The sequence below is a fragment of the Rana temporaria genome, chromosome 2, assembly GCF_905171775.1.
Source record: "Rana temporaria chromosome 2, aRanTem1.1, whole genome shotgun sequence".
NCBI lineage: Eukaryota > Metazoa > Chordata > Amphibia > Anura > Ranidae > Rana > Rana temporaria.
The window spans coordinates 429,162,061-429,272,959 of record NC_053490.1 but is presented as its reverse complement, the minus strand read 5'-3'; the positions used below and the strand labels follow the sequence as shown (position 1 = coordinate 429,272,959).

The 110,899-nt window shown below is 45.4% G+C and overlaps 1 protein-coding gene across 1 annotated transcript; it reads left to right on the top strand.

Moving 5' to 3' along the window:
- The first annotated feature begins 23,777 nt into the window (after window positions 1-23,777).
- Window positions 23,778-87,076, top strand: HSF5 (heat shock transcription factor 5). Its single transcript, XM_040339432.1, has 6 exons — window positions 23,778-24,553; window positions 37,888-38,265; window positions 53,306-53,400; window positions 66,744-67,112; window positions 83,137-83,504; window positions 87,038-87,076. The coding sequence occupies exons 1-5, from the start codon at window positions 24,052-24,054 to the stop codon at window positions 83,488-83,490; spliced, it is 1,698 nt and encodes a 565-aa protein (XP_040195366.1). The 5' UTR covers window positions 23,778-24,051; the 3' UTR covers window positions 83,491-83,504; window positions 87,038-87,076.
- The last annotated feature ends 23,823 nt before the right edge of the window (window positions 87,077-110,899 follow it).

Here is a 110,899-nt window from a genome sequence, read left to right as displayed (position 1 = left end):
TGCAGTTTTTGACACCTTAGGAGGCCTTATTGTTGTAAAGGATCTTGGTATGGACATGGGCACCCCCTATAATTGCCTTTAGATTCTGCATAGTAAAACCACTAGGGTTAAACCGATACCACTTTTTTAAGACCGAGTACAAATACCGATGCTTTCTTTCAAGTACTCACCGATACCAATATATATTATTAATTATTTTACCAATAGTTTTTTAATGTCTGGTGACAGTTTTCAAGGCACAATTTTGTAAATAAGTAATTTTCCTCCTTCAGTGATGTGTGCAGATGAGGCTGCACTGATGGGCATTGATGAGGGGGCACTTATGGGGTGGCACTGATGAGGAGGCACTAATATGCAACACTGATAGGCGGCACTGACTGGGCACTGATAGGTGGCACTGACAAGCAACACTTATGGGCACTGATAGGTGGCAAAGACTGGGCACTGGTGACTGGCACTGATAGGTGGCACTGACTGGGCACTGATAGGCATCACTAATAGGCTCTGATAGGTGGCACTAATGGGAACGCACTTATGGGCAATTGCTGGCATAATAAATGATAAGATGAGAGTGAGACAATAACAATTCAAACAACTTGGAAAAAAAGGATTTTGAAATGCTAGTAGTAGTAGCCTAGTACAAATGCTACCACGTCCACCTTGGTACACCCTGCACTCAGCCACAGTAAGCCTACAGTCAGAAGGCAGCAGCGGACATCTTGTTACACCCAGCCCATATAGTTAGCTGCAGGCTTACTGTGACCGAGTGCAGGGTGTACCAAGATGGGCGTCACAGTATTTAGCCTCTGACGAAGAAACGGAACGTCACTTCTGTTACCGAATGCGACGGCCCAGGTCGCCTATTCTGACAGAACATGAGGCTACGCCCCTGCAATGGTCAGCTGCTGTCAGCCTGATGAGGACTTGCTCTCCGCTCCGCCCTCTCTGCCCACTGACTTCCGGGAGCGCCTCTTCACTCCCAGGTATCGGATCAAGCATCGGAAGCATTTTAATGAGTACTCATGCAAATGCTCGGTATCGGCGCAGATACCGATACTTGTATTGGTATCAGTGCAACCCTAATAACCACATTAGTAACTGTAACAATTATCAATCAAGGCATGCCTTGAATGTAACTATTTTGGGAAATAGTTAAAGTGGAACTAAACCTGTTGATTTAACCGTTTCATTCAGGAGGTGCCTGTGCTCTAAACTGAACTATCAAACAATTAAAGTGGAACTTTAGTCAGAAAATTAAAGCGCAGCTCCAGGCTCCTTCAGAAAAAATTAAAAGTCAGCAGCTACAAATACTGTAGCTGCTGACTTTTAATATTAAGACACTTACCTGTCCAGGAATCTAGTGTTGTCTTCCCCGCAACATTTTTTTGCGGCTTCACAATCAACTCCCTACTGCGCATGCGAAGATCGTGCTGCACTCTGTGAATGGGCTGGCTGCGAGGGAAGGAGGAGAGGGGTCGAACTTCTGGCTGAGTTTGCCGCGGCAAATTCAGCCAGACATAGCAGCAAGTACCTGTTAAAACCGGGTTCCCATTCCGCTCCAAAATGTGCCAAATGTAGCTGCAGAGGGGGGAGGAGGCAGATAAGACGAGCTTCACCTTTTGGGTGGAGCTCCACTTTAAGTCCTGGTAGATCACTTCAAGCTGTTTTTTTTTGCAGGTATAGCTATGTAAAACATCAAAAATAAGTGTCTATACGGATTAAAATCCAGTAATACACTGCTGAATTTTTAGGCATTGCTGAATTTTTAGAGGCTGATCTACTGACAGCTTAACCACTTCAGCCCCGCAAGATTTTACCCCCTTCCTGACCAGAGCACTGTTTACAATTTTGTACCTCTGCGGTCCTTTAACTGACAATTGCGCGGTTGTGCTATCCTGTACCCAAATGAAATTTGCATCCTTTTTTTCCCACAAATAGAGCTTTCTTTTGGTGGTATTTGATCACATCTGCGGTTTTTATTTTTTGCGCTTTAAACAAAAAAAGACTGACAATTTTGAAAAAAAAAAACAATATTTTTTCCTTTTTGCTATAATAAATATCCCCCCCCCCCAAAAAAAAGTCTTCATCAGTTCAGGCCAAAATACATTCTTCTACATATTTTTGGTAAAAAAAAATCACAATAAGCGTATATTGATTGTTTTGCGCAAAAGTTAGAGGGCCAGATTCACATAGGTCGCGGATCTTTAGATCTGATTTAAGATCCGCCGCCGCAAGTTTTTGAGGCAAGTGGTTAATTCACAAAGCACTTACCTCAAAACTTGCGGCAGCGTATCGTAAATCCCCCGGCGGAATTCAAATTCCGCGGCTAGGGGACGTGTAGTATTTAAATCAGGCGCGTTCCCGCGCCGATCAAACAGCGCATGCACCGTCCGGAAATTTTCCCAGCGTGCATTGCTCCAAATGACGTCGCAAGGACGTCATTGGTTTAGATGTTTAAATGTTAAAAATTTCAAATTTCGTATCAGGAACGACGGCCATACTTAACATTGGCTGCGCCTCATAGACCCAGGGGTAACTATACGCCGGAAAAAGCCGAACGCAAACGATGTAAAAAAAAACGCCGGACGGTCGTTCGTTTCTGAATCGGCATAACTCCTCATTTGCATATTCGTCGCGTAAAAAAAACGAAACGCCACCTAGCGGCCGGCCTGGAATTGCAGCCTAAGATCCGACGGTGTAACACAGTTACACCTGTCGGATCTTAGGAATATCTATGCGTAACTGATTCTCTAAATCAGTTGCATAGATACGACCGGCAGAACTGGCCCATAGTGTCTACAAACTCTGGGAAAGATTTATGGCATTTTTATGGCATTTTTTTTTTTTTTACTAGTATGCACTGATTACTGCATAAATGTCACTGGCAGGGAAGGGGTTAACACTAGGGGGCGATCCAGGGGTTAACTGTGTGTTCCCTCACTGTGTTCCAACTGTATTGGGATAGGACTGAGTAGGAGAGGAGACATTTCGCTGTTCCTACTTACTAGGAACAAACAACATGTCTCCTCTCCTCTGACAGCACTGGGATGTGTGTGTTTACACACACAAATCCCAGTGCTGGCGCTCGTGCACGAGATCGTGACTGCCGGCCACACGCAATGGGTCCCCCGCCGTGCAACTGCCGGCCACGTGCATATGCCCCCTGCTGTGCAGCAGGCGCGCGCGACCTCTGGCGGCTCTAAAAGGAAAACCCATTTTAATGAATGAATGAGTAACTTGTATAGCGTTACAAATTGCAGCCGGTGTCCACTGTGTCTTCAGAAGAGATGGGTCTTAAGCTTCTTCCCGAAGGCCAGATGGTTTTCTTCCAAGCGGATGTCCGTGGGTAGAGTGTTCCATAGCTGGGGTCCTTGGACTGCGAAACTTTGTTCGCCTTTTGATTTGTCCGGGGATTTCGCCCAGGAGAGCCATTGTGCCGTGTGAGCCGGTCGGGAACCGGTTAAAACAGAATTAAACCCTCCTGTCCTTTACAGCCAAAGAAGCTGCTTCTGTTTTGATCTGCAACTGCCATAGTGCTACATATGTTATCATTTATGATACCAGCCATTTGATGGTTTGACAGTTTGGTTGCGGACACAAGCAAATGTGACAGTTAGCAATCCCGGCATTCCATGAATGTATCTGTTTTTTAAAACCATTAAATCGATGGGTTTAGTTCCGCTTTATGATTTAGTGCTGTTCAGGGGCTTGGGGTCCAGCAAAATGGCAGCATCCAGCAAGAAGCAAGAGGGGCAATGCTGGAGGCAATTTACAGCACACATTACATTTGGTAGCAGAATTATTCATGTAGAATGTATGTTCCTTGTTAAACAACATTATTTTTTATCAAGTTGTTATGGGTAAAGTTCCACTTTAAATGGTTGGTGTCTTAACTGGTCACATGTGCAGCACCATGGCAACCAAAGATAAAACAGAGACTAAGGCCCAGATTCTCAAAGGGCTTACGACGGCGCAACGCAATGTACGCCGTCGTAAGTCCTAATCTGGGCCGTCGTATCATTGTGACTGATTCTTAGAATCAGTTAAGCATAGATATCCATTAGATCCGACAGGCGTAAGGCTCTTATGCTGTCGGATCTTAAATGTAATATTTTTTTTCGCCGCTAGGTGTCGCCTCCGTCGTTTTCCCCGTCGAGTATGCAAATTAGCTAGATACGCGAATTCCCGAACGTACGCGCGGTCGGCGCAGTGAAGTTACGACGTTTACTTTAGGTTTGCGCGGCGTAAAGTTGCCCCTGCTATATGAGGGGCAACCAATGTTAAGTATGGCCGTAACGTAAATGAGATACGTTACGCCCGCGGAGTTTTACGCCCATCTACGAGAATCTGGGCCTAAGATGACAGTTTCACTGGCTGTAAGACCCCTTTCACACTGGGGCGGTGTGTCGTCGGCGCTAATTTTGCGCTTAAAGCCTGACATTACCCAAATTGTGTAAGAATGAAAAATGTTGTCATGTTTATATTTCTGTCTGTCACCCTGTTGGGAGGGAGGTTCCCTTTACCTTCTGTCCCTGGGGCATCCACAACAAAGAAGCTGCAGTTGTCACCACAACAGCGAGCCATAAAATCATTGTCAGATGTAATTTGAGATTTTCCTAGCTTGTGACGGAAAATATTGATTATATGAAGACAGGAGGCGAGTATCTTATGCATTAATCTTCCTTTATTAATGCTCACAGCAGAATGTATTTCTAAAAATTCAATGTAAAAAATTCTTAAAACACACCACCACCCCCAGCAGTCCCCACAGTCAATAGCCCCACCCCTACGGAGGTCTCCATAAAAGGGGGCTGCTAGTGGTGGTTCCTCCTCTTTCTTGATGCAAATCCATCTAGGTAAACGGTACCACAACGGAGGATCCAAGCATAAACATCGGAGTCCAAACCGGCCGGTCGACGTCCGAGAACTTCCGAAAGGAAGTGAAGCACTAACCGTGACCCAACAGGGGTCTCAGGAACAACTGATCCCAACGGGGTTCTTCAGGTGAGTTGCGTCCTAACGTGAAGGCAAGATTCACTCATTCTCCAAATTGGAGTATCCGTCTGCAAGATCCGGATCGTCGATCAGTAACCTGAGAATATGAAAAAACAATCGTAATAGGGGGGGAAACGGGAGGGAAGATACTCGCCTCCTGTCTTCATATAATCAATATTTTCCGTCACAAGATAGGAAAATCTCAAATTATATATCAGACAGGAGGCTCATATCTTATGCAAGTTCAAAGCTAGTGTTCACAACATGTAGATATGAAAAGTACATACAATATAATACTGATAACCTTAAGAAAGGACCGACATAAAAACGTGGTCCTGTGGTCTGAAATAGAAATGACGGAACGTGGTCTCTGAAGACCAGTCCGCCGCTCTCAAAAGATCTTAAAGAGAGCCTCCTGATACGATCACCTTGGTAGCCATGGCACCTCTGGTGGAATGAGCACCGAATAGGGTAATGTCGATCCCTGCCATTTCCATGGCGGTTCTCACCCAGCGCGCCAGAGAGGCAGCTGAGACGGGAAGGTGAGGTTTGACATAGGAGATAAGTAATTGAGAAGAATCCGTGGGACGCAGAGCAGAGGTCTGGGACTCGTATGCCTGTAGGCAACGCACTACACAGAGTGAGGGATGTGTAGGAAAAGCAGGGTAGAATACTGACTGGATTCCGGTCTTGGTCCTGCGGACTATGGAGAATTCAACACCTCGCGGCGAAAATTGTCGCCTGGAGATGTCCAGAGCCCTCACATCTGATACCCTCTTGATGGAAATCAGACAGAGAAGGACCGTAAGTTTTATGGATAAAAGTCTAAGAGATAGGTCCGTGTTCTCCCCCCAATTGGCGAACATATCAAGCACCTTGGAAACATCCCAGGTCGCTTGGTATCTAGGCCTAGGGGGACGTTGAAATTTGGCGCCTCGCAAGAGTCGGCATACTAACGGGTGTCTGCCGACTGGTAAGGAATCTACGGGGCAATGGTATGCTGAGATAGCTGATCTATAGATATTGATAGAGCTGTATGACTTACCGGATTCAAAGGAATCCGCCAAATAATTCACTATCAGTGCTACAGGGGCGTGAATGGGATCAACCTGTCGTTGATCACACCAACGCACCCAGAGCCTCCAGGCCGATCGATATGCCGATCTAGTCCCGGGGGCCCAGGCCAGGGCGAGTAGGTTCTGAGCTGATTCTGAAAGGACTCTACCTGGGGTTGGGATCCCGATACCAACCATGCCAGAAGTGGAAGGTTGTTGTCGCGAATCAGTGGGTGGGGGTCCCCGTTCGGACTGGTGAGGAGATGTGGCAAATGGGGGATAAGCCTGGGAAGGTCTATCGCCATTCCCAGTAGCATCGGGAACCATGGTTGGGAAGGCCACCAAGGTGTAATCAGTACTACCACCGCCCCCAGATGATTTATCCGTAGGAGGAGTCTGGGAATCAGTTGGAAAGGTGGGAACGCGTAATGTGTTCCCTCTGGCCAGGACTGGCGGAGAGCGTCCACCGCATATGCCTCCGGATCCGGCCTCCAACTGAAGAAGTGTGGGAGTTGATGATTGAGGCGAGAGGCGAAGAGATCTAAGGATAGCGGTCCCCAGAGACGCTGCAAGCGAAGAAATATAGATCGATCTAGTCTCCAGTCGCTGGAATCGCGAAGATATCGCGAATTCCAGTCGGCAACTGAGTTGGAGACTCCCGGAATGTATTCCGCTATAGGGGTAATGTTGTGGGTTAAGCAAAAGTGCCAGAAGTCTTTCGCTATGTAAGCCAGGGTTTTGGATTTGGTGCCCCCTAGACGGTTGATGTATTGCACTGCCGCCACATTGTCCATGCGGAACAGGATACAGCCTGTGGGGGTATGAGGCATGAAACTCTTGACAGCGAACAGGGCTGCCAATAGTTCTAATGCGTTGATGTGCAAAGAGGTCTCCGCTGCGGACCACGTTCCTCCCGTGGAGGCTGTCCCGCACCGGGCGCCTCAGCCCCGTCGACTGGAGTCCGATTCTATGACGACGTCCGGGTTGGGGTTGAAGATGGTCCGGCCGTTCCATTCGACGGCGTGGTGGAATCACCATTTCAACTCCTCGGTAGCCTCCTGACAGAGGGGAATCTCGTCTGAGTATCTGAGGCCCTGTCTTAGATGCATGATTTTGAGCCTCTGAAGGGCTCTGTAATGTAATGGGGCCGGAAAGATGGCCTGAATGGAGGCCGCAAGAAGGCCCACCAACCGTGCCAGTGTGCGGAGGGAAAGGCAGTCTCGGCATAGTGCTGAACGAATCTCCTTGCGGATGAGGGCGAGTTTGGGTTTGGGAAGACTGAGGGTGGATAAAACGGTGTCTACCGTGAAGCCCAGGAATTCCATTTGTTGGGATGGTATTAAGATGGACTTGTCGTGATTGATAATGAAGCCCAGTGACTGTATCAGTTCTAAAGTCCAAGACATGTGGAGGAGAGATTGACTCCTGGAATAGGCCATGATGAGAATGTCATCCAGATAAATAATCAGGCGTACACCTCTGCTTCTTAGAGCTGCCACCACCGGTTTCATGATCTTGGTGAAACACCATGGGGCGGATGATAGGCCGAATGGGAGGCAAGTGAATTGCCACATTCTGTCTCTCCACGGGAACCGGAGCAGATGTTGCGAGTCTGGGTGTATAGGGACCGTTAGGTATGCGTCTTTTAGATCTATCTTTACGAGCCAGTCCCCAGTGTGGAGAAGGTCTCGGAGGAAATGGATTCCTTCCATCTTGAAATGTCGATATTTGACGTATTGATTTAGACCCCTGAGGTTTATTACAGGGCGGAAGCCTCCCCCTTTCTTGTGTACTAGAAACAGGTTGCTCACGAAACCTGGGGAAGAAGGATCCACTTCTATGATTGCCTGTTTGGTCCGGAGGTCTCGAATCTCCTTGTCTATGAGAAGACAGCTCTGTGTCGCAAACCGAATGGGGGGAGGGATCTGGTTGAGGATCGGAGGGGACAGTATGTCTATAACAAATCCCTCTACTGAGTGTAATATCCACGCGTCTGCCGTAATCGCAGACCAGGCGTGGGTAAAATACTTCAGACGACCCCCCACAGGAACTTGACTGAGTGTGGTGTAAGGTATACTCACCGGTAGGAGGTCTGGATCGTGGGTATCCCCGTCCCCCGCGTCCGCGCCAGGGTCTGCCTCGGGGAGGAAAGAATGGTGCTGGTTGAGCCATTGGGGCGGTATAGGATGGAGCCTGGTATGGATATTGAGCAGGAGGTCTGCCCTGTGGCCTATAGAAAGTGGCACGGCCGGCAGAACGGCCTCTATTTCTGCCGGCCCTGTTAAAAATCTTATTGGTCCCAGTTCTCCGTAAGGAGTTTTGGGCCTTGTCCAGGCTGGTGAACAAGCCCACAAATTTATTTATGTCCTTTATAACCGTTTCGCCAAAGAGCATACCCTCGGCCGAGGGACCAGGCTCAGATTCCGCCAGGTGGGATAGCTGGGGATCTAGGCGCATGAGGATGGACCTGCGTCTTTCTACAGAGCATGCCGTGTTTGCCGTAACGGCTAGACATAGGGCTCTTTGGGCCCAGCCTCTTAGTTGAGGTAGATCCACCGGTTGTCCAGAAGCCGCAGCTTGCTCGAAGAGGTTAAGGATCTTAGTGAGTGGGCCCATAAGGTCCAGTACGCGGTCTTGTATTGACCGAAAGGACCTTTCGATACCTTTCTTTTGGAACTTTCCCGTTTTGAGAAGGTATTTGGTTAAGACCGGGTCCACCTCTGGGGTGGCCACAACCTTTTTAGGTAATGAGGGTCTAGGGCATTCGGCTCTCAGTTTATTACGGCCAGATCTATCCAGGGACTTCCTTGCCCACAGTTCAACATATTGTGAAACGTGTGGTAAGGGAGTCCACTCTCCGGAGCGCGGGTGAGTAATTGCGTCCGGGGAGAAAAAGGGTTCTCCAAGGGCGTCCAGAAGGACTTCATCCTGCGTGGCAGGAGTGGCAGCTGTGTCAAGTGCCATGGCCCCAGCATCTTCTGTACCTGATTCGGACTCAGAGATCTCCGACCCTTCAGATGGGTCGGCAGAGTCATCATCAGAGGATTCGTCATAGGAATTAGGTTTAGCCCTTCTAACGGCTTTGTACCCCGTTTGTTGTTTCTCCCTGGGGTCCAGAGATAGTAGATTGATGCTGGGGTTGGTAGACCATGTTAGGGGCTACCTGTGGCAAATTATTTACTTCCCCTGCCGGGGAGTCATGTACCACCAGGGTGTGTTTCCTCTTGTGAGAGGATTTGCCCTTTTTTGTAGGTGGTTCACTGTCCTGTGGTGGCAGTGGTGGAGTAATTGTGGGCTGTTGAGTCCAAGGGACTGGAACAGTGGAAGCCAGGGCAGCCTGGATGGACATCTGGATAATGTCCTGTAACTGGGAAGCGCTAAGTGTGTGTGAGTTGCCTGAGGGGGGGATTTCCCATTGGGACTCAGTTGAGTGGGGTCAGCCATGTGCTTATGCTCAGATTCACAGTAGTGAGATAAATCTGATTGCAGATCAGGTGGCTAAGCAGGCAGTATTGGGCAAATAGCGCTGGGTGTTTGGGGTAAGAGCAGCCAAAAAAGATGTTACCAGGGTGCAGAGCAGCGTCTGCAGGCTCCAGTCCTACCCTCCCTTCCGTTGGCGCCGGACTGGCAACGGAGGGGAGGTGAATTAGAGAGAGAGGAGCGGCCCGTGGTGAGATATCGGGATATCTCGGCCGCTGTGTTCTGATTGGCTGAGCGGGGCGGGAGCCGAAAGCCCCGCCCCCCCCGCAGCGCGCGTGTTTGTGGAGAAGAAGGGGAGAAGGTAAGATGGCGCCGAGGGAGCGGTCGCATAGGAAGAAGGACAAGCAGAGGAGTGGAAGAAACGCAACTCTGTCACAGTGAGGGGGCGGACCCCCGAATTCTGCGATTGTCAGGTAAAAGAGAATGAAGTAGAGAAATGAGGAAAAGATGGCTGCAGAGACAGTCTAATGACAGAAAAATACTAATACTAATAGTAAAATTAAAATAACAATAAAACAATAATAAAATAATAATAATGAAATACAATAGATATAAAATAATAATAAAATAGAAATATTCCAGTAATAATAATCAAATACTGGTATTGACGTTCTATGACAGACACAGTATTGACAAGTATACTTATCTTATCTAGCTGTGAGCAGAAAGAAAGAGGAGGAACCACCACTAGCAGCCCCCTTTTATGGAGACCTCTGTAGGGGTGGGGCTATTGACTGTGGGGACTGCTGGGGGTGGTGGTGTGTTTTAAGAATTTTTTACATTGAATTTTTAGAAATACATTCTGCTGTGAGCATTAATAAAGGAAGATTAATGCATAAGATATGAGCCTCCTGTCTGATATATAATCCTCCCCGATTGTTTGCATTATCATTGGAGAGATCCTCCATCACTTTCTGTCCTAAGACAAAATATCACTTTTATAGGGACAGATGACAATAAAATACAGACAAAGGTTCTAACCCAAGACCCAAACTGCAGCCTACCTTTACTTGCCATTAACCAGTCCTTGGCACCACCTTCCACTGACACCAGCAATAGAATATGATTCTTCCCAATGGGGCACAATCCCTCCCACTGACACCATCAACATAGCCCTATTTCCTCCACTGACAATGATAAGGCACCTTGCCTTCCCATGTCACCAACAATGGACCCCTATTCCTCCTCTTACTGACACCAACGATGGGACACTATTCCACCTCTTACTGACACCAATGATGGGACACTATTCCACCTCTTACTGACACCAATGATGGGACACTATTCCACCTCTTACTGACACCAATGATGGGGCACTATTCCTTCTCTTACTGACACCAATGATGGGGCACAATTCCACCTCTTATTGACACCAATTATGGGACACCTTTCCTCCTCTTACTGAAACCAATGATGGGGCACTATTCCTCCTCTTACTGACACCAATGATAGGGGACTATTCCTCCTCTTACTGACACCAATGATAGGGGACTATTCCTCCTCTTACTGACACCAATGATGGGGCACTATTTCTCCTCTTACTGACACCAATGATAGGGGACTATTCCTCCTCTTACTGACACCAATGATAGGGGACTATTCCTCCTCTTACTGACACCAATGATGGGGCACTATTTCTCCTCTTACTGACACCAATGATGGGACACTATTACTCCTCTTACTGACACCAATGATGGGACACTATTACTCCTCTTACTGACACCAATGATGGGGCACTATTTCTCCTCTTACTGACACCAATGATAGGGGACTATTCCTCCTCTTACTGACACCAATGATAGGGGACTATTCCTCCTCTTACTGACACCAATGATGGGGCACTATTTCTCCTCTTACTGACACCAATGATAGGGGACTATTCCTCCTCTTACTGACACCAATGATAGGGGACTATTCCTCCTCTTACTGACACCAATGATGGGGCACTATTTCTCCTCTTACTGACACCAATGATGAGACACTATTACTCCTCTTACTGACACCAATGATGGGACACTATTACTCCTCTTACTGACACCAATGATGGGGCACTATTTCTCCTCTTACTGACACCAATGATGGGACCCTATTCCTCCTCTTACTGACACTGATGATGGTGCACTATTCCTTCTCTTACTGACACCAGCATATTGCCCTAAATTGATGAATACATTTTTATTGAATATGTTTTATAGCAGAAAGTAAAAAATATATATTTTTTTTTAATTGACTGTCTTTTTTTTTGTTTATAGCGCAAAAAATAAAAACTGCAGAAGTGATCAAATAACCACAAAAGAAAGCTCTATTTGTAGGGCGACAAAAGACATACATTTTATTTGGAGACAGCGTTGCATGACCCCACGCAATCGTCAGTTAAAATAATGCAGTGCCGTATCGCAAAAAATGGCCTGATCATGAAGGGGGGTAAATCTTCCGGAGGTCAAGTGGTTAAGGCTCAGATAAGCGCATAGCATGTGAAATGGAACCGGTTCAAACATGTCAATTTTTAAAAAGATTCCCACTCCCACCTCCTCTCTCCCTCCCTCCCTGAAATCTCCTGAGTAGCGTCACAGGTCCCAGAAGATTGCCTTGCCACTGAGAAGGCGTAGAGCGACTCACACACGGGCAGTGCGCACCCGACTGTGAAGCCGCAAGCTGTCACAGACGGGTGCCCACACTTGCAATGACGGCACCACGGAGAGGTGTTTCCCCTCTGTCTGTTATAAGACCTGAAAAACTGCAGATTCTGTGGGTGGGTCTGGAGCTCTGTGTCAGTAGACTCCCCGCCCACCTCTACACTCCCCTTGTCAACATGCATTTTTTACTATGTATTTCTTACACTGAATTCTGCTGATCACTAACATCCAGCCAAAATCCAGAAAAGTAACCACATGACTTCAGAAAAGGAGTGGGGGTGGGAAATAAAAAATAATGTTAGTGCATGAGATATGTAAATAACCTGTCATTCACAGCAAGGGGGCGGAACGGACTAAGGTTTTTCTCTACAAGTCCGTTTTATTTCACTGAACAATAAAAGAGGATTGCTCAGAGCTGGATTAACTAAATGGGCACAGATGATAGGAAATCTTATACTCTACATTGTGACATCAAAAAAAAAATTGGGGTTTACATCCACTTTAAAGCGGACCTCCCACGGCTTAATCGTTTTTTTTTTATGGGCTATTCAAATATGTATTAGCACTGCTGTGCTAAACTCACGTTTCCGGTGTCTGGCCGCCCCTCCGCTGTTATTCCGTCCATAATAAATACTTTTATTCTTGTTTGCGTCCCGTGGCCATCTTGGCTTTGGGCGCTCGATTCCCACAAGGAGCTACTTCCTATTTGCGGTGGATGCTGTCCCAGCATCCACCGCTCGATCTCGTGGATGCGCACTGTTGTATCGAAGTTGGTTCCCCAAGGAAACCTGTTTCCCCTGGCTTTCGGCTGCGATCGGAACTCCGCCCCTCCAGCCTGATGCAGACCAGCTCCTCCCGGCTCTGCCTCTGTAGCCGATCGCAACTCCGCCCCTCCAGCCTCCCAGTTTACTCCGCTCCAGCTCCGCCCACTGTCTCTCCTTGTTTCATTGCCCCCTTATACAGCTAATGGCACAACATTGAAAGAGCGATATGTGCCTGGCTTGCGACTGATTTAACCCTTTAAATTGCGCACTACCATGCTGCAATAGTGTGCATTGCAGGTCCATGGGGCTCTAATGCAAAGTGAATGGTGGCTGCACTGTGATCAGCTCACAACTGCATGTAATGCACACCACTGCGATGTGGTCATGCGGCATTTATTGGGTTATATTAAGAGGAAGAGGCAATACATTGATATAAAATGCCTCTAAAAAGCAAAAAAAAAAAAATGTGGATCGCTCTTCACCGCCTGATTTAACCCTTTAAATGGCGCACTACCATGATGCAATAGTGTGCATTGCAGGTCCATGGGGCATGCACACCACTGCGATGTGGTCATGCGGCATTTATTGGGTTATATTAAGAGGAAGAGGCAATACATTGATATAAAATGCCTCTGAAAAGCAAAAAAAAAAATGTGGATCGCTCTTCACCGCCTGATTTAACCCTTTAAATGGCGCACTACCATGCTGCAATAGTGTGCATTGCAGGTCCATGGGGCATGCACACCACTGCGATGTGGTCATACGGCATTTATTGGGTTATATTAAGAGGAAAAGGCTTACATTGATATAAAATGCCTCTGAAAAGCAAAAAAATATGTGGATCGCTCTTCACCGCCTGATTTAACCCATCAAGTGCCATGGAAACCTTATTGGATGAGGAAACCAGGTCTGATAGCAATAGGTAGCTTGTTATCAGAATTGGTTTCCCCTGGACAGAAAGTGTCCAGGGAAAGAAGGAAGAGTGAGGATGGTCTATAGGGGGTATGGAGCAGTCAGGGAAACCATATACAAGTGCTTTTTACCCATCAAGTGCCATGGAAGCTCTATTGGGTGGGGAAACCAGGTCTGATAGCAATAGGCAGCTTGTTATCAGAATAGGTTTCCCCTGGATAGAAAGGGACAAATGAAAGAAGGAAGAGTGAGGATGGTCTATAGGGGGTACGGAGCAGTCAGGGAAACCATATACAAGTGCTTTTAACCCATCAAGTGCCATGGAAGCTCTATTGGGTGGGGAAACCAGATCTGATAGCAATAGGCAGCTTGTTATCAGAATAGGTTTCCCCTGGATAGAAAGGGACAAATGAAAGAAGGAAGAGTGAGGATGGTCTATAGGGGGTACGGAGCAGTCAGGGAAACCATATACAAGTGCTTTTTACCCATCAAGTGCCATGGAAGCTCTATTGGGTGGGGAAACCAGATCTGATAGCAATAGGCAGATTGTTATCAGAATAGGTTTCCCCTGGATAGAAAGGGACAAATGAAAGAAGGAAGAGTGAGGATGGTCTATAGGGGGTACGGAGCAGTCAGGGAAACCATATACAAGTGCTTTTAACCCATCAAGTGCCATGGAAGCTCTATTGGGTGGGGAAACCAGATCTGATAGCAATAGGCAGCTTGTTATCAGAATTGGTTTCCCCTGGACAGAAATTGTCCAGGGAAAGAAAGAAGAGTGAGGATGGTCTATACGGGGTACGGAACAGTCAGGGAAACCATATACAAGTGCTTTTTACCCATCAAGTGCCATGGAAGCTCTACTGGGTAGGGAAACAAGGTATGATAGCAATAGGCAGCTTGTTATCAGAATCGGTTTCCCCTGGATAGAAAGGGACAAATGAAAGAAGGAAGAGTGAGGATGGTCTATAGGGGGTACAGAGCAGTCAGGGAAACCATATACAAGTGCTTTTTTTACCCATCAAGTGCCATGGAAGCTCTATTGGATGAGGAAACCAGATCTGATAGCAATAGGCAGCTTGCTATCAGAATAGGTTTCCCCTGGATAGAAAGGGACAAATGAAAGAAGGAAGAGTGAGGATGGTCTTTACGGGGTACAGAGCAGTCAGGGAAACCATATACAAGTGCTTTTTTACCCATCAAGTGCCATGGAAGCTCTATTGGGTGGGGAAACCAGGTCTGATAGCAATAGGCAGCTTGTTATCAGAATTGGTTTCCCCTGGATAGACAGGGACAAATGAAAGAAGGAAGAGTGAGGATGGTCTATACGGGGTACGGAGCAGTCAGGGAAACCATATACAAGTGCTTTTAACCCATCAAGTGCATGGAAGCCCTATTGGATGAGGAAACCAGATCTGACAGCAATAGGCAGATTGTTATCAGAATTGGTGTCCCCTGGATAGAAAGGGATACATGAAAGAAGGAAGAGTGAGGATGGTCTATACAGAGTATGGAGCAGTCAGGGAAACCATATACAAGTGCTTTTAACCCATCAAGTGCCATGGAAGCTCTATTGGGTGGGGAAACCAGATCTGATAGCAATAGGCAGCATGTTATCAGAATAGGTTTCCCCTGGATAGAAAGGGACAAATGAAAGAAGGAAGAGTGAGGATGGTCTTTACGGGGTACAGAGCAGTCAGGGAAACCATATACAAGTGCTTTTTTACCCATCAAGTGCCATGGAAGCTCTATTGGGTGGGGAAACCAGGTCTGATAGCAATAGGCAGCTTGTTATCAGAATTGGTTTCCCCTGGACAGAAATTGTCCAGGGAAAGAAAGAAGAGTTAGGATGGTCTATAGGGGGTATGGAGCAGTCAGGGAAACCATATACAAGTGCTTTTTACCTATCAAGTGCATGGAAGCCCTATTGGATGAGGAAACCAGATCTGACAGCAATAGGCAGATTGTTATCAGAATTGGTGTCCCCTGGATAGAAAGGGATACATGAAAGAAGGAAGAGTGAGGATGGTCTTTACGGGGTACGGAACAGTCAGGGAAACCATATACAAGTGCTTTTTTACCCATCAAGTGCCATGGAAGCTCTATTAGGTGGGGAAACCAGATCTGATAGCAAAAGGGAGCTTGTTATCAGAATCGGTTTCCCCTGCACAGAAAGGGACAAATGAAAGAAGGAAGAGTGAGGATGGTCTATACGGGGTACGGAGCAGTCAGGGAAACCATATACAAGTGCTTTTAACCCATCAAGTGCATGGAAGCCCTATTGGATGAGGAAACCAGATCTGACAGCAATAGGCAGATTGTTATCAGAATTGGTGTCCCCTGGATAGAAAGGGATACATGAAAGAAGGAAGAGTGAGGATGGTCTTTACGGGGTACGGAACAGTCAGGGAAACCATATACAAGTGCTTTTTTACCCATCAAGTGCCATGGAAGCTCTATTAGGTGGGGAAACCAGATCTGATAGCAAAAGGGAGCTTGTTATCAGAATCGGTTTCCCCTGCACAGAAAGGGACAAATGAAAGAAGGAAGAGTGAGGATGGTCTATACGGGGTACGGAGCAGTCAGGGAAACCATATACAAGTGCTTTTAACCCATCAAGTGCATGGAAGCCCTATTGGATGAGGAAACCAGATCTGACAGCAATAGGCAGATTGTTATCAGAATTGGTGTCCCCTGGATAGAAAGGGATACATGAAAGAAGGAAGAGTGAGGATGGTCTATACAGAGTATGGAGCAGTCAGGGAAACCATATACAAGTGCTTTTAACCCATCAAGTGCCATGGAAGCTCTATTGGGTGGGGAAACCAGATCTGATAGCAATAGGCAGCATGTTATCAGAATAGGTTTCCCCTGGATAGAAAGGGACAAATGAAAGAAGGAAGAGTGAGGATGGTCTATACGGGGTACGGAGCAGTCAGGGAAACCTTATTGAAGAAGTGGTATCTCGCGCCAATAAAGTGAAGTATATAAAATGAAATATATTAATATGACATATATATTAGTGAATAGGCTGCTCCCCTGAAATTGAGACCAAGGTCAAAAGGTCAAAATTGGATAATAGTGGTGTGTAAAGGGGGCGCTCTAAATTAATTGTGTAATTTGAATAAACAAATGATCAAATAATCCGTCTGTGTCAATAAACAAAAATGGTGAACAAAATAATATATACAATAATTGAATAATACAATAAATTGGAATAAGAATATATATAATATAAAAAAGGGAGAAAAGTTGTAGTGACTAGATAAATAAAAAATATATAGATAAAGTCCATTCAAAAATTATTTGGGTGAAATCCATTCAAATATGTCCTAGGCAGATTAAACTGAGAGGACAATGTTGAAAGTTCATGTGAAAGGTGTCGTCCTCCACCAAGAAAATATCCCCCAAAAGTGCACTAATGGATGGCTTCTTACCACAAGACGTTGACCTGATTGTTTAGAAAAGGTCACATAAAGCGATTGGTCACTAAACCAGTTGAAGGATTCAGCTGTGTAGCTATATGTCTCCTAGACTCGGGTACTCTCATAAAAGAGGGAAAAGGAGAACCGCCATAGTAAAGTATTGTTTATTAAAATATACCAAAAAGATAACAGCGTAGCCAAATGGTCTCTTACTTTAGTAGTGCCTGAGACCCGGCACTGAGGCTAGTCGGCAAGGCAGATACACTGCAATGAAGGTTCCTCGCTGGGGAACTGGCGTGTGAGATGAAATTTCCTCGCTGGAAAGACAGCGTGCGTCCCAAGCACGGGAGCCAGCGGGACCGGAAGTGCATTGTTCGTACGTAACTAGGCGCCTCGACGTACGTTTCGTGGTAAACACGTCGTCAGGAATGGTGCTGACGACGTGTTTACCACCTAGTTACGTACGAACGACGTACTTCCGGTCCCGCTGGCTCCCGTGCTTGGAACGCACGCCGTCTTTTCAGCGAGGAAATTTCATCTCACACGCCAGTTCCCCAGCAAAGAACCTTCATTGCAGTGTATCTGCCTTGCCGACTAGCCTCAGTGCCGGGTCCCAGGCACTACTAAAGTAAGAGACCATTTGGCTACGCTGTTATCTTTTTGGTATATTTTAATAAACAATACTTTACTATGGCGGTTCTCCTTTTCCCTCTTTTATGAGAGTACCCGAGTCTAGGAGACATATAGCTACACAGCTGAATCCTTCAACTGGTTTAGTGACCAATTGCTTTATGTGACCTTTTCTAAACAATCAGGTCAACGTCTTGTGGTAAGAAGCCATCCATTAGTGCACTTTTGGGGGATATTTTCTTGGTGGAGGACGACACCTTTCACATGAACTTTCAACATTGTTCTCTCAGTTTAATCTGCCTAGGACATATTTGAATGTATTTCACCCAAATAATTTTTTAATGGACTTTATCTATATATTTTTTATTTATCTAGTCACTACAACTTTTCTCCCTTTTTTATATTATATATATTCTTATTCCAATTTATTGTATTATTCAATTATTGTATATATTATTTTGTTCACCATTTTTGTTTATTGACACAGACGGATTATTTGATCATTTGTTTATTCAAATTACACAATTAATTTAGAGCGCCCCCTTTACACACCACTATTATCCAATTTTGACCTTTTGACCTTGGTCTCAATTTCAGGGGAGCAGCCTATTCACTAATATATATGTCATATTAATATATTTCATTTTATATACTTCACTTTATTGGCGCGAGATACCACTTCTTCAATAAGGTTTCCCTGACTGCTCCGTACCCCGTATAGACCAGCCTCACGCTTCCTTCTTTCATTTGTCCCTGTCTATCCAGGGGAAACCTATTCTGATAACATGCTGCCTATTGCTATCAGATCTGGTTTCCCCACCCAATAGAGCTTCCATGGCACTTGATGGGTTAAAAGCACTTGTATATGGTTTCCCTGACTGCTCCGTACCCCCTATAGACCATCCTCACTCTTCCTTCTTTCATTTGTCCCTTTCTATCCAGGGGAAACCTATTCTGATAACAAGCTGCCTATTGCTATCAGATCTGGTTTCCCCACCCAATAGAGCTTCCATGGCACTTGATGGGTTAAAAGCACTTGTATATGGTTTCCCTGACTGCTCTGTACCCCGTATAGACCATCCTCACTCTTCCTTCTTTCCCTGGACACTTTCTGTCCAGGGGAAACCAATTCTGATAACAAGCTACCTATTGCTATCAGACCTGGTTTCCTCATCCAATAAGGTTTCCATGGCACTTGATGGGTTAAATCAGGCGGTGAAGAGCGATCCACATTTTTTTTTGCTTTTCAGAGGCATTTTATATCAATGTATTGCCTCTTCCTCTTAATATAACCCAATAAATGCCGCATGACCACATCGCAGTGGTGTGCATGCCCCATGGACCTGCAATGCACACTATTGCATCATGGTAGTGCGACATTTAAAGGGTTAAATCAGGCGGTGAAGAGCGATACACATTTTTATTTTTTTGCTTTTCAGAGGCATTTTATATCAATGTATTGCCTCTTCCTCTTAATATAACCCAATAAATGCCGCATGACCACATCGCAGTGGTGTGCATTACATGCAGTTGTGAGCTGATCACAGTGCAGCCACCATTCACTTTGCATTAGAGCCCCATGGACCTGCAATGCACACTATTGCAGCATGGTAGTGCGCAATTTAAAGGGTTAAATCAGTCGCAAGCCAGGCACATATCGCTCTTTCAATGTTGTGCCATTAGCTGTATAAGGGGGCAATGAAACAAGGAGAGACAGTGGGCGGAGCTGGAGCGGAGTAAACTGGGAGGCTGGAGGGGCGGAGTTGCGATCGGCTACAGAGGCAGAGCCGGGAGGAGCTGGTCTGCATCAGGCTGGAGGGGCGGAGTTCCGATCGCAGCCGAAAGCCAGGGGAAACCAACTTCGATACAACACCGGCGGCGTGAGCGTCTCTGTTGTCATCGCAACAGAACTGAAGTCCCGCGATGTTGGATAACAGAGCAGAATATTACAATTAGAGAGCTCTGACACTGGCTCCCAGCAGGCACAGCGCAGCGCAGGAAACGGCAGAAAACCCGTCGGAAACCCGAGGGGGGGCAGACCGGAAGCATGGCTCATAAATAAGGTACACATTTGCTAATTAAAATCAAAATAGCCGATTCATGATTACTTTGCAGCGGTAGAAATATGGAGCTATAGTTTAAATGAGGGTGGAGATCCGCTTTAAGGTGAAAAGCCTCCTGTGATGCAGTTGCAGAGGCCACCTTTTACTTACCTGAACTCGGTCTTTCCAGCGACAGGAACGAGTTGATCCTGATTGGATAGATTGATACCAGTGCAGCCATTGGCTCCTGCTGCTGTCAATCAAATCCAATGACGCAGGAGCTGGGGGCAGGGCCGAGTCCTGCTGTCTGTGTCAATGGACACACCAGCAGGACATGGGAGCGCGCCCGCATAAGTGCCCCGAGGGAGAGTTGCACGCCAACGTAGCACTCGAGAACAGGAGGAGCCATGAGCGCCACCGAGGGACCCCAGAAGAGGAGGATCAGGGCCACTCTGTGCAAAACCAACTGTACAGAGGAGGTAAGTACGACATGTTTGTTTAAAAAAAAAAAACCTTTAGATATCCTTTAATAAACTTAAAGCGTGGAAAAAAACGAAATTAAAAGTCAGCAGCTACAAACACTGTAGCTCCTGACTTTTAATAAGGACACTTACCTGTCCAGGGTGCCCGCGATGTCGGCAGCCAAAGCCGAGCAATCGCCATCCTCGGTGAGGGAATCAGGAAGTGACGCGTTGCGGCTTCACTTCCCGGTTCCCTACTGCGCAGGCGTGAGTCGTGCGGCGCTATGTGAATGGGTGGATGTCTCCTGAGACACACACAAGGTCCCAGAAGACACCGCTCCCCATTTGCCAGCAGGCAGCGCGAGGAGGAGAGGAAAGAAGACCACTGTGGACGAGAAAGTGGCAGATTAGGAGATCTGCCTAGTAACAGCCACTTCTGGTAAGTATAACAACAACAAAAAAAAATTTGTAGCCTTTTTGGCCACATTTTTATTTTTTAGGGTGGACCCTCGCTTTATAAATGAGTGGAACTCTGCTTTAAAGCGTCACCTATGGAGATTTTAGGTATTGTAGTTTGCTGCTGTTTTCTGGGTGTGCACAATTTTCAAAGTATGACAAGTTTATTCAGGGTAACATCATCTTTTATATTTTTCAATTGGGTATCATATTGTGTTTTTTGCATTTAAATTGATTAAAGTGTATTCCTTAAAAAAAAAAAAAAAAACATTTGCATTTGAAAAACTGCTGCGCAAATATCGCAAACATAAAAAAATGCAACACCCACCGTTTTATTCTCTGGGGCCCGTAATATTTGTGGGTTCTAAGTAGTTTTCTAGCAATTACCGTATTTACCGGTGTATATCACGCACTATTTTCCCCTTAAAATAAGGGGAAAATCGTGGGTGCGCGATATACGCCGATAGCCGCTTCCCGCGCTCAGTTTGAAATCCTGCGCCGACATATACCGTGTGCAGTACACTCGGGTACATTCGGCTAGGCTCGGCTAGGTGCGGTGTACTGCACTCGATATATGTCGGCGGAGGCGTTCGAACTGAGCGCGGGAAGCGGGGACTCGACTTGAGGCGCACGCTGGAGAAGCCGGGAGGACACCACCGAGGCCGCAGACGGACGCCGGACCGGACGATGGACGCTGCGAAGACACCAAAACTGTAAGTAATAAAATCATATAACATTTTTTTTTACAGGAATTTCGGGGGCAACTTTAGGGGTGCGCGGTATACGCGGGAGCGCGTTAAACCGCGATAAATACGGTAACCACTTGAGAGCCGCGCTATAGACGAAAGACGTCCACAGCGCGGCTCTCAACTACCGGGTGGACGTCCTTTTATGTGCATTCCACACGCACGCCACTGGGGGCGCGCAGCGGGGAAACACTGTGCCCGGCGCATCGCTGAGATGCCGATGCGCGTGCCTGGCGGCCGCGATGTCCGCCTGGTATCCGCGATCAGCGGTGACAGCAGGGACGTGGAGCTCTGTGTGTAAACACAGAGCTCCACATCCTGTCAGGGAGAGAGGAGACCGATCTGTGTCCCTTGTACATAGGGACACAGCATCGGTCACCTCCCCCAGTCAGTCCCCCTCCACACACAGTTAGAACACACCCAGGGAATACATTTAACCCCTTCCTCACCCCCTAGTGTTAACCCTTTCCCTGCCAGTCACATTTATACAGTAATTAGTGCATTTTTATAGCACTGACCGCTGTATAATGGTGAATGGTCCCAAAATTGTGTCAAAAGTGTCCGATATGTCCGCCGCAATATCGCAGGCCTGACAAAAAAATAAAACGCAGATCGCCGCCATTACTAGTAAAAAATAAATCATAAATCTATCCCCTATTTTGTAGGCGCTATAACTTTTGCGCAAACCAATCAATATACGCTTATTGAGATTTTTTTTAACAAAAATATGTAGAAGAATACGTATCGGCCTAAACCGAGGAAAAAAATATAAAAAAGAATTATGTTTTTATTATAGCAAAAAGTAAAAAATATTGGCCCGGATTCACGTAGAATCGCGTATCTTTGTGCGGGCGTAACGTATCCTATTTACGTTACGCCTCCGCAACTTTTACAGGCAAGTGCCGTATTCTCAAACGAAAGTTGCGGCGGCGTAGCGTAAATAGGCCGGCGTAAGCCCGCCTAATTCAAATGTGGTAGATGTGGGCGTGTGTTAATGTAAATTTTATGTGACCCCACGTAAATGACGCTTTTTACGAACGGCGCATGCGCCGTTCGTGAAAGTATCCCAGTGTGCATGCTCCAAATTAACCCGCAAGAAGCCAATGCTTTCGACGTGAACGTAAATGACGCCCAGCCCTATTCGCGAACGACTTACGCAGACAACGTAAAATGTTCTAAATTCGACGCGGGAACGACGTCCATACTTAACATTGGTACGCCTCATATAGCAGGGGTAACTTTACGCTGGGAAAAGCCTAAAGTAAACGGCGTATCTGTACTGCGTTGGCTGGGCGTACGTTCGTGAATTGGCGTATCTAGCTGATTTACATATTTCTAGGCGTAAATCAGCGTACACGCCCCTAGCGGCCAGTGTAAATATGCAGTTTAGATACGACGGCGTAAGAGACTTACGCCGCTCGTATCTAGGCAACTGTGAGGCGTATCTGATTCTATGAATCAGGCGCGGAGGTGCGACGCCTCACACTCAGAGTTACGACGGCGTATCTGGAGATACGCCATCGTAACTCCTTTGTGAATCCGGACCATTGTGTTTCTTTTTTTTTCAAAATTGTCGCTCTTTTTTTTGTTTATAGCGCAAAAAATAAAAAGCGCGTGATCAAATACCACTAAAAGAAAGCTCTATTTGTGGGGAAAAAAGGACGTCAATTTTGTTTGGGAGCCACGTCGCACGACCGCGCAAATGTCAGTTAAAGCGACGCAGTGCCGGAAGCTGAAATTTCGCCTGGGAACGAAGGGGGTTTATGTGCCCAGTAAGCAAGTGGTTAAATAAACAAAACAATGCTCCCTGTATTATGATACACACACACACGCGCTGTATACATACATATACACAGCAGGGACGTCTTTCTGAATTATCACACACTGTTCTCCTCTCAATAAAGTACAAGAAAATGTCTGTCCTCGTGTAGAGATAAGGAAGCTGCGCTCACCCTCTGCACTGCATGTCAGCTTCACGTCTCCCATACAGCCCCAGCGCGTTCTATGCCCGCCTATGGGGAACTGCGTAACCTTCTCCACGTTCCTCCTCCACGTTCCTCCTCCACGTTCCCTCCAGCTGCGTGACGTAGACGTAGCGGACACGCCCACCACGGCCGGAACTAGCTCGACACCTATAGGTTGGAGCTCGGAGAGGGGCGGGGCGGCTATGACAGTTCGGAATGTGACGCAGTAAGGAGAGATCGTCATAGATCGTCATAGATGACATGAGAAGAATGTCCGCTGCTTCGACCTTCCACAAGACCCGATCATCTACCAACATCTAACCGTGTGTTGGGGTGTGCTAGGAAAATAGATGTCATAGAAAAAGTGAAGAAATTATAGATTGTCTGATAGGAGAGATCTATAATAGCTGGGGGTACCTACCTAGAAGGGGTGCCAGCTGGTGTTATATTAAATATTCTCTGTATTGTATGTAGAAGCCCTTCCAATGGCTGTAGAGCAGTGTAACCTCCCTTCTGGGATGATCCCCCATACTTTTCCAGCCAAGCTATGGCGAATTGTGAATGAGCCCCGCTACCGTTCAATGCGATGGGACCAGTGCGGAGAAGGGATCGTCGTCGATCAGGAGTTTTTCGAGGCCGAGATATTAGCCCCCAGAGGGATTGTGCCCAAGCACATCTTTAAGGTAACCAGCCTTGGCAGCTTTTTCCGTCAGCTCAACCTGTACGGCTTCAGGAAAGTGGGGTTCGCACCCGGCGATTCCGGTCACCATGTCGGCAACCTAGGAGGCGAAGCTCGCAGTCTTCATCACTTCTGTAACGCCTTCTTCCGCAGAGATAATCCAGAGCTTCTGTTCAAGTTAAAGAGACTGACGAACATTAACAAGGCAAAGTTGGCGGCAGGATTTAAAGGGAACGCCAGGCCTCAAAACCGATACCCGAGAATTCTACCAAATCCACAGGAAGAGCAAAGAAGGGCAAAGAGTCAAGGTGAGATCCAGGTTGGCTTAAAACCTTTACCAAAAAAACTGCCTATGCAAATAATGGGCATCTGAGGATCAAAACAAACGGTGCAGATCTGACTGAAGTTGAATAATGCCCTTGCAATAAGTGTAGCCCGCTTTGGTACCTCATGAAGCCTGACTGGTAAACGCCTAGGGTGTTGCTAAGGCCCCTTTCACACTGGGGCAGGAGGTGCGGTGGTGGTATAGCGCTGCTATTTTTATTTATACCGTCGGAATTGCAGCGGTATTCTGCCACTAGCAGTGCGGTTTTAACCCCCGCTAGCAGCTGAAAAAAGGTTAATACCGCCAGCAATGTACCTCTGCAGAGGTATTAACCTTTTTGTGGCTGCTAGCGGAGGCGCATTGCCGGCGGTATAGAGTCACTGCAGAGGCGCATTGCCGGCGGTATAGAGTCACTGCAGAGACGCATTGCCGGCGTTATAGAGTCACTGCAGAGACGCATTGCCGGCGGTATAGAGTCACTGCAGAGACGCATTGCCGGCGTTATAGAGTCACTGCAGAGACGCATTGCCGGCGGTATAGAGTCACTGCAGAGACGCATTGCCAGCGGTATAGAGTCACTGCAGAGGCGCATTGCCAGCGGTATAGAGTCACTGCAGAGGCGCATTGCCGACGGTATAGAGTTACTGCAGAGGCGCATTGCCGGCGGTATAGAGTCACTGCAGAGACGCATTGCCGGCGGTATAGAGTCACTGCAGAGACGCATTGCCGGCGGTATAGAGTCACTGCAGAGGCGCATTGCCGGCGGTATAGAGTCACTGCAGAGGCGCATTGCCAGCGGTATAGCCGCGGTTTCCCATTGCTTTCAATGGGGAGGAGCGGTAAACACACCGCTCTAAAGATGCTGCTAGCAGTAGGGCCGAAACAACTAATCGATTATGAAAATAGTTGACAACTATCGATTAATCGGCCAGTTGATTAGTTGGCCTGCATATAGAATGCATTATTTGTTTACATATCAGCAAATAAAGTGCAGCACACATACAGCTCAGTACACCATCCATACATGTCACTAAGTGCCTGAGAATTTGTGAATGTGAAAGTGTGAGGAGCAATGCCTCATGGGACATGTAGTCCTGGGCAGGAAGTGAGTGGTTCTAAAGGCAGAAGTTTTTTTTACCTTGCTATAGCGGGCGCTCTATACTATACTTTGCAGCTTGCTATTGAGGCACTCTGAAGGCAGGAGGAGCCAGAAGCATCGGTGAGGGACCCCAGAAGTTGAGGATCGGGGCTGCTCTGTGCAAAACCATTACACAGAGCAGGTAAGTATAACAAGTTTGTTTAAAAAAAAAAAAAATCACTTTAAAGACTCTGTGCAGGAAAGATCAGCATCTGAACCCAGAGAAAGTGGAGGTAATAGAAGGCATTACAATTACTGTAGTTGGTTATTTATATTTACCACTGCATATGGATATTTAAGAATAAATTGCCTTTTTTTTTTTTATTATTATTTACATAACTAAATTGTACACCACACTTTTTTTTTTAAGATTATCCAATTAGTCGATTAATCGAAACAATAATCGGCCAACTAATCGATTTTGAACATAATCGTTAGTTGCAGCCCTAGGATCCTGCTAGCGCACCGCTCCGGGCTTTTACACTGGAGAAACAGCAGCCACTGTTTAGGGTCGGTTTGCAGGCGCTATTTTTAGCGCAATAGCGCCTGCAAACCACCTCAGTGTGAAAAGGGCTTAAGAGACACCTAGCTGTTACTGTTCACCTTCATCAACGCAGGAGCGAGCTCTCAAATGCTGAGCTCAGAACTGCTGCATCAGAGGAGAGAATAAACAAGTGAGGCAATGGCAGGTCACACTTGCGACCAGCGCTGGAGTTCCGCCACTGCGAGGGGCCCCAAGATGGCCACGTGTCTGGGGCAATGTTAAAGTGGTTGTAAAGATTTTTATTTTCTAAATAGGTTCCTTTAAGCTAGTGCATTGTTGGTTCACTTACCTTTTCCTTCGATTTCCCTTCTAAATGTTTTCTTTCTTTGTATGAATTTTTCACTTCCTGTTATTTCTCAGTAAGCTATTTTGGCTGACTAACCCCCAGCCAGATGATGGGGGCAGGCTTACTGAGGAGAAACAGGAAGTGAGAAATTCAGACAAAGAAAGAAAACATTTAGAAGGGAAATGGAAGGAAAAGGTAAGTGAACCAACAATGCACTAGCTTAAAGGAACCAATTTAGAAAACAAAAAAGGAACCTTTACAACCCCTTTAACAGGCTCTTTTCTCCTATCCGTAAAAATGAGAAAATCACCTGTAAAAAATGTCCTGTCCGCATCTTTGAACCACACATGTATAGTTCCAGGAGTAGCCAATTAGAGAACTGCTAGTATCAGGCAGCGGGGTGTGGCTTATATTCACACACCCCGCCACAGGAATAGGGACGGAAACTCGGCACTACGCTAATCGGCTAAATTCAGAATTGCACATGCACGGTTCCGAGTCACCAGTAAGGACATTTTTAAAGGTGTTTTACTGCCAGCCTGGCCGCTTAACCTCCCTGGCGGTATGATTCTTTCTGAAAAAACATGCTGAAAGCGGTACAATTATTTGCAAGGAAATTTGGTGTTTTATACAGTAGGCCTGTGATTTTTAGGAATAACTCACTTAAATCTGACCAAACAAGAATCTAATAGGCATCCCGGGTATGACATTTTTTTTTTTTTTTAAAAACAAAATTTTAAATTATAATATAATAAATAATTATAGTGGAGCTGCGGTGGCTCAACGCGATTGGCACGGCGCTGACAAGCCATTCACCTCTGCAGCTAGGGGTTCGGATCCCGGTCTCGGCTACATGTGAATTGAGTTTGGTGGTCTCAGCCTGGCTCCCGGTGGGTGTGCTATGCGAGGTAAGCCTGCGCTTAGTATGCCCACCCCCCTCCCACAAAAACCACCACACTTACACGCACTCGAAATTGGGTTAACATCACGCACTTTGACCACGCGGTCTCTAAAAAGAGAGGCGAAGGACTAACGGGGCTGGTTGAGTGGGCTAATCCTCTCACTCCCTTATAGGGAGTCCCTCTGCCCCGTTGGGCTTCAAAGCGGAGCAGGTAGGGCGGGCTGTGTGAGAGGACCCCCCCACACACCCGCCATTGCCACCCGGGGCATGGAGAAAGGTGGCAGATTGCCTCTGGGGGAGGCCTGCCTACTCCCAACTCCTGCAGTCCGGCTCCTTTCTCGAGTACACGCACAAAATACACTTTAAAAAAAAAAAAAAATAATTATAAATAATTATAGCAAGTAATAATATAATAAAAATAAAAATTATTCAATAATGTAATCAACTCAAAATCACTGAAATTTGCCCAGTTGCAGAATTGTCGCTGTCATTATTTTTTTTTTTATGACGTATTTCCCCACAAATCGCTATCGCACAATTCTGCAAGTGATTATAATTTATTATCGCTGTTTTCTAGCTGCTCTAAAACCATTTTTTACATAAAAAGACACTTTTGGTTGCTATGGACAATCTACAGTTTGCAGGGAGAAAGAAACGTTTTTATTATATAAAATGACATGCATGACACAGGACAGACCACTAGGGACAAGGGGGGTGTGTATTTTTTACATACAGTACTGTAATCTATAAGATTACAGTATACTGTATGTATAGTGTTTGTTTACTTTTTTGAATTTGGCGCCGATCTCCGCTCTCGTGCGTCGTAACGTCGCAGGGAACGGAGATCGGCGGCACAGGAGAACGCTGTGTGAATCGAGCGAGGTCCCGCTCGCTCACACAGCGTGGTGACATCGCTGGATCCAGGAGAAGGTAAGCCAGCGCACGCTGCAGGCTCTGCATATCTACCCCGAGCGTGACTCGGGGTTACCGATTTTGGTAGAAAAAATCAACCCGAGTCACGCTCGGGGATACCGCCAGGGGGGTTAAGAGTTGCGGGCGACCCGCTGTGCACAATATCTGCACTTGCTTGCCGAAGCCCACAATGACACTGGGAAAAGGAGGTGATTGGGGAGTGCCTGGACTTTTACATTGCTCATACTGACAGCATAAATTGCAGATTCAGATTAAAGGGGTTGTAAACCTTCGTGTTTTTTCACTTTTCACTTACCTGAGCCCTGGAATTTCCCTCCGCGGAGACGCACTCTTCCTCTGCCCGGGAAGAGTGATAGATTGATAGCAGCGCAGCCAGCTCCCGCTGCTGTCAATCAAATCCAATGACGCGGGGGGCGGGACGCAAATTCTGGCCTCGAGAGCGCGCCCACAAGGCAACCCCCCAGGAGAGCGCTTCTTCTAGTGATGGCGAACCTTGGCACCCCAGATGTTTTGGAACTACATTTCCCATGATGCTCAACTACACTGCAGAATGCATGAGCATCATGGGAAATGTAGTTCCAAAACATCTTGGGTGCCAAGGTTCGCCATCACTGTCCTAGGGGGTTATCTGATGCAGGGAGGAGCCACTGGGGGACCTCAGAAGAGGATGTTTGGGGCCACTCTGTGCAAAAGAAGCTGCACAGTGGAGGTAAGTATTATGTTTGTTATTTGACCACTTAACACCCGCCCGCCGTCAAATGACGGCGGGCGGAATGCTCTATTGTTCTGACAGGACGTCATATGACGTCCTGTCATTTAAAGCCGCTAGGGGGCGCGCGCACCTGTCGCGTCACTGGGAACACAATGCGCGTGCGGCCGCCGTGCACCCGCGATTGCCCAGTAACTGAGCAGGGACGTGGAGCTCTGTGTGTAAACACAGAGCTCCACGTCCTGTCAGGGAGAGGAGACCGATGCTGTGTCCCTTGTACATAGGGACACAGATCGGTCACCCTCCTCCCCCTAGAGTTAGAACACTTACTAGGCTACACATTTAACCCCTTCCCTGCCAGTCACTTTTATACAGTAATCAGTGCATATTTATAGCAATGTTCACTGTATAAATGTGAATGGTCCCAAAAATGTGTCAAAAGTGTCCGATGTGTCCGCTATAATGTCGCAGTCCCGAAAAAAATCGCAGATCACCGCCATTCCTAGTAAAAAAAAATCATTATGTCCCCTATTTTGTAGGCAATATAACTTTTGCGCAAACCAGTCACTATACAGTTATTGCGATTTTTATTTTTTTTACCAAAAATATGTAGAAGAATACGTATCGGCCTAAACTGAGAAAATTTTTTTTTTTTTTTTTTTTAAATGGGATATTTATTATAGCAAAAAGTAAAAAACATTGTGTTTTTTTTAAAATTGACGCTCTTTTTTTGTTTATAGCCCAAAAAAGAAAAACCGCACAGGTGATCAAATACCACCAAAAGAAAGCTCTATCTGTGGGAAAAAAAGGACGTCAATTTTGTTTGGGAGCCACGTCGCACGACCGCGCAATTGTCAGTTAAAGCGACGCAGTGCTGGAAGCTAAAATCTCGTCTGGGCAGGAAGGGGGTGTATGTGCACAGTAGGCAAGTGGTTAAAAAAACAAATTAAAAACAAGCCTTTACAATCACTTTAAGATCTGGGGAAGGATATGGGGGCACTTTGGATGATGTAAGGGGGCACTCTGAAGGCACTAAGGGGGCATTCTGGTTGATGTAAGGGGGCACTCTGGATGATGTAAGGGGGCATGCTGGAGGCTTTAAGGGGGCACTCGGAAGGCTTTAGGGGGGCACTCTGGATGATGTAAGGGGGCATGCTGGAGGCTTTAAGGGGGCACTCTGGAGGCTTTAGGGGGGCACTCTGGATGATGTAAGGGGGTATGCTGGAGGCACTAAGGGGGCACTCTGGAGGCTTTAGAGGGGCATCCTGGGGGCACTCTGGATGATGTAAGGGGGCACTCCAGAGGCATTAAGGGGGCACTCTGGACGTGCCCCCTTATATCCTCCAGAGTGCCCCGTTACATCCTCCAAAATGCCCCCTAGTAATAATAAGGTCAGTGGTGGAGCTATCAGGGTCGCACTTGGGGCACCCAAGATGGCAGGAAGGGGGTCTGTTGCAGAACATGAGAAAGGGCCCCAGGACAGGGTCCGAGGTGGGCCCTTCGCGGTCTCTTGCACCGGGGGCCCGAAGGTTCTAGCTACGCCTCTGATGTAAAATCAGAGAAAGAGCTCACTACTGTGATGGTGGAGGTGAAGTGTAAAAGATGAGTGTCTCTTAGCAACCTCCTTAGCAACAGTTTGGTAGTTTTCTAGTCAGGCTTCCTGAGGTGCGTAAATGGCCTACACTTATAGCAAGGGCAGACTTAAATTTTGCACCAGAGCTGCAGTTTGTTTTTATCTACAGATACCCATTATCTGCATAGGCAGTTTTTTGGTAAAGCTGATCTAGGCCTTTAAGGTGTATTTGAATCCTAAATGTTTTTTTAAATATTTGGATGCCATGGAAAAAGGTTGGGACTTGTTCACACTACGCTGAGCAGCATTGATCTACATCAGGGGTCTCCATACTTTTCAAGCAAAGGGCCAGTTTATGGTCTTTCAGACTTCAGGAGGGCCGGATCGGGTATAAAAATGCCCCAGGGCCAAGCATCAGTGTTGGTGGGCAGTAGGAGGAGGAATAGTGCTCCATCATTGCTATTAGTCTAAGAAATAGTGCCCCATTGTTGGTGCCATTGGGAGGAATAGTGCCTCATATCATTGGAAGCAATTCTGCCCTAAGGGCCGGATGAAGGCTAGCAAAGGGCCACATCTGGCCCTCGGGCCGCAGTTTGCAGACCCCTGATCTACATAGATCAGTGCAGCAGTACTTCAAAAACAATTGTTTTCTATGTACCTTGTTCCATAACGTTGTATTAAATTAGGTTGCAGAAAAGCTGCAATTTTATGTAGTGCAGCTCTTAGCACCACGTGTGTCACAATGTGCTGTGATTCATAGATTTGAACAAATAGCTAGATTCAGAAAGACCGCCTTAACTTTGCGGCGGCGTAGTGTATCGTGTTTACACTACGCCGCCGTAAGTTAGCGAGGCAAGTACATGATTCACAAAGTACTTGCCTGCTAAGTTACGGCGGCGTAGCGGAAATGCGGCGGGCGTAAGCGCGCCTAATTCATTTTCGGCTGAGGGGGCGTGTTTTATGTCAATATGGGTTGACCTGACATGATTGAAGTTTTTTAGGAACGACGCATGCGCCGTCCGTGTACATATCCCAGTGTGCATTGCAGCAAAGTACGCCGCAAGGACCTATTGGTTTCAACGTGGACGTAAATTACGTCCAGCCCTATTCACGGATGACTTACGCAAACTACGTAAAATTTTCAAATTTCAACGCGGGAACGACGGCCATACTTAACATTGGCTACGCCACCTAGGGGGCATGTTTATCTTTAGGCGGCCTATCTCTTACGGAAACGGCGTATCTTTACTGCGTCGGCCGGGCGTACGTTCGTGAATAGGCGTATCTAGTGATTTACATATTCTACGCCGACCGCAATGGAAGCGTCACCTAGCGGCCAGCCTAAAAATGACACTTTAAGATACGACGGTGTAAGACACTTACGCCGCTCGTATCTTAGCCTAATTTAAGTGTATCTGGTTACCAGAATACGCTTAAATTTGCGTCGGCGCAGATTCAGACTTAGGCTGGCGTATCTACTGATACGCCAGCCTAAGTCTATCTGAATCTGCCTAATAGTGTCCTTTTTGTGACACTTCAATAAAGTAAAAAGAAAAGGTAAACAGTGCCTTGCATTGTAACAAAGCAGACATATTGGGGGAGATTTACTGAAACTGGTGCACACAGAATCCGGTGTAGCTGTGTATGGTAGCCAATTAGCTTCTAACTTCAGCTTGTTTAGAATAAACCCTGAAAGCTGATTGGTTAGTATGCACAGCAGCACCAGATTCTGTGTGGTTTAGAAAAACTCCCCTTCGAGTGGTGCTGGCTGGTGTAAATGAGCCCTTGGAATACCTGTTTGTTTTGTATTGCTGCCTGTGTCCATGTTAAAGTGGAGGTCAACCCTAAAAAAAAAATTACTGTACACCGAAATCCTGCAAAAAAATAGAAAAAAACATTTTTTTACTTACCAGAAATTGCGGTTGCTATGCGGATCTTCCTAATCTGCCTCTCCCTAGTCCGCGGCAGGTCTTCTTCCTCGCCCCCCTCGCGTTGTCTTCTGGGGAATGTGGTGCACTGCCTTCTGGGAACTGTGTGTATCCCAGAAAGCAGCTGCCCATTCACAAAGCGCTGCAAGCATTGCACAGTAGGAAACGGGCAGTGAAGCAGCAAGGCTCCACTGCCTGTTTCCCTTAGTGAGGATGGCGGCGCCGGGACCTGCCAGGATCGAGGGATCGGCCTCGGGGGGGCGACATCGCGGGTGCCTAGGACAGGTAAGTGTTCTTATTAAAAGTCAGCAGCTGCAGTATTTGTAGCTGCTGACTTAAAAAAAAAAAAATCGCGGGTGGAACCCCACTTTAAGGCCCCCACACACGATCAGAAAATCATACAAAATATACCGCTTTCACAGCGATCTTACTCTGTCTTCACTCATTGGTGCCGGTGATCTGACGATATGGTTCCGGCTATCGACATGGTTCCTGTAAGAACTGCGCAGATGCAATCCTTGCCGACAGAAATCACTGAACCTCCAGGGCAACGTGGAATTTGAGGTAAGTGGCCAGTTGGCCTCCTGGCTCTTTTTTTAACATCCTCCAATCCTAGGGTGACCACATTTCTAAACTGCCATTCAGGGACACACCCCCTCCCTCACCTTCCCCCCCCAAAAATGAGGGGGGGAATGTAGTCTCTGGGTTGATGGGGAATTTGGCGGCGGGTTATTTGTCAGGTAAATGTGCCACTTGCCACCAGATGCAGTGCTGCTGTCACTCCCTCTGCATGAGCCACGTGCGTAGAAGGAAAGGAGTGGCGTCACTATCTAGAGAGTGAAGATCACACCTGTCCCTGCTGCTTGCTGCTGGGTGCCGAAGGAGGTGCCGAGGTGGGTGGGGACAGCAGTGCTGCACTAGGCGCACGCCTCGCTCCCAGTCTCACTGTCTGAGAGTAAATTGTCACTGGTTGCATGACGCCAGGCAGCGCCGGCCCTAGCAACCAGTTACGGAAATGTAGTTAGTAGGGGGTGGCTGTGTCCTCCATTTCATTCCGGGACATTGTATTGTCCCAGAATGAAGCTGCCCGGCACAGACTTGTCAATTGCGGGACAGTCCCGTGCAATCCGGGACACGCGGGCACCCTATCCAATCCACGGGGATGCTAAGGAATGAGCCTGGATGCCGGCCGAGGTTCGGAGATTTCCGTTGGCAAGGATTGCGCCTGCGCAGTCCTTTCAGGAACCATCTCGATAGGGGAACCATACCGACAAGTTTCCGGTATCTTCACTATGGGCACTGGACTGTGTCAGCTTGTGCGCACTGCGCATATGCGAGCAGGGCTGTGTATCGTGAATGGTGGATGCAGTCTTCTGGCACCTGTCACGTGTGTGGGACAGGGGGATGGAGTAGAACTTCCGGCCTGATTGCACAGGGGGTCATAGCGGAAACAGGAGCGGGTACCTATCAAAATCGAATACCCGCTCCCCCCCTCGTTGCTCAAAAGTGCCAATTGTTCAAGAGGAGCGGTGGACAAGTCCTTAAAGCAGAATTTCCCTTTTTGGGTGGAGCTCCGCTTTAAAAAACGTGCCACAACTGCATGGCAAGTGTTTGCCACAAGGTTGCGGTGCAGGCTCATTGACCTCGATGGGTGCATTTAGCAAGCGGCACTTCCTACCAAATGTAACATTGCAAGTTTTTTTACCACCCTTTAGTAAAAGCAGCCTAATGCCTTGTACACACGATCGAAATTTCCGTTGGAAAAAGTGAGACGGACTTTTTCCTTTGGAAATTTTGATTGAGTTAGAAAGAGAACATGTTGTCTTTTTTACCGACGGAATTTTTTTTGGAAATTCCGTTTGTCTGTGTGGAACTCCGACAGAGAAAAAAAACATGCATGCTCGGAAACAATTCAACGCATGCTCGGAAGCATTGAACTTAATTTTTCTAGGCTTGTCGTCATGTTGTACATCACCGCGTTTTTGACAGTCGGAATTTGGTGTGTCCGTGTGTATGCAAGACAGCTTGAACGGAATCCTGTCGGAAAAACCTGTCGGAGTTTATTCCAACGGAAACTCCGATCGTGTGTACGGGGCATAAGAGTTGATTTCTCTCATTTTGGAGAGATCTCCTCTCACTTCTTGTTTTATCTAAAGGACAGGAAGCAAAGAGAAATATGCGTAAGGCCTCGTACACATGACCGGTTTTCTCAGCAAAAACCATCAAGAAAACTGCTAGCAGAGCTTTCTTGCCGAGAAAACCGTTCGTGTGTACGAGGCTTTCAGGTTTCTCGTCAGGAAATTTGACCAGAAAAATAGAGAACCTACACTCTATTTTCTCGTCGAGATTCTTATCGGCCTGTTTCCCGACGAGAAACCCGAGAGTGTGTATACTTACCTGTCGCAGTGGAAACCCGTGCATGCTCAATGACTTTGACGCATGCACGGTAGCTTCCACGGCATAGGTAGGGTGAAGCAAGATGGCGGCGACGGCATTGAATGTGACAAGCGCATGCTTGTCGTACGTGATGACGTCAACGCGCTCTTGCCTTTCAAACATACGTTTTAACTATTGTGTTTTGTTTACTCATACTGTTATGTTCTCTCAGAAGCTATGAGACCCAATTTATTCTTCATCCTACACTGGAAAAGGTAGGTGGCCATTGATTTACCACTACTACAGGTTTGCATTATTGCTTTTTGCTTTAGGCATGACCATCGGCAGTCATTCATCTCTTCAATCAGATTGCCCTTATTGGCCAATGAGGCACTCTCATTGGCCAGGGGGACAGCAGTCGACTGGGCTTTGCCCTTACTGGCCGCTGAAGAGCAATTATTGCATAAGGATGACAGTTAGCAGGGCTTGCCCCCCTCCCTCACCTCCTTAAAGTGGTTGTAAACCCAATTTTTTTACTTTTACCTACAGGTAAGCCTATAATAAGGCTTACCTGTAGGTATAAAGAATATCTCCTAAACCTGTACGGTTTAGGAGATATTCCCCTCGCAATGCGCCGCTGATTGCAGAGATCCTATGTACATGCTTGTGGCTGGATAGCAGAGGTCAGCTAACCCTGTCTGTGTGGTTGAGCCCTGGTTCACACTGGGTACGATTTGGAACGATTTGAGATGCGATTTGACATGTCAAATCGCATCTCAAATCGGCGGCAATTGTCGGCAATGGCACTGTCCTAATCAGTGCGACGCCGCATCTGCGATTTCAAAAAGTAGTTCCTGTACTACTTTTTGCGATTTCGGGCCGCGATTTACCGCGATTTTGAATTCGCAGCAGTGTGAACCTAGGCTTAAAGTGATTTTTGCCAAGCACAAGAGTGTAAGGCATAAATATCTGGTAAGTGTGTTATCCAAAGGGAGCGGAATCACTTAGTAGTGTGGTGGAAGATCAGAAAAGTTTACACTGGATCAACTCTTTTTCAGATGAATTTTATTATGCTTATGAACTTTTTATTGAATGTAGTATTACTGTATATACTCAAGTATAAGCAGACCCGAATATAAGCCGAGGCACCTAATTTTACCACAGAAAACTGGGAAAACGTATTGACTCGAGTATAAGCCTAGGGTGAGAAATGCAGCAGCTACTGTAAGCGGAAAAGAGGGTCAACAATGCCCATTTGCACACCTCACTGTGCCCATTTTCACGCCTCACTGTGCCCAACCTCACTGTGCCCATTTGCACGCCTCACTGTGCCCAACCTCACTGTGCCCATTACAACCTCACTGTGCCCATTGCAACCTCACTGTGCCCATTACCTCACTGTGCCCATTACAACCCTACTGTGCCCATTACAACCTCACTGTGCCCATTGCAGCGTACCTGAAATTTATGACAGGCTGTGCTGCGGGCGTCCATTTTTTAAAACTCGCACCTTCCCCCTGGACCGGTCCCGTTCCGTGATAGGCGTTTGACACTGTGTTCAGTGTTCTGCCTATCACGGACGTTCTTTCATCCTCGGACTCAGTTTCCCAGCAGACACTGTGTTTAGTGTTCCGCCAATCACAGACATTCTTTCATCCTCGGACAAGAGAAGGTCCGTGATAGGCGGGACACTGAACACAGTGTCTGCTGGGAAACTGAGTCCGAGGATGAAAGAACATCCGTGATAGGCGGAACACTGAACACAGTGGCCCGAATTCAGAGAGATCTGCCTATCTTTAGGCGGGCGTAGCGTATCTCAGATACACTACGCCGCCGTAACTTAGAGCGGCAGGTCCCGTATTCAGAAACAACTTGCGCTGTAAGTTACGGCGGCGTAGTGTATCTGACACGGCGTAAGCCCGCCTTATTCAAAATAGGCTGGTAGGGGGCGTGTTGTATGCTAAATAGTCGTGACCCCACGTAATTGATGTTACTAACGAACGGCGCATGCGCCGTCCGTGAAAGTATCCCAGTGCACATGCTCCAAATTACACCGCAAATAGTCATTGCTTTAGACGTGAACGTAACTTACGCACAGCCCTATTTGCGTACGACTTACGTAAACGACGCAAAATTTGACGCTGGCCCGACGTCCATACTTAAACATTGGCTATGCCTCATATAGCAGGGGTAACTTTACGCCGGAAAAAGCCTTACGTAAACGACGTAAATTAATGCGCCGGGTGGACGTACGTTTCTGAATCGGCGTATCTCGCTAATTTGCATATTTGACGCGGAAATCAACGGAAGCGCTACCTAGCTGCCAGCGTTAATATGCATAAGATACGACAGCGTAGGAGACTTACGCCGCTCGTATCTAGGCAACTGTGAGGCGTATCTGATTCTATGAATCAGGCGCCGAGTTGCGACGGCCTGCATTCGGAGTTACGACGGCGTATCTGGTTACGCCGTTGTAACTTCCGAGTCCGAGAATGAAAGAACATCCATGATAGTTGGAACACTGAACACAGTGTCAAACGCCTATCACGGAACGGGACGGGACCAAGAGGAAACCGCAAGTTTTAAAAAATGGACACCCGCAGCCCCTTAGGTACACTGACTCGAGAATAAGCCGAGAGGGGTATTTTCAGCCCTAAAAAAAGGCTTATACTCGAGTATATACTGTATTTCACTTGTCACAGGGTGATATTGTTACACTGATAATTTGAATTATTATCATCTTTATAGCAATACTTGAAATTGTACCGCGTATGAAGTTGTCTTTATTTTATTTTTAGGTTTATCTTTGCACTTTATTGGAGTAATTTAGCGCCACTTATTCTTTCACTATTGAGTTTGGATAGAGGTAAATACAATCACATATTTTCATTACCTGTCTTATCTCATTTCTGCTATTTCTGATCTATAGGTCTAATGCCACCGCAACAGAATAAGCATTTTACTAGGCACGAAAATATTTCTCTGTACCCCCGCGCTGGTCCGGTGTCCCAAAGCCATTCTGTGTCTTCTATAAAAGAGTTTGTTGACATGCCAGTGTCTACTAAGATGTTGCCAAGTTCATTGGGACCTCATCAAGGGTACTTCAGTGTTCCATCACCATTCCCAGAAAGGCCAGTCCATTTTCCTCTCGTCCAGCAAGTTCCAACCCAAGTTGCATATACACTGCAATCCACTGCCACTTCTCTTCATGTCCAACAAGGTCACTCTGTCATGATGGAGTCTGTGCAGAATTATGGAAGTTCACTCCCCATGCAGTATCAGTATCCTAGTGCCTATTATCCAGCAGGTGAGTCTTCAGTCTTTGTTCTGCTGGAAGCGTCAAATAGATTTTATATATAGATAAGCAAGAACGTGTTTCTTTCAGAACTGGTGAAATTAAAGTGGATGTAAACCCCAATTTTTTTTTTTTTTTTTGCTGTCACAATGTAGAGTATTAGATTTCCTATCATCTGTGCCCAGTCTTGCCACAACAAGTTAATCCAGCTCTGAGCAATCCTCTTTTCTTTTTCAGTGAGTGACAGGTTATTTACATATCTCATGCATTAGCCTGAGACAGGCATTCTTTTTTAATTCCCACCCCCACTCCTTTTCTGAAGATATGTGGTTACTTTTCTGGATTTTGATTGGATGTTCCGGGTTCTGATTCCCACGGGACTGGGCGTTCCTATTCAGAGTTTAGATGATTGAAGTCTGGTGAAAAACTTCCCCTGGCGCATAAGGCGCGTCACCAGTTTTCCGTAAATAGCCGACCTGCGAGTCGGCTCTATATGGCTCCTGCGCGGTTAGCTCTACACGGCGGGCGCAGGCGCCGTATAGAGCCGACTCGCAGGTCGGCTATTTACGGAAAACTGGTGACGCGCCTTATGCGCCTTGGGAAGTTTTTCACCAGACGTCAATCATCTAACCTCTGAATAGGAATGCCCAGTCCCGCGGGAATCAGAACCCGGGAGCCGGGGGGAAAATTACAATAAAACGGTATATACGGCGAAAAAATTTAAATACCAGCATACTGTACATGTCGGAAGTATGCTGGATGTAATGTTATATAATTGTTTTAGGGTGAACCTCCACTTTAATGATCATAGCAGAATTGTGTGTAAGAAATACCCAGGAGAAAATGCATGTTGACAAGAAGAGTGTAGAGGTGGGCGGGGAGTCTACTGACATCACGACTCCACCCACCAAGCTCCAGAAAACAGATCCACCCACAGAATCTGCAGTTTTTCAGTTCTTATAACAGACATAGGGGAGACATTTGACAGGTAAGGATACATGCAGGAGGCATCTATATCCTCATAGATCAGCACTATGGTAGTAGTTTAGAAAGGATGGGAGTGGCTTTACATCCACTTTAACCACTTCCCGACCCGTGTATTGTAAATGTACGTCCTCTTTTTAAACATGCTGCCACAACTGAGATATCCATGTTTTCAGCGGGCGGCCGTTTAAACGATAACGGCGGTCTCCGCGGCGCATTTGCCGCGAGATCGCCGTTATCGGTGGCGGGAGAGGGCCCCCCCCCCCCTCCCGCCGCTTTTCCGCACCCTCCGCCGCTTACCGGAGCCGTCGGTACAATTTTTTTTGTCATTTTTTAAATGACAAATTTTCCTTTTTTTTTTTTTTTTCTTGCATTTAAGCCTAAATATGAGATCTGAGGTCTTTTTGACCCCAGATCTCATATTTAAGAGGACCTGTCATGCTTTTTTCTATTACAAGGGATGTTTACATTCCTTGTAATAGGAATAAAAGTGATCTTTTTTTTTTTTTATATTTTAGTGTAAAAAATAATAAAATCAATAAAATTAAATAAGAAAACAAAAAAAAAATTTTTTTTAAAGCGCCCCGTCCCCACGAGCTCGCGCGCAGAAGCGAACGCATATGCGAGTAGCGCCCGCATATGAAAACGGTGTTCAAATCACACAAGTGAGGTATCGCCGCGATCGTTAGAGCGAGAGCAATAATTATAGCCCTAGAGCTACTCTGTAGCTCAAAAAATGCAACTTATAGAATTTTTTAAACGTCGCCTATCTAGATTTTTAAGGGTAAATGTTTGACGCCATGCCACGAGCGGGCGCAATTTTAAAGCGTGACATATTGGGTATCATTTTACTCGGCGTAACATTATCTTTCACAATATATAAAAAAATTGGGCCAAATTTATTGTTGTCTTATTTTTTAATTCAAAAAAGTGAATTTTTTCCAAAGAAAGTGCGCTTGTAAGACCGCTGCGCAAATACGGTGTGACAAAAAGTACTGCGATGACCGCCATTTTATTCTCTAGGGTGTTAGAAAAAAATATATATAATGTTTGGGGGTTTTAAGTAATTTTCTAGCAGAAAAAAATGTTTTAGTCTTGCAAACACCAAATCTGAAAAACACCTAAGGTCTTTAAGTGGTTAAGGATATTGCAAAGAGTTTTATATACAGAAGTGTCAATAGGAATAAGAAATAATGTCTAAAATATTGTAATGAAGGAGGAATTATAAGATTTCTATCTGCAGGAGAGGAACAATGGAAGGCATGACAGTGGTAGTATGTGCAGGAGAAAAGTGCAGAGCGTATGAGAATGTTCAATATATAGGAAAGGAGTGGCAGAAGTTAGTATGTGCCTTATGGAAGGCAATATGTGCTAAAGAGGAGTACTGGAAGCCTTGTGCAGGAGAGGTGCGAAGGGCATGATATTAGCCAGTATATGCAGAAAGGAGTGTTGAGGGTAAAGCTCCATACACACTATTCGATTTTCTGCAGATTTTTGTCTTCAGATTTACCAAAACAGTACGGGGTCAAAGCTTAAAGGCTCATACACACAATCGGACATTTTTCGACAAAAACAGTGTTTTATCGGACAATCCAACCGTCTGTATGTTCCGTCGGACAATTGTTGGTTTTTCAATGGAGTGGACAAGCGATCTCCTGGGACCTGTCACGTGTCCCAGAAGATCGCCTAGAGGGAACGCTTTACCAACTAATATCCGAATGGAAATTGATCACCTGGCCTTCAGAAAAAAACTAAAGACCCATCTATTCTGAGGGTTAAACTGAAGGAAAATGGATGCCAAGCACCTTGAGGCGATTCAGTTCGCATTTGTAGCGCTATATAAGTAATTCATTCACTCAGGGAGGGGCCACCTAGGTGGAGAGGAGGAGTCGCCTAGGTGGCCGGAAGGAGGAAGTGGGACAGGAAGTCCCACTCCAAACAAAGCCCCCCCCCCAAAAAACCGTAAGGGGGCGAGGAGTGCTTAAAGGGGTTGTAAAGGTTTGTTTTTCTAAATAGGTTCCTTTAAGCTAGTGCATTGTTGGTTCACTAACCTTTTCCTTTGATTTCCCTTCTAAATGTTTTTTTTCTTTGTCTGAATTTCTCACTTCCTGTTTCTCCTCAGTAAGCTTGCCCCATCATCCATGGGGGTTAGTCAGCCAGAACAGCTTACTGAGGAGAAACAGGAAGTGGGAAATTCAGACAAAGAAAAAAAACATTTAAGGCTGGATTCAGAAAGATCAGCGGATCTTTCTGCTGGCGTAACGTATCTCAGATACGTTACGCCGCCGTAAATTTGGGCGCAAGTTCCGTATTCAGAAAGAACTTGCGCCCTAAGTTACGGCGGCGTAACGTGTGTGGGCCGGCATAAGCCCGCCTAATTCAAATGGGGATGTTGTGGGCGTGTTTTATTCAAATATAACATGACCCCACGTATTTTACGTTTTTTGTGAAGGCGCATGCGCCGTTCGTGAAAAAGTCCCAGTGCGCATGCACGAAATTACGCCGCAAGTCGTCATTGCTTTAGACGCGAACATAACTTACGTACAGCCCTATTCGCGAACGACGTAAACATTTCAAAACTCGGCGCGGGAACGACGTCCATACTTAACATTAGCTACGCCTCATATAGCAGGGGTAACTTTACGCCGGAAAAAGCCTAACGTAAACGACGTAAAAAAATGCGCCGGCCGGACGTACGTTTCTGAATCGGCGTAAATACCTAATTAGCATATTCCTCGCGTAACAATACGGAAGCGCCGCCTAGCGGCCAGCTTAAATATGCAGCCTAAGATACGACGGTGTAAGACACTTACGCCAGTCGGATCTTAGGGAAATCTATGCGTAACTGATTTTATGAATCAGGCGCATAGATACGACGCCGCAACTCAGAAATACGACGGCGTATCCGGAGATACGCCGTCGTATCTCGTTTCTGAATCCAGCCCATAGAAGGGAAATTGAAGGAAAAGTTAAGTGAACCAACAATGCACTAGCTTAAAGGAACCTATTTAGAAAATAAAAACCTTTACCCCTTTAAAGTGGAAGTTTTACTTTTGGGTGGAACTCCGCTTTAAGTCACATGGCTAAGTTTACAGTTTGACATTTAAAAGTATGAAACAAGTGGGCACAGATTGCTTTTACAATATCGCGCTAAAGTACAGATTATGATTTATTTGATATTTCATTTGAGTGTCACACATTTGTATCCAAAAAAACTCCTTTACTGACAAGTATATTGATATCCCTTTGTACTCTGGAGGAAGTGAGGTTTCAGCACAGTAGCTTGAAGTGACAATTGAAGGGTAATTTGATTACTTTCTTGTTTGGCCTTGAAGCTCTACTGCTGAATTATGTGGAATGTTTGCAACTAAGCTACAATGTAATTGAACTTTTCTCATGTTCTATCACTTAAAGGGTTTGTAAAGGAATTTTTTTTTTTTTAATCTTAATAGCTTCCTTTACCTTAATGCAGTGCTATTTTCATGTCCTCATTGTTCGTTTTTGCTCTCAAGTTGCTGTAATTCTTCTCTGATCTCCACACTTCCTGGTTGTCTGTTTCCTGATAACCACAGTGCTGGGAGCTTTCTCTCTGTGGTCACTAATCAAGGAGGTGTGATTACTGTGGGCCAGATCCACGTAGGGCGGCGTATTTTTAGGCAGGCGTAGCGTATCGTAGTTACGCTACGCCGCCACTACTTTTGAGAGGCAAGTGCTGTATTCACAAAACACTTGCCTCTAAAGTTACGGCGGCGTATCGTAAATCTCCCAGCGTAAGGGCGCGGAATTCAAATGATGAACAGGGGGGCGTGTTTTATGTAAAACAAGCTTGACCCCACGTATATGACGCTTTTTTTTCGTACAGCGCATGCGCGTGCATGCTCAGTATCACGTCCGATTTTAAAATTAAATTACGCCCGCTCAATGCCTAGACGACGTGAACATAATTTACTCAAAGCCCTATTCGCAACGGAAAATTCTACACTGGCCCGACGTCCATACTTAACAGTGTGTACGCCTCATACAGCAGGGGTAACGTTACGCCGAAAAAAGCCTTATGTAAACGACGTAAAAAAAAGCGCCGGGCGGACGTACGTTTGTGGATTGGCGTATCTAACTAATTTGCATACTCGACGCGGAAATCGACGGAAGCGCCACCTAGCGGCCAGCGTAAATATGCACCTTAGATCCGACGGCGTACTAAAACGTACGTCAGTCGGATCTAGCCCAGCTTTAGGCGTATCTTGTTTTGTGGATACAAAACAAAGATACGCCAGAGCAACCTAGAAGTTACGCGGCATATCAATAGATACGCCAGCGTAAACGCTTCGTAGATCCGGGCCTGTGTGTCTAAAACCCCTCAGCACCAATCAGTTTCGTTTTCCAAACCATCACTGCCCTGTATTGGCTCTGTGGCTCTGTACAGCAGAGAGGCAGGAGACAACATGCAAAAACGAAACTAGAAACTACATTATATGATTGATTTTTTATCTATTTTTAATCGTTTTTAAAAGGAATCAGTTAACTATTATGTCTCTATACCCTGTAAACAGTCATTTCAGCTAAAACATTGTTATCATTTACAACTCCTTTAACCACTTGGGATCCGCCTGCCGTCAATTGACGGCTACAGTGCGGATCCCAAAAGCCAAACCGCCGTCAATTGACGTCCGCCCCTTAGGGCGGTCCCCGCGCGCGCTCCAGAGCGCGCTGCGGGGAAAATCTGTGTTGGCCGTGTCCCTCGGACACAGCCAATTACAGATCGCCGCGAACGGCCAATCAGAGTGGCCGTTCGCGAGGCGATCTGTGCGGCCAATGAGAGAGGATCTCATATGTAAACATATGAGATCATCTCTCATTGCCGTTTTACACAGAGACAGCGGTGCTGTCTCTGGAGAGGAGACCGATCTGTGTCTCTTGTACATAGAGACATAGATCGGTCACCCCCCCAGTCACCCCCCCTCCACCTACAGTTAGAACACTAAGCAGGGATACATTTAACCCCTTCCTCACCCCCTAGTGTTAACCCCTTCAATGCCAGTCACATTTATACTGTAATTAGTGCATATTTATAGCACTGATCGCAGTATAAATGTGAATGGCGCCAAAAATGTGTCCGATGTGTCCGCCATAACGTCGCAGTCCATTAAAAATCGCAGATCGCCGCCATTTCTAGTAAAAAAAATAATTAAAAAAAAATAATTCTGTCCCCTATTTTGTAAGCGCTATAACTTTTGCGCAAACCAGTCGCTTATTGCGATTTTTTTTTTTTTGTTTACCAAAAATATGTAGAAGAATACGTATCGGCCTAAACTGAGAAAAAAAAATGTTATTTTTTTTTTAAATTGGGATATTTATTATAGCAAGAAGTAAAAAATATTGTATTTTTTTCAAAATTGTCTCACTTTTTTGTTTATAGCGCAAAAAATAAAAACCGCACAGGCGATTAAATACCACCAAAAGAAAGCTCTACTTGTGGGGAAAAAAGGACGTCAATTTTGTTTGGGAGCCACGTCGCACGACCGCGCAATTGTTAGTTAAAGCGATGCAGTGCCGAAAGCTGAAATTTCACCTGGGCAGGAGGGGGGTATATGTGCCCAGTAAGCAAGTGGTTAATGCTGAATTCCAAAGCACCCATAAAAGACAGAAATTACTGCAGATCTGCATTCATTAATATAACAGTAATGTATATTTTCAATTCATTTTATTTTTAAACAATGTATATTTATATATATATTTAATCTTTCCATCTATTAAATATTCTGCCCGTGTTTTAAGTTTGGATAGTAAAACATATTTTTTTCTGCCAGTAAATACCTTATACAGCCCACTTTCTATTCCCTGTATGAAAAAAAGCCTAGGCTTATGACATCATGCACAGCTCTCTCTCTCACTCTTGTGAGAGTTTGCAAGGAAGGGAGGGAAGATGAGTCATACGAGGACCAATGAGAGCGGCAGAGCTTGAGGTGTGCCTCTGTGTGTCTGTGAAAATCCAGGAAGAGAACAGACAGCAGCTTCAGCTGCCCACAGTTAAAATGGATGCAGCCAGACTTAGTGGAGGGAGATTTCTGCAGCATATTTGGCAAGTACAGTATCATAGTATATATAAAATAATATGCAAAGTGGTTGGAGGGAAGCTTCAGAATGGCAAAGATATTTTTATTACAAATTATGTGAGCAGACCAAAGTTCTTCTTTAACTTTTCTCATTATCTGTCACTTAAAGGGGTTGTAAAGGGAAAAAAATGTTCTCCGTAAATAGCTTCCTTTACCTTAGTGCAGTCCTCCTTCACTTACTTCATCCTTCCATTTTGCTTTTAAATGTCCTTATTTCTTCTGAGAAATCCTCACTTCCTGTTCTTCTGTCTGTAACTCCACACAGTAATGCAAGGCTTTCTCCCTGGTGTGGAGAAAGCCTCTTGAGGGGGCGAGGAGGAGTGTCAGGACGCCCACTAACACACAGCTCCTTTCTCTATCTGCAAAGTAGAGAGTGTCCTGACTTGCCCACACCAGGGAGAAAGCCTCGCATTACTGTGTGGAGTTACAGACAGAAGAACAGGAAGTGAGGGTTTCTCAGAAGAAATAAGGACATAAAATGGAAGGATGAAGTAAGTGAAGGAGGACTACACTGAGGTGAAGGAAGCTATTTAGGGAAAAAAAAATTCTGCAGTCAAAAACAGCAAAGGGAGGGCAACAGGTTAATATGAGTAAAAAACAATTGCAATTTATTCCAAATACACTTACTGTATTTATCGGCCTATTGCGCGCACCGGCGTATAGCGCGCACCCCTAATCTGGACGTGAAATTCCTGTTTTGTTTTATTATTACTTACAGTTTTGGTGTCTTGCCCGGCGTCCATCGGTGGTCTTGTCCGGCGTCCGTCTGCGGCCTTCGTGGTGTCCTCCGCACTTCTCCCGCGCTGGTCTCTGAGCCAATCTCCGCCTCCCGCGCTGTGTTTGAACGCCGCCGACATATACAGAGCGCAGTACACTCGGGCACGCTCGGCTCCTCTCGGCTTCTCTCGCATAACCGCGAGGGGAGATGAGCATGGCCGAGTGTACCCAAGTGTACTGCGCTTGGTATATGTCGGCGGCTGCGTTCAAACACAGCGCGGGAAGAGAGTATCAGTGTATATCGTGCACCCATGATTTTGCCCTGATTTTAAGGGCAAAAAAATGTGCGGTATACACCGATAAATACGGTACATCAAGGTGTTTTACAAACAGCATACAGCAGGGTTTGACAAATTTGCTTGGAATCTAGGAGCCAGCTAAAAAAGTTAGGAGCCAGAAAAGGCACCCCGTCCCGACGAGCTTGCGCGCACAAGCGAACACATACGTGAGCAGCGCCCGCATATGTAAACGGTGTTCAAACTGCACATGTGAGGTATCGCCGCGATTGGTAGAGCAAGAGCAATAATTTTAGCCCTAGACCTCCTCTGTACCTCAAAACATGCAACCTGTAGATTTTTTTAAACGACGCCTATGGAGATTTTAAAGGGTAAAAGTTTGTCGGCATTCCACGAGCGGACGCGATTTTGAAGCGTGACATGTTGGGTATCAATTTACTCGGCGTAACATTATCTTTCATAATATTAAAAAAAATGGGGATAACTTTACTGTTGTCTTATTTTTAAAAAAGTGTAATTTTTTCACAACAAAGTGCGCTTTAAAGATCGCTACGCAAATACGGCGTGACAGAAAGTATTGCAACAATCGCCATTTTATTCTCTAGGGTGTTAGGATAGAAAATATATATAATGTTTGGGGGTTCTAATTAGAGGGAAGAAGATGGCAGTGAAAAATTACATTAGAATTGCTGTTTAACTTGTAATGCTTAACTTGTAATACCAACGGCCACCACCAGATGGCGCCAACTCACATCTGGTGGTAATAACTTGTAATACCAACGGCTCACCACCAGATGGCGCCAGCTCACAAAAAAACCCCCTTTTTTTTTTTTGCCCACCTTCCAAGCCAAGTCGCCAGGACATTATTTCTAGTCGCCATGGCGACCTGGATTGGTCGAGCCCTGGCATACAGGACTATTGTGGAATACCATGAGGACAAGCAGTTGTCAAGATGGAATCAAGAACCGTTGTATATACAAGCTCGGACCCGCCGCACATAGCCTGATGATGGAGGCGGGGCCTTGGAAACGCATTGCAGCTCACCCCGCCCCCAAGCTTGTATGTCGGATTTTGCTTCTCTTTCAGTAAAAAGAGCAGAGAGATGAGCTTTTCAGTCTGCTGCTTTTCCTGTCACTGTCCAGTCACAGACTGGGAGGAGGGAGGAAGTGTAACTTAACCACTTCAGCTCCGGAAGGTTTTGCCCACTTCCTGACCAGTTAATTTTTTGTGATACGGCACTGCGTTGCCTTAACTTAATTGCGCGGTCATGCGACGCTGTACCCAAGTACAATTTATGTCCGTTTTTTCCCCACAAATAGAGCTTTATTTTGGTAGTATTTGATCACCGCTGCGGTTTTTATTTTTGTTGTGCTATAAATAAATATATACTGACAATTGTGAATTTAAAAAAATATATATATATTTTTTACTTTCTGCTATAAAGTATTCCCTAAAAATTTAAGAAAAAAAATAGAATTTCTTCATCAATAAAAAAAAAAAATCCCAATAAGTGTATATTGATTGGTTGGTGCAAAAGTTATAGTGTTCTAAACCGATGGGATATATTTAGGGACTTTTTTTATTGTTTTTACTAGTAATTTTGGTGATCAGCAATTTTTTGCGAGACTACAACATTGCGGCAGACAAATTGAACACCAAGTGACACTTTTTGGGGACTTGTGACACCAACACAGTGATTAGTGCTAAAGAAATTCACTGATCACTGTATAAATGACACTGGCAGGGAAGGGGTTAAAACCAGGGGCAATCAAGGGGTTACGTGTGTGCCTGGGAGGTGCTTTCCAACTGTGTGGGGGAGGGACAGACTGGAGGAAAAGAGAGATCGTGTTTCAGCTGAAACACAAAGATCTCTCCTTTGCTCCCTGACAAATCAGCGGTTTGCTTTGTTTACATAGGCACACCGCTAATCCGTCTCTCCACACAATGATCGGCGGGGCGCAGCGACCATTACGATCGCTGGACCCACTGATTGCCTCCCGCTGTGTCCAATCACAGAGGGAGCCGCGCTTTGGCCCTCTACAACACGTGCATGAAATCACGTATAGGTACATGATTTCGCGCAGCCGCGCCTCCCTGCCACAGTACGGTGGGCAGTCCAGAAGTGGTTAAAATGACATTAACTACTTGCCGACACAGTCGGCTCCCCTGCGCGAGAGCCCGTAGCTCTACGTCGGCTCGCGACCCCCGTCGTCCCTGACTCCCGTGCGCATCCTGTGCGCGATCGCCGCCGGGCACCCGTGATTGCTCGTTACAATGTATGAACAGCGATCAGTCATTTCCCCTACTCAGTCCCACCCCCCTTCAGTTAGAACACACCCAGGGAACATAATTAACCCCTTCCTCGCCCCCTAGTGTTAACCCCTACCCTGCCAGTGGCATTTTTATAGTAATCCAATGCATTTTTATAGCACTGATCGCTATAAAAATGCCAATGTTCCCAAAAATGTGTCCGAAGTGTCCGCCATAATGTCGCAGTACCAAAAAAAAAAATCGCTGATCGCCACGCTTAATTACTAGTAAAAAAAATTTATAAAAATGCCATAAAATTACCCCCTATTTTGTAAACGCTATAACTTTTGCGCAAACCAATCAATAAACGTTTATTGCGATTTTTTTTTACAAAAAATATGTAGAATACGTATCGGCTTAAACTGAGGAAAAAAATATTTGTTTTATATATTTTTGGGGGATATTTATTACAGCAAAAAGTAAAACATATTAATTTTTTTCAAAATTGTCGCTTATTTTTGTTTATAGCGCAAAAACTAAAAACCGCAGAGGTGATCAAATACCACCAAAAGAAAGCTCTATTTGTGGGGAAAAAAGGACACCAATTTTGTTTGGGAGACACGTCGCACGACCGCGCAATTGTCAGTTAAAGCAACGCAGTGCCGAATCGCTAAAAGAGCTCTGGTCTTTGATCAGCGATATGGTCCGGGGGTTAAGTGGTTAAACAATATTCTTATTCTCCAAAAATAATCTATACACATCCACTACGTAACGGCCCTGTAATTTTTTCCATTAAATCATTTCCTACTGTGGCTTTCTGCCTGCTTGTAACATTCTCCATGAGCTCCCAAGGATCTCCTTTTTCCTCTCACTTTTATATACACTATATTACCAAAAGTATTGGGACGCCTGCCTTTACATGCACATGAAATAATTATACTCGGCGCTGCTCCAAGAATGTGCAAATACATTTTATATATATAAATATATATATATATAAATATATAAATATATATATATATATATATATATATATATATATATATATATATAAATATATATATATATATATATATATATAAATATATATATATATATATATATATATATAAATATATATATATATGATAAAAATTGAAAATAAAGTGCTGAGCAAACACTTTAGTGTAATTAAACGTGTACACTTCTGCTTGTGAGGCTGTAGGTGCCACTCCGTGCTCCCCTCCTGGGTCCCCACTCACCAACAGTAAGCTTTATAATGCAAGGTCTTTGTCCTACATCAATGGCTAGGATATCTCTTTTCAACAACAGACTTTGAATGATTCCAAGGTCTTTGATCCACAGCTATGGCTAGATCTTCATTGCAGTAGTATGGGTATGTAATGTGCCAATGAAGAGAGAAATGCACATAGCATAATACTGCTAAAAATGTATTGTTAAACGCACAAAAGTAATGCACTTACATCAAACAGGTAAAAATCTACGCCTTGGCGTGCTTCCAGCCGTCACAATCCCTTGTGTGTGAGGTCCCTGCTTTACATGCACATGAACATCTTCTGGGGTCCCTCAGCGGCGCTCCTGGCTCCTCCCCGCATCGAGTGTCCATGTTGGAGACGCGATCTCCTTGGCGGACACCCGTGCGGGTGCGCTCCCAAGTCCCGCATCTGTGTCCATTCACACAGAATGCAGGACTCAGCCCCGCCCCCCGGTGCCGCGTCATTGGATTTGATTGACAGCAGCGGGAGCCAATGGCTGTGCTGCTATAAATCTATCCAATCAGAACACGAGACACCAGCTACAGCTGGTACATTATGCTCGTTCCCAGCCAAAGAATGTCAATGTTCAGGTAAGTAAAACGGGGGGAGCTGCAGCACTACAGAAGGTTTTTCACCTTAATGCAAAGAATACATTAAAGTGAAAGTAAACCCTCCTATCGTTTCCAGCCAAGGAAGCTGCCATCTTGGCCTCGGTTTAATCTGGAACTTCCACGATGTTTCACATGTGATCAGTTATGACACCAGCCATTGGATGGTTTGATAGTTTGGTTGAGAGCACAACCAATGGGAGTGTTATATTTCCGGCACATGCCGGAAAGGTAACTGTTTTATGGATGGGTTTACTTCCGCTTTAAGGTGAAAAACCATGAGGGTTTACATCCCCTTTAAGAGTTCCCTTCACTGGAACTAAGGGGCCAAACCCAAGCCCTGAAAAACAACCCCACACCATAATCTCCCCTCCACCAAATGATTTACTGTAGACCAATGCACAAAACAAGATCCATAAAGACATGGATGAGTGAGTTTGGAAGTTGACTGGCCTGCACAGAGTCCCAACCTCAATCTGATAGAACATCTTTGGGATGTATAAAGCCCCATACACACGATTGGACTTCCATCTGACTTTTCCATGGATTTTTGTCCGAATGGGCGTTGGCCGTGAACTTGTTCTGCATGCACACGGCAGACCTTTTTCAGCCAACTTTCACCAAATGACGTCGTTCTTCAGCTCTTTACCGCCACTCTTTGGGCAACTTCTGCTATTGTTGGCTGATGTTTAGCATTGATTCTGAGCATGCGTGTTTGTACTTTGGACTTTAGTCCGATGGACGATCAGATTATCCTCCATCTGACATTTGTTGTCAAAAAGTTTGAGAGCATTCACAGCGAACATTTGTCCGATGAAAAAGCAACAACAATTGTCCGATGGAGCATACAGACGTTCGGATTATGCGATATAACAGGTCCGTCGGACCGTTGTTGCCGAAAAGTCCGATCGTGTGTACGGGCCTACAGGCTGCATTCACATCTAGGCGGACGAAATCGCGGCGTTTTGTCGCCGCAAATCGCGGTAAAAATAGCGGCGTTTTGTACCGCGATTTGCGGCGACAAAACGCCGGTATTGTCCGCCTAGATGTGCCCCAAGATGACCCCCTCTATGGAGATGATTGCCATCTCCTAGCCGAACGCTCGAAGACGCCTGAAAAAAAGGTCCGGGACCTTTTTTCACGCGACAGGCGTTCGGCGTGGAGATGTGAACCATCTCCATAGAGGGACATCTGTTTTCAGCCCTCTGGCGGCAGCGGCGTAGCGCTACAGGCGTAAAAACGCCTAGGTGTGAATCGGGTCATAGACCGGAGACTGCGAGACAGGCCTTCTCATCCACATTAGTGCCTGGACTGACAAATGTGCTTCTGGATCTGTGTGTTTAGCTGTTTGCCTGGATTTCATGTTGAAGGTGAACTTGCAGGAGCACCAAGTGTTTACGTTAATTGCAGCTTAGGAAAGCAGACACAACAATGCAGGGCCTTTACACTCATTTAAAGACTAAATGCCATCATTATGCTCACAATCTTAAAATTCCTTATGCTTTATCTACACACAAAGTTTAAGTATAATAACAATAAACCAAAATAAATAAAAACAGAGGGCCAGATTCATATCGACTTCCGACGGGCGTATCAGTAGATACGCTGTCGTAAGTTCGAATCCGCGCCGTCGCAACTTTAAGCGTATGCTCAAACTGAGATAAGCTTAAATGTTGCTAAAATACGGCCGGCGTAAGTCTCTTACGCCGTCGTATCTTAACTGCCTATTTACGCTGGCCGCTAGGGGCGTGTAGGCGTTTTCAGGCGTAAAGATAAACCACCAAAAACATGGCGCAGCCAATGTTAAGTATGGATGTCGGAACCATGCCGAATTTTTCACGTTTTACGTCGTTTGCGTAAGACGTCCGTGAATGGGGCTGGGCGTAGGCTACGTTCATGTCGAAAGCATTGACTAATTACGACGTGATTTGGAGCATGCGCACTGGGATACGTTCACGGACGTTCGTTAGAAACGTCATTTACGTGGGGTCACACTTAATATACATAAAACACGCCCACAGCTTCAACATTTGAATTAGGTGGGCTTACGCCGGCCCTTATACGCTACGCCGCCATAACTTCGGCCGCAAAATCTTTCTGAATACCATACTCGCCTCTCAAAGTTACGACGGCGTAGCGTATAGGAGATACGCTACGCCCGCATAAAGGTATCTGAATCTAGCCTAGAATAGCCATATCTTTCTTGACCTGTTGTCTTTAGTAGAATACGTTAAAAAGGAACTGCAGTCTGCTCACATAATTTGTAATAAAAATATCTTTGCCATTCTGAAGCTTCCCTTTGCATATTATTTTATATATACTGTGATTCTGTACTTGCCAAATACGCTGCAGAAATCTCTCTCCACTGAGTCTGGCTGAAAACATTTTAACTGTGGGCAGCTGAAGCTGCTGCCTGTTCACTTCCTGGATTTACACAGAGGCACACCTCCAGCTCTGCAGCCCTCATTGGCCCTCTTATGACCCCCCTCCCTTCCTGGCAAACTGTTACGAGGATTTGGATGTACACAGAGGCACACCTCCAGCTCTCATTGGCCCTCTTATGACTCATCCCCCCCTTCCTTCCTGGGAAACTCTCACGAGAGTGAGAGAGAGAAATGTGCATGGTGTCATAAGCCTAGGTTTTTTTTTTTACCAGACAAAAAACAGGAAGTGGGCTGTATAAGGCATTTACTGGCAGAATAAAAATGTTTTACTATCCAAAGATAAAACAACAAGGGCAGGAGATTTCATAGATGGAAAGATGAAAAAATGACTGACGTTCCTCTAAGTTCTAAAACCTGATACAGCTTTCTTTGTTTTCTGCCTAGCTATGTTCCCGGGGGGCTATCCACCCTCATACACGGAATGTCCCCCAAGCTTTTCTAACCCTGTTTTGTTATACAACCCTCATAATTATTATCAGGTAAGTAGAAGTACATTTTATGTAAAATACAAAAGCAAGATATTGTATGTTAAAGAGAAACAATATTGGTTTTGGGCAGGGTTTTCTTTTTATAATTATATGTGTTATAAACTTTTTTATATTTACTATTCTATTCATAGTTTTCTAAACAATCTATAAAGGGTGTACATATGATAAAGTGCTTTATGCTTTCAGACGTCCTCTCTCTAATTGAAATTTCAGAGTAGACACAATTAAAAGAGGTTTGGGGGATGAGTCACTCTTTGGACTCATTCAGTGTGTACATTTCCACCTGAGCTATTGAACTCTGTTAATGGGCTTTTTTTCTTCCAAAAAATCAAATATGGATAGAAAAGTAAACATGTCTGAAAGTTCTTAAAGGTCCTTGCTAGGATACAGAATATACATATGCCATATTTAACCCCTTCACGCCGACTGCCGCCTCGCAGCCCTTTAGGAGTTCTAAAAGCCGGGAGGCGGTTTACGCACAGCTGTTATGCTAAATGATAACATCCCTTCCTATCAAAATTATCCCCAGGTTTTCTTTTTTCGGTGTTAGTCTATGTCCCAAATATTGCTCTATATATTTTATGATCATTGGGGTAGATTCAGCTACCTTTTGCGCCCTCTTACGGAGGCGCAGCGTACCGTTTTAACGCTGCGCCTCCGTAAATTACGTGCGCTACGCTTCATTCATGAAGCAGTAGCTACGTAATTTGCGCGGGCGCTCCTTAAAAATGCCCGGCGTAAGGGCGCGTAATTTAAATAATCCCGTAGGGGGCGTGGATCATTTAAATTAGGCGCGTTCCCGCGCCGAACGTAGTGCGCATGCTCCGTCGGGAAACTTTTCCGACGTGCATTGCGGCAAATGATGTCGCAAGGACGTCATTTGCTTCAAAGTGAACGTAAATGGCGTCCAGCGCCATTCACGATTCACTTACGCAAACTACGTAAAATTTAAAATTCGCGACGCGGGAACGACGGGTATACTTAGCATTGGCTGCCCCTGCTAATAGCAAGAGCAGCCTTACGCAGAACCCGACAAACGCAAACGAAGTAAAATGTGTACGCAGGGCTCGCGTAGGGTTGTGAATCGGCGTTCGTATGCAATTTGCATACTATACGCTGACCACTACGGGAACGCCACCTATCGGCCATCGTAAGAATGCAGCCTACGATACGACGGCATAAGAGCCTTATGCCAGTCATATCTTAGGCTGCAGTCGGCGCATCGAGCTCTCTGAATCAGGAGCAGTCGATACGCCGGCGCAACTAAGCAATTGCGCTGCGTAACTATGGTTACGCAGACGCAATTGCTTTCTGAATCTACCCCATTGAAAGTTATTTGGAGTTCGTAATGTCTGCTTCCCTATGACACAGTATGTTCCCAATCGGGGTGTCTGGGCGAGGGGAACAAGACCCATATTGTAAGTTCTCTACGAATTCTGCACTTTTGATTCAACACTCTGAATTATCGTTTTGATTGTATAACGATTGTACGAAAAGCATCTTTTTTTGTATCACCTTGTTACCAATGTTCTCCTTTATGAGAAATCTCAATAAAAATATTGAAATATAAAAGCCGGGAGGCGGAGGTGGGCATTCAGGTTATGTGACCTCTGTGTTTTGGCTCTCACAGTGGTCACATGATCGAAAAGCTCCTGATTGTAACTGCATTGGGAACTTACCGATCCCCGCCAGCTACCATGCACAGGGAGGTTTACACAGGGCCGCATATAACCGGCTTATCAGTGCTGCCTCACCAGTGTAGCCCATTAGTGCAGCCTCATTAGTGTAGCCCATTAGTGCAGCCTCATCAGCGCACATCAGTGAAGAAGAAAAATGACTTATTTGCAAAATTTTATAACAAAGAAAAAAATTAATTCAGCAACATTTTCATCGGTCCAAGCCGATCGTGTGTGGGCCCCATCGGTTATTTATCCATAGGTTAAAAAAAGCAATCTTGTTTTAAATTTAAACGATGGATACCTAACCGATAGAAAAAAAATGATCGTTTGTAGGCACATCCATCGGTTAAAAATCCACGCATGCTCAGAATCAAGTCGACGCATGCTTGGAAGCATTGAACTTCTTTTTTTTAGCACGTCGTTGTGTTTTACGTCACCACGTTCTGACACGATCGTGTGTAGCAGTGCCGATCCTGACCTCCCTGGGGCCCTAAGCAAAATGACATGGCACATTAAAAATGAGAAGCGGGGGTGCTGACGACAGTGACATGTCACATTAAAGAAAGTTGAGAAGCGGGGTGAGGGGGTGTTCTGCTGTCGGAAATGACTCAACCAGCGAGTTTAGAAGCGTGGTGAGGGGGCGAAAATGACTTCTCACCAGGCGGGGCCTCTAGTAATTTGGGGGGCCCTTTGCAGCTTTGCGGGGCCCTAAGCGGCTTGCATAGTGAGCCTATAGGGAGGATCGGCCCTGGTGTGTAGGCACGACTGACCTTCAATCAGCTTCATCGGTTAACCGATGAAAACGGTCCATCAGACCGTTTTCATCGGATGGGCCGATCGTGTGTACAGGGCATTATTGTGTGGAAATAATGATAAAAATACGCTTGGGTACAGTGTTGGATAACCAGGCCATTATCAAAGTGCGACAGCGCTCAAAGATGAAAATTGGCCTGGGCAGGAAAGGGGTAAAGTGGCTAGTAGGCAAGTGGTTAATCATTTGTTGGCAGTCTATTTATTTTCAGCCAACTGCATTTAATTTCATGGTAATGAGACGAATGTTAGCAAATAGTTGAATCAGTTGCAAAGATATTCATTCACCTGTGTAGATTTAGCCCTGGGTCCAAATCCATATTTAACACTAGACACCATGCCCAGGATCAGGGAGAGACAGAAAAAATTGCACACGATGGCATGCACATTCAGCTGGTCAATCAAGCATTTTCTTATTTCTAATGAGTGGCAGAAAAAGACCCCAGCATTTATAGCCACATGCGGAACTTATGCCGCGTACACACGACCGTTTTTCATGACGAGAAAAATGCCATTTTTTTAATTGGTTATTAAAAACGGTCGTGTGTGGGCTCCAGAGCATTTTTCTCGACATGAAAAATGGGCTTTAAAAATTTAGAACATGCTCTATTTTTTCTTGTAGTTTTTCACGTCATCGTTTTTCTCGTTGTGAAAAATGGTCGTGTGTAGGCTTTAGCGACGGGGGAAAAAAACGTGCATGCTCAGAAGCAAGTTATGAGAAGGAAATTTGCATAATCAGCCTAAAGGGTGGTGCCATTCGAATGGAACTTCCCCTTTATAGTGCCGTCGTACGTGTTGTATGTCACCGCGCTTTGCTTGAGAATATTTTTTTTCATGATCGTGTGTATGCAAGGCAGGCTTGAGAGGAATCATGTCGAGAAAAACATTGTTTTTTTCCATGACATGAAAAACGGTCGTGTGTACACAGCATTAGTCACCTCAGTCCTATTATCAAGAAATGCTGAACTGGACAGGGCTTAGAACAATGCTTGAGATTTCAGTGTAGCAGAGGATCAACAGGTATTTTTTTGTATTATTAAACATATGTAACAAATTACTTTTAATGGTAGATTAAAAAGACCAAAAAGAGCTAATGATAAAATAAATGTTTAAAGGTTTGCATACACTTTAAGCTACAATACTATACATGAGTCTGTAGGTTCTGTTCACAGAACCAGATCGCATGCGGTATTTAGGTGTTTTCCCAAATACCGAATGCGATCCTGAAAATGTCACTTCACTATTACTTTATGCGTTTTTTACCGTAAAAAGCAAAAACGCACAGTAAATGCTGCATAAGACAGGAGTAAAACTCAATTCACAAAAAGGAAAAAAAAATGCATACAGTAAATAAGTTGTGGTTATACGATATAAAGAACATGGTTGTTAAGGAGCGGGCAGCCGCCGGCATCCTTAACAACAAGTAAAGAACATGGGGCCAAATCCTCAAAAGGGATACGCGTAAGCCGCCGTATCCCTGGTTCTAACTTTGGAACTGATCCACAGAATCAGTTTTCCAAAGTTAGGCAGAAGATCCGACATCTGTAAGGGACTTACACTGCCGGATCTTAGGATGCAGTACCGCATCCGCCGCTGGGGACATTTCGAGTCGAAATGCCGCTTCTGGTATGCAAATTAGCACTTAGGGCTATCCACAAAGCTTTTCAGCTTCGTTTTTTCGCCGTAAGTTTTAGTTTGCAAGTGTAAAATTAGGGCTGCTTTTACATGGTGTAAAGTTAGTAACACCATGTAAAAGCACATTCAAGCGACGGCATTTGGTATGCATTCCTGAGGGAGAACTCCACGGCAATTTGTAAAATCAAAACCGGCATGGGTTCCCCCCCAGGAGCATACCAGGCCCTTAGGTCTGGTATGGGTTGTAAGGAGACCCCCCTACGCCGAAAATTCGACGTAGGGGGACCCCCTACAATCCATACCAGACCCGTATCCAAAGCACGCTACCCGGCCGGTCAGGAAAGGGAGTGGGGACGAGCGAGCGCCCTCCCCCCCTCCTGAGCCGTGCCAGGCCGCATGCCCTCAACATGGGGGGGTTGGGTCCTCTGGGGCAGGGGGGCGCACTGCGGGCTCCCCCACCCCAGAGCACCCTGTCCCCATATTGATGAGGACAGGACCTCTTCCCGACAACCCTTGCCGTTGGTTGTCGGGGTCTGCGGGCGGGGGCTTATCGGAATCTGGGAGTCCCCTTTAATAAGGGGGCCCCCAGATACCGGCCCCCCACCCTAAGTGAATGGATATGGGGTACATCGTACCCCTACCCATTCACCTGGAGGCAAAAAGTTAAAGTTATTAAACACACAACACAAGGGTTTTTAAAATAATTTATTAGTCTGCTCCGGAGGCCCCCCCTGTCTTCTTCATTAGCTCTAATACCAGGGGGGGCTTCTTCTTCCACTCTCCGGGGGTCTTCTCCGCTCTCGGGGGGGGGGGTTTCTTCTTCCGCTCTCCGGGGGGGGGTCTTCTCTCAGGATCGCATGCGGTATTTGGGAAAACACCTAAATACCGCATGCGATCTGGTTCTGTGAACAGAACCTACAGACTCATATATAGTATTGTAGCTTAAAGTGTATGCAAACCTTTAAACATTTATTTTATCATTAGCTCTTTTTGGTCTTTTTAATCTACCATTAAAAGTAGGGTTGTCCCGATACCACTTTTTTAGGACTGAGTACAAGTACCGATACTTTTTTTCAAGTAGTCGCCGATACCGAATACCGATACTTTTTTTAAATGTCCCCCCCATATGCAGCCATGTCCCCCACATATGCAGCCATGTCCCTCTAGCCATGTCCCTCACATATGCAGCCATGTCCCTCTAGCCATGTCCCTCACATATGCAGCCATGTCCCTCACATATGCAGCCATGTCCCTCTAGCCATGTCCCTCACATATGCAGCCATGTCCCTCACATATGCAGCCATGTCCCTCACATATGCAGCCATGTCCCTCTAGCCATGTCCCTCACATATGCAGCCATGTCCCTCACATATGCAGCCATGTCCCTCTAGCCATGTCCCTCACATATGCAGCCATGTCCCTCTAGCCATGTCCCTCACATATGCAGCCATGTCCCTCTAGCCATGTCCCTCACATATGCAGCTATGTCCCTCTAGCCATGTCCCTCACATATGCAGCCATGTCCCTCTAGCCATGTCCCTCACATATGCAGCCATGTCCCTCTAGCCATGTCCCTCACATATGCAGCCATGTCCCTCTAGCCATGTCCCTCACATATGCAGCCATGTCCCTCTAGCCATGTCCCTCACATATGCAGCTATGTCCCTCTAGCCATGTCCCTCACATATGCAGCCATGTCCCTCTAGCCATGTCCCTCACATATGCAGCCATGTCCCTCTAGCCATGTCCCTCACATATGCAGCCATGTCCCTCTAGCCATGTCCCTCACATATGCAGCCATGTCCCTCTAGCCATGTCCCTCACATATGCAGCAATGTCCCTCTAGCCATGTCCCTCGATGCGGCGGCGCGATGCGGCGGCAGCGGTGGGGGGGGAAAGGGGGGGGAAGTATTCTATTTAGGTATCGGGGGTATTTGCACGAGTACGAGTACTCCCGCAAATACTCAGTATCGGTCCCGATACCGATACTGGTATCGGTATCTGGACAACCCTAATTAAAAGTAATTTGTTACATATGTTTAATAATACAAAAAAAAAATTTGGCATTAAAAAAAACAACGTTTTTAAAAAATGTCATTTAAAATGATGGTGCGTGGGCTTTACATCATTTTTCGGGTTCTGAAAAACGACAACTCTTTTTTTTCGAACATGCTACATTTTTTAACGAGGTTTTAAATTATGTCGTTTTTCGGGTTGTAAAAAATTATCGTGTGTGGGCTAAAACAACGTTAAAAATCCACGCATGCGCAGAAGCAAGTTATAAGACGGGAACGCTCGTTCTGGTAAAACTATCGTTCGTAATGGAGTAAGCACATTCATCACACTGTAACAGACAGAAAAGCTAAAGCAGCCCCAAGGGTAGCGTCATCCGCATGGAACTTCCCCTTTATAGTGCCGTCGTACGTGTTGTACGTCACTGCGCTTTGCTAGAGCACTTTTTAAAAACGATGGTGTGTGGGCAATGTCGTTTTAATGATGAAGTTGGAAAAAACTAAGTTTTTTCTACATGCCCGAAAAACGTTGTTTTTTTCATGCCGAAAAATGATCGTGTGTACGCGGCATGAGACTTCACAGAGCATAGCTGCTCCCCCTCACTTCTCTCTCCTCCCCTTCCCTATCTATCAGCACAGCCACGTCTCTTATGCCATGTACACACGATCGGTTCGTCTGATGAAAACGGACCGATGGACCGTTTTCATCTGACGAACCGATCGTGTGTGGGCCCCATCGTGTTTTTTCCCCATCGGTGAAAAAAAATAGAACCTGCTTTAAATTTTTTTTATGGTTAAAAAACCGACAGAAAAAAACGATCGTCTGTGGGGAAATCCATCCGTCAAAAATCCACGCATGCTCAGAATCAAGTCGACGCATGCTCGGAAGCATTGGACTTTATTTTTCTTAGCACGTTGTAGTGTTTTACGTCACTGCGTTCTGACACGATTGGATTTTTGACTGATGGTGTGGTAGGCAAGACTGATGAAAGTCAGCTACATCGGATATCTGATAAAAAAATCCATCGGATTAGATTCCATCAGATATCCGATCGTGTGTACAGGGCATAAGGGGAGGGGGAACAGAGGCAGGGGGTGTGTTGGTGGATTTGTTCACACCCCCTAAACTATTTCAAACTGAAAATGACAGTTTTTGCCAGCAGAAGGGAAAGCTCACGTGCACATGCTGTAAAAACTAAAAGAGGTAGGGAAAAAAAATAGCTGATATGTCACTAATGTGATATGTACTAGTTATTTAACCCATCCCATACTTCTCATTTAAATAACTAAGGGGTGGTGCCACCCAGTGACATCACTGGGTGGCACTGCCCCCTTGTGACGTCATTGACTGGGGGCATGCTGGGTTGTGATGTCACAAGGGGGCACACTTAGTGCTCTTCATTGAGAAAAGTACACACTATAGAGGGATATGCTTTGTTCATATTTCATGTCTTTGGTTTATAACCACTTTTGAAAAATAATGTAACAACTGGATATCTGTAATGTTGGTATGTAAAATTATGTTCATTATTTTTTTTCAAATGTGATTTTAGAGTGGATGTAAACTGGAAATTTTTTATAAATTTTTTTGATGTCACGGTGTACAGTATAAGATTGCCTATCATCTGTGCCCAGTCTTGTCACACAGTGTTAATCCAGCCTCTGAGCAATCCTCTTTCATTGTTCAGTGAAATAAAACGGACTTAAAGAGAAAACCTTGGTCCCGCTCCGCCCCCTTGCTGTGAGTGACAGGTTATTTACATATCTCATGCACTAGCTTCAGACAGGTGATCTGCCGATATGGTTCCGTGAAAGTTCCTGCGCAGGTGCAATCTGATCTGCCGATATGGTTCAGACTAACGAGAAAGTTCCTTTAAGGATTGCGCAGGCGCAAACTTGCCGACGGAAATCTCCGAACCTCGGCCGGCATCCAGGGCGACGTGGATTTTGAGGAAAGTGGCCAGTCAGCCTCACGTCATCAGCTCGCTCGGCCTCCTGGCTCTTTTTTTAACATCCTCCAATCCACGGGGATGTTAAAGAATGAGCCTGGATGCCGGGCGAGGTTCGGAGATTTCCGTCGGCAAGTTTGCGCCTGCGCAGTCCTTGAAGGATCTTTAACGTTAGGGGAACCTTAAGAACAAGTCACGGCATTATTTTTTAATTTCCACCCCCACTCCTTTTCTGAAGTCATGTGGTTACTTTTCTGTATTTTCACTGGATGTTAGTGATCATAGCAGAATTTAGTGTAAGGAATACACAGGAAAAAATGCATGTTGACAAGGGAAGTGTAGAGGAGGGCGGGGAGTCTACTGACATTACGACTCCACCCACAGAGCTCCAGACAACAGATCCACCCACAGAATCTGCAGTTTTTCAGGTCTCATAACAGACAGAGGGGAGACATTAGACAGGTAAGGATACATGCAGGAGGCATCTATATCCGTATAGATCAGCACTATGGCAGTAGTTTAGAAAGGATGTGCGTGGGGTTACATCCACTTTAAGCACTTCGCTTGAGCTGTCATCTCCCGATGTTATGCTTCCTTTATAATGCATTGCAGTTTACCCAAACATGTTGCCTATAATGCTGCATGCTTTAAAAAAATAAATGAAAATGAAATAGCAATAATTAAGGCAAATTGCAGTAATCCAAACCAACCAGCCAGAAATCACTTCCTAACCGAAAGCATTTCTAAATCTTTATGCAAGGTCCCAGCTCCCATGTTTCATACTTCAGGCTTCGGTGTCCTTGGTCATTCATAAATCTTACCAAAAATCTTGGACGTTTTTAGACCAGGCTACCCTATTCTGGATTGCTCACAGCCGTGACCTGACTTGCCTTTTCTGTACAATTCAGACAACATTTTGTTGCAGCATATGTTCAGGGACAAACATCAGTACCTATTCTACAGCCCATAGGGGATTAATGCAACCGCCTGAAGATAGATGTGTACGTTATACTACTGCATGACAAAGCTATACTAAAATCTGCTACTGATCAAATGTAACATTTTTCTCCCGACCATTCCTATATTTTACTGTGAATATATTATTCCAGAATGTCATATATTACTTTCAATTTGTATTGATTTTTGTGTGTTTTCAGTTCAAATTCAACTGTTGCGTCCACCAATAGAATAGTATTTCCGCTGCTTTATTTATTTTCATGTGGGAATAGGCTTTTTTTCCCATGCAGTTTTTCTCTCTGGTCTGTAAATGATTTAACCTCACTTCCCTTTTTTAAATGTTATTATGGTGTCACTTGTCTTTCAACTGTCAACTAATGTGTGCACTTGACAGTTACTTAAAGAACCAATTTTGTTACGTAAACGTTTTATTGGGATTTTGTGTGATAGACCAACACAAAGTTGCACATAAATATGAAGTGGAAGGAAAATTATAAATGTTTTTAATTAAATTTTTTTTTTTTTTAAATAAATATCTGAAAAGTGTGGTGTGCATTTGTCGTCAGCCCCCTTTAGACCCCTTTCAGACTGAGGAGTTTTTCAGGCGGTACAGCGCTAAAAATAGCGCTGCTATACCGCCTGAAAAACTCCTTCACTGCCTTCTGCCCAAGGGCTTTCACACTGAGGCGATGCGCTGGCGGGAGAGAAAAAAATCTCCTGTCAGCAGCATCTTTGATGCGGTGAGAGGAGCGGCATGTATACCGCTCCTTCACCGCTCCTTCCAATTGAAAACAATGGGAAACTGCGGCAATACCGCCCGCAATGTGCCTCTATAGAGGCTCATTGCGGGCGGTATTAACCCTTTATCGGCCGCTAGCGGGGTTAATACCGCACCGCTAGCGGCCGATTCCCGCGGCGAAACCGGCGGTATAACGCCGCTATTTTTAGCGGCGTTATACCGCCGCCGCGGCTCCTGCCCCAGTCTGAAAGGGGCCTTACTCTGATAGCCCTAACTAAAATCTAGTGGAGCCAATTTCCTTCAGAAGTCACCTAATTAGTAAATAAATACATCTGTTCTGTGAAGCCCTTAGAGGTTTGTTAGAGAACCTTAGTGAACAAACAGCATCATGAAGGCCAAGGAACACACCAGACAGGTCAAGGATAAAGTTGTGGAGAAGTTTAAAGCAGGAAAAATATAACAAGCTTTGAACATCTCACGGAGCACTGTTCAATCCATCATGCAAAAATGGAAAGAGTGTGGCACAACTGCAGACCTACCAAGACATGGCCGTCCACCTAAACTGACATGCCAGGCAAGGAGAGCATTAATCAAAGAAGCAGCCAAGAGGTTACCCATGGTAAATCTGGAGGAGCTGCAGAGATCCACAGCTCAGATGGGAGAATCTGTCCACAGGACAACTATTAGTCGTACACTCCACAAATCTGGCCTTTATGGAAGAGTATCAAGAAGAAAGCCATTGTTGAAAGAAAGCCATAAGAAGTCCTGTTTGCATTTTGCGAGAAGCCATGTGGGGGACACAGCAAACATGTGGAAGAATGTGTTCTGGTCAGATTAGACCAAAATAACAATTAACTTTTTGGCCTAAAAGCTAAATGCTATGTGTGGTGGAAAACTAACACTGCACATCACCCTAAACACACCATCCCCACCGTGAAACATGGTGGTGGCAGCATCATGTTGTGGGGATGCTTTTCTTCAGCAGGGACAGGGAAGCTGATCAGAGTTGATGACAAGGTGGATGAAGCCAAATACAGGTCGATCTTAATAGAAAACCTGTTAGAGTCTGAAAAAGACTTGAGACTGGGGTGGAGCTTCACCTTCCAGCAGGACAACGACCCAAAACATACAGCCAGAGCTACAAAAGAATAGTTTAGATCAAAGCATATTCATGTGTTAGAATGGCCCAGTCAAAGTCCAGATCTAAATCCAATTGAGAATCTGTGGCAAGACTTACTTAAAAATTGCTGTTCACAGATGCTCTCCGTCCAGTCTGACAGAGCTTGAGCTATTTTGCAAAGAATGGGGAAAAATGTCACTCTCTAGATGTGCAAAGCTGGTAGAGACGTCCCCCAAAAAGACTTGCAGCTGTAATTGCAGTGAAAGGTGTTTCTACAAAGTATTGACTCAGGGGGCTGAATACAAATGCATGACACACTTTTCACATATTTATTTGAAAGAAAATTTTGAAACCCATTTTTTATTTTCCTTCCACTTCACAATTATGTGCCACTTTGTGTTGGTCTATCACATAAAATCGCAATAAAATACATTTAAGTTTTTGGTTGTACCATGACAAAATGTGCAAAATTTTAAGGGGTATGAAAACTTTTTCAAGACACTGTATGTTGTACGTATAATGATAATATTCAGAATATTAGATTGTGTGTATGAGGCTTTAGACTTAGCTGAGGAGAGCTTCTCTTACTTCCTTTCTTGGAAACAAGGGGCTAGATTCAAGTAGCCCGCCATAAGTTTGTGCGGGCGTAGCGTATGTTATTTACGCTACGCCGCCGCAACTTAGACGGGCAAGTGCAGTATTCACAAAGCACTTGCTCCGTAAGTTGCGGCGGCGTAGCGTAAATCAGGTGGCGTTAGCGTGCCGAATTCAAATTTGCAAGAGGTGGGCGTGTTTTATGTAAATAAAACATGACCCCACGTAAATGACGTCTTTAACGAACGGCGCATGCGCCGTTCGTGAAAGAATCCCAGTGTGCATGCTCGAAATTCCGCCGCAATACGTCAATGCTTTCGACGTGGACGTAATTTCCGCAAAGCCCTATTCGCGAACGGCTAACGCAAACAACGTAAAATTTTCAAAATTCGACGCGGGAACGACGTCCATACTTAACATTGCGTACGCCTCATAGAAGCAGGAGCAACGTTACGCCGGAAAAAGCCTTACGCAAATGACGGCATATTCTACGCCGAAAAAGACGGAAGCGCCACCTAGCGGCAAGCGTAAATATGCACCCTAAGATACGACCGCGTAAGAGACTTACGCCAGTCGGATCTTAGCCTAATTTCGGCGTATCTTGCTTTCTGAATACAGAAAGAAGATACGCCGGCGCAGCTTTGAATTTACGCGGCGTATCTACAGTATAGATACGCCGGCGTAAATCATTGCTGAATCTAGCCTCATGTTGTCAACAAGAAGTGATAAAAATGCACCAACTTAGGCCCCTTTCACGTGTGCGGATCCGTTTTCAGACATCCGCTTGCTCAGCAGGGATCGCTCTGTTGATCCCCGCTGAGCCGGCGGATGACTAGTCCGTCTCTGCACACTGTGCAGAAATGGACCAGTCAGATCTCCGCTCTCCTCTATGGGGGGGATCGGATGAGAACGAACCATCTGTCCATTTTCATCTGATCCGCCAGACGGATGCAAAATAGGGTTGAGGAGAGAGGATCGGATCGGGGTTGATCGGATGTCAGCGGACATGTCACCGCTGACTTCCGACGCTCCATAGAGGTACATGGAGTGCCCCTTCAGGTCCACCTGAAAAAACTGACAGGTGGATCTGAACGGTCCGCACGTGTGAAAGGGGTCCAAGACATAGACAACAATATAAAGCTACGAGGGAAGGGGGGTCTAGCCTGTTCCTATTTTTTACGAAAAAGTGGAGCTTTATTGCTGTCTTTATTGAATCTATCCCTCGTTTTCTTTCCATCAATGGGACAGGATGTGAGGGGAAATGTCCACAATGGAACAGAGAGCAGTAAGAATTGACATATGGTTCTAAGAGTTCCCCACTGTCCAAAACAAAATAAAAAACTCTATAATAAATTAAGCCCTATATTGGAAAAAATAGGAATATCTGTGGAAAACTAACCCCACCCCACAGTAGAAGTTCTCCTTTAAAGGGGTTGTAAAGGTTCACTTTTTATTTTCTAAATAGATTCCTTTAAGCTAGTGCACTGTTGGTTCACTTACCTTTTCTTTCGATTTCCCTTCTAAATGTTTGTTTTCTTTGTCTGAATTTCTCACTTCCTGTTTCTCCTCAGTAAGCTGTTCTGGCTGACTAACCCCCATGGATAATGGGGGCAAGCTTACTAAGGAGAAACAGGAAGTGAGAAATTCAGACAAAGAAAAAAAAACATTTAGAAGGGAAATCGAAAGGAAAAGGTAAGTGAACCAACAATGCACTAGCTTAAAGGAACCTATTTAGAAAATAAAAAACAAACCTTTACATCCCCTAAAGGTTTTATTTTATCATCCTACACAGTACGTATGGTATTGATTAATGATCACATTATTATCCCCATTACACAGGGACCACCAGTGCAGGCACCCCACCTTGTGGAATTCTACAATCCAAATTTGCCACACACTAACTACAATGATTTCAGGAGGGACCAGGCGAATTTGAATACAGCTGTCTGGGTTTCAGATGACATGCAGGCTTCACACCAACCTGAAATGGCTCAACTAGGTGTTCAAGTAAATCACAGACAGCCATTGTCAATTTCAAATTATGGTCATGTTATAGAAACCTTTGAACACGGTCAAACACCGCAGCTGCAATACATAATGCCTGTAAATATGGACATCACCAACTGTGCTGCGAGATCATACCAGGCTGCTCCCTTCTTGCATACACAGGCATCAGGTGGTGCATATCCTTCAAGCAGTAACACTGAGGTAAGTGGCAGACTCTCTCTCCCGTTATTTGACATCAAATTGTGTGTACTGTAACATGGGGGTGCTTAGTTGGGCAAATGTTTTCTACTGAGAACCTTAAAGGGGTTGTAAACCCTTGTGTCTTTTGCACCTTAACCACTTAAGACCCAGACCAAAATGCAGCTAAAGGACCAGGCCCCTTTTTGCGATTCGGCACTGTGTCGCTTTAACTGACAATTGCGCGGTCGGCAGGTACATGATTGTGCCCAGCCGTGCCATTCTGCCGACGTATATCGGCGTTAGGCGGTCCTTAAGTGGTTAATGCATCTTATGCATTAAGGGGAAATGTGAAGCTGCAAATGGGTATTTTTGACCCTCTTTTCCCCTTACAGTAGCTGCTGCATTCTCACCCTGGGCTTATACTCGAGTCAATACATTTTCCCATTTTTTTTGTGGTAAAATTATGTCCTCGGCTTATATTCGGGTCGGCTTAGACTCAGGGTTCCCACATCCATGTGCTGAGTTCCAGGGTCTACACACTTGCTGTGTCAAAAATAGGAGGTTTCCGTCATCTCTGCATTGAGTTTCCAGATCTGTAAACCTGTTGTGTCCATTATAAGGGGTTCCCACCATCCCTATGCGAAGTTCCTGGGTCTACACACTTGCTGTGCCCATTATGAGAGGTTCTCATCATCTCTGCATTGAGTTCTCAGGTCTTTACACCTGATGTACCCATTTAAGGATTTCCCACCATCCATGTGCTGAGTTCCAGGGTCTGTGCACCTGCTGTGCCAATTATGAGCGGTTCCCACCATCCCTGCCTGAGTTTCCCGGGTCTACACACTTGCTGTGTCCATTATGAAAGGTTCTCATCATCTTTGCATTGAGTTCCCAGGTCTGTACACCTGATGTACCCATTATAAGGGGTTCCCGACCATCCATGTGCTGAGTTCCAAGGTCTGTACACCTGTTGTGCCCATTATGAGGGTTCCCACCATCCCTGTGCTGAGTTACTGGGACTGCAAACCTGACATACCCATTATAACGGGTTTTCACCATCCCTGCACTAAGTTCCCAGGTCTACACACTAGCTGTGCCCATTATGAGAGGTTCTCATCATCTCTGCATTGAGACCAAGTTCCCGGGTGTACACCTGATGTACCCATTAACGTATTTCAGCTTCCTTGATTTTGCTTGTAAACCCGCCACTATGTTATGATTGGATGGGGTTGTAGCATGGTACCTGGTATAGTACATGCTCAGGGGGACTATAAGTAAAGGCAGATCCTTCCACTAAGCAGTCAGTGAGATAAAAGTATTGCTATGACCCACATGAATGTGTGGTGGGAAGAATGTACAGTTGTGTGTTCTGAACTCCTAACAAGGTCTGTATAACCTGGAAAGGGTTTTGTCTGTAAAGAGAAGGTAAAGCTGTGTATACTCACCATAGTTATGAGATCCTCGAGGTGAACATCCCTGTAGATTGGACGATTCCAGTTCTCGGGAAAGCCTGGCGTGGTCTTCTGGATTTTCCTGATCTGTCTGATCTGATGGATGTTAATGGACATCTCGTTCACTATCACTCCCAAGGGGTAATAGTCCACTGTGGTGTGGTATGGTTGCCCATTTATGACCTGTAGAAACATAAGGAGAGAAAAAAGGATGAGAACATCCCTAGACCAGGCAAAGGATAGACAGGACACCATGCTGACATATATGATGTATGAAGCCTCCCAGGAGTCTTAAAATTGTGCTTAAAATACATCAAACTAAGGCGGAGCTTGTGAATGTTGGCGGTGGGGCTTACCATTTATATATAGTCAAAACTTTTGTTCTATAAGTTTTGGATAGAGTACGGAAGGGTTGAGACCTGTGCCAGTTTATTTTTGCCGTTTGTGTGCCATTGGGGGAAATTTCCCTTCACTTACTGTCTACCGGGATTCAAGAGGAAGTCAAAGGAATTCTCTCAAAGTGAGAGAAACTCTACTCTTATGCCTCGTACACACGATCGGTTTTCCCGCTAGGATTCTTCCTAATGGGAAAAAAGAGATCCTGCTCTCTTTTTTATTCAGGCAGTTTTCCCGTCGGAAAAACTGCGATGGAGCAAACACACAGCGGGGGTTCCTGGCCAAAAGCTCTCATCATAGTTTTCCCGTGTGTCACCATTGGAAGATTTTCCTCTATTCCTGTTCTGGGGACAGCTTCAACATTTTGCATCCTCTGCTGTATTTTCTTTCTCGCTAACAATGGTCACCAGTACACATTAAGAGTGGGACTTTCCTAATAAGGACACCAATAAAAACCTGAGAGAGGGTCTAACCCTATCCATTTAGTCTGCATTCATACATTGGCATTTTGAGCTGCACATCACGTGAAGGTTGTCGCCCCAAAGAAAGTCAGGAACTTCTTTTAGGCAGCATGCTTCATGCAATGAGGTTTACCACAATTACAATGCGGTTGATCACGTGACAATGGCGGCAGAACCGCACCACATTTTTTTTTTGGTGGGATTCAAATAAATGGCATCTGAAATGTACATTGTGCGATTTGTCACTCACACCTGGGTATTTGGAAGACAAGATTCAGAACGCCCATGTGTGAATGTGGCCTTAATGAAAGGGGAGCCCCTTTATCTCTTCTCTATATTCCGTAGTAAATATTACAATTCAGTCTAATATCAGGAATCTTACCTCTGGGGCCATGTATGTGGGTGTACCCGCATATCCTCCGATCCTAACGTTCGCAGTGACTCCGGCCACTGACATACCAAAATCACAAATCTTGATGTGACCGTCACTGTCCAGTAGAATGTTTGCTGGTTTGAGATCTCTGTGAAGAAAAGAAGTGAACCGTTAGCTCTGCATATCCCACATCATAATAAAAAAAGAAAAGATAAAATATACATGTATACAAAGAAGAATGAAGATTGATGGGTGGACATTGGCTTCTCTTATAGCCGCCTACAGGAAGATCTCTGTCCCGGAGTTCCCAGCTCCGCCCACCTGCTATATTCATCATGAGGAGGTCTCACTCCTCTTGCTGGATTTTATATAAATCTTCCAATAAGCAGAATATGGCATGAGCAGGGAGAAGTGTACAGCAGATGAAAAAGGAGAAAGCGCAACTGGGAAGTCTGGTGGAAAGTCTTCCTGATTTAATAAAACATACCAGAAGCCGGGGGGGGGGGGGTTGTTAGTCAGCTAATTTAATACTTACCTATGGACGACCCCACGAGCATGGATGAATTGCAGGCCACAAATAATCTCGGCAGTGAGACATCTGAAGGAGAAAGAAAAATATGAATTAGCATTCAGAATCATCACAGACCAATACAAGTTAAAGATGAAGAGACTTCCCTCTATAGTACATAGGGGTGTGGATGGACGGGGCTCAGTGGGCGTGGCCTGTGGTCAGCCACCCCCGACTCCATCACAGCCCTGTCATTTGACTTACCTTATAATGTTGTCCTCAAGTGGAGCCGAAGCCTCTATCAGTTCCCATAAAGTTCCGCCACTCAGGAATTCCATGACGAAGAACAGATGAGCCTGTGTGAAAATAAGAGATAAAGGTTACATTAGAGACAAGTACGATTTCACTTTGTGGAGGCAAGGGGGTAAAATACAGGAATAGAATAAAAAACCTGGGAGATAAAAAGACTGACCTCTTTTTGGAATGTTGCAAATAGACGAGTGATATATGGCAGCTTCTTGCACTGTTCCAGTATGTTACACTCTTCAATGTCATCGGCGGATTCACATCTTCCCAGTTCAATCATCTTTATCGCCACCTTCTGTTGATTGGAGGGATGGGAAGCCAACACCACCTTCCCAAAGGTCCCTTTTCCAATTTTTTTATGGATAGTAAAATCTTCGAACGGAAACCATCCATGTCCTATCCTCCGTGCTGGAAGAGACCGATGAAATTGTCTCCTCCTCTATGCTGGATGAGACCGATGAGATTGTCTCCTCCTCTATGCTGGATGAGACCGATGAAATTGTCTCCTCCTCTATGCTGGATGAGACCGATGAGATTGTCTCCTCTATGCTGGATGAGACCGATGAGATTGTCTCCTCTATGCTGGATGAGACCGATGAGATTGTCTCCTCTATGCTGGATGAGACCGATGAAATTGTCTCCTCCTCTATGCTGGATGAGACCGATGAAATTGTCTCCTCCTCTATGCTGGATGAGACCGATGAAATTGTCTCCTCCTCTATGCTGGATGAGACCGATGAAATTGTCTCCTCTATGCTGGATGAGACCGATGAGATTGTCTCCTCCTCTATTGTCATGAATATGCATCAAGTCTGTCTGCCTACCTGATCTCCATCTGTTCATTAGAGGCCGATCCTGTTCTGGTTTCCCTTCTTATCACTTCCTCTTCCTGTATGGCTCCACCCTAGTCCATCCCAGGAAGCCTATATTAACCTTTGCTCTACAGGTCTGCAGTGCTGTTCAACAGTGTTCCTATGCTTAGTTCCTGTCTGCAGTGTATTGCTAGTTCCTGGTTGCAGAGTGCTACGATCATCTTCCGTGTACCATTTTGGCTTGTCCCCGACTTCCCTGTCTGCCTGTGCCCCTGACTATTTGCATGTTCCACGGTTATCCTTGTCTGCCTGTTGCCCTGACCTCGGCCTGTCCATCACCACTGTTTGTCCTGCTGGCTGCTTCCCCCTTCTCCCTGCGGAGTGTGACTTGAGGAATCCCGGGAACGCGACCTGGACCCAGTTGCGGCCAAGACCATCCCTACCACCAAGGGCTCTGGTGAATACAAAACTGGGTCTTAGACTCCGCGCCCTGGGTGATCTTGGGTTACGCTTCCTCCCTGCCAGCAGTAGTCGGCTATAGGGTTCACTTCCCTGTGGTGCATCCCTGACCCCTACAGGGTGCACTTGTCACCTGGCCACAGGTGACCTGACAGTTTGAACAGCCATGAACCCGGCCGACGTGCCGCTTCCTGCAGATGACCCATTACAGGGCGTTGTTCACAGACTCGAGACGCATGAAGCTAATCAGGCTCAGGTGATGCGTTTCCTTCAGGATCTGGCTTCCCGCTTTGATCAGCTTCAGACCTCGTTGGGAGCCCCGAATCTATAACCCCAAGTACAACCAGCGGCAGCGGCTGCGCCCGTCGCACCAGTCGCAGAGTCGCATTCGCTGAAGCTACCTCCTCCAGTCCGTTTTTCTGGAGACTCCAAGGCCTGCAGGGGGTTTCTTAGCCAGTGCACCATCCATTTTGAACTACAGCCTGAAAACTTCTTGTCTGATCGGGCAAAGGTAGCCTATATTATTTCCCTCCTTTCCGGTGAAGCTTTAGCCTGGGCTGCCCCTATGTGGGAGAGGAATGATCCGGTAGTTTCCAGCCTGTTCAACTTCCTAAAGCTCTTTCGGAACATCTTTGAAGAGCCGGCTCGGGCCTCTTCAGCAGCCAGTGCTCTGCTACGTCTCCGCCAAGAATCTCGTTCAGTGGGTCAATATGCTCTTCAGTTCCGTATACTCTCAGCTGAATTGAGCTGGAACAATGAGGCCCTGGTCGCTACCTTTTTACATGGCCTCTCTGACCGAGTGAAGGACGAATTAGCGGGAAGAACCATCCCCGTCGGTCTGGACGATGTCATCTCCCTGTGCAATCAGATCGATATTCGTTTTCAGGAGAGGTCCATTGAGAAAAGACACCAGCACTCCCTAGGTCGTAGTCAGTCTGTGCTTCCCTCACTTCGTCCCGTGGACCATCCTCTGCCTGCTGAGGAACCTACGCAGAACTCTGGGCTTGTGCCTCTATTGTGGAGGCAAGGGCCATCTTCATGCCTCCTGCCCGCTTCGCCCGGGAAACGCTCAGGTCTAATACATTTAGAAGGTGGAGTATTGGACCCAGAAACATCACCTTCCCGTCTGCTCCTTCCGGTGTCCCTTCATGTAGGCACTTCTCCCCTATCGATCTCTGCATATCTGGATTCCGGGGCTGCCGGCAACTTTATGGACTGGAGAACTGCTTCTTCTATGAAGCTTACCCTTTCACCCCTCACTACGCCGCTGGTAGTCTCGGCAATTGATGGCACTATTCTCCCAGGGGGTCCTATTCGCTTCCAGACACTACCCATTAGGGTGTCGATAGGGATTCTCCACCAGGAGTGGATATCCTTTCTCATCCTACCTAAAGCCTCCACTCCCATTGTATTGGGCCTTCCTTGGCTACAGCTCCACTCTCCCCATGTGGACTGGGCTTCTGGGCAGATTCTGGCTTGGGGTCCTTCATGTTTCTCGTCATGTCTTTCCAAGGTGACTCCTAAGGGGGAACTTCCGGTTGCTACCACATCAGTATCTTCGGATCTTCCCACTGCTTACAGCGATTACCGGGATGTGTTCTGTAAGAAATCAGCCGAGGTGCTTCCTCCCCACAGATCTTTTGACTGTGCCATTGACCTTGTTCCTGGAGCAATTCTGCCCAGGGGTCGCACATACCCTTTGTCCATCCCAGAGACCCAGGCCATGTCTGAGTATGTCGCAGAAAACCTTGACAGAGGTTTCATTCGGAAATCGTCATCGCCTGCAGGAGCAGGATTCTTTTTTGTTGCCAAGAAGGATGGTACCTTGAGACCCTGTATTGATTATCGAGGATTAAACGCTGTTACTATTAAGAATCGTTACCCCTTACCCTTGATATCTGAATTGTTCGATAGGTTGAGGGGTGCCTCCATTTTCACTAAGTTGGATCTCAGGGGGGCGTACAACCTCATTCGAATACGAGAAGGTGATGAGTGGAAGACTGCGTTTAACACTCGAGACGGCCATTATGAGTCTCTGGTCATGCCTTTCGGGTTATGTAATGCCCCAGCCGTGTTTCAAAACTTTGTCAACGAAATCTTCAGGGACCTGCTGTACCAGTTTGTTGTCATCTATCTGGATGACATTCTAATCTTTTCGGAAAATCTGCATGTCCACAGGAACCATGTTCGCACTGTACTCCAGCGCCTCAGAGAGAATAATCTCTATGCCAAACTGGAGAAATGCTCCTTTGAATGTTCTGAGGTCCTGTTTCTAGGATGCTTTGTTTCAAGCTTGGGCCTTCGTATGGATCCTGGGAAGGTCTTAGCCATTACCAATTGGCCTCTTCCTGCTAGCCTCAAGGCCACACAGCGCTTTCTTGGTTTCACAAATTATTATAGGCAGTTCATCAGGAATTATTCTTCCATTGCCGCGCCTATTATCGCTTTGACCAAGAAGGGTGCTAATGCCAAAGACTGGCCTCCCGAAGCTGTCTCTGCGTTTCACGATCTGAAACAGGCCTTCGTCTCTGGACCTCTTTTGAGGAGACCAAACCCTGAGGAGGCATTCTTTATTGAAGTGGACGCTTCTTCAGTGGGAGTGGGAGCGGTGCTTCTTCAACTTTTTGAGAAGAGACGTCAACCATGTGCGTTCTTTTCCAAAAAAAAATTCTCAGGCAGAGAGAAATTATGCCATCGGTGACCGGGAACTTCTCGCAATTAAATTGGCGCTAGAAGAGTGGCGTCATCTTTTGGAGGGTTCTCCTCACTCCATAACGATCTTCACCGATCACAAGAATTTACAGTACTTACAGAATGCTAAACGTCTGAATCCCAGACAGGCCAGGTGGAGTCTCTTCTTTTCCCGTTTCAGTTTCACGATTACATACAAACCTGGTTCCTGCAACGGTCGGGCTGATGCGCTTTCTAGATCCTTTGACACCTTGGACGAAGATCTCATTCTTGAACCTGAGCCGATCATTCCAACTTCATGCATTGTTGCCCATTCTACCACCCTGGACTCAAAAATTCCTCCTGGTAAGACCTTTGTCCCCACTGAGCTGAGAGCCAAGATCCTTCGTTGGGGACATGATTCCAAGGTGGCGGGCCATGCTGGTTTCCTCCGGTCCTTCCTACTCATTAGTCGTCACTATTGGTGGCCAAATCTCCGCTCAGAGGTTAAAGACTATGTCAAGGCTTGTCATGTCTGTGCTCAGTTCAAATCCTCCACACAAGCTCCTGCTGGTCTCCTCATGCCCTTGCCCATTCCCAAGGAGCCCTGGGCTCACATTGCCATGGATTTTATCACCGATCTTCCACTGTCTGACGGTAATACGGTCATTTGGGTGGTAGTCGATCGGTTCTCCAAAATGGCACATTTTGTTCCCCTTCCTGGTCTGCCTTCTGCTCCTGCCTTGGTCCCCATTTTTGTTCGAGAGATTTTCCGTCTTCATGGGTTCCTTCTCATATTGTTTCGGACAGGGGTGTCGAATTTACGTCTCGTTTTTTGGAGAGCCTTTTGCAAATCCCTCAATATTGCTTTGGATTTTTCCTCTTCTTACCATCCTCAATCCAATGGGCAGACGGAGAGGGTTAATCAGGAGTTAGAGGTTTTTCTTCGTACCTTAGTCTCCGCTCATCATGACGATTGGTCCTCTCTACTTCCATGGGCGGAATTTTCCCATAACAATCATGTAAATACCAGTTCGCAGAGAACACCCTTTTTCTCAGTTTATGGAAGACATCCTCAACTTCCACTTCCCATGACCTGTTCTCTGGATATCCCAGCTTTGGCTTCAGCTCAAGAGTCATTCAATTCCATCTGGAGCGACGTCCATGATTCCCTCCGGGCAGCTGCCGACAAATTCAAAGGCTTTGCTGACCCAAACCGCCTTCTCTTCAACCAGGGGACAAAGTCTGGCTCTCCACCAGAAACATCAAGCTCCGAGTTCCTTCTCTGAAGTTTGCTCCAAGATTCATTGGTCCATACACCATAATGGCTAAGCTGAATCCAGTTTGTTTCAAACTTCAGATTCCCAAAAACCTCAAAATCTCTAACTCCTTCCATGTTTCCCTTCTGAAGCCTTTAGTCCTTAATAGGTTCTCTCGTCCTCTCCCCACCACGGCACCAGTCTCTGAGGAGAATCAGGAATATGAGGTCAGTCAAGTTCTGGATTCCCGACTCTGTAGAGGCGCTCTTCAGTACCTTGTTCATTGGAAAGGCTTTGGTCCTGAGGAGAGGTCTTGGGTTCCTGCATCAGAGGTCTTTGCACCTCGTCTATTGAGGAATTTTCATCTGAAGTTTCCCTCTAAACCCGGACCCAGGCAGGGAAGGGGGAGGCCTCGTAAGAGGGAGGGTACTGTCATGAATATGCATCAAGTCTGTCTGCCTACCTGATCTCCATCTGTTCATTAGAGGCAGATCCTGTTCTGGTTTCCCTTCTTATCACTTCCTCTTCCTGTATGGCTCCACCCTAGTCCATCCCAGGAAGCCTATATTAACCTTTGCTCTACAGGTCTGCAGTGCTGTTCAACAGTGTTCCTATGCTTAGTTCCTGTCTGCAGTGTATTGCTAGTTCCTGGTTGCAGAGTGCTACGATCATCTTCCGTGTACCGTTTTGGCTTGTCCCCGACTTCCCTGTCTGCCTGTGCCCCTGACTATTTGCATGTTCCACGGTCATCCTTGTCTGCCTGTTGCCCTGACCTCGGCCTGTCCATCACCACTGTTTGTCCTGCTGGCTGCTTCCCCCTTCTCCCTGCGGAGTGTGACTTGAGGAATCCCGGGAACGCGACCTGGACCCAGTTGCGGCCAAGACCATCCCTACCACCAAGGGCTCTGGTGAATACAAAACTGGGTCTTAGACTCCGCGCCCTGGGTGATCTTGGGTTACGCTTCCTCCCTGCCAGCAGTAGTCAGCTATAGGGTTCACTTCCCTGTGGTGCATCCCTGACCCCTACAGGGTGCACTTGTCACCTGGCCACAGGTGACCTGACATCTATGCTGGATGAGACCGATGAGATTGTCTCCTCTATGCTGGATGAGACCGATGAGATTGTCTCCTCCTCTATGCTGGATGAGACCGATGAGATTGTCTCCTCCTCTATGCTGGATGAGACCGATGAAATTGTCTCCTCTATGCTGGATGAGACCGATGAAATTGTCTCCTCCTCTATGCTGGATGAGACCGATGAGATTGTCTCCTCCTCTATGCTGGATGAGACCAATGAAATTGTCTCCTCTATGCTGGATGAGACCGATGAGATTGTCTCCTCTATGCTGGATGAGACCGATGAAATTGTCTCCTCCTCTATGCTGGATGAGACCGATGAGATTGTCTCCTCCTCTATGCTGGATGAGATTGTCTCCTCCTCTATGCTGGATGAGACCGATGAGATTGTCTCCTCTATGCTGGATGAGACCGATGAAATTGTCTCCTCCTCTATGCTGGATGAGACTGATGAGATTATCTCCTCCTCTATGCTGGATGAGACCGATGAAATTGTCTCCTCTATGCTGGATGGGACCGATGAAATTTTCTCCTCCTCTATGCTGGATGAGACCGATGAGATTGTCTCCTCCTCTATGCTGGATGAGACCGATGAAATTGTCTCCCCCTCTATGCTGGATGAGACCGATGAGATTGTCTCCTCTATGCTGGATGAGACCGATGAAATTGTCTCCTCCTCTATGCTGGATGAGACCGATGAGGTTGTCTCCTCCTCTATGCTGGATGCGATCATTTCACTTTCCTTATCCTTGGTGGATGGGATCACTTCTCTTTCTTCATTATCGGTGGATGGGATCACTTCCGTTTCCTTTTCCTTTGTGGTTTCATCCCGTGGAGTTGGCCCAGCCTGTGTGGTGATTGAAGCCACTGGGGTTTCCTCACTCTCACTGAAGGATAAAACCACTAGAGTCGGCTCTATTTCATTGGTGGTTGGGTCATTGTTTGCTTCTGGGGAGAATAAAAAAAAGTTATTTCTATTCCTGCTATTTCAGGTTTACAAGTCTGTAGAGGACAGATGGCCTCAGATAAACGGGTACAACTTATAAAAGAGGATTTGTTTAAAGCGGAGGTCCACACAAAAATGGAACCTCCACTTTTCAGAACCCCCTCCGGTGTCACCCTTGGCACCTTTCAGGGGGGAGGGGGTGCATATACCAGTATAATACAGGTATTTGCACCCATTTCCGGGCATAGACCCCCACAGGGGTTACGCCACTTACCCCCCCCCCCCCCCCCCGCTGTCTTATGGGAAACACACAAGTCCCAGAAGACAGCGGGGACCAGTGAAGACGCGCAGCGCGACTTGCGCTTGCGCAGTAGGGAACTGGGAAGTGAAGCCGCGATGCTTCACTTCCTAATTCCCTCACCAAGGATGGCGGCGGGGGCAGCCGAGAGCCGAGCGATGGATCGGCTTCGGCTGCTGACATTGTGGGCACCCTAGACAGGTAAGTGTCCATTTATTAAAAGTCAGCAGCTGCAGTATTTGTAGCTGCTGACTTTTAATATTATTTTTTTTTAGGCGGACCTCACTAAAGGATTTTTTTTTTTTAGCTAAATAGCTTCCTTTACCCCACTGCAGTCCTGGTTTCATGTCCTCATTGTTAGTTTTTGCTTTGATGTTGCTGTAATTCCTCTCTGTTCTGGACACTTCCTGGTTGTCTGTTTCCTGATCACCACAGTACTGGGAGATTTCTCACTGTGGTGACTAATCAAAGAGGTGTGATTACTGTTTGTAAAACGAAACTGAATTGGTGCTGAGGGGTTTTAGACAAAGCATCGCTGCCCTCTATTGGCTCTCTGGCTCTGTACATCAGAGAACCAGTAAACAACAGCAAAAACGAAACTAAACTGTAGGTACATTATATGATTGGTTTTTATCTATTTTTAATGATTTTTAAAAGGAATCAGTTAACTATTATGTCTCTATACCCTGTAAACAGTCATTTCAGCAAAACAAATGTTTTCCTTTAGTGACCCTTTAATCTCTGTGTATCACCTAAGGCCACTCACTCCACTGGGTATATGGAGGGTGTGCAATCCCTTTAAATGCATTTCCTTTTACATAAGTGGATGTGATTGGTGTTGTGGAAATGATCTGGTGTCACTCGTCTCTCTTTATGTGAATTCTATGAATGGACAATGTGGGGGTTCTGCGTCCCGGGAGTCCATTCTCAGTGCTCAGCTTTCTGTGCCAGGACTAGTATAAGTGCTTCTAATGCCCCCCCCCCCCCCCGAATAACCATATTTATACTTTGTGGCCACCAAGAGATAGAAATCCTAATGTGACCTCTGACTGCGCTGATATATTGGTGATAAAGACCACCGATCTGCTACATTACATACGCAGGCTGTGCTTCCTCCTTAGTATGCTTGTGATTTACTCTTCCTCCCTCTCATTGCAATCCCATCGTTCAGCTTATCCTAATTATTAATCATTCTAATATTCTATATTGGTTTTATCTCAGCCGTTGTACAACAAGGGGGGCTACCTGAACTCTAGTAATGATCTATATATATATATATATATATATATATATATAGTGCACTTATTAAAATGTTATAATTAAAAAATAGAGAGTGGGCAGGGGCGGACTGACTGCCCCGAGGGCCCCATACCACTAGGGGGCCCCATCAGGGTTGCCAGCAACAGTAAAACCAGGGACAATATGTAAAAATCTGTGTTTTTTTTTACATCTGTCTCTGAAATGTCCCTTACCAACATCCTTTTGGTCTAAAAATCCCAAGATTATAGCTGCCCCGCCTCTCCAGTACCTTTTCAGTGTGTGTATGTATACTATGTGTGTATATACTGTGTATGCAGGGGCGGACTGACCATTCAGGCACTCGGCACTCCCCGAGGGCCCATGCCACTAGGGGGCCCCATCAGGGTTGCCAGCCTCAGTAAAACCAGGGACAGTATGTAAAAATATTTTTTTTCTTTAAATCCCAAGATTATAGCTGCCCCACCTCTCCAGTACCTTTTCAGTGTGTGTATACTGTGTGTGTCTGTGTGTTTATACTGTATGTGTGTGTGTATTCTGTGTGGCCCCATAATCTCCTATTGCCCGGGGCCCCATAATCTCCTATTGCCCGGGGGCCCTATGAGTTGTCAGTCTACCCCTGTGTGTATGCATACTGTATGCATGTGTGTGTATACTGTGTGGCCCCATGATCTATTGCCCGGGGGCCCCATAATCTCCTATTGCCCAGGGGCCCAATGAGTTGTCAGTCGCCCCTAAAAGTGTGGTATCTGCAGGAGTAGGGGGACGAATCCTGTGGGCAGCTATGTTATGGACATCATAATAGAAGGAATCTTTTTTTTTTTGCTCCTGCAGCCCCAATACAGAGCCCAGAACACGACTGCCCACATGACTACTCCCAGTGACAATGAACGGGATGGTAGAATGGTCAGAATCTCAGTTTTTGAAGTGCAAAGGAGGAATCTGACCCCAGATACCTCCATAAAGAGTACCTGTCACCATCTATTACTGTCACAAGGGATGTTTAAATCCTTTTTGACAGCAAAAAAAAGTGATCAAAAATGTAAAAAAAAAAAAAGTATTTTTTTTAAAGCGTCCCGTCCTCGCAAACTTGCGCAGCAAAGAAAACGCATACGCAAGTCGCGCTTGCATATGAAAATGGGGTTCAAATCACACATGGGAGGTATTGCCGCGATCATCAGAGCGAGAGCAATAATTCTAGCCCTAGACCTCCTCTGTAAATCCAACCTCGTAACCGTAATTTTTTTTTTAAAGCGTCGCCTATGGAGATTTTTAGGTACCGTAGTTATTCCATACCAAGCCCTTCAGGTCTGGTATGGATATTAAGGGGAACTACGCCAATTAAAAAAAAAATGGCATAGGGATCCCACTCGAAATCCATACCAGACCCTTATCCGAGCACGCAACCTGGCAGGCCGCAGGAAAAGAGAGGGGGGAACAAAAGAGCACCCCCCCCTCCTGAACTGTACCATTCCACGAGTGTGCACAATTTCAAAGTGTAACATGTTTGGTATCTAATTACTCGGCGTAGCTTCATCTTTCACAAAAATACATTTGGGACATCTGTGATGCATTTTAAATCTGTTTTCTTTCTTGTTTAATGCCTCGAGTGCGTAATAAAATCATTGTATTCCTGTTTGTAGACTCAATAATTCTCAAAGCTGTTACACCAGCTGTGACCAGTATGAGCTTGTTCTATTTTTAGCTCAGTGACCTTTCAAATCTGCAGGCTGTTTACTGAAAAATAACTGACACTTATTTTTTATTTATTTTTCAAACCACCACTTTCCACCCAGTCTAATTCTGACATTTCTCTCCTACATGTAAAAATCATCTAAAGGAACTTATTTAGAAAATAAAAAACGAACCTTTACAACCCCTTTAAAGTGGTTGTTAAAGTGGAGGTTCACCCAAAAACTAGATTTTTAACATTAGATTGATGCTCATTTTGTCAAGGGGAATCGGGTGTTTTTTTTAAAATCAAAGCCGTACTTACCGTTTTAGAGATAGATCTTCTCCGCCGCTTCCGGGTATGGGCTGCGGGACTGGGCGTTCCTATTTGATTGACAGGCTTCCGACGGTCGCATCCAGCGTGTCACAATTTTCCGAAAGTAGCCGAACGTCGGTGCGCAGGCGCCGTATAGAGCCACACACAGACGCTTGGCTTCTTTCGGCTACTCGTGACGCGATGTATGCGACCGTCAGAAGCCTGTCGGAAGCCTGTCAATCAAATAGGAACGCCCAGTCCCGAAGACCATACCCGGAAGCGGCGGAGATGATCTATCTCTAAAACGGTAAGTACGACTTCGATTTATAAAAAAACACCCGATTCCCCTTGACAAAATGAGCCTCAATCTAATGTTAAAAATAGTTTTTCGAGTCAACTCCCGCTTTAAGTCACCTATGACAAATCCCCTTTATTACATGAAGAGCTAATGGGCTCCATGATTAGAAGTCCCTGGGCTATCCCCGGTGGACCTGATCATGGACAGGTTACTGAGGCTTAATGTTGGGATTGTAGTGTTGATGATTGAATGGCACACGATATGTAGAAATTGTCCTTACTGGCAGTGACTGTTTTTTTTAAAGTAAAGTGTATTGTTTGGCATTGTTATTATATGCTTTTTTTTAACCTTTTTTTATTTCGCTCACATGACCTGCCGATACTCTCCCTCCTTGATCCGAGCTGGACGGAGAGCGGTGGGAGGTCACGTGAGCGCCCCAAAGCGCTGTAAATAAGGTATTTCACTGAATCGTTTTTCAAAAACACACACACACTGCACATTAGATCTTCATGTAAGAAAGAGGATTACAGGATTTGTCACTAGTAATTTTAACAGCTATAGCGGCCGGAGGGGTGCGGAGGAGATGCATAACACAGATTCCCGAGCTGACAGGCAGAGAGGGAGGGTGAGAGATAGCGGAATGATGGAGGGACATAAACTGACCATGGTAATCAGATCAGCAGCTATGATTACTGTGGTCGGCACAGACAGGGGGGACATAGGAACTGGCAGGATTAACCTGTTTTTTTAGAACATAGAGAGGGACAAATGACACAGCATAAACACTATGCATCTTGCTGTAAAGAATCAGGATAATTTTTTTTTTTTTTAAGGTTACAACCATTTTAAAGTGGTTGTAAACCCCATTCATGAAATCTGACCTAAGCACATATATCTGTGTTTATTTTTATCTCCAAAGCTCTGAGTGCCGTGTCTCTCTGCTGCTTCATTCCTCTGTTATCAACATGATAACTTCTGACAAGTTCTCTGATACACGAGATAAAAGCAGCTGAAAATTTGTGTTGAGGGGGCAACTTAGAGATAGATAAGCAGAGAGCTTGTCTGTTCAGACTGCAGCTCTGTAAGTTTCTTAATTTCTCTGCTCTGTGGTGTTGGCCTTTCCTCCAATCAGCTTTCACACAGTGTATGCCAACACTCCACACCCACTGCTGAATAAGGAAATGAGATTTGTAACACAATGTGCACATTCTAAAGAGTGTAGAACGCTGACGACAGCAGATATAGAAGTAAAACTGTAGGAGGATTTGTTTCATCTCTGTGTTTCATCTGAGGCTATTCACTTCACTGGGTATATGTGAGGATTTACATCCACTTTAAGCCTCATATTGGAAAAAATAGGAATATCTGTGGAAAGCCAGCCCAACCGTAGGGATTCTTCTTTTAGGGTTTCATTTTATTATCATATACAGTACATACAGTACAGTATGTTGTTACTTAAAGAGCACATTATTATTTCCATCACACAGAGACCACTAATGCAGCCACCTTACCCTATGGAGGTCTTCCATCCATATTTGCCACACACTAACTTCGCTGATTTCAGCAGAGCCCAGGTGAATTTGGATACAGCTGTCCAGGTTGTAGATGACTTGCAGGCTTCACACCCGCCTGAAATGGCTCAACTAGCTGTTCAAGAAGATCACAAAGAGTCGTTATCATCCTCAAATGATGGTCATGTTCCAGAAACCTTTGAACATAGTCAAACACAGCAGTTGGAATGCTTACTGGCTGTAAATATGGACATCACCAACTGTGCTGCAAAATCATACCAGACTGCTCCCTACTTGCATACACAGGCATCAGATGTGCATATCCGTTAAGCAGTACCACTAAGGTAAGTGACTTTTCCTATTATTTTTTATTTTTTTGTAAATCAGATACTTTTTTATTGGAAACTTTTTTTTTAATTTACAAGACTACATACAAAACATTCCCACTAAAGATATAAAATTACAATATCAAATCATAACTAATAAAAAAACACATTCATTGGTACTTTCAAGATCTTTCAACATAACAATGGATTCATAATTACAATTTTCATAATAACATAGCGACATTATAAAATAAGCCATTATATTCAATTTAACGACTACACCTTAATGGCTTATATGTATTGCTATCCCGTACCAGGGATCTATCCCTCTGCCTACTTTCAACAAACTCAGCGGTAGACTCAACAAATTGGAGTCTAGCCATCGTGACCAGAAATTTGTTGGGCATTTCCTGTGTATATATGTCAATTCTCCCCTTCTTAAATTAACATTAATCACATCAGACTTTTGAGCAATTGTTGGTGGGGAATTTGATATCCATTTCTGCAATATGAGTTTTCGGGCTATATACAGTACATCCAGAAAATATTGACAGCGCTTCACTTTTGTTATGTTACAAGCTTGGCACACCTATTTTTGGGCAGTTTCTCCCATTCTTCTTTGCAGGACCTCTCAAGCTCCATCAGGTTGGATGGGGAGCGTCGGTTTACAGCCATTTTCAGATCTCTCCAGAGCTGTTCAATCGGGTTCAAGTCTGGGTTCTGGCTGGGCCAATCAAGGACATTTACAGAGTTGTCCCGTAGCCACACCTTTGTTATCTTGGCTGTATGCTTAGGGTCGTTGTCCTGTTGGAAGATGAACATTCATCCCCGTCTGAGGTCCAGAGCGCTCTGAAGCAGGTTTTCAACAAGGATGTCTCTGTACATTGCTGCATTCATCTTTCTCTCGATCCTGACTAATCTCCCAGTTCCTGCTGCTTAAAAACATCCCCATAGCATGATGCTATCACCACTATGCTTCACTGTAGGGATGGTATTGGCCAGGTAATGAGCGATGCCTGGTTTCCTCCAGACATGACTTGCCATTCAGGAGTTCAATCTTTGTTTCATCAGAACAGAGAATTTTGTTTTTCATGGTCTGAGAGTCCTTCAGGTGCCTTTTGGCACCTCCAAGTGGGCTGTCATGTGCCTTTTACTGAGGAGCGGCTTCCGTCTGGCCACTCTACCATTCAGGCCTGCTTGGTGGAGTGCTGCAGAGATGGTTGTTCTTCTGGAAGGTTTTCCTCTTTCCACAGAGAAATGCTTGAGCTCTGTCAGAGTGACCATCAGGTTCTTGGTCAACACCCTGACTAAGACCTTTTTTTGACCCGATCGTTCAGTTTGGCCAGGTGGCTCGCTCTAGGAAGAGTCCTGGTGGTTCCAAACTTTTTCCATTTACGGATGATGAAGGCCACTGTACTCATTGGGACCTTCAATGCTTCAGAAATGTTTCTGTACCCTTCCCCAGATCTGTGCCTCAATGAAATCCTGTCTCTGAGGTCTACAGGCAATTCCTTGGACTTGGGGCTTGGTTTGTGCTCTGACATGCACTGTTAACTGTGGGATCTTGTACAGACAGGTGTGTGCCTTTCCAAATCATGTCCAATAAACTGAATTTACCACAGGTGGACTCCAATCAAGTTGTAGAAACATCTCAAGAATGGTCAGTGGAAACACCTGAGCTCAATTTTGAGTGTAATTTAAAAGGCTGTGAATACAGTTATGTACAAACGTATTTTACGTTGTCATTATGAGGCATTGTTTGTAGAATTTTTAGGAAAATAATGAATTTAATCTATTTTGGAATAAGGCTGTAACATAACAAAATGTGAAAAGAGTGAAGCGCTGTGACTGCTTTCTGGATGCACTGTACATTGACTGCAGCCACATCACATGCATTTCAGGTGGGAGGATATCTTCTGATATAATCCCTAGCAAAGCTATTTTTGGATCAGAATGAACATGTGTAGAGCATATAGTATTTAAAGTATCAAATATATGTTCCCAATATCGATGAAGTTCAGGGCAACGCCACACCATATGTATAAGTGTACCCATTTCGGTAGTACATCTTGGACAGTTTGTTGTAGCTGCTTCACCCCAAGTATGTCCTTTTTCAGGAGTAGAGTGAGACCTGTGAATAATAAATAATTGGGTCCGACACTGTGAGGAGGAGGATAAGGAGACCCTGGTCAAATTTTCCCAAGTACTCAGTGTTGGACCTGCAGAAAGTAGATGCTGACAACGATGACGGAGGACTGCTAAAGTGCTATGGGACCACTCTGTGCAATATACAGTAGTTGCCCAGAGCAGGTAAGTATAAACCTCTTTGTAATAAGAAAAAGAGATAAACATTAATATCACTTTAACCCCATTATACAAATTTTACAAGCCAAAGATTCAAAACCTTACCCATCTCTGTATCAGTGTAGACACTGTAAATATGTAACAAACTAGGAGCACAGGGAGAAGCAGGTAATGACTAGGAAACAGGGACCTAACTTGCCGTATTTAGAATTAATTCAAAGATAGTACAGGTTATACAGTATAAACTACTAGAAAACATACAGATCTAGGTGAGTCCTGGACTCTCTACTAAATCGTTACTACATTGGTGTTGGTTGATGTCCGTCTACAATAATAAAAAAAAAGTCTATGGACACTACCCAAGAAACCAACATTAGTGATGTGTTATTACACTTCTGAAAATGGAGCGATTGGTAGAGAGATTACTGGATCCAACAGTTGACACACAAGCGATGACATACAGGTCCCAGGAAGCAACAGGCAGTGGATGGATCCAAAAGTTCCATTACAAGCCTCAACAAACAGCATACAACTGAGCACCAACCATTAACAATGGTCATTTACTGCATGCCCCCTTGCTTCTTTGGCTTTCTATACAGAGAGAGGACCTTGAACAGCGATGTCAATCACCAGTTTAGGCCTACATAGTTACATAGATAATCTGGTTGAAAAAAAGACACAAGTCTATCCAGTTCAACTAACAGAGAAAAAAAAAACACACAAATCGTAAACCTCCATATACATCCCAAATAAATCCTACACTCATGTTTGATCCAAAGGAAAGCAGAAAAAAAAAAAAAAAAAACAGAATTTAACTTTCTCCAATTGGGGCAAAAAAATCCTTCCTGAACCCCCAAGAGGCAATCGGATATTCCCTGTATCAAATGTACCTATAAATATTAGTATCCAGTTATATTATGTGCAATTAAGATATAATCCAGGCCTTTATTAAAAAAAGATCTACTGAGCTTGCCAGAACCAGTTCTTGAGGGAGTCTATTCCAAATGTTAACAGCTCTAACTGTGAAGACGTTTTTCCGTATTTGGAGATGAAATTTCTACCTGCTGAGCGCTTTCATAAAAGTATTCATGCGGGGGGCATGGGAGACACATGCATAGCCCAACAAGCTGGAATTTTTGTGGCATAGAACGATTTCCCAATCTGATCATTTTTAAGAACAACTATCATCTCATGTACTGTATATGAGATAATATGTCATGAATGGTTTTGTTGCTTTTTCTTCACAGACCGCACCACTGTAGAAGAACTCTCAAGTTTCCTAAAGAGAAAAGTGATGTGATGCTGGAGCAGTCGTTCACTGAACTAGACACATTTTATTGACAGTTGCAAATTGTAGACAAAAACTAAGTCTAATTTATTCATTGCTTGATAGATAGTTTCATTTGTATTGCTACCGAAAGTTCACAAACTTTGCATTATTTAAAGCAGTTACAACATAGATATATGTTTTTAGTTTAATTAAAGCAGAACTCCAGACAAAACGTGTTTTTCCGTTTTGAATATACTGTAGTAGAAAAGAACTAGAACTTCTCCCAGTGAGCATCCATGAACAGAAATGGAAGGGAGGGGAAATCTCCATCTCATTTTTTTTTTTTAAACAAGATTTTTATTGCTGTCAGACAGTTAGATATATTAGATATATTGCTTTTCGTTTCCTGTTAAGATGTGCACCTGTCACAAACACAGGAATTGGGGGGAAATCTTTCCAATGGGAATATAGCATTAGCAGACTGATAGAGGTTTCCTACTTTACCCAAAACAAAAGTTTAGTGGAGTTCCACTATAAGAATAATTCCACTAAGTTCCATTTTACTATATTATTAACTTCACAGTTTTATAAACACATCACCTCTTTCCCTAAAATTTTAAACTCCTATACACGGCAGATCAAGCTGCTTGAGATACCTGTTAACTGTGGACATCCCAGTCTATACAAATTTGTATCATTTAAAGATCAGTGGATGAGAGGATCAGGGCGTAAGCATTGTAATTGCCGGTTATTCATAATGAGATTTACAGTAAACTTTGCCTACGCATAATTTGAACATAAATGTTTATCTGTGCATTTTGTGGGGACCACACACCATGTAGGGTAGGTTCACATGAGTTTCCAAATGTGGTGCTTGGCACTGTTCATTGCCATTTTTTGCACTGTTTCAGCATTTGGCATTTGCTTTTCCATTGATTTCAAGCCCTTTTACTTGGAGAGCATTCTCTGTGCCATACTTGGAGAGCGTTCTCCATGCAGGACATATGAAGCCTCGTACACACAACCGAGGAACTCGACGGGCAAAACACATCGTTTTCCTCGTCGAGTTCCTTGTTAGGCTGTCGAGGAACTCGACAAGGCAAGTTTCTCCATTCCCGTCGAGAAAATAGAGAACTTGCTCTCTTTTTGGCTCATCGAGTTTCTCGACAGTTTCCTTGACGAAAATGTACACACGACCGGTTTCCTCGGCAAAAAAATATCTCCCAGTTTCTTGCTGGTTTTTGCCGAGAAACTCAGTCGTGTGTACGAGGCTTGAGGCTTAACATATCACTGGAAAGGGTTTCTGCATCCTGTACTGAACTTTCTTTGTTTAGCAGTCCCTCATTTTTGCACAATACTTTGTAGATGCTAATAACTCCAAACATCTCCTATGTTCTGAAAAACAACATCCTCAGCACTCTTTCAGAAAATAATTACGGTAATATATTAGAATTGTAAATGATTAGTCATTTGTGTTCTTTACCCTCATGCTCCATTTGGAGCTAATATAGGTAATTCTGTAGGAGTTGTCCAAATTAGTAATGATACATACAACCTGCTTGAGGTGTCTGGATCCTAAGAATTTTTTTTTTTCCTTTAAGTAAGACTTTATTAGAACAGCTATTAATTCCATCAACACGGTGTTAATCAGCTTCTCACTTTAGGCTGCCTGCTGCATAGAAGATTTACGTTGCAAGCTAGCAGCTCATAGCAAGAAGTTGACCTACACCATATATGATGAAGTGTGTACCAGGAAACTCATTGAAGATGTTTTTAACAATTTTTTATAAAGCATCATTGTAGATACAGAACCAGCATTTTTTTAATTCACAGCAAATTATTAAATGCGCATACAAATTGTTTCCTTACAATTCAGACATCTGGGACAATACACATAAGACTCTTCCAATAAAGCTAAAAGTCTCCTTTTTTCTGTCATGTTTTACTTCAAGGATCTTTTCTTGAGGATTTTTTCAGAAGCAATCTGCTAGAGAAGCATATTTTAAATTTCTAAAAAAAAAAATCAAGGCGATTTGGGTAGTCTAAGGATAAAGAAGTGCTTTTGATCCTTTTAACTTTCAAAACCAAAGAATCAAGGCTTCTTAATACCAGAAAGGATAATTCAAAAAACACTCAACAGCAGCCAGAGCATAAAAAAAACATCTGTTGATGGTAAAAGAGTTTTATACTTGTTGGTCAAAGTAATATTAGCCAGTTTTGGTAAAAATGAACGTTCACAAAGGAAGTGGTTTAGTTCACTTTTTACATACAGATGGCCAAGGATCCTAAAATTTCTATTTATCAGTCCCCTGTACTTTCCTGTACAACTAATTTGAGACTGAGGCAAAGAGAGTCAGCATTAGAAGAGGCCTAGGAAGAGGGTTAGCAGAGATTGCAAGTGTTCTGGACCCCTGGTAAATTATTGACCCCTGGGAAATTATTGATCCTACCTACCCAGTAGGTAGGATCATCACATGTTCAGATAAGTTGCTACTATTAGCTAAGAAAGAACATTGTATCGGGGGGCGGGGGGTTTTAGGAGTAGGAGGGATTAGGAGGACAGGTCCTCGCCAAACTTTCGAACAGGTGTCTGGAACTGCATGACTCTCTGAAAAATACTTTTCACTGTTAGGAAATTTCACATTTATGTATTTAATTGTTTAAAACTCCTTGTCTAAGGGTCCCAACAAACAGCTCAGTATTTTGCTGTGACACATCTTTGGCCATAGATAATCAATCTGAATTTGCTCAGTAAAAGAAAAAGATAGTGGAATGAGACCCTTTTTGAAACTGAGATTTACAATATTGCAGTGGGTTTCTCCAAGAACTCAGTTGTCACTATTGATAGTATAAGTGATTTACTGTAGGTGTCCTTAGCCAAAGTCAACCTGGACACTGGATCTTTTTTACAAAACCTCCCTTAAAGCTTGACAATCGGGTAAGATTGATGTTAGTACAGACAAGATTTTAATGTTGATATGCAGTGTCAGTTAATCCTGCTATAATATGTAATACATATTGCATATGTTTAATAAATTTATTTTAACCAACATTTAAAAGAGTCTACCTGTATGATTTTTGCCCATATACATTTTAAACATTGACTCAAAATCCAGGTGAAACTCAAAAAATTTGAATATCGTGCAAAAGTTCATTTATTTCACGAAAACAACTTAAATGGTGAAACTAATATATGAGATGGACTCATTAGTTCAAGCTGTGATTTGTCATAAATGTGATGATTATGGCTTACAGCTCATGAAAACCCCAAATCCACAATCTCATAAAATTAGAATATTACATGCAATCAATAATACAAGGATTGTACATAGAACAATATCAGACCTCTGAAAGTATAAGCATGCATATGTACTCAGTACTTGGTTTGGGCCCCTTTTGCAGCAATTACTGCCTCAATGCGGCATGGCATGGAAGCTAACAGCCTGTGGCACTGCTGAGGTGTTATGGAAGACCAGGATGCTTCGATAACGGCCTTCAGCTCTTCTGCATTGTTAGGTCTCATGTCTCATCTTTCTCTTGGCAATGCCCCATAGATTCTCTATGGGGTTTGGGTCAGGCGAGTTTGCTGGCCAATCAAGCACAGTAATCCCACTGTCATTGAACCAGGTGTTGGTGCATTTGGCAGTGTGGGCAGGTGTCATGTCCTGCTGGAAAATGAAGTCAGCATCCCCATAGAGCTCGTCTGCGGAAGGAAGCATGAAGTGCTCCAAAATCTCCTGGTAGACCCTGGACTTAATGAAGCACAGGGGACCAACACCAGCAGATGACATGGCTCCCCAAATCAACACAGACTGTGGAAACTTCCCCATGGACTTCAAGCATCTTGAAGTGTCTACCTCTCCATTCTTCCTCCATATTCTGGGTCCTTGGTTTCCAAATGAGATGCAAAATTTGCTTTCATCAGAAAAGAGGACTTTGGACCACCGAGCAACAGACCAGGTCTGTTTTTCTTTAGCCAAGGTAAGTTTGTTGTTCAGGAGTGGCTTGACAAGAGGAATACGACATTTGAAGCCCATGTCCAGGATCTGTCTGTGTGTGGTGGCTCTCGATGCACTGACTCCAGCCTCAGTCCACTCCTTGTGAAAGTCCCCAACACTTTTGAATGGACTTTTCCTGACAATCCTCTCCAGGCTGTGGTCATCCCTGCTGCTTGTGCACATTTTTCTTCCACACTTTTCCCTTCCACATAACTTTCTTTCAACTTCTTTTGCAATTACCCTTTGAGGCTTTCCCTCCTTATGGAGGGTGTCAATGATGGTTTTCTGCACAACTGTCAGGTCCGCGGTCTTTCCCATGATTGTGATTCCTACTGAACCAGACTGAGAGACCATTAAAAGGCTCAGGAACCCTTAGCAGGTGTTATGGCTTAATTAGCTGATTAGAGTGGGACACTTTGAGCCTAGAATATTGCACCTTTTCACAATATTCTGATTTTCTGAGATTGTGGATTTGGGGTTTTCATGAGCTGTAAGCCATAATCATCACAATTATGACAATGTTGCTGCTATCTCTCTGATGTATTTGTTTTTTAAGCCTTATAATGGCCTGTTTTACTTGCATGGACGGCTCCAGTGAACGCATTATGTAGGTTCACAGCAATAGATTCCAAATGCAAATACCACACTTAGAATCAACTCCAGAGCTTTTACCTGCTTAATTGATGAAGAAATAATGAAGGAGTAGTCTACATCTGGCCATGAAACAGCTTTTGATTCAATTGTGCAATTACTTTTGGTCCCTTGAAAAAGGGGGCACTAATTTAGTTTTAGTCCCCAGTATGTACTACAGGTAGTGGTTTCATACCTACACAATGTTGTGCCTTGCTGTTCCTTGTATCTTATTGTAAGTTTGCTGGAAAAGGCCTGTTTGACTGGAAAAAAAAACTACTGCTAAGAACAACTGACCTTTGCCTAGGCATTAGGTTATATGATGGAGATGGAAAACATGCTACGTGCCATGCTCAATGAGAGCCAGGGGGGGAATGAGCTGATGGAAGTGGTAAAAGATTAGCTGGAGGTGTGATAGGCTTCCCTGAAGAGTCGAGTTTGCAGGGATCTCCTGAAGGTAGGGGATAGCCAGACAGGTTGAGGTAGCGAGTTCCAGAGGATGGGAGAGGCTCTGGAAAAATCCTGGAGACAAGCATGGGAGGAGGAGACGAAGAAGCTTGAGAGTAGAAGGTCTTGGGGGGAGGATGGTTTGTGTGATATTTTGAGACAAGATTGGTGATATAGGTCTGGGCAGAGTTGTGAATGGCGTTGTGTGTTGTGGTTAGTATTTTGGATTTAATTTGCTGGGTGATTGGGAGCTAGTGTAGGGATTGGAGGAGAGGGTTGGCAGACACTGAACAGTGGGTAAGGTGGATAAGCCTGGCAGCAGCAATCATGATAGACTGAGAGGATAGCCTATGGAGAGGCAGATCAATGAGAAGGGAGTTGTTATAGTCAAGGCGAGAGATAATGAGGGAGTGAATGAGGAGCCTGGTGGTTTCATTTGTTAAAAAGGGTTGAAAATTTTAGAGATGTTATGGAGGTGAATTCTACAAACTTTTGACAACGATTGAATTTGAGGCTGAAAGGATAAGTCAGAGTCTAGGATTACACCTAGTACCCTGGCTTGAGGGAAGGGACTGATGGTTGCATTGTTGATTTTGATGGAAAAGTCATGGAGGGGTCACTGGCGGGGGATATTAATAGCTCAGTTTTAGATATTTTGTTTAAGGAAGTGGTGCGACAACTATGCTGATATGTCAGTTAGTAAGTAATGTGAGAGGAGACTGAAGGAGTGAGGTGAGGAGTAGACAGATAGATTTGGGTGTCATCAGTATAAGTGGTATTGGAAGCCATGGGCGGTTATCAAGTGACCAAGGGAGGAGGTTTAGATAGAGAAGAGAAGAGGTCCAACAACAGAGCCTTGGGGGACCCCCACAGAAAGGGGCCATGGAGAGGAGGAGACATAGTTGTATGCAACACTGAAGGACAGCGGTGATAGGTAGACAGAGAACCAGGATAGAGTAGAATCTTGGAGGCCAAGGGAACACAGTTTATTGAGAAGGAGCAAATGGTCAACAGTATCAAAGGCTGCAGAGAGGTCAAGCAGTAAGAGTATGGAGTAGTGGTTTTAGCAGTTAGTTGGTGAGTTTTAGTAAAACAGTTTCTGTGGAGTGCTGTGAGCGAAAGCCAAACTGTAAGGGGTCAAGAAGGTTATTTTCACTGAAGTAGGAGCTAAGACGGTTGTAGACTAAGCGTTCTAGATGTTTAGAGGTGAATGGGAGCAATGAGATGGGTCTTAAGTTGTTCAGGTTGGTGGCGTCCAGTGAGGGCTTTTTAAGTATGGGAGTGATCTGCGCATCCCCATTAGAGGGGAGGGGAAGGTGCCACTAAAGATGGAGAGATTGAAGATGTGATTGAGGGAGCATAGGATTGAAGAAGAGGGTGACCTTAGTAGTTGTGAGGGAACAAGATCCAAGGGACAATTGGTTAGGTGGGTATCTGAGAAAAGTTTTGTAACCTCTTCAGTAGTAGCCAGTTCAAAAGAGGAGAGTGTTGAATTTGCTGTTAGGCAAGGTATGTTGGGTGGGGAAGATGTACGCACAGTGGAGGTGTCCTCACAAATTGCATTAATTTTGTCTTTGAAGTGATTGGCAATCTCTGGGCAGTGAGTGAGTTAGTGGGTGGGGGGGAAAAGCAGAGAGTTAAAGGTTGAGAAGAGCTGACAGGGACTGGATGACAAGGTATTAATTAGAGGTCGACCGATATATCGTCCAGCTTGGCAGTTTTTAAGAAATCGGGCGATTATTGTGAAAATTAGACCGATTTTCGGGCTGCCACATTAAACCTGCTGACCAGTGCCCCGCTCCACCTACAGCAGCACGTGAAATGAATTCACCCGCGCTGCCGATAGCCTGCGTGCCGGCCCCTATAGGGGAGAAGAGAAAGTTTCACTAGCACCGCCCAGCCCCGCCCCCTACCTCGGCGGGCTGTAGCAGAGGAAGAAAGCATCAGCAAACATCATGTCACAAGCCCGAGCCACCGCCGCCACTGTCGCCTGTCTGACTAGTAACTCCCCTTCCCAGCAGGTGATCGTGGCCAGCACTACCTGCTCTTCCTTCCCTGCATGGATGGCAGGTAAGTCAAAAATGTAATGTGTGCTGCTGCTGTGCCCCCTGCTGACTTTAATCTCCTTTGATGGGACACCTGGCTGAGACTGACAAGCTGGCATTGAGTTGCATTGTGAAAATGGATGAGGATGACTCTGGGTGGATATGAGCCTCTTCACAATGTAACTCTCATCCTCATCCATTTTCACAATGCAACTCAATCATCTTCATCCCCCTCCACAATGCATCCCCCACCCAGCACCATCCATCCCCCTCTACAACGCATCCCCCACCCACGGCCAGCTCCATCCATCCATCCCCCTCCACAACGCATCCCCCACCCACGGCCAACACCATCCATCCATCCCCCTCCACAACACATCTCCCACCCACCGCATGCACCATCCATCTATCCCCCTCCACAACGCACCCCCCACCCACCGCCAGCACCATTCATCCATCCCCCAACACAACGCACCCACCGCCAGCACCATCCATCTATCCCCCTCCACAAGGCATCCCCCACCCACGGCCAGCTCATCCATCCATCCCCCTCCACAACGCATCCCCCACCCACGGCCAGCTCCATCCATCCCCCCACCCATGGCCAGATCCATCCATCCATCCCCCTCCACAACGCATCCCCCACCCACTGCCAGTACCATCCATCTATCCCCCTCCACAATGCTCCCCCCACCCACCGCCAGCACCATCCATCTATCCCCCTCCACAACGCATCCCCCACCCACCGCCATCACCATCCATCCCCCGCAAAAATCGGCATCATATATCGGCCATCGGCCGCCACGATTTCTAAATATCGGCATCGGCCAGAGAAAAACCCATATTGGTCGACCTCTAGTATTAATAAGAGAGACAAAAAGTAGGCTTGTTTGGCAGCATGGAGGCAGGAATTGTATTTTAGAAGGGCAGATTTATATAGGGTGAAGTCCTGCAGGCATTTGGTTTTATGCCACAGTCGTTCAAGAGCACGGGAAATGTCTCTTGACATTGCAGCAGGAGAAGCCGAGTTAAACATTTTAAGCCAGGTTTCACTTATGGCGAGTATGTTAAAGCCATGAGAGATGAAAAGATTATGCACAGATGTTAGTTTGTTACAGATGGAGCGAGCATTCCAAAGGGTGCATGAAATTGGGGGGCTGGTTTGAGGAAGCAGGTGGATTGTGGTGGTTGCCAGAGGAGAAGGAGGGGTATTGGATATGTGGTTTGAAGTTGAAAAATGGCGGACCAGGTTTAGGAGAAATGTCACCTGAGACTAGGAGAAGGAGGGTGAGGAAGGCAAGATGGGAGTGGGATGTGCATGAGTGCACATGTGTAATGGCTCTGGTGTTCATGTCAGCACATGGGTGCAGCAAATGCAGGAGATGATGGGTGCAGTAGTAGGGAGAGGGTAGGAGTGAGAGTGATATGTGCATGCTGCAGGGTAGAGAGGAAAGGTAGTGTAAAAATAATTTGAGGATAAGATACCGATGTGAGAAAAAGGAGAAGGAGCATTTTAGTAGATAGAGAGTGGGAATCTGACTTCAAATAAAATAAATGTCAAATGCTGGTTTGCCTGTTGTCTTTCAGAGCGGAGCAGAGTTCTTGTTGTATCTTCATCCAGCTATCTAGTTATCCTTCATTAAACTGCAGCCGCGAAACTGCGCATCGCCCATGACAGAGCCACTCGGGAAAGAGCCATGGTGTCCACGCCTTGTCCCTGTCTGTGCCTCCCCATAGGGTACTTTAAATTTATAGGGAGACTGAGCAGACATGCATTTCTCAAATGGTCATTATAGGGTCTGATTTTAGACCCCTGAATATGGGAGAGGAGATGATCAATACCAGACCAGCTAGAGACACATGCTAGGGTTGTAAAAGCTAATTAACTCTCTTTATCACTCAAGCCAAATGGGGTTGAGAATCAGTCACCAGGAATGTTGCTATTGCAGTGCGTTTGTTATGGAGCTAGTATTAAATATAGAAGTTTAAAGATATGGCAGCATAAAACATTTACCAAAAATGAAACAGCAATGTCAGATAGTCCAGTAGAGTACAATGCACATATGGATAGAAGACATTTACCAAAAATGAAACAGTAATGTCAGATAGTCCAGTAGAGTGTACATATGGATAAAATACATTTACCCCAAAATTAAACAGCAATGTCAGATAATCAAGTAGGGTAGAGTGTACATATGGATAGAAGACATTTACCTGTAAAAAAGCAGAGTAGACATGATCAGAATTGATAACTGCGGTGGCGAAACTACGCATCACTCATGACAGAGCCACTCGGGAAAGAGCCATGGTGTCCGCGCCTTGCCCCTGTCTGCACCACCCCATAGGGTGCTTTAAATTTATAGGGAGACAGAGCAGGCATGCATTTCTCAAACGGTCATAATAGGTTCTATCTTTGTAGGGTCGTCAGGGCCGCCATTAGGGGGGTACAGGCATTACACCTGTAAGGACCCGAATGTTCCCAGGGTCCCGGTCGACCCCTTCTCAGATCACGGCTTAGAGGAGAAAACGTTATTTTCTGTTGCCCCCCTCTCATGTCGTGGCGAGAGGAGAGAAAACACTTTCACTTTCAGTTTGTGGCCAGAGGAAGAGGTAAATGGGATGCCGGTGTCATTGTCGGCAACCCAAGCCCCCCCGGTTCTCAAATCACGACCACCCCTCCCTGTTCTGAATTCGCACCCATTTCCCCCCCCCCTCGGTTCTCAATTCACGGCAGCACCCCTCCTCGGCTTCTCAACTCGCTTTAGAACCCCCCCGCCGGTCCTGAATTTGTGGCAGCAACCCCCCGGTTCTCAATTCGTGCCAGCACCCTCCCGGTTCTCAATTCGCGGCAGCACCCCCCACCTTCCGGTTCTCTGCTCCAGGGGTCCCATGTCCGAAGCTGTGTGAGGGGCCCCCAAATTTCTGATGGCTACCCTGAGGGCTGTAAATGGAACTGAGGCCGTTCCAACCAGCTGCCCCACACTCACTGTTAAGGAAAAGGCGCTAGATCAAGCACTCAACACCTTCAGCCTCTTCCCTCTTGGAAACGAGATGTCAGAGGTGTGAGGGCAGGCAGGGGAAGCCCTCAGAGCCATCGGTGACTGCTTGTCGCAGTCCCGGCCACTAGTTCCCTGGCCAATGAAAGCATCTCACTCCAGCAGGCCACAAAGCCGCGACCTCAATTACTGGCTGGCATGGCATCTTAGTCCGCACACCCGCACCATGAGGGGGGGTCACATGGGGACAAGACATCTGCCGCAAGTGTAGCCCAGGCACCAGGCTGCTAATTCTAGTCGCCAATGTGACCTGGCACCTAGGGTTTGTTGAGCCCTGCTTTATGCTGTTTACACACCACCTCAAGAATGGTGGAGCTAGCAAGGAAGGACAGATTGGTTACTTTCCCGTGAGTGTGACTTTTTATGAAGATTGAAAATTCAAAATCTTGTTAGGAACTGAATTCTACAAAACAATATGCTACTGCTATAAAAAGTATGGGCCAAATCCACAAAAGAATTACGCCGGCGTATCTATTGATACGCCGCGTAATTTCAAATTTCCTGCGTCGTATCTTTGTTTTGTATCTACAAAACAAGATACGACTGCATCTTGGATCTATCCGACAGGCGTATGTCTTAGTACGCCGTCGGATCATAGATGCATTTTTTCCGCCGGCCGCTAGGTGTCGTTTCATCGAATTCCGCGTCGAGTATGCAAATTAGCTAGTTATGGCGATCCACGAACGTAAGTCCGGCCGGCGCATTTTTTTACCTCGTTTGCGTTCGGCTTTTTCCGGCATATAGTTACCCCTGCTATTTTGAGGGGTACTCAATGTTAAGTATGGCCGTCTTTCCCACGTTGAATTTTGCATTTTTTACGTCGTTTGCGTAAGCCGTTCGCGAATAGGGATTTGCGTAGAATGACGTCACCGTCGGAAGCATTGACTTGTTTCAGTTTATTTTCGAGCATGCGCACTGGGATACCCCCACGGACGGCGCATGCGCCGTTAAAAAAAAGCGTTGTTTACATTGGGTCACAACGTATTTACATAAAACACGCCCCCATCACATCCATTTGAATACCGCACCCTTACGCCGCCAAAGATACACAATGCCGCCGTAACTTACGGCGCAAATTCTTTGAGGATTCGGAAAAAATAAGTTACGGCGGCGTAGTGTATCTTAGCTACGCTACCCCCGGCGGATTAATGCGCCGATGTACGTGGATCTGCCCCTATGTTTTCACTACGGGACAACCCTTTCTAATTTGAAAGAAGGTGGGGTAGTTAACTTATAGGTAGATTCAAAGACATTTGACTAACTTTAGGGCGGCCTAGCCTAGCCTGTTTAGGCTACACCGCCGTAAATTAACTAGGCTAGTAGTGATTCTCAATCTACTTACCTGCTAATCTACGGCGGCGTAGCCTCAAACGAGCGGGCGTAAGGGCGCCTAATTCAAATGACTTGGAGGGTGGCGTGTATCATGGTAATGAGGCTTGACCTCACGTTTTTTATGTTTTTTTACACTGCGCATCCCCCGGCCGACTCCATTTCCCAGTGCGCATTGCGGCTAAGTACGCCGTACGGGCCTATTGATTTCGACGTGGACGTAAATGACATAAATCCCGATTCGCAGACGACTTACGCAAACAACGTTAAAATTTTGAATTTTGCGGCGGGAACGGCGGCCATACTTAACATTGGCTAGGCCACTAGAGCATAGCTCTAACTTTAGGCGGCCTATCTCTTACGGAAACGACGTAATTCGACTGCGGCGGCCGCGCGTACGTTCGTGAATCGGCGTACAAGTTCATTTACATAATCTACGCCGGCCGCAATGGAAGCGCCACCTAGCGGTCAGCCAAAACATTGCAATCTAAGATAGGACGGCGCAAGCCGTCCTATCTTAGATATGTTTAAGTGTATCTCTGTTAGAGAATACACTTAAACATAGGTCGGCTTATATTCAGAGTTTGGTCGGCTTATCTGTAGATAAGCCGGCCTAACTCTTTCTGAATCTACCTATTAGTATCCAGGTAGTAGTGTCCATGGAGTTGGTCCTCGATACGTTTTTATTAGCAATCAACCCATTAGCTTCTCCAGCAAATTCCAATCCTTGTACCAAATAAAAATAACTAGTGATACCCCATAAAAGACTTATATGATGTTCTTTTGCTGAATTTTCACACGACTTTCACTTTTAAATTAGAAGTTGTGTATAGTTCACATTTGAAAATGTAATTACAACATGAACAAATTGCTATAGAAAACATGTTTGTTTTTCTGCTCTTGTAAATTAATTAATTTTTTAACGCTTACATAAATAAAGCTGGATTTAAAAAAATGCGTTCCAGGTAGGTTTCACAAGAATAACTGAAGATGTGTACTGTCTGGACGTATGTTCCTTTTACAATGTGGAACTTTGATTACAAATAAAGGATCATTCGGTTATACTACTGTTGCAGATTACATTGACACCAGGTGTGAGTCAATATACCATCAATACCTCAAAGAATACCTCAAAGAATACCTCAAAGAATCACGTTTTGTGTTTTGTTACCAGGAACGCTCATCCGTAAACTAAAAAGGGGGGTTATTGTTATTACAAAATATAGACGAAATGACTCGGAAAGGTAAGACATCACAGTAAGCGTGCCTGGGCTAGCGGATATGTTAACATTTCCAAAAAGCTTTTTCATGTAGCTGTATGTTTAGTTGGTTTAGCACCCTCCCTTATCAGAGGAACATTTACAATGGTTTTATTCCTATTCTAGAAAGATTTTTACTTTCATTGTGGTCATCCAACTGGGTCATTTGAAAGCCTTTTTCTAGTAGTCTGTGAAGATATAATGGAACAGATTTGCATTGTGTTATTTTTTTTTATATTTACTGTGATCTATATGAGGTTAAAGGCTTGTAAAGGTACAATTTTATTTCCTAAATAGCTTCCTTTACCTTAGTGCAGGCCTCCTTCACTTACCTCATCCTTCCATTTTGCTTTAAATGTCCTTATTTCTTCTGAGAAATCCTCACTTCCTGTTCTTCTGTCTGTAACTCCACACAGTAATGCGACACTTTCTCCCTGGTGTGGAGTGTCCTGCTCGCCCGCTCCCTTGGAATACAGGAGAGTCAGGATGCCCACTAACACACAGCTCCTTTCTCTATCTGTAATGTAGAGAGCGTCCTGACTCTCCCGTAGTCCAAGGGAGGGGGCGAGCACGACACTCCACACCAGGGAGAAAGCCTTGCATTACTGTGTGTAGTTACAGACAGAAGAACAGGAAGTGAGGATTTTTTAAACGCAAAATGGAAGGATGAGGTAGGTGAAGGAGGACTGCACTAAGGTAAAGGAAGCTATTTAGAAAAAAAAAATTGTACCTTTACAACCCCTTTAAGCAATTTACGGGCAGATCCACAAAATAATCTGCCCCATAATTTTAAAGTTCCCGCGTCATATCTTTGTTTTGTATCTACAAAACAAGATGCGACGGCATCTGGGATCGATCCGACAGGAGTACGTCTTAATACGCCGTCGGATCTTAGGTGAATTTTTTCCGGCGGCCGCTAGGTGGCGTTTCTGTCGAATTCCGCGTCGAGTATGCAAATTAGCTAGTTACGGCGATCCACGAACGTACGTCCGGCCGGCGCATTTTTTTACGTCGTTTGCGTTCGGCTTTTTCCGGCGTATAGTTACCCCTGCTATTATGAGGCGTACTCAATGTTAAGTATGGCCGTCGTTCCCGCGTCAAATTTTGAATTTTTTACATTGTTTGTGTAAGTCGTTCGCGAATAGGGATTTGTGTAGAATGACGTCACCGTCGAAAGCATTGGCTTGTTCCAGTTTAATTTCAAACATGCGCACTGGGATACCCCCACGGACGGCGCATGCGCCGTTCAAAAAAAACTTCGTTTACGTTGGGTCACGACGTATTTACATAAAACACGCCCCCATCACATCCATTTGAATTCTGCGCCCTTACGCCGCCAAAGATACACGACGCTGCCGTAACTTACGGCGCAAATTCTTTGAGGATTTGGAAAAAAAAAGTTACGGCGGCGTAGTGTATCTTAGATACGCTACGCCCGGCAGAGAGAAGCGCCGATCTACGTGGATCTGCCCCTTAATGTTTCTAGGGTGTCTAAATAAAAAATATAAGCTCAGTTGTCAAGTTTCGGTTTCAGTTTACATACTGTACTCTGACATGGGGACCTGGCAGGGTGCTTGTAACAATGTCATGGACCAATAGGCTCAAAGGGTCCTCAGAGTGACTTTGCTACTCATATACATTTGAGCAACAGGCCCAACCATCTCACTAAAATAATGGTTTCCTTCAGTACAGATCTTCCAACCCTGTCGAAGAAAAGGAAACAAGGAGTTTCTATGTTTTTTTTATCTCAGCTGAAGGTAAAAAAAAAATTGTAATTGATATAAGTAGGAAGGGAAGATGCCTAGACCTGAACACCATTTAGATTTATATATATATATATATATATATATATATATATATACAGTGGAACCTCAGATTATGAGCATAATCTGTTCCAGGAGAATGCTCGTAATCCAAAGTACTCGCATATCGCGAGTTTCCCTATTGAAGTCAATGGAAACGAAAATAATTTGTTCCGCATTGACTTCAATGGCATGCAATACCGCATGCGTGCGGCCAGAGGTGAGGGGCGCTGGAGAGCCTTGGAAACGGCCAATGACACCTCGGCTGACCTTGGCAATTCTCCGAAAGACTCAGTTCCCAAGGTTTGCCGAGGTCAGCCGAGCTGTCCTCAAGCTTTCCATGCATTTCGCTGCCACTAGGGGGTATGCACATACTGGGGTAGATTCAGGTAGGGAGCGCGTATTTGTGTGCGGGCGTAACGTATCCTATTTACGCTACGCCTCCGCAACTTTGACAGGCAAGTGCAGTATTCACAAAGCAAAGTTGCGTAAATAGGCCGGCGTATGCCCACCGAATTCAAATGTGGAAGATGTGGGTGTGTTTTATGTAAATTTATTGTGACCCTACGTAAATGACGCTTTTTACGAACAGCGCATGCGCCGTCCGTGAAAGTATCCCAGTGCGCATGCTCCAAATTAACACGCAAAAAGCCAATGCTTTCGACGTGAATGTAAATTACACACAACCATATTCGCAAACGACTTACGCAAACGACGTAATCGACGGAAAATTTAAAGCTGGCCCGACGTCCATACTTAACATTGGCTGCGCCTCATATAGCAGAGGTAACTTTACGCCGGAAAAAGCCTTACGTAAACGGCGTATCTGTACTGCGACGCCCGGGCATACGTTCGTGAATAGGCGTATCTAGCTGATTTACATATTCTGGGCGTAAATCAGCGTACACGCCCCTAGCGGCCAGCGTAAATATGCAGTTAAGATACGACGGCGTAGGAGACTTACGCCGGTCGTATCTTAGCAACATATAAGCGTATCTCAGTTTGAGCATACGCTTAAAGTTGTGACGGCGCGGATTCGGACTTACGACTGCATATCTACAGATACGCCCGTCGTAAGTCTTTCTGAATCCGGGCCACTGTGTGTAAATTTGACAAGCCAACTGACTGTCAGCTGTCAAGTGGAAATGATCAGGTGACTGTTCAGCTGCCCAGACACTTCCACATGCCACCATGTAGAGGGGGGGGAGACCAGTGAACATCCGCTCTCTGATCTCTTCTACCTAGTAAGAACCCTAAAGCAAATTAAATCCCTTTTGGATTCGACTGTCACTTTCCTTGCTTTTTAACCAGCATTTTCACCATGCAATCTCGTACTCCGATTGATCGAAAATATGATTGAATTTATGAACAAAGAATGTACTGATTGATGCAGCACGATCAATAGTTTTCCTCCCTGGCTGATCAAATCAAATCAAGTATAAGTCTAAATCGATCAGCAGGGGAATTATGGCTTTTAGATTGTTTGCTGATTTGATTGTTTTGTTAACACGCACATCAGTCAAATAATAAAATCAGTGTGTATGGCCACTTTTAAAATGGCTGTACAAATCTCTGCACACAGGTTACATAAGAGAATGTAACTTAGCACTGCAATTCATGATATTGATATATAAGTCCGTGGCTGGTCAATTTGTGTTATGTGGTGACAGCGGCCCATATTCTCTGTAAAAATCCGTGGGCTGCGCTTAAGGCACTTACACTCCGCTGTCCCAACTTACAGGAGCAAGTGTTGTATTCCCCAAACACTTGCTCCGTAAGTTGGGACGGCGGAGTGTAAATGCCCCGGCGTAGCCTGGCGGATCTCCAAGGGGGCGGCTTGTATTCAAATTAAGCGCGCCCCCGATTCTAATGAACTGCGCATGCGCCGGGCTTCAAAAAGCCCAGTGCGCATGCTCCAGTTCTCGGCGGAAAATGTCAATGACGCCGACGTGTGCGTCATTGACGTAAAGTCGTATTCAAGAACGACTTACGGAAACGACGTACCCGACGAAAGAACACGACGCGGACCCGACGCCATCCGTAACATGGCCTACGTGGGACTTGCGGAAATTTAATCCTCATATAGCAGGACTAAATTTCCGCTTACGCAAATGACGTTAGCGACGGTTACGCGACGCGAACTCGTTCGGGAATCGGCGTAGAAGGATCATTTGCATACGCAAATGAGTCCTTCACGTAAATGCCATCTAGCGGCGGCCGGCGTCATTACATTTAAGATCCGCCAGTGTAAGTGACTTACAGATGGCGGATCTTAAGTGTATCTATGCGAAAATGATTCTAAGGCCCCATACACACCATAGAATCTATCCGCAGATAAATCCCATCAAATGGGTTTCTGCGGATAGATCCTATGGTGTGTACACTCCGTCGGATATCTATCCGCAGATAAATCTCCCCTGGAATGGATTTCCAGCAGATAAATATTTGTCGACATGCACAGAATATCTATCTGCTGGAATCCATTCCAACGGATGGATCCGCTCGTCTGTACAGACTTACCGGATCCATCCGTCCAAAGGGATTCCCCGCACGCGCCGTAATGAATAGACGCATGCGTGGAATTCCTTATATGACAGCGTCGCGCCCGTCGCCGCGTCATAATAGCGGCGACGGCGCGACACGTCATCGCCAGAGGATTTCAGCGCGGATTTCAATGCGATGGTGTGTACACGCCATCGCATTGAAATCCTCTGAAATCTTAGAGAGGATTTATCCGCGGATACGGTCCGCTGAACCGTATCTGCGGATAAATTCTATCGTGTGTATGGGGCCTAAGAATCAGTCGCATAGATACACGGGCCAAAAAAGGGAGATACGATGGAGTATCCTGAGATACTCCATCGTAACTTCTATGAGAATATGGCCCAGCGTTCTTTCAAAATTTACGTTCTTTTTTTTGTTTATAGCGCAAAAAAAAAAAAAAAGCAGAGGTGATTAAATACCACCAAAAGAAATGTCTATATATGGGAAAATAAGGATATCAATTTTGTTTGGGAACAGCGTGGCACGATCGCGCAATTGTCAGTTAAAGCGACGCAGTGCCGTATCGCAAGAAATGGCCTGGTCATCCTTCCGGTCCGGTCACAGAGAGGTATGAACGGGTAGAGGTAAGTGTAAACAAACCTCTCCCGTGCTTCCCAGTGTGGCTATCACTGATCGTCTGTTCCCTGTGTTAGGGAACGACGATCAGTGACGTCACACGCACAGCCACGCCCCCCCACAGTAAGAACACTCCCTTAGGGAACATTTAACCCCTACAGCGCCCCCTCCTGGTTAACCTCTTGACTGCCAGTGTCATTTTCACAGTAAGCAGTGCATTTTTATAGCACTTTTCGCTGTGGAAATGACAATGGTCCCAAAAATGTGTCAAAAGTGTCCGATGTGTCCGCCATAATGTCGCAGTCACGAAAAAAATCACTGATCGCCGCCATTACTAGTAAAAAAAAAGATATTAATAAAAATGTCATAAAACTATCCCCTATTTTGTAAACGCTATAACTTTTGCGCAAAGCAATCAATAAACGCTTATTGTGATTTTTTTAACCAAGAATATGTAGAACAATACGTATCGGCCTAAACTGAGGAAAAATATTTTTTTATATATATTTTTTTGGGGGGATATTTATTATGGCAAAAAGTTAAAAATATTGCATTTTTTTCAAAATTGTCGCTCTATTTTTGTTTATAGCGCAAAAAATAAAAATCGGAGAGGTGATCAAATACCACCAAAAGAAAGCTCTATTTGTGGTAAAAAAAGGACGCTAATTTTGTTTGGGAGCCACGTCGCACGACCGCACAATTGTCAGCGACGCAGTACCGAATCGCAAAAAGGGGTCAGGTCCTTTACCTGCATAATGGTCAGAGTCTTAAGTGGTTAAATACACATTTGTCTTAGTATAATATATCTGACCATTGTTTAGGAAGCACTTGGCAGGTAGATTGCCCTTGGGGTAGATTCAGTAAGCAATTGCGTCTGCGTAACCATAGTTACGCAGCGCAATTGCTTACTTGCGCCAGCGTATCGAATGCTCCTGATTCAGGTAGCTCGATACGCCGACTGCAGCCTAAGATATGCCTGGCATAAGGCTCTTATGCCGTCATATCGTAGGCTGCATTCTTACGCAGGCCGCTAGGTGGCGTTCCCGTAGTGGTCAGCGTAGAGTAAGCAAATTGCATACTAGCGCCGATTCACAACCATACGCGCGCCCTGCGTACGCAGTTTACGTTGTTTGCGTTCGTCGGGTTCCGTGTAAGGCTGCTCCTGCTATTAGTGTAGCGTAAGTGAATCGTGAATGGCGCTGGACGCCATTCACGTTCACTTTGAAGCAAATGACGTCCTTGCGACGTCATTTACCGCAATGCACTTCGGGAAAGTTTCCCGACGGAGCATGCGCACTACGTTCGGCGCGGGAACGCGCCAAATTTAAATGATTCACGCCCCCTATGGGATCATTTAAATTACGCGCGCTTACGCCGTGCATTTTTCAGGAGCGCCCACGCAAATTACGGAGCTACTGCTCCGTGAATCAAGCGTAGCGCAGGAAATTTACGGAGGCGTAGTGTTAAAACTGCGCCTCCGTAAGAAATGGGCAAGTCGTACCTGAATCTACCCCCTTGTGAATACAGACTTAAAATTCCGACGCATGCTCGGAAACAATTCGACGCATGCTGGGAAGCATTGAACTTAATTTTCTCGGCTCGTCGTAGTGTTGTACATCATCGCGTTCTTGACAGTCGGAAATTCAGAGAACTTTTGTGTGACCGTGTGTATGCAAGCCAAGCTTGAGCGGAATTCCGTTCGTGTGTACGCGGCATAAGGTATCAATATAAACATGAAAGGTATTTGCAAGTATAAATGAAAGCTAACCTGAGTTTAATATAGAATAAAAGTAAACATAATCTCTAATCACGCATTAATTCAGTCAACTCACCAAAAGGGTGTAACACACATCCCAGCCCCTGGAGTGTACAAAAAGTATAAAGAATCTTAATTACCCCTTTGCCCAGGGGAAATTACTAGTGCTTTGAAAATATACTGTATGACTTTTGTGTGTGTGCTCACATGATGCAATGTAATAAAACAGGTTGCTTTTACAGTACCGCTCGCCATTGTCTTTGTCCACCAGCAGTGACTAAAGCGACCTTTTGTGTTTTTTTCTTTTTTTTCTAACGTTAGGGTAAACTTTTGGATAGAAACACACAACTTAACCATAATGAAAGCCAAATGAATCTACCTGTAGACAGAACAGAATTTTGGCCAGTTCTTCCCCCCAAAAAAACAATGGGGTAGATTCAGGTACGAATTGTGCCCTCTTACGGAGGCGCAGCGTACCGTTTTAACATTCATGAAGCAGTAGCTACGTAATTTGCGCGGGCGCTCCTTAAAACTGCCCAGCGTAAGGGCGCGTAATTTAAAGGATCCCGTAGGGGGCGTGGATCATTTAAATTAGGCGCGTTCCCGCGCCGAACGTAGTGCGCATGCTCCGTCGGGAAAATTTCCGATGTGCATTGCGGCAAATGACGTCGCCAGGACATCATTTGCTTTAACGTGAACGTAAATGGCATCCAGCGCCATTCAAGATTCACTTACGCAAACAACGTAATTTTTTTAAATCGCGACGCGGGAACGACGGGTATACTTAGCATTGGCTGCCCCTGCTAATAGCAGGAGCAGCCTTACGCGGAACCCGACGAATGCAAACGACGTAAAATGCATACGCAGTGCGCGCGTAGGGTTGTGAATCGGCGTTAGTATGCAATTTGCATACTCTACGCTGACCACTACGGGAACGCCACCTAGCGGCCATCGTAAGAATGCAGCCTACGATATGACGGCATAAGAGCCTTATGCTAGTCATATCTTAGGCTGCAGTCGGCGTATCAAGCTTTCTGAATCAGGAGCAGTCGATACGCCGGCGCAACTAAGCAATTGCGTTGCGTAACAATGGTTACGCAGACGCAATTGCTTACTGAATCTACCCCAATGTTTCATAGAATAAAATAATTCTATCAACAGTTAGAAAACAACACACACCTACCTGTAAGGCATTCATACTTTTATATTTTGTGCGCATTTACGAGATTTGTTGCCCAAATACGTCCAAAAACTATGGAACATTTAGGCCCCTTTCTCATTGGGGCGGGAGGTGCGCTGACGCTATGCCGCTAGCGGCCGAAAAAGGGTTAATACCATCCACAATGCACCTCTGCAGAGGCGCATTGTGGGCGGTATTACCGCGGTTTCCCATTGCTTTCAATGGGAAGGAGCGGTGGAGGAGCGGTAAACACACCACTCCTTCACCGCTCCAAAGATACTGCAAGCAGGACTTTTGGAACGGTCCTGCTAGTGCACCACTCCAAGGGCTTTCACACTGAGACTGCAGGGCAGGAGTTTTTCAGGCAGTATTTAGGCGCTATTTTTAGTGCTAAAACGCCTGAAAAACTCCTCAGTGTTAAAGGGGCCTTAGACCCCTTTCACACTAGGTCGTTTTGCAGGTGCTATTGCGCTAATAATAGCGCCTGCAAACCGACCTGAAACAGCTTCTGCTGTGCCTCCAGTGTGAAAGCCCCGAGGGATAGCAGGACGGTAAAAAAAGTCGTGCTAGCCGCATCTTTGGAGCAGTGAAGGAGCGCTCCTCCACCGCTCCTGCCCATTGAAATTAATGGGACACCGCAGCTATACCGTCAGCAAAGCGCCACTGCAGATGCGCTTTGCAGTGTTTTTTAACCCTTTCTAAGCCCCGAGCGGCCGAATAGCGCCATGAAATTGGCAGTAAAGCGGGGGCCTTAGAAATATTTATGGGTTACCCTGAAAGTGTATCTTTTTTGTCTTGAATTCCTTCTAAACTATAGCAGTGCACTTTCTAGTATGTGGGTGTGCCTAGGCACTCCTGTATCTAAAGCTATAGCTGCATAGGCGTGCGCACAGGGTGTGCCAGGTGTGCCTGGGCACACCCTAATCCCCCTGTGTGGCGCAGATTCCCACTGTTTAGACCCCTGATATTTCACTAAAGCCCCCTAGCAGGGCTCTTAACTGCTTGCCGACCGCCGCACGCACTTATACGTTGACAGAATGGCACCCCTGGCTGGGCAAAAGTGCATACCTGTACGTCCACTTTAAGGAAGTGGCATTGTGGACACACGCACCAGCCGCAAGCCCGACCGCAAGTCCCGTCGACTCAGTTGCCGCAAGGATACCCGCGATCGTCTCACGGTGAGGAAGAACGGGGAGATGCTGATATAAACAAGCATCTCCCTGCTCTGCCTAGTGACAATGACACTAATCACTGCTTCCTGTAATCGGTTGTCACACACAGCCCACCCCCCCTACAGTTAGAACACGTCCCTAGGCACACTTAACCCCTACAGCGCCACCTAGTGGTTAACCTCTTCACTGCCAGTGTCATTTTCACAGTAATCAGTGCATTTATATATATATATATATATATATATATATATATAAATGCCAGTATACAGCACTCCCAAACCGCCCCAAAGATGGACTTTAACATCCTGCAAGCACACCTCCCGGCTGTGAAAGCACCTATTGCAATGAATGGGAGGCAGTTTTCAGGCGCTTTACAGGTGCTATTTCTAGCACTAAAACACCTGAAAAATGCCTCAGTGTGAAAGGAAGACTGCGAGCCAGGCCTTCTTGTCCACATCACATCTGGAAGAATGGTCAAACATTCCCATAGACACACTCCTAAACCTTGTGGACAGCCTTCCCAGAAGAGTTGAAGCTGTTATAGCTGCAAAAGATGTGCCAACTCAATATTAAACCCTACATGCTAAGACTGGGATGCCATTAAAGTTTTTGTGTGTGTAAAGACAGGTGTCCCAATACTTTTGATAATATAGTGTATGTATGTAATTAAAGATTAGAGACAGGGAGTATCTGCCGCCTTGTTATCTTACATGCACTATACTAGATAATTAGGTCTAATTAGGTCTGTGATAAGGTGTGTGTAGTGGTCACCTTGCTTTATATGAGTAGATGAACCTGTTTATTACAATAGAGTTTATATGCAGCTCCTGTTATTTTAGTTAACCCTGTCCTTTCTGGTCTGGATTTCTATAGCTGGTTTTAGCTCAGGGCTCAATAACTGGCATAAGCTAGAGTCCAGTTAGGCATCTGATGGCCACTTCAGTTAGTTAGAGGTTTGGTTGTGTGACAGACTAGAAACTACCAAGGACTAAGGCCCCATACACACCATAGAATCTATCCGCAGATAAATCCCATCAAATGGGTTTCTGCGGATAGATCCTATGGTGTGTACACTCCGTCGGATATTTATCCGCGGATAAATCTCCCCTGGGATGGATTTCCAGCAGATGGATATTTGCTGACATGCTGAACAAATCCATCTGCTGGAATCCATTCCAACGGATGGATCCGCTCGTCTGTACAGACTTACCGGATCCATCCGTCCAAAGGGATTCCCCGCACGCGTCGTAATGATTTGACGCATGCGCGGAATTCCTTATATGACAGCGTCGCGCCCATCGCCGCGTCATAATAGCGGCGACGGCGCGACACGTCATCGGCAGAGGATTTCAGCGCGGATTTCAATGCGATGGTGTGTACACGCCATCGCATAGAAATCTTCTGAAATCCTCGAGAGGATTTATCCGCGGATACGGTCCGCTGGACCGTATCTGCGGATAAATCCTCTCGTGTGTATGGGGCCTCAGACGCAGAGTATCAGGGCCATACTGGTGAGAATCTGCATTGCAGTATGGTTGGACAACAGCAAGAGGATCTCCTCATCACTGCTGATCTTTTCTTCAGGTCTCTAACACCAAGATGAACGCTGCATTGCAATGAACCTCAGGGGCCACTGCAACTGAACTTTGCCGCAACATTTTTTTGAAGGGACTCTTGTTGGGCCCTTTGCTAATAATTCCTGTTTATATTGGACGCTGTACTATTCCAATGACGCGTACACACGACCGTTGTTCATGTCATGTAAAAAAACTAAGTTTTTCTCGACGTGATTCCTTTCAAGCCTGCCTTGCATACACATGTTTGTGAAAAAAAAAATGCTCAAGCAAAGCGCGGTAAAGTACAACACGGTCGGGCACTTAAAGAGGACATACCTGTACGTGCTTGTGCCCAGCCGTGCCATTCTGACAATGTATATGTGCAGGAGGCGGTCCTTAAGTGGTTAAAAAATTGATTTTTTTTTCTCGTCATGAAAAAACAGTCGTGCGTACGCGGAATTATTCTTTCCCTACATAAAGCTTGTATTA

Excerpts from the sequence above, each read along its gene's own strand:
- HSF5 (XM_040339432.1), top strand. The coding sequence starts at position 24,052 with ATGGCTGTAGAGCAGTGTAACCTCCCTTCTGGGATGATCCCCCATACT. Across the intron at positions 53,401-66,743 it reads ACCCTCATAATTATTATCAG|GGACCACCAGTGCAGGCACC; the intron begins GTAAGTAGAAGT and ends CCCATTACACAG. Across the intron at positions 67,113-83,136 it reads CTTCAAGCAGTAACACTGAG|AGACCACTAATGCAGCCACC; the intron begins GTAAGTGGCAGA and ends TCCATCACACAG.